Here is a 144,179-nt window from a genome sequence, read left to right on the forward strand (position 1 = left end):
ACAACAGTCCTATTAGTAACTTGTTCTTCCTACATTGAGTGAATAACAAATAAGCACTGAATTCCATTAAATCAATATACTGCTGATGTTCTCTCTTTGATACATTGTATGGCTCTGAATGACTCTATTCATTTTCTATACCAGTGGAATTAGAATAAGAAAACATTCTCTTTTGTGGTTAAACTGTCTAGAACAATAGAAAGTTAACATAGAAACTATGGTTTTAAGAGTATTACCTTATACAAAAATCAATTCAAGATGGATTAAAGACTTAAATGTTAGACCTAAAACCATAAAAACCCTAGAAGAAAACCTAGGCATTACCATTCAGGACATAGGCATGGGCAAGGACTTCATGTCTAAAACACCAAAAGCAATGGCAACAAAAGCCAAAATTGACAAATGGGATCTAATTAAACTAAAGAGCTTCTGCACAGCAAAGGAAACTACCATCAGAGTGAATAGGCAACCTACAAAATGGGAGAAAATTTTTGCAACCTACTCATCTGACAAAGGGCTAATATCCAGAATCTACAATGAACTCCAACAAATTTACAAGAAAAAAACAAACAACCCCATCAAAAAGTGGGCGAAGGACATGAACAGACACTTCTCAAAAGAAGACATTTATGCAGCCAAAAAACACATGAAAAAATGCTCACCATCACTGGCCATCAGAGAAATGCAAATCAAAACCACAATGAGATACCATCTCACACCAGTTAGAATGGCAATCATTAAAAAGTCAGGAAACAACAGGTGCTGGAGAGGATGTGGAGAAATAGGAACACTTTTCCACTGTTGGTGGGACTGTAAACTAGTTCAACCCTTGTGGAAGTCAGTGTGGCGATTCCTCAGGGATCTAGAACTAGAAATTCCATTTGACCCAGCCATCCCATTACTGGGTATATACCCAAAGGACTATAAATCATGCTGCTATAAAGACACATGCACACGTATGTTTATTGCAGCATTATTCACAATAGCAAAGACTTGGAATCAACCCAAATGTCCAACAATGATAGACTGGATTAAGAAAATGTGGCACATATACACCATGGAATACTACACAGCCATAAAAAATGATGAGTTCATGTCCTTTGTAGGGACATGGATGAAATTGGAAATCATCATTCTCAGTAAACTATCGAAAGAACAAAAAACCAAACACCGCATATTCTCACTCATAGGTGGGAATTGAACAATGAGAACACATGGTCACAGGAAGGGGAACATCACACTTCGGGGACTGTTGTGGGGTGGGGGGAGGGGGGAGGGATAGCATTGGGAGATATACCTAATACTAGATGACGAGTTGGTGGGTGCAGCGCACCAGCATGGCACATGTATACATATGTAACTTACCTGCACGTTGCGCACATGTACCATAGAGCCTAAAGTATAATAATAATAATAATAATAATAATAATAATAATAATAAAAAGAAAAAAATTAAATTAAATTAAATTAAATTAAATGAAAAAAAAGAGTATTATTAATTTAGAAGGAATATATTTTGATTACTTGACTGAAAAAAACAAAGAAATCTTTGCAGTCCTAAATAATGTAAAGATCAGTGTCATATTGTTAAATTTTCTCAGGTATCATACTGGCTAGTAGGATTAATGTGATGAATAATGCCTCTAAATTTGATGAGGGCTGAAGATGTAGTGTTGTACTTTGAAAAATATATACCTCTAACACACACATACATGAAACATATCTTAAATATATTTAGTGTATTGTATTAATATATGATAAAAATACTATACCTATTCACCAAAAAGTAAAAATTAAATAGGAAAATGAGTTTAAAATCATTGAGTAATATTTTATGTATTGCTTATGGAACCTTAGATGTTCCTTGTTATTTAAAATATTAAAAATCCTTGTGCTTCAGAATAACTGAATGCAGCTATATTTTGATTTGATGTGAAGAATATAATAAGAAATAGATGTGATTGATAAGCCTATACACATTTGGTGGTGTAGACATAAAAATACTTTTTAAAACATACATCTAATCCAGTGAGCCAGAATAAATATAGTCAAAGACATTTTGACCAGCACACCATGCCAGGAGGACACTATTATGAGTTTATCATATGTCTTTAAATTCCTTTATGTTTATATTTCTACTTGCATTAACATAAATAAATTAACTCATATAATAAACATTACTTGTGCCTTTTAAAATGTTTAATTTTTCATATGTCTTGGTAAATTATATTTCTATATTCTGTTTAAAGAATTTTCTGAAACTATATTCTGTTTAAACATTATGTTTCTATATTCTCTTTAAAGATATATAAATATACCTAAATAATTACTTTAAACTATGATGTAGTTTCCTATCCTCCGTTTTGTAATTTATCATTCCACTAGACCATTGTATTTGCTCCTAAAGAAGATTGTAGTAAACATTTTTGTAAAATGTCTCCTTTTTCACATGTGGAATATCCTCTAGCATACATGCATATGCAGAATTGCTTAGTCTGGTATTTATGCATGAATATGAATTTTACTAGCAACTTATACTATAGCAATGGTAGTATTTGAGAGGTCTCACTTGTCCAAATTCTTGCCAACACTTGATATTGCAAGGCTGTAGTTTAGTACAAATTTGACATTTATGAATTAAAATCTTATTTTTAGTTTATATATATTTATTTGAATATATATTAATAGTATGTTAATAGATATTTTATATGTTCACAATATTTTTAATGAAAAATCAGAATTCTGTATGGTGCATTGATGAAGCGATTTTGTTCTTTACTCCCAAATGCTTGTAAAACATCCAAGTATGGTTCCTTTTTCCCTATCCCTGGATAAACATAAAACATGCCTTGACCTAGAGCAAGTCCCTTAACTTTCATATAATAATTGTACCTTTGTCTCTTCTAGTTTCGAAAAACTCTTATTTCGGCTGGGCATAATGGCTCACACCTATATTTCCAGCACTTTGGTAGGCCGAGGTGAGCGGATCACCTGAGTTCAGGAGTTTGAGACCAGCCTGGCCAACATGGCTAAACTCCATCTCTACTAAAAAATGCAAACATTACCCACTGCACTCCAGCCTGGGCAACAGAGTGAGATACCATCACACCGTCTCAATAAACACACACACACACACACACACACACACACACACACACACTCCTCTTATTTCAGTAATTAAGGTTCATAGTGGTGGAAAGAAAATAAGAAACAGGAATGGTTGATTTGAATAAAACTTCTTGGATTTGGTAGTTGTCTAGATCAGACTCTCATGGGGACCTCCTGATTTTCTGGAAGGTCTGCTGCTGTTGCTGAGGATCTCTCATCTTCAGTTAACATTGATAATGTTTCCTTTGATCAGCAGCCTATGACCTCACTTTCAGCTCTTCATTTGTGTGGCACTTTTAGCACTGACTCTTGATGGGTGTCCAATGCTCCTCTCAATGACCATTTGTAACCACTGACAAAATTTGGACATGCAGGTTTGCCCCAGAGCACTCTTCTTTTCTGCATCTGCAATCAGGGCAGCTAGCTAGCTACAGTTGTTCTCTAGCTGGTATTTGTCTGGCTCCATTTAGCTTTGCTACTCTTGAACTATGAAATTGCTCTGAAAGTTTGTATTCCATAGCAAGCAGCATGTTCAGCAAATCAATACTCTTACTAATTTTCACTACCCTTTTATTTTCAATATGAAGATTTTTATGACTTTGTTGTAAATAATAGACTGCCTCAAATACAGACTTTCCTTCCCCCTATTTTTAAAATCTGCTTTAGAGTGTCAAATTTGCACATATAGCTTGAGAACTTTGGGCAAACTACATAAAAAGAAAAAAAAGTTCATTATAAATTTCTGTTAGATAATTTGAGTTTATTTTTCTGTGAGCTGTCTTTCCTTTAGGATATATATATATATCCTATATATATACATGTATCCTATATATATACATGTATCCTATATATATACACTTTCAAATGAATATGTAAACATCTTTACTTATACTTATTCTGGAAACAAATGATACTTATATTATATTTATTGCAAATAGGCTCTCCTAGTTTGCAGATTAAATGTTGTTGTTTTTTGTATCACAAGGTATTTTATCTAGACAAATCTATCACATTTTTAAAATTTGCATTTTCTCAAGATATCAAATCCTTTATGACTTTGTTATATGAAAGAAGCACTTCTTTCAGAGGCAATCAAAACATTTCAATAAAATGTTTTCAGTACCAATTATAATTATTACTCATAAAAATATTTGTACCTATTACTAAGAGAGTAAATTTCAAATGTTCTCACCACCAAAAAGGATAATTTTTAGGTGATGGATACATTAATTGGTTTGATTTCATTACTGCACATTGTGTTTTTAAATTACAACATCACATTGTGCCACAAAAATATATTCAACTATAATTATTCAATTTAGAATTTAAAAATCAGAAAATTATATTATCTGAAAATATATAATCTGAAAAATCATAAAAAAATATTATCTTAGTTTCTGCCAAAAGTTTAACTTTAAAGAAAGAGATATGCTTATCAGGCAAGTAGAACTGATTAGTTAAAATTTTTAAGGATCTACTAAACATAGGATTGATTGCAGTGAAGTGTTTTACACTGGAAACTATGCTAATATATTTCTAATACGTTTTATCTATCAAATTATAATATCGTGAGACACATTCTCAATGAGGCAAAAGGCTTATAAATATAGAAAATCATTCATTTATCACAATGATCTTATAAATTTTACCGAGAAATTTCCAGCATTTGAAAAGCCAAATCACTGTCTAAATATTGACTTCACTAAAGTGAGAATGGTTGTTGAAGAAACGTCCGTGTATCTTAGTAAAATATACTTTTCTGATTTTTAAATTCTAAATTGAAGAATTATAGTTGAATATATTTTTGTGGTACAATGTGATGTTGTAATTTAAAAACACAGTGTCCAGTAATGAAATCAAACCAATTAATGTATCCATCACCTAAAAATTATCCTTTTTGGTGGTGAGAACATTTGAAATTTACTCCCTTAGTGATTTCGAGATGTCCAATAGAATATCATTTACTAGGTTCGCCATGCTATGGAATATCTTTCAAAGAAAAAATACTTATTCCTCCTGTCTGAGACTCTTTCTCTATTGACCATCATCTGCCTATCCCCCCATGACCTCAGCCTCTGGTAATCACCATCTTTGCTTCTTTGAATTTAATCATTTTAGTTTTCACATATAAGTGAGAACATACAATATGTGGTTTTCTGTGCCTGGCTTATCTCATTTAGCATAAGGTTCTCCAATTCCATCCATGTTGTTGCAAATGACAACATTTCTTTCTTTTTTAATGCTAAATACTATCCCATTGTGTATATATGCCTCATTGTCTTTGTCTATACGTCTACTGATGGATACTTAGATTGATTCCATAACTTGACTATGGTGAACAGTGCTGCAATAAGCATGGGAAAACAGACATCTCTTCAACATGCTGATTTCAGATCTTTGGGGTAGATACCCAGAAGTGGGATTGTTGGATCATAGAGTAATTTTATTTTCAGTTTTTTGAGAAACCTCTGTAAAGTTTTTGTAATGACCGTTCTAATTTACATTCCCAGGAAAGTATGTGCAAGGGTTCCCTTTCTTCCACATCCTCTTCAGCACTTACCTTTTGTGTTTTTTATAGTAGCCAAACAAGTGCGATATAATAGCTCATTGTGATTTTATTTGGCATTTTCTTAATGATCAGTGGCATTGAGGATTTTTTTCATATACCTGTGGCCATTTGTATGTTTTCTTTTAAGAAATATTGATTCATGTCCCTTACCCATTTTTAGCTGAATTATTTGTTTCATTTGTATAGAGTAGTTTAAGTTACTTACACATATATATGCTTTGGATATTAACCCCTTATCAGAAGGATGGCTTGAAAATATTTTCTCCCAATCTGTAGTTTGTCTCTTTATTAATTGCTTTATTTGTTTTTGTAGAAGCTTTTTAAAAACTGTAATCCCGTTTGTCTATTTTTGCTTTTGTTGCCTGAACTTTTGGGGTTAAATCTAAAAAATTTTTGCCCAGACCAATGTCTTGTAGTTTTATCTTTATGTATTCTTTTAATATATTTAGAGTTTCAGATCATATGTGTTAATCTTTAATCTACTTTGAGTTGATTTTTGTAATCGATTTGAGATAGGGGTCCAATTTTATTATTTTGCATATGGATATACAGTTACGCAGTATAATTTATTAAAGTGACTGTCCTTTTCCCAGCTTGTATACTTGGCACCTCTGTGGAAAATCAATTGATTATACATGTTAGGGTTGAATTCTGGGCTCTGTATTCTACCACATTTATTGATGAGTCTATTTTTATGACAATACCATGCAATTTAAATTAGCACCACTTTGTAGTATAGTTAAAAATTATGTGGTGTAATGCTTTAAGCTTCGTTCATTTTCCTCATGATTTCCTTAGCTATTCGGGTTTTATTACAGTTCTATATAACTTTTAGAATCTTTTCTGTTTCTATAAAAAGTGTTGGATCTACAGATTGAATGCAATTCTTATGAACACTCCAATGTCATTTTTCATAGGAATTGCATTAAATCTGTGGATTGCTTTGGGTATTACTGACATTTTAACAATATTAATTCCTCCAATTCATGAACATAGAATATCTTTCCACTTATTTGTGTCTTCTTCAATTTCTTTCAGTAAGATTTTAAAGCTTTTAGTGTACAAGTCTTTCACCTAGTTGGTTAAATTTATCCATAAGTATTTTTTGAAACTATTGTAAACTGAATTGTTTTCCTGATTTCTTTTTCAGATAGTTTGCTGTTAATGTATAGAAATGCTATTGATTTTTGTGTGTTGATTTTGTATTCTACCGTTTTGATGAATATGTTCATTAGTCCTAACACTTTTATGGTAGAGTCTTCAGGATTTTCTATGTATAAGATCATGTCATCTGCAATGACCAATAATTTTACTTCTTTTTTTATTTGGATGTCTTTTTTTTTTCTTTTTCTTTCCCAATTAATCTGGCAAGAACTTCTAATACTATGTTGAATAGAAGTGGTAAGAGTGTGCATACTTGTCTTGTTCCAGATAGTAACGGAAAGAGTTTCAATTTTTCACCATTGAGTATAATGCTAGCTGTGGATTTACATTATATGGCCTTTATTATGTTGAGCTACATTCTTTTCCTACCTAATCTGTTGAGAGTTTTTATCATAAAAGGATGTTGAATTTTGTAAAATTCATTTTCTTCAACTCGTGAAATGACTATACAGTTTTTGTCATTCATTCCGATAATGTGATATATAACACTTGCTGATTTGTGTATGTTGAAACATCCTTGTGTCCCAGGGACAAATCACACTTGTCTATAGTGAATTGTCCTTGTAATGTGTTGTTGAATTTGATTTGCTAATATTTTGTTGAAGACTTTTGAAACCATGTTCATCGGGAATATTAGCCCATAGTTTTATTTTTTGTTGTGTCCTTTTATATTTTTGCTGTCAGGGTAATGCTGGCCTCATAGAATGAGTTTGGAAATATTCTCTCCTCTTCAATTTTTCTGGAGAGTTTGAAAAGAGTTGCTATTACTTCTTTAAATGTTTAATAGAATTCAGCAGTGGAGCCATTATGTCCCAGATTTTCCTATGATGGAAGACTTTTTATTACTGATGCAATCTTATTCAGTATTAGCCTCTCGAGATTTTCTATTTCTTCATGATTCAGAATTGGTAGGTTTTATGTTTCCAGGAATTTATTCATTTTTTGTATATTATCAGATTTATTGGCATTAGTTATTCATTACAGTCTTTATAATCCTTTACATTTCTGTGATATTAGTTGCAATGCCTCCTTTTCTACCTCTGATGTTATATCTTTGAGTCTTCTTTTTTAAAATATCTAGCTAAAAGTTTGTCTAATTTGTCTATCTTTCAAAACACTCACTTATTTTAATCTTTTATATTGCTTTACCAGTCTATATTTCATTTATTTCTGGTCTGATATTTATTTCTTATTTTCTCTGCTGACTTCGGGATTGGTTTGTTCTTCTTTTACTATTTCTCGAGGTGTAAAATTATTTGTTTATTTTAAACATTTCTTCTTGTTGGATGAAGGCATTTATTGCTATAAACTTTTCTCTCAAAACTGCTTTTGCTATATCCATAAATTTTGGTATGTTGTGTTTCCATTTTTATTTGTCTCAATTTTTTTCCTTTTAAATTATTCATTAATCCATGGGTTGTTCAAGAGCTTGTTGTTTACCTTTCATGTATTTGTGAATATTCTGGAACTCCTCCTGTTACTTATTTCTGTTTCATACAATTATTTTCAGAAGAGGCATTTTATACAATTTTAGTCTTCTTAAATTTTCTAAGACTTATTTTGTGGCCTAACATATGACCTATCCTAGAAAAGACTACATATGTGCTTAAGAAGAATTTGTATTCTGTTGTCATTGGACGGAATGTTCTCCATTCTGTTATATCCATTTGGTCTAAAGTGTTGTTCAGGTCCAATATTTTCTTACTAACTTTCTACCTGGATTATCTTTCCATTACTGTGGGATAGTGCAGTCATCTATTATTATATTACATTCTATCTCTCCCTTTGGATCCTTTAATATTTGCTTCATATATTTTGGTGTTCTGAGGTTGGGTGCTTATATATTTACAATTATTATAACTCATTGAATTGACACTTTTACCATTATAAGATATTCTTGTCTCTTTTTACAATTTTTTACAGTTTTACGAAACTTAAAGTTTTTTCTAATATAGCTATCCCTGCTGTCTTATGGTTTCCATTTACCTGGAATGTATTTTACATTCCTTCACTTTCAGTCAATGTGTGTCTTTAAAAGGAAGGTGAATCTCTTATATGAAGCCCATAGTAAGACCTTGCATTTTAAAAAATCCATTCAGTTATTCTACAGCTTTTTAGGGGAAAACTTCATTAATTTAAATTTAAAATAATTATTGATAGGTGAGTACTTACTACTATCAATTTGTTAATTGTTTTCTGGTGCTTTTGCAAGTTTATTTCTTCTTCTCTTGCTGTCTTTATTTGTGTTTTGATGTTTTTCTTAAAAGTGGTATCTTTTAATCTTTTCTGTTTCTACTTTTGTTGAATGTGTCTACTATAGAATTTTGTGGTTACCATGAGACTTACATGAAACTTTTTATACTTATGACAGTCTATTTTAAGTTGATAACAACTTAGCTTTGATTACATGTCAATCTACACTTTTATCCGCCACACACATTTTGTTTTTGATGTTAGAATTTACATTACTTTTTAATATATGTCCATTGACAATTTATTTTAGCTATAACTGTTACTAATAGTTCATTCTTTTAACTCTCATTGTAAGGAACAAATTGTACCACCATTATAGACCTAGGGTCTTCTGAGTATGACTCTATTACTTATACCATCAAGAGATCAAACCTGTGAATAACCTATTAAAGAAGGAAGAGAAAGAGAAAATGGCTAGAATATTGAAATAAATAATGGCTGTAAACTTCCCTAATGTGAGGAAAGATGTCAACATACAGGTACAGGAAGTGCAGAGGTCTCCAATCAAATGCAACTCAAGGAGAAGTTGACTAACACACATAATAATCAAACTATCAAAAATCAAAGGCGAAAAAAAAAATTCTGAGACCAGAAAAAACAAGAAACACATCACAAACAAAGGGGCCACAATATGCAGGTCAGTGGATTTCTTTTAAAAAAATCTTGCAGACCAGAAGAGTAGAAATATATATTCAAAGTGAAGAAAAATAAAAACAAAAAACAAAACAACCACCTTAAACCAACTGTTAACTAAGAATACTTTACTGAGCAATGCTGTCTTTCAAAAATGAGGGAGAAAAAACAACTTTCCCAGCCAAACAGAAGCTAGGAAATTCACCATTACCAGGCCTGCAATAGAGAAATTGCTAAAGGAAGCATTTAAACTAAATAAAAAATCCGATGATTAATAGTATAAAACAGTCAAAGGTATAAGAAATTAAAATTGTTATAGAAACACTATATAATATACTCTGTGTATGTATTAATTTTACTTTATTAATTACATGCAATCAAGAATAATAAAGAAATGATAGTAGACCCTTTACATATTGTTTTCTGTGTGTGAAATTGTATAAAAGTAAAGATTCAGAGAAAATATGCGATTATAGTGTTAAATGATTAATAACAAAAGTGTAAACAAAAGGGATAGGTAGTCACATAATGAGGAAAATAATATTACAAAAGGACCACAAAAGATACATTTGACTTTCTGAGATATTTGGCTAAGGTAAATGTATATCCCAAGGTAGTGACATTAACACTGAATTAATATTAAAGAATTGCTTTCTCTCTCTCTGTTTCTCTGTCTCTCTCTCTCTCTCTCTTCACTTGAAATATTGTATGATTAAACATTTAAAGTTGACTAAAATCCTAGATAAAGTATGCATCTGGGGAGATTCCAAGCAAAGCTAGAGAAAGGAGAGGGACAGTAAAACTCATTCTTGTTATTTGTTCTAACTGTGACAAATAATAAACGAGACACTGAAGTCATAGTGGTATACTTTTATCCAGTGGCTCTTTGAGGAGAAAGAAGACGTAAAGCAGGGTAACTCCAGTTTTTAAAGATTGCTGTATATTGCTTAAAATAAATGCCAGTCTTGCAAATAGTATTGTGTGTGAATTTATTTTTTGGTGAAATAGTCATGTTTATTTATTTTGTTAGTTTCGTATTTTTTCATTGTCATTAGAAGTAATATACAAATATATAATTTCTTTCTTTTTATTAAATCGTTTGTGGTTTAATTCATAATAAATCTAGAACATATGGGTAGAATTTAAACTCAGCTAGCTGAATGCTCTGAGAAGTAATTGTCAGAATCCTACTAGTGTTAATTAAAACACTACAGCTAATGTATCATACATCAAAATTAGATTAGACTTCATGGTATAAAATTCTGGCAAGGGATAAACATAAGGTGTTTCTTAAAAATTTGAGATAATATTTGTGAGAGATTATACTTGAGGGGAAAATGATATCTATATGGTGAATAATAAAATTATTTACTACCTGAATTCTTGAAAGCTGGATGCCAGGAAAATGCCTCCAAACTCTGATAAATTTAGGTTTACAACCATCAGAATAGCATGTGAAAAAAAATTCGATTCAAGGCTGCATATAATCAGTAATTAGTTTTTATATGTAAACACAGCACTTTAAATTCACAAAACTAATTAGCCACTCTATGATTCAATAATATTTTTGTGTTTATTAAGCCCATAGGATTCTCTTTTTATTGGAAATGAATAGCTATTAAAATAGTGCCTAGTCAATGGTTACTACTTTCAGAATAAATTCTATGTACAGGTTCATTTTATGGCATATATTAAATCCAAAACTAAAGTTAATATATTCAAAATATTTTTGTGTAAAAATCCAAATGCTTTTTATAGCCTCATTATCTGAAATTTCTGGAGCTTGCAATATGAAAACAATCCTTGCGTATCTAACATGCAGAGCAGCTTAGCAATCAATGCATTGAGTCAGCTGTGCTCTAATTGGGAGTCAGTAGTACTCAATCTCAATCTTCCTGCCGTCAAAGTGAGTGCAGAATTGAGTAAAGACTGAATGAGCATGCATGCATACACAAGGTTAATTTATGTGTGGTGTGTGTGTGAGAAAAAGAGACAGAAAAAGAAAAAAAGAAGAAGACAGAAAGTAAAAAAAAAAAAAAAAGGAGAATATAATAGAATAGAGTGAAAGAGAGAAGACTGGGTGGTTTGGAACAAAATTACGTAATATTTTTAAGTTTTCTTCAAGTAGGTGTATTAGTGTTTTCTTGCACTGCTATTAAAAAATACCTGAAACTGGGTAATTTATAAGAAAAGAGGTTTAATTGGCTCACAGTTCTGCAGGCTATACAGGAAGCATAACAGCTTCTGGGAAGGCCTTGGGAAACTTACCAACATGGCTGAAAGTGAAGGGAAACTGAGCACTTCACATGACTGAAGTGAGAGGAAGAAAGAGAGGGCAGGTGCTACATGCTTTTAAAACAACCAGATCTCACGAAAACTCATTTTCATCATAACAACACTAAGGGGGATGGTGTTAAATCATGAGAAATCCCTCCTATGATGCAATCATCTCCCACCAAGCCCCACCTCCAACACTGGGGATTACAATTCCACATGAGATCCAAACCATATCTGTAGGTTTGGCTAACCATCTCTAATATTCCTGAATCAGTTAGGATGCTTTCAAGTACAATAACAGAACACTCCACTAAAAAGGTTAAATCCGTAAGTAGTTTACTTTATCATAACTAGAAACACAGAGAAAAGATTATGGCACGGATAATTTGATGACATAATGATATTGTCAAGGGCTATCTTTTGATATCTTCCATCTTTTGAGTGTTATTTTCTTAGTGTGAATTTCATCCTTATTCAATATAACGCAACATTTCCAGACATCACCACCTTACACAGTCCCCTTCAGAGTTAGAAAACAGAAGTTCTCCTCATGTTTCTGACTGAACATCTAACACTCTTTTTCAGAAGTTCTTCAGTAATCTTTCCTTCGACATTCATTTGCCAAAATTACATCTCACATGTATCCAAACTATAAAATATGTGGAGAACAGAGTTGCCAGAATGGCTTACACTAGTTAATATCCAACCACTTGGTAAAGAAACAGATGACTAAGTGGTCAGATAGGAATTATAAAATTACAGTATCTCCCTGGAGATTATGTTGTCATGAGTGACAAGTAAGATCTGAAGATATGCTTAGTTATGTTGTTTGGCAATACGGGCAACATAATGAAAATAGATAAAACTGCCTTTTGTAGGATAATAATTTATAGTGTTTTATACTGTTTAACCATATACAGTTTATATTTAAGTGGTGATTAAGAAAATCACCAGTTCTCTATCACCCTGTTATTAAGTGACATGCCTATGTATCTTCCCTTTGTATCTGGTAAAACTGTAGTGATTTATTTGTAGCCAAAATAATTCAGAAGAATTTGTTTCATAGCTTCCCAAAATAGGGTATAAAAGCTAATGCAGCTTCAGTTTTCTGCTTGGATTGTTTGCACTTGGAGCCTCGAGCCACCAAATAAAAAGTCCAAAAATTTTGATGCTGCCACACTATGAGGAGCCTCAGGCTACCTAGAGTGGCCACATGTAGGTGCTCCGGTAAACGGCCCCAACTAAAATTCTAGCTAAGGTTTAGAGTCAACTGCCAGATATGTGAGTAAGCCAAAGCAGCTATTACCTGGGAAATCAGCCTGGGGCCACAAACTAGAACACCTACATGTGGCCTGTTGTAGTATGCTATAAGATTAATAATAGCCATAGTGCCCACTCAAACATCTCACTGGGCCTACACTATATGTCACTTAGCATTATGATGTAACCTCACCTGGGGACTTCCAGTCCTGGCCGAGAGATTGCTGGGTCTCTACACAACAAACGGGACCTGAAAACCCTGGTTGCCCTAGAGACAAGACCACCTCAACACAGATGCAACTTACATAAACCTTAAAATGAAGCTTTACCCTTACAAACACGGCTTAAACTCTCTATAAAAGCAACACCTGGTAACTCACTCGAACTGAATAGACATGTTAGAAACGGGAAAGAGTCTATCAAATGCTGAGAATGTCCTTTCGACTGCGACCTTTGATATGGTTTGGCTGCGATCTTTGATATGTTTGGCTGTGTCCCCACCCAAATCTTACCTTGAATTGTAATAATCCCCATATGTCAAGGGCAGGGCCAGGTGAAAATAATTGAATCATGGGGGTGATTTCCCCCATACCTTTCTCATGGTAGTGAATAAGTCTCATGAGTTCTGATGGTTTTATAAATGGGAGATCCCCTGCAACAAGCTCTCTTGCCTGCCACCAGGTAAGATGTGCTTTTGCTTCTCCCTTGCCTTCTGCCATGATTGTGAGGCCTCCCCAGCCATGTGGAACTGTGAGTGCATTAAACCTCTTTCCTGTATAAATCACCCAGTCTTGGGTATGTCTTTATCAGCAGCATGAGAACAGACTACTACAATCGTCTTGGTCAAGTGGCCATTTGGCCCCTGACCATATCTGGCCCAGGCCACTAGCCTGCTCCTGCTGCTCATCTTGTAAGAATGCTAGCAGAATAAGCTGCTTGAATATTGAATGGTGCCTCAGATTCATCTTGGATGTGAATAGGAGGAAAAGGGAAAAGTTGTCCCTGGGGAAGTGGCTCAACAAGGACCACCCAAGATGCCCAGACACAACACCTGTCTGTGTGGCTTGAGTTTCTTCATAGCATGGTGGCCTCAGGATAGCCAAACTTTTTACATGAAGCTTCAGGACTCCAAAAGAGTGTTCCAGCAATCAAGGTAGAACACTTTGATGATTACAGTCCAGGTGCCAGGTGACTTCACCCACATGAGTCATCTCCAAGCAAAAACTTGGAACTTCTCTCAAGAAGATCCTTCCATAACTATCTCCTAACCCACAGAATCCATAGCATAATAAAATAGTTGTTTATGCTAGCAAGTTTTATAGTAGTTTGTTACTCAGCAATGGAAACTAGAATATGAACACTCTCACATTCATTACCTTGTTTCATTCTAAAAATAAATTCCACAATTAGACATTTAACAGGCATTTTTAATTATATCTTACAGGTGATAAAGTGAGGGTTAGACAGTTCAAGCAGGTTTTCATAGGTCGTGTGCCAAAAATGTGGCCATGCACTAAAAGCGAGAACTTTTAGCATAGCTACATGTTCATATTATGTTGTATCTTATTGTTTCTCTGTGTGTGAAACAGATCTACAGGTGTTTCAAGCAGCAGTCTTCTAAGCAGCAAATATGCCAAGCACTGTGACAGGTATTGGCAAGATAAAATGAAATAAATTGATTATTTTTCATGAAGGCATTTACAGTCAAGTAGGAAGGGAGAACTTTAATCCAACAAATATAGCACAACTTAATAGATCTTATAATATTGTTTTGCATAAGGTACAAGATGATTGTGGAAAAAACATAAAGACTGGATTTAAAAGCAAGATGAATGTGTCAGGCTGTGAGGAAAGGTGTTAACTAGAGTCACAGAGAACAGAAAAGAATAGCACATGAAAAAAATTCCATTCGAGGCTGCATATAATCAGTAATTAGTTTTCTTGTGTAAACACAGCACTTTAAATTCACAAAACTACTTAGCCATGCTATGATTCAATAATATTTATGTGTTTATTCAGCCCATAGGATTCGTTCTGTCTCTCTTTTTTTTTTTTTTTTTTTTTTTTTGGAGACAGGGTCTTGTTCTGTCACCCAGGCTGGAGGGCAGTGTAACTTCCACCTCCCAGTTCAAGCGATCCTCCCGCCCCAGCCTCCCAACTAGCTGGGACCACAGGTGCATCCCACCATGCCCAGTTAATTTTTGTATTTTTTACTAGAGACAGGGTTTTCCTATGTTGGCCAGGCTGGTCTCGAGCTCCTGAGCTCGTGAGCCACTGTGCTAGGCTTTGCCAAGATAATTTAATTAAAATATCTGAATTAGGACATTGGAAACGGAGGTGGCAAGAAGTTGAGATACACAGGTTTTGTTCAATGTAGTTAGGTAACTCGGTACTGGTGCATAATATCAGTTTCCACATAAGGAAAAGCATAAGAACAACTGAGTTAAAGAATAATAATCTAAAGATAGAAATATTATTTTTGGAAAAATTGAAAGGAATGCACATTTATTAAGCACCAAGCACTTAACATATACTAACTTATGAACTTCAGAAATGTTATAGTTCAATTCTAATAACAACCTCAAACAGTCATTCTAGTCTTGCTTTATTTGAAGATAATTAAGGTAAAGCTCAAAAATACAGTTTTAAATGCTAAGATATAAAGGCAGAGAGGAAGTGGATGAAAATTGTATGTGGGACATAAAGCAAGAGAAAAGACACAGAGGAGGGACTCAGTGAAAAAACAAACAAACAGTAGGACGTGGATGTTTAGCTACACGTGTTGGGCATGGTCCAGGGATGGGAGGCCTTGAAGATGAATATGAGAACTTGGAAACTTGGATTTGATTTCACAGAAACAGGGAACCACTACAGATTCTTGGGTCAAGATGTGTGCAAAAGGATGCTTTAGGGTGGTGGGTATGAGTGGGATGAAATGAGGCTGGGAGAATCCATGAATCAAGGAAAGAAGCCAAGAAAGCCTAAGACATATTATATCTGAGATAAAATAATATCTAGCATCTTTCCTAAGATCCCTTTCTCACTGATGATAGTGAAAATATTTTGGGTGTTTTCTCAAGTTCCCATGTTAATAGTTCAAAAATGATTTTTCTCTCTTTTCTATCTGTATGTAAGAGCGAACTAAGTAGGCACAAGAAAGTGGGAGAAAAAATTAATTTCAAATCTATAATTATACGACATTGGCAATACTGAAAATCAAATCCCTTTGTTAATTACAGAAGGTAAGCATCTCAGACCATAAAATCAAGTATCTCAGAAATATACAGTTCCTTAATTTTATTTAAATTAGTTTAATTTGGACCACATACTGCCATCTTGGCTGGCTGATGAGAAGGTACACAAGTTTTACAGACTTGCTTGGTGCTTGGAAATGGGTAATGATGTTTAACTGTGATCAAAAACCATTGTCATTTTTTAATGTCAAGATTCTAGCGTCCCCGATCCCGATTTCAAATCACAAGTGCAACCTGAAACTTGTGCTGAAGCTGAAATCTACACTAAGATCCATCTCTACAACACAAAGCCATCTCTACTGAGGTCTCCACATCCTCTATGCAGTCACCCACCATCTACTCATCTTAGTACTCTTCCTTTCTGTTCAGTATCTCTTTCCTTCTTTCTCTCTCTCTCCTCTCTGTCACCCTCACCATTCTTCTCCCCTTCTCCTCAAAAGCATTATTTCTTCTCTTTCTATAACATCTTGCACAGTAACATGAGTCATTCAAGCTTCAGGAAGAAAAAGCCAAGAGATTTAACTTGTAGGTTCATCCTTCTTGGGGTTCTATAACAAAGTTCTCCCTGAAGGCAATGGGGTATTGCAGCTTGTTGCCAAATTTCTGAAATTAAAGAGAAAAAAACTGCTTGGAAAAAAACACTAAAATTATCATATCTCAATTAAGGAAGAAGATTGTGGATATTTCTTTTGGCAATATGGAAAACACTTTTTAAATTTAATATACAAGCTTTAAACAGTCAGTGACACAAGCTAATTTTTTCTTGGGCTTATACATGTTCCATTGGAAATAAAGATATTCCAGAAGTACCTGTGCTTACGTAAGCATTGTGAGTAACTGGGATAGATTTTCCTTACACTGACTTAATCATGCTCTCTGACAGCATTGCCCTAGTTTTCATATTTGGAAAGGTGGTCTGAGTGTTATTTTTTCCCCAAGTATATAGTTCCCCCTCTGTGTGCAGGGATCATATTCCCTGTCTCACCGACATAATTCTTGGTTGTGTGACTTCCCTTGGTCAATCGATACGACAGACATAACAAATAAGACTTTTGACGGGAAGCTTTAATAACCATTTCATGATTTCATTATTGCTCTTTTCCTCCTACCATAGCCCAGTAATACACTGGTAATGCAAAAATATGACTCATAAAAATAATATTATTTTAATATTAAGCAAATGTATCATTTCAAAGATCTATGAATAAGTTTCTTTATCGGTGCTTGGAAAATAAAATAATAGACCTTCATTATCTCCTTTTCATTTTTTCTCACTCTTATTGAGGTTTGATGGATGCAAAGGATGGTGACGAGGTAGGCTGGTTATAAGACTTTCTGACATATGGTGCTGGAGCCATTCTATTAAAAAAAGTCAGGCAGCTAGAGAACTGAAGGAGGATTTATTTTTGAGTGGTGTCTTTATGGTGAGCTTTGCCAGAGAGATGGCTCCTCACCGAGGTGAGACAGCAGAAGATGGAGGGCGAAAGGGCAAGATGATCAAATGCCATGGGCAACGTACAGTGGTTAGTGTCTGTGGCCTTGTTCTGTTTCATTCCTGATTAAGATCAGTCAGTCAAGACGCCAGAAGATATTTTATCACCTAGAAGATAAAAATCAATAAAACGAACATTCCCTAAACTGTCTGCTTAGATGGAACGTCACTTAATCACTTACACTATTTCTTTCATTTTTTATTTTTCTTTTACATTTAGGATTGGCAAAATTGGAAAGGGAGCTAAGGGTTATTGAGCATGTTCCTTACACTAGTACAGGATGATAGTTAAGGTTATAGATAATGGAGATATGCTGTTTACATTTAAGTCCGAACTCTGCCACTAAATAGTTGTGCAATACTGGGATACTTGTATACTATTTGTCCAATAAGAATAATACTAACTTTCAGAAGATTATCTTATAGGTTAATATTAAATGAGTCAATATATAGAAAGTGCTTAGAATTGTTCCTGACACACAGTAGGCACATAGTGTTATATATTCATTTTTCATTAAAATCTCTTAAAATTCCAGGTGATGGTATGTAGTTTTAGGGAGAAAACTTAAGCACAGAATGGTTAATCACTATTCTCAAGATCATTTAGTTAACAAATTGTTAATTTTAAGATATAAATATGCTTACCTGCATATTAAGTAGGATGGGCAATGGGCGGCTTAACTAAATGAAAGGGAGAGTGGTGCATTGGCTACTGGTGTAATGAACTGTGCTAAATTAAATTGTGGGAAAGAAAATATTTAAGATGATGATTTCAAATAACCAAGTAAAGTAAATTGTGGGAAAAAAGAGTGATTCAAGCAAGAGAATAACTTTCTTTTGTTTAGTTCCCAATAGATTTTTGTATTATTATTTTGTAACAGAAAATGAGAGGTGCATAAGGAATTATCAAAAAATTCACCAAACTGTACTCCTATTCTGGTACCTCCCACTGGTAATATTGGAGCTACTGCCCTTTAGAAGTCACTAATATTCATATCAAGTGTAGACATCTGGCCTTCTCTTTTTGATTTGGCCTAGAAGGCTAAGAAGGACTCTTGTTTAATTTGAAATGTCTTGCACATTTATTATAAGGGGATTTAGAGAGTACAAGACCATTATCCCCCAAGACTCCATAAGTGATCAGGCATCTCCAGGGATAATCCTGGCTGAACCCGTGAAATGTGCTCAACCTGTACATGGAGACAATAAAGAAAAATATCATAGCCACTCTAATACATTGAGAATAAAATGGCTGTTATCATAACAGGTAATGCTGTGCTATAATCAGTTCAGGTACACAGTTGAAATGAAAGAAAGATTATTTAGATGGATATCTCCTGCTTTTTTTTACAATAACTCATTGTCTCATACATCTGAGAAAACAATGTTTTGGGGGTTTTATTTGTAAAGACCTGGTATTTTATCCTTGCTAAGAAGCCAGCTAGCAATATGCTTAAAGGACTTAGAGAGGCATTCTTTCTTTCTTGTTCACATTTATCATTTTTTTCTTTTGTTTTTTTTAATACAGATGGGGACTCTGTCACCCAGGCTGAGGTGCAGTGGTGCAATCATAGCTCACTGAAGCTTCAAAGTCCTGGCTTCAAGTAATCCACCCACCACAGCCTCTCAAAGTGCTGGGATTACAGGCATGAACCACTACACCTGTGGAATTACAGGCATGAGCCAACACACCCAGACATATTAATTCTTTATATGCTGGATTTTTATTAAAGCTCCAATGTGGCAATCAGAATTCTTTCTAGCAGAGTCTTCTATACAATTAAGTACCCAGTAGGTGAAATTTCATTAATAGGAACAACGTCAAGGAAAGATTATATTTGATGCATCTCAATGTCCTCTCACTCCAGAACCACACCCAACATTTATCCTAGCAGCTATCTAACAATTTTCACACTAGGGTTCGTGGCAATGCTAAAAATTTTATTTATGTTCATTCTGAGGGATGGCTTTCATCCCAGCATTTTGTAATTATTCTACTTTACCTCCTGCTTCCTGCGGTCATTTTTGCTGTCCCAGTCTGCTCAGGGCCCTGAATATTGCAAATCCGATGTAGTTCATACTATAGACCCCTTGGAATCTAAGTGAATGAGTGATAACTAAAATCTCAGCGTCCAAAAGCTAAGACTGAATAAGAGGCTAGGTGAGTTAGAACAGTCTGGAGAGCAGAGACAGACTTTTCCTCTGCTATTGTTCTGTGGAATGACGGGGGTCATTTGGACAAATCGCACTATGTTGCAGTTTCTTCCCCTATGACGATAGTTAGTAAATGTGCCCTCTCTCACTCTCTCTCTCTAAACAAAAAATTTTTTTAGTGGTAGTAATCAATTAGATAATGATTGTGAAGCTTATGAGGCTCTTTATGCTGCCCAGAGAAATTCTTGATGCAAGTAAAAGGCATACCAGAAGTCTGTTCTCTTTACAACTATTAGAAAACTAATATTCATGTGCTATTTCAAGGGAGAATGCCTTCCCAAGGCACTAAAATGCACTATGTGAGGTGTCAAACTTTTGGGTGACTAAAAGGAAACCTATTAAAATCATGACAAATAGCAAATTTGGGGAAGGTGTAATATAAAATTATAGTTGAAGGATCAATACCTTTATTTTTATTATATTTATTATTATTATTTTTTGAGGCTGAGTCTTGCTCTGTCACCCAGGCTGGAGTACAGTGCTGCGATTTCAGCTCACTGCAACCTCTGCCTCCTGAGTTTAAATGATTCTCTTGCCTCAGCCTCTCGAGTAGCTGGGATTACAGGCACACACCACCATGCCTGGCTAATTTTTTCTATATTTTTAGTAGAGACGGAGTTTCACCATGTTGGCCAGGCTGGTCTTGAACCCTTGACCTCAAGTGATCCACTCACCTTGGCCTCCCAAAGTACTGGGATTACAGGTGTGAGCCACTGCACCTGGTCTAATATCTTTAATTTATAAAAAATTACTTACAAACCAGTAAGAAAACCCTCAAAATGTTATAGAAAAATCAGCTCGGAATGTAAATTCATACAAAAAATGAAAAACGAAAAGGGGCCAAACATATGGAAAATATATTTAGACACACTAGTGGCAAGTATCTGAGTCACTGGCAACAAATCTGTATGGGTCTACAGCAACCTCAATTCTTGCCTTCTCAGAAGAAAGAATTGGACTGAGGGGCATAAGGAAGAAAAAGAGACCGAGGGAGGTTTCAGAGCAGAAGTGGAAGTTTATTAAAAAGCTTTAGAGCAGGAAAGAAAGGAAAGTGCATTTGGAAGAGATCTAAATAGGCAACCTGAAGAACAAGTGCTATGTTTAACCTTGATCCTCGGACTTCATAGGCTGGCCCACCTCCACCGTCTTGTGTCCCTTTCCGATGATCCTTCCTTTAGGGTGGACTGCCCGCCTGTGCAGTGCCCTGCTTACCCTTGGGAAGTGTGCACATGCAGTGTGTTTAGGAAGTTGAACGCATGCCCATCTGAGGCCTTCTTCCCTTTTCCAGTGGTGTGCCCCCGGTAGGTCATCATCTGCCATTTAATCTCTTAATGCAGTTGCTTGGAAGGTTGTATCTCCCTGGCACCCGCATTTAATCAACACTTTAGTTCAACAGTTGTGGACCATGAGGAAATGGCTTCTCCCAGCACTGGCTGTGAGTTTATCACTTCTAGAGAGGCAATGTAGTAATTGCCAGACCATCACCTGACATTCCTAGTGGGTGGGGGAAGAGCCCTCTCCTGCCCCGCTCATGCCTGTCTAACTACCGGTAAAATGACTCTCTCAAGAGCTCAAGACCCTAAATCTTTGGGGGGAAATGGACAAAAGTCAGTCTTCCGTAACTGCTTCCTTGCTGACAAAGGGGAAGTGGTGGTTCTGTTGGTCTTGGCCTCTTTCTAGCTGTCAGGGCAGGAGGGTGACTCCACAGGTTGGTGAAAGTGGTATGCAGCCAGGTCCAAGAGAGACAGGGGCAGGGTTTTGCCTCTTTCCCGTTTCACTAATGGGCAGTGTAGGGGTCCCTTGTAGAAAGTGCCTCTTGAATATTGAAAGGATGGTACCCCTTACTGGGGATCATCTGGACTTTGATGGCATGAAGGTAAGAGGAGACAAATTGGGTTATTAGAATAACAGGAATGTTAAGTCAAAATAAGGGAGTGAGGACAGCTCCAAAAATTCTGAGGCTGCCAACATGCCCAGGTAACTGGTGGCTGTAGTCATGCCTGCAAAGACCTGGGTTCATAGGGCTGCCAGCCATTTCCAATATGTGCCCAGAATTAAAATATGGATATTTGCCATCCCAACATTAGTAATCAAATAAATATAACAAAAAGTAATAATCTGATGTTCCTTTCCCCATCTTTCCACTTAATAAAACTTAAAATGGCTAGTAGTAAATATGCTTTGTGGCTGTATGCAATATGCTAAAAATTTTTGTCATTAGATATCCAAAACTCTTTTTAAAAGTCCTTTTACTAGAATTTTATTTTTGATTTTTATTGTAAGAAAAAATCAGATAAATTCAACAAAATATTTGTAACAGATGTATATTGTGTCATTTTTATTATATAAGTGTCTTTTGATAGGGATTTACTTATATTATGATGAACACCTACAAAAAGGTAGCAGGCAGCTTCTAAATGGAAATAGCTGAATAAGTAGATAAATAAATATGTAGAGAAGTACAGAGGACATTCATGTTAAACTACTTTTTACATATACATACATATACATGCACACAAACATACACTGATTTATCTGTAAACAAAATATACTTCATATTAAGGCATACAAGAGAACAAAGACTATGATTGTCAATAAATAAATATAAGTAAATATTAACATTAAAAATCATGAGCAATACAAATTATATGTTAGTGATTATGATTTTAATAATTTGAGCAAAGATTTAGGCAATTTGTCTATTTTTTGCCCTCTCGAATCAAAGCTAAAAGGAACCTTCTAAAACCTGGGAGATAGCCTATAATATAATCAATAACTGATCTTGCCAAATGGATAGGGAAGATATTGATGGATATTCACATACGCATTTTTGTATGTGAGGGCAGTTTTAACGCCAAATTGCAAAGTAGCTAACTCCACCTTGCCAGTTACAAACCTTTATTCTCACATCAGTTATACATTGTAACTGAAAAACTGCTCTTAAGAAAAGCTCTAAAATCCATCTGCAGGAAAATATCCATTGTAACCTCACCCAAGAATATTTGTACTTCATCTTTAGAATTATCTACACCAATGTTTTCAGACTTAGGGAGCATTGGGAGAGGTATTTGGAAATCTCCCTCTTTGCCAACACACTGGGTTAATGGTGTCTTCCTCTATCTCCGCACCCCGCAGGGGTCCTGGCATAAAATGGTATCTACGGAAGTGGCTAGAGGGCTTACAGACCTTGAGCAGAGGCAATTTCAAATGATCCTATCAGTCTAGGGGCAATAGGGATGGATTCAGCTTACCTTCCATCTCTAGAGTGACTGGGGGATTCTGTGAGAGAGGGCTATTTTGTAAAACAGCATTAACCAGTCTGGCTTTCAAATTTGCTAGAATCTTTAGGGATTTCAGATGTAGATAAAATGTCCTGTACACTCCTCACTCTGTTCCAGTTTTACGCTGCATAATAATGCCAGCTAACATCTATGAAGATACTCTTCTCTCCACTCTTCTAAATGCTTTGTATATGTTAATTTATTTAAACCTTACAACAACCCTATGAGGCTGAAATTACCACTTTCATCTCCATTTTATGTCTATTAAAAAATTTAAAAAAAACTAAGGAAGAGAGAGGAAAATGCTTATGTAGCCTTTATATAGAAAAAACCAGAATGTCTATCCAAGCAGTTTGACCCTAGAGTCTGTGATACGGAAACAGGGCAGAGAAGTGCTGGGTGGGGATGGACGGGATCCCTGGTGAAGGCTCCACCCCCGGGCCTGTGCTCAGGGGCTTAAGTGAGGACAAGCATTTCTGTTTTTGCACCCAAATGTTACATTTTCCAAGACCACTCTGGCCTGCAATGCCCCGCTTCCTGTGCCTATAAAAACCCCGAGACCCTAGAAGGCACACACACAGGCAGCTGGACATCGAGAGGAACACACGGGGAGAAGAACACACTGACAGATGTCGGTAGGCCGTCGATGGCGGAATGACGTAGACGCCAAGGGGAATTCAGCTGAGAGCCCGGTGGCTGAGTGGCCCAACTCCAGGGGAAGGCCACCTTCCCACTCCATCCGCCTGCTGGCTCCCTATCCATCTGCTGAGAGCTACTTCCACCCTTCAATAAAACCTTGCACTCATTCGCCAAGCCCATGTGGCGATCTGATTTTTCCTGTACGCTATCTAAGTGAGCTGATTAACACAAGCCGCCTCCAGACGGCTAAGCTGAAAGAGCACACTGTAAAACATGCCCACTAGGGCACTGGGAGCTGTAAACACTCAACCTAGACGCTGTTGCGGTCGTGGGGTCGGAGCCCAAGCTCCCCACGACCTGCCCATCTGCATGCTCCACCTAGGGGTTTGAGCTGCGGGGCACAGAAGGAGCAAGCCACACCCCTGTCGCATGCCCTGCGAGGGGGATAAGGTAAAACTCCTCCCGTTTCATGTGGACTCTCAACCATTATACCGCTTGTCTTTCCGACTCACAGATGATGAGATTGCAAACATCTTAGATTCCCAAGATTTGTAATGAGGAAAACCTCATTACAAACAAAAAGAAAATGTTCAGAATGCATAAAGAAAAATGATAACTGCTTTATTTCTACCCCCATCCTACTGTCCTGTAGTAAACATTAACAATGGCTGCCATGTTATGCTTGCACATTGTTCTTAAGTTCATACACACATTGATTGATTTATTTAAATTTATTTTGAATTACCAGAATATTATAATTGTGGTTTTTTAAAAATTGGATCATTCGATACATAATATTCTATTATTTAAACTTTTTGTATTTTTCACTGACTTTATATATATTTACATGTGTATATATATACATAGTAGTTGATGGATATCTCTGCCGCTAGAGAATAAGTCCTATCGTTTCTGCATTTGTAACATCATAAGCTAATGATTTTCTCCTTCTGCAATTTTCTGTCTTCATGTTTGATCTCTTTCCTTAATGTTTCACTAATCTTTCACTCTTAACCTTGAAGTCATTATGTGTTGCTTATATCTTCATTAACAAGCATTTGCTAAGCCCCTTATATTTGCTATGTGCTGAAAGTAGAGAAAAGTATGCAGATGTGTATCTGCGTCTTGGAACTTACATTCTTGTTATTGTCAGACCGTATTTCCACTTGATCTTTCAGAACATCAATTCAGAGTTTAACAGTGGCATTCTATTTTTTAGTTCATTTAATCTATTCATTTAGAAAGCATGTTTTTATTTTCTTTTCAATTCAGGAAACATTTTTGCACTGTAATTTTATGTCATTGGAAATTTTTTATTATATTTTTCATAAGTTTTTTTTTCTATTCTTTCCACTGGTTATAATTCAATAGGAGCAACTGATTTCTTATTTTTAGCTGCATCTTCCTACCTCCATTTACTTATCCTCCTTCGATGAATTGATTCAGTAAAATTTTTCTTTAATTGTACTTTATCTTGTATACTTTCAACAGCTGTTAAGACAGGTTATGGGATCATTTGGGTAATACCAAACCAGTAGCTAGTGGGTGCTGTGGCAGTATCTGCCTGAGACAAAATCCACTTGGTAAAGTGTTACCCAGTAGCAGAGATACAGAGAGAAGCTCACTCATCTTCCTTGGGCTTCAGGGTAGGGAACGTGGGCTTCTCCTCTGCTACAATGTCCCGAGCTCTTACCTAATGCCAGCAGATGAATTCCTTCATTTGCCCTCTCCTCTGGAGCTCTTGGTTAAAATCATGGCCATGAAGCATAGTCTAAGAGTATGCTTCAGTTTTGTTTTTGTTTTTGTCTTTAACTTAGAAAGACAGGGTGAAGTGACAGTATTTCAGGAACGCGAGTTCATTATCTTGCCATATTCCATTATCTTGCCGTTATTCCCCTGACTCACAATACTGTTCTTTCTTTCCTGTACATAGAAAAAAACATTAAGGCAAAGTGATATGAGCTAGCAAAATAATAATATACATTTTTAAACCACAGTGCTCTAAAATATGTGATTTGATTGATATAAATAATTTTCATTGAATATATCCACTAATTGTGGTTTGGTGTTTCCCCTGTTGCATATAATTTAAGACTCTTACTTTAAACATTTATTTTTTTAAAAAAAGCATCAAAGAGCAAAGTCAGGAATCCTAGCTTATTCCCAGGAGCCACATCTTTAATAATATAATTTGTGAAAGCATATTTCTGCATATTTGTGAGAGCAGCCTTGCAAGTGTACAGCTTAAGGCGAGATGCCAACTGATACTTCAATGTATTATTTTCACATTAGCACAGATCACAGCTGGCAGAAATGTATTGGCTTTTCAGACTTCTTTTTTGAGGTCTTCGTACCAGTTAGATAATAAAATGTGCAGATTTAAAGAACCAGGTTGGGTTATAAAAACTGAAAGCAAAATGTCATTTCATGATGAATGAGAAAATTCGGCTGAAACTTTCTTCCTTTAGGGGTTTGTTCCAGTAAAAACTGAGCACAACTAAATGATGGTTGTTGCTCAAAGGAATATTTTCATATACAATAGACAACATCATGCTCCCTGCTTGTGTTTTCAATAACCATTGCATTTTACATGACCTAAATATTAAAATATGCTAAAATTTGCTCTAACCCTCAGAGAACAAAATTTCCTATTTTGTTTTTAACTTTTGCATCGACGTGAGCTGCAAGCTATAGGCCCTTTACTCAGAGAAGAAACCTCCTTCCATCAAGTGAATAATGGTAAAATTTTATAATTTTATAATTTAATTCACATCACCAATTTCAAATAAATTACATAACTTATTACATGCACATAAAACGTATTTTACATCCCAGTGTTCTACATGGAAATAGAAGGCCAGAGACTAATTTATGATTTTAAGGGCTAGAAAGAAACGATAGAACTTGTAAATGGTAAACATGCAAATTAAGCAATATAACCTACACAATGAGAACTTGAGATAAACAGTTAATATTTTGCTTCTAACCTGAGTGCATATGCAAATCAAAAGAGGAAGTCTGGAGAAAAGTACCAAATGATTGATTCATTCTCCAATATGCACCTGGAAGAACTTATATAACATGTAGATGTTTACTTAACATTTGCAACTTGTAGTGATAATAAGCTTGCTACACAGATTTCGGCAACGCCCACTCTCAATGTATTATATCGCAAGCAATTAGTAATAGCTGCTGGGTCTTAATTTTACATGAAATAATATTAGTATATTATTTGGAATGGTTATTGCTTAGTTTATAACGTTATTATGATTGTTTATTGTTTAATTCTCTTTTTAAAATCACTTTATTGATATATGATTGACATATAAAACCTGTACACATTTTATGTATACAACTTGGTGTGTTTAGAGAAAAGTATACATCCATGAAACCATCACGATCTGCACCATAAAACTGTTATTACCTCCGAAACTTTTATATTTATATTTGTTTTTATCTTGCTTTTGTATACTTATATTTATATTTTAGATTTGGTTGAATATTCAAATAAACAAAAAAAATTAGACACTTCATTCTGAGAGTATAATGAATTACACATACAAGTACACACACACGCACACAAACATCACAGCAAAATAAACTAAAAATATTAAAAATAACATTGAAATATAAATCCCACTTTTCTTCCCACTATTTTCTCATACTGTTTTTGAACTTTTTGATTCATCTAACTAATGGAAAATTATTTACTTCCTCCACGTGCTGTAAAAACTACAAACTATTTCACACACCATAAAATACATTTGTAACAAATGCTTTTCAAACCCTCTTGAGAGGCTACCTGCCTTTAATGGTAGTAATTGAATTACACTGGACTGAACTAATTTTATTGGGGCAGGTGGGAATGACCAGACCAGCCTAAAGCTACAATTGAATAACAAACCTTTCCTAACATTTTAACTTTTGATTTAAAAACTGTGCTGTAGCAGTACGGTTAGTTTTTCTTCATTTTAGAAACCATGTAATCATTTGAGTTTATGACTGCAACTGTTCCCAGCTGTGTTGTAGAAATACATTAACTGAGAATGTGAAATGTAAAAACAAATCTCATCTTATTCAGTGCTATCAAACAAACTAATACTAGAATGAAACTGTATCACCATCAAACGTGTGGAAAACAAAGGCTCTGAATGTGAAGAAATTCAGTCCAAATCTGGACTACCATAATTTCTTTCTTCTTCTTTTTTTTTTTTTTTTTTTTTTTTTTTTTTTTTTTTTTTTTTTAATACAGTCTTGCTCTGTTGCCCAGGCTGGAGTGCAATGGCACGATCCAGGCTCACTACAACCGCTGCTTCCCGGGTTCAAGCAATTCTCCTGCCTCAGCCTCCCGAGTAGCTGGGACTACAGGCGCACACTGCCACGCCTGGCTAATTTTTTGTATTTTAGTAGAGATGGGGTTTCACCATGTTGCCCAGGCTGGTTGTGAACTCCTGAGCTCAGGAAATCCACCTGCCTCAGCCTCCCAAAATGCTGGGATTACAGGCGTGAGCCACCGCACACGGCCCAGGACTACCATAATTTATATTATTTCACTTAAAATGGGAAGCCAAAGCAGGTGGATTACCTGAGGTAAGGAGTTCGAGGCCAGCCTGACTGACATGGTGAAACCCCCGTCTCTACTAAAAACACAACAAAATTAGCTGGGCGTAGTGGTGGGCGCATGTAATCCCAGCTACTTGGAGGCTAAGACAGGATAATTGCTTGAACCCGGGAGGCGGAGGTTGCAGTAAGCTGAGATAGCTCCACTGCACTCCAGTCTGGGTGACAGAGCAAGACAGTGTCTCAAAAATAAATAAATAAATAAATAAAGTGATAGATTATAGTAGACAACACATTATCTATTTGCATTAAGAAACTAAATTTTACCTTCATGTTTAGTAGAAATGCAGAAAGATTCTATAAATATATAAAATATGTTTTAATATAATGTAACACCATATATGATCTAGTGTAGTATTATAAAAATGATTAATTTCAATGGAGAAAATACTATTTATTTAAGAAAACAAGGAGAAAAGATGAATCTATTGATAAACAGTTATTTGTACTAAGCAATTTTCTACAGACACCCAAGTGCAAGATGTATGTCTTAAGTGTCTTATTGTTTGAGGGATTGGCAAAGTAGTATAACTCTCATAATGATTGAAAAAACTGAGAAAAACAGTTTGGGGCTAGGTTAATAGGCAAAACATTGACTCAACATAAAGACCTATATTTAAAATTATGTATAGTAGAAAATGTACATTCAATGTAATATATGCTCAACTTATTTCAACATGCTTCAACTGCAAATCCTACATTTCCATCCATTAAATTATACGAATAACTAAATATGTGGTTTATTTTAAAAAATCAGGGCCGGGTGCGGTGGCTCACACCTGTAATCCCAGCACTTTGAGAGGCCAGCGTGGGCAGATCACGAGGTCAAGAGATCGAGACCATCCTGGACAACATGGTGAAACCTCATCTCTACTGAAAATACAAAAATTAGCTGGCTGTGGTGGTATGCGCCTGTAGTCCCAGCTATTTGGGAGGCTGAGGCAGGAGAATCACCTGAATCCGGGAGGTGGAGGTTGCAGTGAGTATCATTACTGCTCTTCTGGCTCAGTTGCCAATAAAGAATTTGGGTTTCATCTCTTCTGTGTGTTTTTCATACTTCCTCTGTTCCGTAATACACAGCTAAAAGTGTTCCTTGTATCCTCCCAATCTTGCCTGCTTGCTTCTCCTTGGCTCACATGCTCCTAGTTTGTATTCTCTTTCAGTTTCATAATTTGCCTCTTTCAGATCTCTTTCAGGTTTCTTGGAACTTTTCTCCAGATTTAGTTACTTTCTCCAACTTCCACCCCACATACAACTATTAATCTTGTGCACTTTAAATAAGATTGAAAAAAATCCAATGCACCATTCATCAGGACATGGGCCTCATCACAGTAAACATGAGTAAAAAGCACAAATTGTCAGAACCTAGCACTTTGGGCAACCTACATCGCATGTAACATTGATACTTAACCTTCTTAACAGAAAAACTTGGTTTAGATGAATCCTCTAACAGGACATTACAATTTGTCTCAGGCTGATCGATTTGTATAAAGCTGATTAACTAAAGAAAAAAAACCATTAAATTTCCAGAAGTTCAAAAAGGAAATGCTAAACTATTTGCATTTTAAGAGTCTCAAAAATATTCAATAGCTCTTCCCCAGTCAGCAACATTAAGTCTATGTTTATAAAGAGACAGGAAGTTGACCTGAAAAAGCAAGTGAGAATTTCAGATTGGTTTATGTATCCCCAGCACTCTTTGGGGAAAGGTAAATGATGCCCTCCAATGGAGTAACCCCTCTTGAAGTGTGAAGGTATCTACTAGGAGTGCAGAATAACATCTCAACCCTTGAAGAGATGATTACTGATCTGTAAAATAGCCCAATCCAACATGCATTGCTACAAGAATGAAATGGTTAAAAAAGTTTTCAAAATAAATTGTTCTAGATCTCTTGGACTTAGAAGGCACAAAGTCACCATTTTCGGAATCTTGTTGGAAAAACCGAGGAACCAGAATTGGCTGAAGCCATTTGTGACAGCAGAGAAAAGTAAGAGATACAGTGAGAGTACCTTGCACTGCTAGAATTGGGACAAAGATGTAAGTGTAGGAAATAAATCTATTGGAAATACCCGTTCCAAAGAGAACCATCCATTGGGGTAAAGAGGCTCCAGAAATAGCATTGTATTCTGCCTATGGCTGAAGGAATCCCACACATTTGCTAATCTATTTACTCTTGATCCCTTCAATACAGTGAGTTGTAGGAACCTTAAAGAATCTCACAGGTAAATCCAAATTTTAGTAACAAAAAGCAAAATCAATGGTAAAAAAAATTCTACAAATTAATGGAAAATGTTTAAAGCTTAAAATAATCTGAGATATTATGATATTCATTTCCAATAACAAAAAGTGTGTTTTAAAAAGTGATGTGTGCTATACTTGGATCAGAATCATGGGCAGTGGTGGAGGCAAGATATGGATGAAAGTGCCTCCTAAATACATAGGTACCAGTGTCACACCACAGGCTTTGAATCAGAATCTCTGTGTGCTGAGCTCAGCAGTTTCACAGGTTGGTTAAATGGTGCTTATCCACAAAAATATTAAGAATCACTGGACCAAATAACAAGGGATAAAAAAGTAACATAAAGGGAAAAAAATCAACTTGAGACAAATAAAAGACACATACTGTTCCTCTGAAGTATCTTTATCTAGGTCCTTATGTCTTTTCAATATCTTTCCTTGTATTTATATACTCTATGGACAACAGTACCATAATAATTTTCATACTAAAATGGAACACAAAGGCAAATGTTCAGGATATCTGAAATGATTTTCTGTCTGTTTTCAAACTGAGATTTTTGTTTTACATAATCATTAAAACAGCAGTAGTTTGTTTAATTTGCTATTCTTAATTGCATTAAATATTAATAATTTAATTATAAACCAAATGAACTGAAAGTTAGTTTGGCTATTTGAAAAACCACAAAATATGGTAATGCCATAGTTCAGTAATTTTGGCTTTATGTAATTGAATTATATGTCCTATTCTATTTGAAATTAAACACTGTATAAAAACTTAACAGATTTTCCTTGTGTTACAGGTTGAATTAGATCCCCCTGAGATGGAAGATTTCTCTTGATCCCTTTGTGGGACTTGCTACAGGGGTATAGCTTGCTTACTCTGCCACTGCTTTCAAACCCCTTGTGGGTTGGGGAGCATGGAGGCAAGTGAGTGCCAGGGCCAGGGCGAGCACTTTTGGGCTCCAGCCCCAAGGCAGCATCTAGGAGTGTGTTACAATGAATGCTCTTTTAGCAGTTGCTGTCCATGGATGGCTAGGTGTTAACCAGCTCAGTGAAGAATCAGGGTGATGACAGCCTTTTATACTCCACCCTCTTGATACCCTAGTTCTTGTTTGACATCCAGGAAGAATCAGGTCTTACGAATTGTTCGAAAGGTGATGAATGCAGAGGATTTTAAGTGGTGGAAGTAGCTCTCAGTATAAGGGGAGCTGCAGAGGGGATGGTACTGGAAGAAGGTGACCTTTCCCTGAAGCCCAGCAGGACAGGGCTGAGCTCCTCTCCGAAGTTGTGCTATCTGAGGTTAAGCCACGTCTATCCGTGGTCTCCAATGCTCAGTTGCTTCTTCTACTCTTAATATTCAGGCGCTTCATCTCTTCTCTCCTTCTCTGCTGCACTGCTCTGCTCCTCTGCCAGGAGCTTGGGGTTTTTTGGGGTAAGGATAGGAGGCGTGGCAGGCCAAAAGGCGACATTCCGGCGGGAGAACAGGAATGTGAAGTTTTCATTTAGGGCCACGGGTTCAGGGGTTCAGGCTTGAGGGTGGAACCCTTGTCAGGGACTCCACCCTCTTCTACCCAGTATTTCCCTGCCTCCTGTTTTTATCACCCCCAAAGATGTTGAAATCCTAACCCCTAGGATTTTCATGTTTTGAAATAATATGACCTGATATGAAAATAGGATTGTTACAGATGTAATTAGTTAAGATGGATCATACTGGAGTAAGATGGACCCTTAATACAAAATGACTAGTGTCCCCTATAAGAAGAGGAGAAACACAAACATGGAGATCCAAAGAAAAAATAAGTCCATATGACCATGAGGATGGAGATTAGAATGATGCATCTCCAAAGCAAGCAACTCCAAGGATTGCCAGAGAAAAAACCAACAAACAAACCAACAAACAAAAACAGAATCTTGAAGAGGAAGGGAAGCATTCTCTCCCACAGATTTCGGAGATAACATGGCCTTGCTGTCATCTTGATTTTGAACTTCTAGCCTACAGCACTGTCAGAAGGGAAATTTCTGCTGTTTTATATCACCAGTTTGTAGTACTTTGTCATGGCAGCTCTAAAAAATAAATTCACTTTGTATAATTACATATAGTAATAACTAAAATAAGTGAAATATTTTGTTCAAATGGAAACTTACAAATTTATTTTCATAGAAGGAAAAGATGCTAATATTTTAATTTGCATAAATGTTTAACTGTTGTAGACATATTAGCACAATGAGTAACAGAGAACTCTATATTGAAAATTTTGGTAAGTTTATTAAATATAACTTTGACCTTCCATAAGTATGCTTAGGGTGGTTATATTAGAAAAATCATATTTTTTTTAATATTGAAAAGAAGATTTATGGATAAAGTTATCAAAGGTAGTTGATAGAAGATACCTTAGAGATTGAAGTGACTTGTCTAAATAGAAATATGTCTGATATGTTAATTGTTTTCTTGTTACTCAGGTATTGAGTATTTTTATTTTCTTTTTGCACATTTTAAAGTATTGACTTGAGGAGGGACTTACTTTGATTCCTGACTACAATTTCATAAAAATAACTGTTCAGAAAAAGAAATTCAAAGCAGCATTCATTCTGACTCCTAAGAAAGAATATATTTAGTGTCCCTCAAGGGGCCGTAGTTTTAATGAAATTGCTAAGTAAATGATATAGGAATATGGAACAAAGCTGAAGAGGAACAAAATCTTTAGATTTTAAACCATACATATTATGGTACAATTAATGAGAGAGGGCCAAAGGGGGGAAAAATTATATGATCTACAGAAGAAAAGACTATGCAGTCTACTGTCATGAGAACAGATATAAGAAACTATACCATTTTAAGTTCTGGGAAAACAATGGTGTTGAAACGTTAATCCTATATCCAAATAAAGGTGTCAACCATAAGTTAGGACAGTTAAAATAATTTTATATATGGGATATCTTAAATTATTTCCTAATCCTGCATTCTGATATAACAACTCTTCACACTTACAAAATTATCTCAGCAACAGAAACAAGCAAAATAAGAAAGAAAGACACGGATTTCACGAGAAGAACTAACCTGAGAATGTAATAATAAGAAACTAAAAGATTAAGGTGGACATTTGACCCAAAAAGCTATCAAAATTAGAACTATAATCAACGAGCTTCTAAAGCAAATGAATCTACGCATAGACAGAAGGAAATTCCAGTCAACAAATATTTGGTTAAGGCCCTAAATGCTTTTATAATATTATTAAAAATATTTTGAAATAGTTACTATAAATCCCAAGAAAAATATCAATCAAAACAAAAACGTCACAGTTTAAAAACTTGACACAATTTTGAAAATGTCTTAGGTTGTAAGAATAAAGTCAATTTGATTTTAATGTTTGGGCCATTCTCTCTTTAACATCACACATTTTAGGATCATTATTATTGACCTAATCCAACCACATCATTTTATATTTTACAGTGAGTAACAGTTACATGATTGAACTTGAAAGCCTCCTAAGAGCTCCCAATGCAGTTGGGACATTATAGGCCAAGATCCTAACGTAAGAGACGACAATTACTGTGATTGGCCCAGTGTTTTAAGCTGTTTTCCTGTTTACCAGTTTGCAAGGAAAATATCGCACATAACTAAAGAGCTAAGAAGAAAATTGCAGAGAATAGGCGTTAAGAAAGATTTTGGTAATTTTATGGGACTGAGAAAATAATTTAGAGTTCTGAGATGGCAAAGTCATCATGACTTGGGGAATCAGAAACCCTAAAATATATGAAGCCCAGAGAAGTAAGCCTCATACTGTGCTTCTCTTATTGAGCCATTTGCACATGTATGACTTGATGCTGGGCCAGAGGATCAAAAGACCTGCAGAAACTTTCCTGTGCAGAGAGTTGGGAAGTGTCATGTTCCTAGGAATAAAAAATATTTGAATTTAGGAACTTTGGAGGATATAGAGGTCTTGTCAACATTCCAGACCCTAACCTGGTCCAGGGATATAACCTAGGATTAAGAGGAAATCAGAAAAAGGTCTAAAAATACAGCCTTAATCAGTTTAACTTCTGATTGGATTTAAGGCAATCTGCATCAAAATTTATTGACAACCATAAGCCATTATTTCAGATTATGACTAAAATAAAATAATATTTCATCATGATTCCCAGATGTAAATAAGATTATATAAAACTTTTTAAAATTTTTCAAATCAAATATTTGGTATTCAATGAAAAACCACCATGCATACAAATCACTATGCATCAAAATTCTGTTGATTCTGCAGAATAAACAAAAATAACTTAAAAATAGTCGTTCAAATACAAATTTTAAAAAAGAGCAGTAATTATTATGTTCAGCTAAATATGTGATTCTGGGAAACTAGAGTTCCAGAGAACTAAAATCTGTAAAAAGTTCAATGGCAATTCTGGTGCTGAACAATATAGTAGTTGAAATAAAGAGCTCAGTAGAAGAATTTAACACTAGAGAGGACAGAATTGAAAAAAGACAAATAGTAAATTGAAAGATGGGTTATTAGAAAATATGTTTACAGTTAAGTGAATAATTGCAAACCTATCTTCTATGAGAAACTCTAAGGCTTACTGTTGACTTTCAAAAGAAAGAAAGAAAGCCAAAAGAAAACATAATGACATATTTATAGGTTGGAAAGAAAATAATCATTAACCCTGAAATTTAAACCTGGTAAATATATGCTTCAAAAATAAACAAAATATATTTTTAGATAGTCAAAAACTGAGAAAATATGTCACCAAAATGGTTTTTGTGTAGGAATAGACAGATCAATGGAAGACACTAGAAAACCCAGAAAGATAATTGCATATCTGTTGCCTGGATTTGGGACAAAGATGAAACTGCAGTGCAGAGAAGAAGAAAAAGAAATGATACTGGCTGAAGTAAATATTTATCTTAAAAAATATATATTAATACTATGAAGCCATAAAAATGAAGATCATGTCCTTTGCAAGGACATGGATGGAGCTGAAGGTCATTATCCTTAGCAAACTAATGCAGGAACAGAAAACCAAATACCACATGTTCTTATTTATAAGTGGGAGCTAAATGATGAGAATACATGAATACATAGAGGGGAACAACAAACACTGGGGCATATCAGAGGATGGAGGGTGGGATGAGGGAGAGAAATGGGAAAAATAACTAATGAGTACCAGGCTTAATACCTGGGTGATGAAATAATCTGTCCTGCAAACCCCATGACACAAGTTTACCTATGGAACAAAACTGAACATATATCTCTGAACTTAAAAGTTAAAAAGATTCAAGACGCTAAAACTTCTGATAATAAAGTAAACTTGAATCAAAAAGGAAAAAGAAAATCTCATCCCATAATTCATAAAATTAAAAATTATAAATTCTAAATGCTGGAAAAACTACTTTTAGAAAATAATGCAGAACAACTTCTTGACCTTGTGATAGGCAGAACATTTCTTAAAGAGGATATACAGAGTGTTAACCATAAAGGAAACATAATAAATAGGAATATGTTAAGTAGTTCTGCTAATTAAAGGACAATATTAAAAAGTTTAATAGAAAGTGAAATATGGATAAAGTGTACTATACATGCAGATTAAAATATGGTATATATTAAGAATTCTTATAAGTCAATAAGAAAAAGATGAAATAATTAAAACATGGTTAAAGCTGTTGAACCAGGATGTCATATAATGGAAGTGTAATTGGGCCAAAAGAAATTGAAAAGATGTTCAATCTCATATGCAACAGAAAAATTAAAGCTATAAGATACCAGTTCAAACAAAATAGAATGAAAAATATATATGGCTAAAATAAAAACTGGTAATACCTCTGGTTGGTATTGATTTGAAGCAAATTACATTCTCATATACAGCTATACTGCTGCTGGCACTGTAAATTGGTCTTTGGAAAACTGGTAGTATCTACTAAAGCTGAGCATATCTAAACTTGAGACCTATGTATATCTAATGAATAGAGACAGAATGCTCTTTATACATGGAAGAAGTTTGTGACTGGAGGAAGAATAAGGGTAGATTTGGGATGCTAATAATGGTCTAATTACTGATTTGGGGTGGTCACGTAGGTATACTCATTTAAAAAAAATGTATTAAGCTATATACAATTAGGAATTTTGTACCATTCTGGCATTATGTCATATTCGGAAGAGTTTACTTTAAAAAGTCAATAACAAGGCCAGGCGCAGTGGCTCACGCCTGTAATCCCAGCACTTTGGGAGGCCAAGGCAGGTGGATCACCTGAGGTCAGGAGTTCGAGACCAGCCTGGCCAACATGGCGAAACCCCGTCACTACTAAAAATATAAAAATTAGCCGGGTGTGGTGGTGGGCGCCTGTAATCCCAGCTACTTGGTAGGGTGATGCAGGAGAATCGCTTGAACCTGGGAGGTAGCGGTTGCAGTGAGCCAAGATCACGCCATTGAACTCTAGCCTGGGCAACAAGAGTGAGACTCCATCTCAAAAAAAAAAAAAAAGAAAAAAAGTCAATAAAAAACTAGAAAGTATACTCTCAACATTTATTGTAAAAAAGGGTAATAGGGTAATTAAAACCTGTACTAGTTTGCTAGGGATGCCATAAAAACATACCACAGACTGAGCGGCTTAAACAACAGAAATTTATTTATTCACCGTTCTAGAGGCTAGAAGCACAATATCCAATTGTTGGCAGGATTGATTTCTTTTATAGCCTTTCTCCTTGGCTTGGAGATGGCCATCCCCCCACTCTGTCCTCACATGGTCCTTTCTGTTTGTGTTTGTATCTTCATCTCCTTTTCTTATGAGGGCACCAGTAACACTGGATTAAGACCTGCCCTAATGACTGCATTTTAACTCAATTTCCTCTTTAAAGATCTTCAAAGGCAGTCACATTCTGAAGTGCTGGGGGTTAAAGTTTCAACATATAAATTTGAGGAGGACAAAATTCGGTTCATAATAACCTTAATAAAATTTATAACACTGTACACTATATAAATCTATTAATTCATATAAAAATAAACAACTGGGAGAAACATGCCTTTCAAAAATAAAAACTACAAATGGCTGGTAATATATAATAATAATTTTAAGTTATAATTTTTAAAGAAAGTAAGTTTACATAATGAGATTATATTGTTCTCTTTTTGGCTAAAATAAGAGAGAGAGAGGCAGAGATGGAAGAGGAGTGAGAGGAAGGAAAGGAGGAGGAAAACGAAGGAGAAGGAGAAGAATTAGAAAATCAATAATGAGAGTAAAATCAGTGACAATAATAAAATAAATAAGTCCATTCTGAATAGTTATTTGAGCACGTACAAGGATGCTTCATTCTAGAGTGGAAATTTAAAATATTAATGTATTTGTGTGTACGTGTGTGTGTCTGTATACACATACACACATAACACACACATAACACCCCCACACATATATATGTGCATGTATGTGTGATTCAGTGTGGGTGTATATAACATAACTCACAGAATTATATAAAAACCTTAAGATATATTAATATTTATACTGTATAACAATTTAAAAAAATTTTTTTTAGGTTTTTATTTCTTTGTACTTTTTAACCACATAATTTTAATAAAAATATTATAATAAGAAACAGAAACTCAAAAAAGCTTTATAGTATTGTCCTCTCCTTCCTTTTGAGATTACTGAAATATAACAAATAATGTTTGATCATAACAGGTAGTTAGTAAAATAATTTAAATGTTGATTGAAGTGAAAAACCATGGATTTCTTGAGGGGAAAGCACTAGGGGAGTCTATAAGACCTTTAAAATTTCCTTGAGTATATTGCTGGTTTTGATAACTGCAGTAGGTCTGCTACATTCTTAATAGAAGAACCACCACACAGCAGTAGAGCAAATGGGAAGCAAGTCCCCTGGGGAGTTGAGAAAGAAAGCCCCAAGGAATAAAACTTCAAATGTGAGAGCTGGACTTTTGGGCCAGCAAAAGAATTAAAAATCAAGCTTCCCTGAGGATCAGAGAAGTGGAAAATTATATCTATAATAATTTCTTGGTGGAAAGTAATGAGCATAATTAAAATAAAATTGTTTCCAAAGAAAAGAAGACCAACTGAAGACAAATCCATATATGAGGGTCTGCAGATAAAGAATTTTTTAATAACTATTTTTTCCTGAACAATACAGAAATGTGTAGTGTAAAATATGTGTTATAGCAAGAAGGTCCCCCAAATTAATCAATGTTAATAATTTAGTAAATATACTTATGATGATATGTCTAAACCTTATATTGATATAACAATAAAACAAGAAAAATAATTATAATAATAACTAACATTTTAGCACTTTTTATGTGCAAGGCGTTCTGCAAAATATGTTACATATACCATCTCCTGTGACCTTCCTAACAATACTATGTGATAAATACTATTATTTTTCCAATGTTAAAGATGAATGAGTTGAACCAGAGATAAGTAACTTTCCTTATATCACTCAACTTCAGAGTGGCTAAACAAGGATTTGAACCCAAGCATTTGGTACCACACGGCTCATTCTTAACTATTAGGACAGGTGGTTAATTCATTTATTGACTATCAAATGTTAAACATTGCTATGTGTCAGGTACAGTTTTAGACCCTGGGAAGATAGTAAGCAAAATTATCTGCCTTCATATAATTCATGAATTAGTGGTGTAATTCAGTCCATAAAGAAGACCAAAATCACATATGTTATATCTTGGGAAATCTAAAGAAATGAATCTAGTGGTAGTTGGGGAGAGAGATAATTGAGATTAGTGTACACTTCAAATAGGATAACCATCGCATACTTTACTGAGACAATGAAATTTTAATAAAGACCTATGAGAATCAAGGCATTCAGACAAGATGTTATAATGGGAACGAATATTCCAGTTACAGGGAATAACAAGTGAATGAGCCACTGCTCCCAACCGGGGTCAACTTTTCTGTCTTGTGGCTATCAGCTATCTTGTGATTTTAAAAACTCAGTATAAACTTTTTAGTATGTATCATGTCTTCAAGAGCATTAGCATGCAAGTCAGAGTGGAAAGGCTCTGTCTTTTATTGGGGGAAAGATTTTACAAAGAAGACTCTCAAAAGACTTTCCAGTGTGTCTTATTGGCAATGAGTTCATCGCAAGCCCACCTCTACAACAAATACTCATAAAAGTCAATAGATTAACCTGATTGGGCTAGACCAAGTTTCTCTATTGTGTTAGGCAATCTTCTTCTCAGTCTTTCTAAAGCAACCTACAGCCATTTACTAGAGTGTCATGTCCATTCATTAAGAATGAGGACATACTTAGAATTTATGGAAAGGACTTTCTCTGAATTTATACTAACCTAATGTGCAACACATGCTTATCTTTCAAATTAGGAGCTTGCAAAGATTAATTGATAAGTGGAAATTTGACTAGGTCTACTCACAATATAGTCATGTGAATATACAACCCTATGTGTTTATTTCCCTAGGTTTCGACTACATAGTTGAAATAAATATAACTAACAACCTGGTGGCAAACCACTTCAGCCTCATTACACGGAATAAGGACCATTAATAAGGTGTTAAATGAAACCCCTCAATTGCCCCTTTCTATCACATTAGTATTTTATATGTATTCACATAGCAATTCATGTTCACATGTTCAGAGAAAAGCCTGCAAGGCTACTCCAACATGGTTTTTCATAAGGGAAGAAGGGATTTTTTTTTAATAACTATATTACCTAGTATATTGTTTTTGTTGGGGTACATGAGTGCTTTGCAAAATAATGGTAATTATAGTATTAAAATAAAATAAAAGCATAACTTACAAAAATATTTTGTATGCAACTAAAATAGTTCTGAGAATGATATTTATAAGAGTATATGTTTACAAAAGAAAAGAAGATATGTCTCAAGCCAATCATCTAAGCTCACACCTTAAGAGAATTGAAAAGAAACAACAAAAATAAATCCAAAATAAGCAGAAGGAAGGAAATAACAGAGATAATGTTACAACTCAGCAAAATTAAGAACAGAAAAATATAGAAAATAAAACCAAAAACTACTTCTTTGAAATAACAAATACAGTTAATAAACCTCTAGTTAGTGTAACAAGACAGCAAGAGTGAGAGAGAGAGAGAGAGAGAAGGGGAACACAAATAACCAATATCAAAAATGAAGGAGAAGTCACTGCTACTGGTAATATACATTAAAATGATGAAATAGACAACTCTGTGCCTAGAAATTTGATAATTTACATGAAATGAGCCAATTCTTTCAAAGACACAATCTACCAAAACTCACACAATGAGAAATCTATAATCTGAATTAGTCTACAAATATTAAATGTATTAAATCAATAATTAATAACAATTCAGAAAACAAAGTATAAAGTCCAAATGGTTTTACTGGTAAATTTTATTAATCAATAATTAATAATGTTTCAAGAAAGAACATATGAAGTCCAAAAGCTTTTACTGGTGAACCCTTAAGGAAAATGATACCACATTTCTATAATGTGTTTCAGTAAATAGAAGCAGAGGGAACACTTCCTGACTCATTTTATGAGGCCAGCAGTACCATATATGAAAATAAGATAAAGACTTTATGAGAAAGGAAAATTACAAACCAATATCTCTCACAAACAGGATGCAAAAATTCTCGACCAAATATTAGCAAATCAAATCCAACAATGCAAAAAACTATGCATCATGACCAAACAGGATTCATTGCAGTTATGCAAGGCTGGTTCAGCATTTGAAAATTAATCTGTATAAGCCACTGTATCAATAGGGTACATAAGAAAAATTATTTGATCATATCGATAGATGTAGAAGAATATTTGATAAAATCCAACACTCAGTCATGTTTGAAAGCTCCTAACAACTAGAAATAGAAGAGAATTTTTTTTAACTTGATAAAAAATGTCTACAAAAACTTGCAGCAACTTCTTGCTTAATTGTAAAAGACTGAATGCTTTTGCTCTACGATTGGGAACAAGGTAACAATATCTGCTCTATCCACGTATCCAACATAGTACTGGAAATTCTAGACAGCATAAAAAGAAACAAAAAGATATAAAAGGCACATAGAATGGAAAGGAAGAAATGAAACTGTTCCTATACACAACAATAGTCTATACAGAAAACCCTAAGTAATATACAAAAGAGTGCCTACAACTAAAAGGGAATTTAGCAAGGTCTTAAGATACAAGATTAACACATATACAAAAACAATCTCATGTCTACATAAAAATAATGAACTTGTGGATAAAGAACAAAATACCATTTACAACTGATCCAACAAAAAGTAACAAAACATACATAGTTTCTATATGTTGATGATTTCTAAATTATGATGAAAGAAATCAAATAAATCAAAGAAGACATATATAAATGGAATCATATATGTTGTTCCTGAACTGGAAAGCTCAATATAGTAAATTATCCATTCTTTTCAAGGTAATCTATAGGTTTAAATGCAATTTCTTCAAAATTTTAGCAAGGTCTGTTGTAGATATGTTAAGCTTATAAAATTAATATGGACAATCAATCACACTGTATATTATGGATGAAATAATTTTGAATAAAAGTAATAAAGTGTGATTAATCACTCTGCTCATATTATGGCTTATATAGTCAGGGCAACCAAGACATATTGGTTCTGGAAAAGAAATAGACAAATAGATCAATGGAACAAAATAGAAAACCCAAAAGTAGTTCCACACAAATATGGCCTACTAATTATTGACAAAAGTACAAAGCAATTAAATGGAGGAAAAAATAACGTTTTGAACAAAGGGTGCTGGAACAATTGGCCATTCACAGGCACCAAAGGAAACAAATGATAAAAGCAAACTCTTAAGGTGAACCTCACATTTTATATCAAAATCAACTCAAAATTAATCATCAAAATATTTATCATGAAAGTAGAAGAAAATCTAGAGTTAAGCATACAATCCTTAGAATTAAAACCAAATGCACTATCTATAAAATGAAAATGAAATGAAATGAAAATGAATATGATCTATAAACTGAAAATTTATAAATGAAGAATTGGTCAATTGAGTCTTTTCAAAATTGAAACTTTTGCTCTGTGAAATACCCTATTAGGAGGACAAATATACAAACTATAGACTGGGAGAAAATGTTTGAAACCACATTTCTGGCAAAGGACTTGTACCTAGACTATATGAAGAACTCCCAAAATTCAACTGTACAAAAAAAATCCAGTTAGAAAATGGACAAAATATATGAACAGTTAGCTGGAAAGGTATACAGATGGTAAATAAACATATGAAGAAATGTTCAACATTATTAGCCATTAGGGAGGTGAAAATTAAAATCACAATGAGATATTACTATACATTTACCAGAATGACTAAAATAAAGAAAAGTAACACCAAATGCTGGTGAGAATGGAGAAAAATTGGAGCACTCAGGCATTGCTGGTGGAAATCTAAAAGAGTATATCCAATCTGGAAGACTACAACAATGATTTAAACAATTCTATAGGCAGTTACCCCACAGCCTTGTAATTTTGATCTTGGACATTTTTTCCCAGAGAAATGTAAGCCTAAATTCACACAAAAATGTGTAAACAATTTTATATGGCAGTTTTATTTGTATTGAACCAAATCTGAAAGCAATCTAAATGTCCTTTGACAGATAAATGGTTAAAGAGTCTGCAGGATCTTCACTCAATGGAATAGTAGTCAGTAATAAAAATAAATAAACTATTGATACATAAAACTGGGTTGGATCTCAAGAACATTATGATGAGTTTAAAATCTCAAAATACAGTATGGTTAAATTTATATAACATCTTTGAAATGGCAAAATTATAGAGTTGAAAAACAAAAGTTCATAAAACTTAGGAAGGAGAGGAGGAGAGAGGTAGATATGACTGTAAAATGGTAGCACAAGGAATCCCTGTGTTGAAATTTTTCTTATATTGAATATGATGATGGTCATATGAGTTTACACATGATAAAATTACATAGAAACAAGCACACACACACACATGCATCTTAAGTGGATGAAAGACAAGCGTGATTAATGGACTACAGCAATATCAATCTCTTGGTTGTGATGTCATACTATAGCTATTCAAGGTATATTATTATCTATATTATTTCTTAGAACTCAATGTGAATCTACAATTATCTGAAAACAGTTTAAAAAATTCCTGATAAAAACAAAATAAAATCCTTTATAGTTTAAAAAGTTATAATATATTTAAAAACAAAATGAAAATTACAAGATAATCCAAATTTGAGCATGTATATTTATATATTATAGCAATTTATGCTAATCTTGTATCTTTAATAGCTTAATAACTAAACTATTAAGCACACTGTATTTTATTTTGTCATTGAATAATGTAATTTGACAGAGGAGATTTTTTATGTCCAAATTATTTCAAATAATATTCACCTGAAGATAACAAAAATGTGACACTTTTATTCCTAAGAGGGCCATCTAGTTGTATCATGAAAAAATTGCAAGACTGTGAAGCTCTAATTGAATTGGCTTATTAGGAATGTATTATGCAAGTTTAATTCATGCACAGTGACATTTAGTATAATGTATGCTTTCCCATTTGTTAGATTGTTTATCCTCTCCCAACAGTATATCATAACAAATTTACCAAAAATCATTACTTGAATAGTCTTCTGTTCTTGAGGACCACATTTTTATTTGCCATTTTATATTCACAAGTGTCTTGATGCTTGCCACAGTAATTTTTCATTAGAAAATGTATTTCTTACATAGCCTATTAAATACAACAGTCTGTGGTTTATTTATTGTAATTTCTAGCTATATGCAGTTCTTTTACTTTATAAGCAACCAGCATATGACTACATGCAGTTATATTACCAATGACAATAAAAATTGCACTTAGGATATACATACTAAATACTATCTCCATTATCTTTTGATTCAAAGTCAGAAGAAAAATAGCCAAATGTCATTGAAATTTATTTTAATACACTCAAAGTACAAAATAAGTATTAGAATGCTAATACAGATGCTTTTGGTAGTTAAATAATTAAAAGAGCAATGTTTTCAGGATGAATTTGGGATTCAGAAAAGCATTATAGATATTGGAAGCTTATTTATTCAATTAAATTTAAACTCACTTCTCAAGATCTGGTATCAAATGTATGAAGCAGAATAATTATATACATGATCCTTCTCCTGTTTCAGTAGTCCAATGACCACTGAGTCCTGAGAGAGTGAAATATTTAGCTTATAGAATCATAGACTATTTAGTTACACCCAGGTTGTCTTCAGAGCAATAGAAATGAAGTACTTCCCAAGCCAAACCAGACTCATTTGTATTTCATAAAGTTGAACTTTAAACAACACCCCAAGTAGTCTTCCAGTATTTCCATCTCTCCCTCCCAATAAAAGCCTTTAAACACCAAGATTGTTTTGACAGGTATAGGGGATCATTGGACATAATCTCTTCGGAATAATTCAGTCGTGCCAACTTTGGGCTATGTGTTAAGTATTCCCAAATCTGGTCATATTTTCTTGCCTATGTGACTGTGAACTATTTCATCAGTTTTAGTGTTAACACAGAAGAGGCCAGGCTTTTCAATATTTGGTGCACTATTCCAAATATCTAAGCACCTATAGGTATTTATAAGGTAGGGGAAAGAGAAAAACTTCAATTCTTGTAGCGTTAATTTGAGAGATTCTTTAACAGAATTCAAGTGAATTATACTCCCCTAGGAGAAAGTAAGTGGAGAAAAAAACTTTGCAAAATTTCTGGCCTGTCCATGGTAATTCACTTTTAATATTAAACCTTCTTTATTATATTGATACAAATCATTCAGCCCCACATTCTGACTTTAATAGTAGCACCATAGGATGTTATATGGATATCACTCTTCAACAATATATTCACCTAAAATATAGATTAGAAAATATTTGGTATGGCAATCCTAACATCCCATTATATAATATATCAAGAAACTAACATTTATGAGTCTATCTAAAATATATTTGCATTTTCCAGAAATCAAAATCTCTTGGGAGATAAGAGTCTCTATGTTTTTACAAAATATGATGTACAGTTCTGTGTTCTTTTATGTGTTCCAATATATGGCCTAACGTGGCCCAAGGCTACTCTGTAAGGTAGGTACCTAAGGAAGGGTGGAATGAAGGGATTGAAATAGGGCAAATTCTCATTTTGTGAAAATTTAGAAATGAAAAATTGGGTGTAAAGTTGTGGTTGCTCTTAAAGGTTTTAATTGCATGTTTTTCACTTCACCATGTTGCTCCCTGTTCTCTGATATTCTGTTTCCATCGTTTACCTTTCCTGCTACCCCTATACCTCCTCATTCTTCCTAGGATGCTCCTAGTTTATGCCATTTCCCTTAACTTTGGTTTAATCCATCCTTCTCTCTATAGATGTGTGTGCGCTATGAATGGTTTTCCAACATAAGTCCAATATAATCACTTCTACCTCACAAAGTTTGTGAAATAAGGGATACTTATCTTCTTCTTTTCAAAAATTTTGTCTTGATGGAAACTTACAAGCACTCCTAAATTCCTCCGTTTTATGGCTTATGGGTAATCCAATCTCTGATAATTCCAAAATTATTAGGAAGAAAACTTCAAATGATTTTTTACATTTCAAGAAGATATAGTTTCTTTATATATTTGTAACATTAATGATATACAGAACTAAGGATCTTTTTTATGCCTAATGCCATAATTGTTGCAGGAACATGTTAAAGAGAAAACCGGAACTTTAAATAACCTCTACAAGTGAAAATACAAAAATATTTTAATGTAAACAAAATGAAAAATAATTAATTAGGGAAAATAATACTAACAAGGTGATAATTGCCATGAGACTCTGGAGAATCCTCTTACAGTGAATGAACTAAAAACATTGCAAAATTAAATAACATAAATATGTTAGTTTACCACAAAATAGTACAGTAATATTTGTGGTACATATTAAAGAAATTATGAATTTAAAGGTTTAAGCCAAAATTGTTAAAAAATAGTCTTATTTCTAAACTCTTATGATTGTATCAAGAGTATATATCATCGTTCTTTCTAGGTAAAATGACTTTTAATGACCTTGAGTGGATCATAAATCTATCACTCCATAATTCAACTTCTTTCCTTCTGCATTTTCTTTCTTTATACTTTGTTGAGAAGGTCAGAACCTCAGGTCGCCATTAAACCCCTGACAGCCATCATGGAGTTCTGATGTCAAGCTGTGAAAACAGATTTTCTAGCTGTAGCATTTGCCTATTGGCTGACTCCCCAGGAAGCTGTGCTGGCAGATTTTCAATTGCCCTTGGGCCTGTCATACAATTTATCTTCTAGAAGCCTAGATTAACGGCTGTTCTCCTTTCTTTCACTCACTTTCTTTTTACTCTTTATTTTTTTCTCAAAATTTTCTTCTGTTTATTTAGAGGAAAATGCAAATCACCTTCAATGGCGAGGACCCTTTATCACTAGGAATACACTTAGGTTGTGAAACTTTGAAACTGGCTTTACTCTCTGTCCTCCAATGACTCGCACTTCCTTTGAAATGCATTTGTGAAGAGGGAAAACTATCATATTCTTCATAAAACTTATTTAATTTTTCGTGGTGTTCTGAAATATTTCAGTGTGTCACTTAGGGAAAATAGTTTGTGCCATTTTTTAATATTGCTGTTAAATGATTTTTGAAGTGGTTTGGGGACATAATTTACACTTCCAGTTCACTATATTTACTTCAAAAAGAGTAAATACACTTGAGTTTGCGATATCTTTTAACAAAGAATATTGTCTAGGGTGAGGCAAAATAGATTAGTTATATAAATTGTAATAAAGACATTATATATTTAAAAATTGCATGAAAGTGGCGTAATATTTACTAAAATGAAAGTATGTGAAATTTGACATTAGTAAATTTAATTTGCAATTTTTAAAGAGTTTAAAAGTTTCAATAAACTTGGTCCACGGCTCCAACAGTTTTTAAATTACAAAATTATGTTTTATAAGTTTACATCTGAAAAGAGAAGTGCATCATAGAAATCTGAATTGTTGATATAATTTTCATTCTTTTAACACGTTTAACATTTCATATTGTCCTAAGCTGGATATAAATTTTTTTTTCATACTTGCAGGCCTAGACTTGTCTTCAGCACATCCGTGTGCTAGAGAAATCTTGCATCAAGCAAGGATGGCTGCTGCACATGCATCTTCTATTAAACTATAACTTAAAAAAAACTTTATGCATATGTCTTTTCTCCATTTAGAAGACTATACACATTTTTCTTACATTTTAAACAATAACAAACCTACAAAATATGGAGGTAGAAAAAAACTATTTTATTTCTGAACTATTTGACAGTAAGTTGCTAACTCGATGGCCCTCACTTCTGAATACTTTAGTATGCATTTCCTAAAAAAAGGACAGTCTCTGACCTAACCACATTAGGATCAATATCATAAGGACATTTACATTGATATATGCTTATTATCTAATCTTTAGACTCCATTCTATGTTACCAGTTGCCCCAGTAACGTTTTTTACAGGGAAAGTATCCACTTCAGAATCCCATGTTAAATTTAAATGTCATGTCCCTTTAATCTCCTTCATTCTGGAACAAGTTCTTAGCCTTTCCTTGATTCTCAAGAGTTATGGGATTAAATATGAATACTTCTGAAAATTATGTCTTACTTATTTCAAAAAATGCCCCTAAATATTTATTTGCCTGATGTTCTCTTATGATTAGGTTCCGTATACACCTTTTGACAAGAATATCACAGAAGTGCACTACATGTTCTTCAGGGCATCCTATCAAGTAGCACACAGTTTTCATTTGTACAATTACTGATGATGTTCACTTTGATCATTTGATCAAGGTGGTATCTGGCAGGCTTCTACAATGTAAAACTACTGTTCCTCCTTTGTAAATGTGTTTATGAGAGAGGTACTTTGAAAATATATAAATATTGTTACTCATCAAATTTTCAATTAATTTTATTTATTTATTTACCTTTCCATCTGTATGACAGGTGACTTACGATCCCAGGTTGCCCAAGATGGAGAGATTTCTCAGCCTTCAGGACTTTAGTACTCAAACTGGAACAGTACTGGGCATATGTACGTGTACATATCTTTATGTCAACAAATGTTTCCATTTATATCTAGTAAATACAGAACTGAAATGGGTAGGAATTATGGCAAGTCCATGTTTAATATTTTAGGAGATTCTCAAATATTTTTCCAAAGTAGTTGTGTCATTTTAAATGCCCACCAGCAATGTGTTAGAGTTCTAGCAGCATTACATACCATATGCTACAAAACTTGGAATTAGTCATCTTTATAATTTTAGCCATTCTAATACACATTTAGTTTTATGGAATGATGATTTTGATTTGCATTCCCCTGATGACAAATGACATTAAGCAACTTTTCATGTGCTTATTTGCCATCCTTGCAATTGTCTGTCCAAATATTTGTACTATTTAAGTGGGTGGTTTACCTTTCTATAATTGATTAATAAGTTTTCTTTATATATTCTGTATATAATTTTTTGTCACATATATGTATTGAAACTATTTTCTCCTGTTTTTGTTTTCATTCTTGTTTTCTTAAATGGTATCTTTTGAGAATAAAATGTTTTTATTTTGATACACTCCAATTTATCATTTTTCAAGTATTATTTGTATTTTTTGTATTTTATCTAAAAAAAACTTTGCCTACTGTATTAGTCAGCATTCTCTAGAGGGACAGAACTAATAAGATAGATGTATATATGAGGAGGATTTTACTAAGGAATATTGACTTACACGATCACAAGGTGAAGTCCCACAATAGGCCGTCTGCAAGCTGAGGAGCAAGGAAGCCAGTCTGAGCCCCCAAACCTCAAAAATAGGGAAGCCAACAGTGCAGCCTTCAGTTGGTAGCTGATGGCCTGAGGGCCCCTAGCAAACCACTGGTGTAAGTCCAAGAGTCCAAAAGCTGAAGAACTTTGAGTCTTATGTTTGAAGGTAGGAATCATCCAGCATGGGAGAAAGATGAAGACCAGAAGACTTAGCAAGTTGATGTCTCCAACCACCTTTTTCTGCCTGCTTTATTCAAGCTCCAATGGAAGCCGATCGGACGGTGCCCATCCACACTGAGTGTGGGTCTGCCTCTCTGAGTCCACTGACTCAAATGTTAAACTTTTTTGGCAATAGCCTCACAGACACACCCAAGAACAATTCTTTGCATCCTTCAATGCAATGAGACGTTAGGTAAAGTACCCAAAAGGCCTTTGTCTCAGATGTAAGGGCAAACAAGTCATAGACAAAATATTGGCAGTATTTACCATCATACCTACCCAAAACAATGAAGATGGTCTTTTATATTTTACTATGAAAGTTTTATCATTTTAGCTTTTAAATCTAGGTGTAGATTCAGTTTCAAATTAATTTTTGTGTATGTTCATTTTTATCTCAAATGGAGAACCAAAGGGTTTCAGCATAATTTTTAGCAAAATTTTTCTTTTTACCATTGAATGGTCTTGACACCATTGGTGAAAATTAACTGAAGATTTATGAGTGGGCCTGTTTTTGGATTCTATTCTGTTCCACTAATCTGTGTCTGTTCTTTCACCAATACCATACTGTTTTGATGACTAGATTTATACCACGCCTTGAAATAGGGTGGTGTATGCAGTCAACTGGGTGATTCTTTTCAAAAATTTTTTGGCACTTCTGGGTCATTTATGTATCTATAAAATTTATAGAATTAGTTTGTTAGTTTTTCAAAAAAACAGCAGCAATAATTTTCATATTTATTGCTTTGAATTATAAGTCAACATGAAATAATGTTGAATATTAAGATTATTGATTTTTCCAAACACTAAGCAAAAAATTTTCAATTTCATTGCTTTTTAATTTGAGCCAGCAATGTTCTGTAGTCTCCTGTGCAGTGATATTGCATGGAATTGATCATTTATTTTAAGTACTTTATTTTTTTATTTTATTATTGAGCAAAACTTTAAATTGTATACTTCAGTGGTCTTATATTAGTTTAAAAAGAATATACTACATTTTTTACAAGCAAAATACAGATATAGTAATGGTTTTAACGTCCTTTTCTCTTAAGTATATAATCTGGATCATATCTGGGTAAGTTTTGATTTTTTAAATTAATATCATGGGTCATATTATCTGTTTCTTTGCATGCCTGATGGCTTTTAACTAAAAAATGACAGGCAATGTAGATTTTTTTATGGGTACTAGATATTTCTACATGCTATAAATATTCTGGAGTTTGTTTTGGGATGCTGTTAATTTACTTATAAATAGCTTGATGTTTTCATGTCTTGCTTTTAAGCTTTTAGATGGGACCAGTACATTATTTTGTCTATGACTTGTTTGCCCTTACATCTGAGACAAAGGCCTTTAAGTACTTTAGTCAATGTCCCATGAAATACAAAGTTTTCCACTCTGGTAGTTGGGAAAATACATTATTCTTGGTAACTGGTGAGCTGGGATTTTTTACTCCTTAATCCTTTCAGTTCACTCCTATTATTCCATTATCTGAAAATGTCTTTACTGTCTTCACTCTTACAAAAAATTTTTCACTGGATATAGAATTCTGAATTGATACTTATTTCTGTTCCTTTAAGCATATTAAAGATACTGTTCTACCATCTTTTTGCCTCCATGATATCTGATAAAAAGTGATTATTCACAATTATTGTTTGTGTTTACATAATTTATAATTTTTCTTTAAATGCTTTCATCAGTTTTATGGTGATGTACCTAAACATTGTTTTCCTCAAAATTATCCTCCTTGTGTTTGCTATATTTTGCACCTGTAAATATATGTCTTGATCCATTTGGTTCGTTTTAAAGTCAGGGGATTAATTGGGAAAGAATGAGATCCTAAAAATTGAAATGGGTATTTGTGAGAAGACCCTGATAAAACTGGGAGCATTGAGCCTCTAAATTCTGAAGAGTCTTCTTGTCCAGTGGAAATGATCTCTGTACCCTCAGCAGAAGTTGCCTCCCTACTCCTATTGGAAGTGGCTACCTCTCCCTGAGTGGTAGTGGACCTCCCACTCCCAGTAATAGCAGTCTCTCCACCCAGAGTGATATTGGCTTTTCTACCTCCATCTGAAGGAATTAACTCCGTATTGCCCTGCATTGCCTGAGGAAGTGGTAATAGTCTCCACTGAGTTAGGTGCCATGTAAGAAATGCAGATTTTCCTCAGGACTCATCCCTACAATCCCTCTTTGCTGCTAGACCTATAACTAGACCCAGCAGACCCCGAAAGATGAGTTACACTCCAAATAATGAGTCATGCTACACTCCAAAATAACTATTTGAGTTTTTGGATTAGCACAAGTAAAAATCTAGGAAATGTGTAAAATGGATAGAGTATTTGGGGCGAGGGGGCATAGTGTGGGATAATGGTGAAAGGAACATAAACTTGAATAAGCTGCATATGGTGACATGGGCTCCATGAGAAGATTCTGCATTTAATGTTGCAGCTTGAAAAGTTAGTTAATAGTTTGGTTGGTTAGTTGACTGAAACATGGATCAAAGATGACCCATAGCGAGCAAATTGGAAATGCCTAAACTTCCCTGGTTTAATATATAAGAAGAGATTCAAAGGGTTAGAGGAATTCAAGTGTTAGAGTGGATTTATCATTTGAGACTCACTCACCCACACCACACTGGGAGAATTCAGAAGACATGCCATTTACCAATACTTTGAAAAATAAGTTGTTGAAGGGAGCCTAGCATTCTTGAAGAATGTCATGATAGTTTTTCTTTGTAGGTCAGACCTTACAGTGGGAATCACAGCTACTCAATTGGAACACAGAAATACAATGAGAATAATTTGATCCTTGGGCAGCAGGTACCAAGTGGTGCCACTCGACCACCGAAAGCAAGATGGGCACAATAATGAACAACAGAATAAAGCAGCAATCAGAATAGCATGACTCTAGCAGACCTCTGACCTTAGCTAATTGATCATGGTGTTCCTAGAGTGAAAAAAATAAAAATCCTGCTAAATTCTTACTTGATCTGTATAAGCAGAGAGCTCTTGGTCAACTGAGTGAAATTCTAATTCAAATAATTAAAACCGAGAGTCATGGCTCCTCAATCAAGCCCCAGAGTTGATCCAGTGTACACATCCAAAACCCCTTTAAGTAATAAGACGCTTAGTCCCCTTTGGGAAAGATGCCAAACATTAACTAAAATTTATGCTGTTAACATTTTTCTATCCTTCTCCAAAGAAATACATGGCCTTTCTATCACGGTAAATGTACATTGGAGAAAAGAAAATAATTAGACCTTTCAGAAACTACTGGACACTGGCTTTGAATTTACATTGATTCCAGAAGACCCAAAGCATCACGGTGAGCCTCCAATCAAATTAGAGCCTTATGGAAGTCAGGTGATCAGTGGGCTTCTAGCTGAGTTTTATCTCACAGTGATTTCAGTGGGTCTCCAAGCCCGTCCTGTAATTTTTTTTAATCCCCAGTTTCAGATTCACAATAGAAAAAGACGTCTTAGCAGTTGACAGAATCACCACATTAGTTTTCTGTGAGGGTTAGTATGGTGAGAAAAGAGAAGTCAATGTCTCTAGAACTGCTTCCACCTATGAAAATAAAAACAATCAACAGCAATACTACATCCCTGGAGGTATTGCAGAGTAGTACTCTCATCAAGAAATTGAAAGTTGCAGGGATGATCATTCCCGCCATATGCCAATTCAATTCTTCTATTGTCCTGTGCAAAAGACAAATAGATCTCAGAGAACAACAGTGGATTATTGTAAGCTTAACCAAGTTGTGACTGCAACTTCTCTACCTGGTGTGGTTTTATTGCTTGAGCAAATAAACACATGCATTGGCACGTGGTATACAGTTATTTATCTGAAAAATAATTCTTTCTCCATCCCATTTCATAAGGTGAACTTGAAGCAGTTTGCTATCAATTGGCAAGACAAGCATTATACCTACACTGTCTTACCACAGGAGTATATCACCTCTCTAGCCCTATGTTACAATTTAGTGTGCAGGAGTCTTGACCTAATTTCCCTTCCATAAGATATCACACTGGTCCATATTGATAAGATTATGCTGATTGGGACTGGTGAGCAAAAATGAGCAACTATACTAAATTTATTAGTAAGACATTCATGTGTCAGAGGGTAAGAAATAAATTCAACTAAAATTTGGAAGCTTTCTACCTTAGTAAAATTCCTACAGGTCCAGTTGTGTGAGGATGTGGCAATTTTCCATGTAAAGTAAAAGAAAAAAGTGGTTGCAACAAGCCACTTCTGCAACCAAGCAAGAGGCAGAAGGCCTAGTGGGCCCATTTGGATATGGGAGACAACTTATGTTTTATTTGAGTGGGTTATTCTGGGCTATCAATGAAGTGACCCAAAAGCTACTAGTATTTAGAGGGGCCCAGAATAACAGAAGGATCTGCAACATGTCTAGGCTGCTCTACCACTTGGGCTATATAATCTGACAAATCCAACACTGCTTGGAGTGTTGGTGGTAGATAGGGAGGCTGTTTGGGGCCTTTGTCAACCCCCTACAGCTGAATTGCCGCAAAGGTTTTTAGGATTTTAGATCAATCATCATGTGCCTCTAACTAGTCTCCTTTTGAAAGGCAGCTTTTGGCCTGCTTCTGGACCTTAGTAGGGTCCAATTGCTTCATCATGGGCGATCAAATTACCATGCAGCCTGAGCTGCCCGTCATGAACTGGGTGTTAGCTGACCCACTGGGCCATAAAATTTGTTGTGCACAGCCAAACTCCATCATCAGATGGAAGTGGTGTATCTGTGATGAGGTTCAAGCAGGACCTAAAAGCACAAGTAAATTACATGAAGAAATAGCACAAATGCTCATGGTCTTCTCTTCGGCTACATAATCTTCTCCCTCTTAGCTTGTACCTGTGGCTTCATGGGGAATTCCCTGCAATCAACTGACAGAGGAAGAAAAATCATGAGTCTAGTTTACAGATGGTTGCACATGATTTGTGGACACCAACATGAAAGTGGATAGCTGCAGCTACAGCCACAATCTGGAACATCCCTGAAGAATATTTGTCAAAGGACATCCTACCAGAGGGCAGATCTTTGGGCAGTGCACATAGTTGTACATTTTGCTTAGAAGAAAAAAATGGCCAGTTTTGTGATTTTGTAATAATCCATGAAGCATAGTAAATGTTTTGGCTGGACAGTAAGGAAATTACAAGCAACATGATTGAAAAATTGCTGATAAAGAAATTTGAGGAACAGGTGTGTGGATAGATGTCTCTGAATAGACAAAAAGCATGAAGATATTTGTGTCTCATGTGAACGTTCACCAAAGTGTGACCTCAGCAGAAAAGGATTTTAATAACCAAGTGCATACTTTGACTTATTCTGTGAATACCATTCAGCCTCTGTCTCCAGAGACCACTGTCTTTACTTAATGAGTTCATGAACAAAGTGGCCATGGTGGCATGCGTGAAGGTTGCACATTGACTCAGCAACATGGAATTTCATTCACCAAGGCCAGTGTTTATAGTCATTGATGAGTGACCAATCTGCTAGCACCAGAGACCAACATTGAGTCCCCTATAAGACACCATTCCCTGAAGCAGGCAGTCAGCTACCCGGTGGCAGATTGTTCATGTTGGACCACTTCTATCATGACAGGGGCAATATTGTATCCTTACTGGAATAAACACTTCCTCTGGATACAGATTTGCCTTCCCAGTACCCAGTGCTTCTGCCAAAACCACCACCCATGGCCTTACAGAATGCTCTAGCCACAATCTCAGTCATGGTTTTCCACACAGCATTGCTCCTGATCCAGGAACTCCCTTCACAGTGCGATAATGGGCCCGTGATTACAGAATTCTCTGGTATTACCAGCCCAAATCAACTGGCTTGATAGAATGGTAAAATGACATATTGAAGACTCAGTTATAGTGCCATCCAGATGGCACTATCTTGCAGGCATGGGGTGAGTTTCTCTAGAATGTTATATATGCCCTGAATAAGCATCCAATATATGATACTGTTTCTCCCATATCCATAATTCATGAATCCATAAATCAACGGGTGAAAATGGAAGTGGCACCTCTCAATATTACTCCTAGTAACCCACTAGCAAAATGTTGCTTTCTATTCCTGTGACTTAATGATATGCCAGATTAAAGGTCTTAGATTCAGAGAGAGGAATGCATCTATGAGAAGACACAACAATGATCCAATTCAACTGGAAGTTTAGGATGCCACCTGGCCACTTTGAGCTCCTCATGGCTCTAAGTCAACAGATAAAGGGAGTTACAGTGTTGGCTGGGGTGATTGATCTGGACTACCAAGGGGGAAATTGGACTATTACTTCACAAGAGATGTAAGAAAGAGTAAATCTGGACTACTGAAAATCACTTGGGTTGTCTCAGTATTAATATGCGCTGTGATTAAGGTCAATGGGAAACTACAACAACTTAACCTGGGCAGGACAACTAATGGCCTAGAAGTCTTCAGAAATGAGGTTTGTGTTATTTATCATATGAAGAACCATGATCAGCTGAGGTGCCTGCTGAAGGTAAAAGGAATATAGTATGGGTATTAGAAGATAGTTTTAAATACCAGCTATGAACATGTGACTAGTTATACAAATAAAGACTAAAATTGTCATGAGTATTTTCCCCTTATTTTGTTATGAATATGCTTGCGTGTGTGTATAAATATATTAAACAAATGTATTATTTTCTTTTATTACCTTAACATATAACTTAAGCTACATTGACATATTATTATTTAATTACTATAAATGTTAGGTCATATTATTTAAACCATAGGATGTCAGGAAAAAGTAAACATTACTCAAGGACTTAACCTCCTCTTTGAGGAAACGGATTAGTGCATTTTCAGTTGTATACAGGAGAGATGTATCATGTTAGGTGGAATTGTAACCTCGTAATTGGTTTTTTGGGAGATAAAGTATACTGTAAGGAGATGAGTATGGCTTGACAAAGGTTGGCTTCTGATGGTTAATTGTGTATATCAACTTGATTGAGCTTACAGATGCCCAGATAGCTGGAAAGATTATTTCTGGGTATGTCAGGGCATTTCAAAAAGAGATTGCCATTTGAATTAGTAGACTAATTAAAGATGATTGCCTTCACCAATATGGGTGGGGAATCATCCAATCTATTGAGGGCCCCAGAAAAAAACAAAAAAGCAGAGGAAGGTCAAATTTGTTCTCTCTTCTTGAGCAAGGATGCATGCCTTTTCCTTTTATTGGACATTGACACTTTTTCTTCTCAGGCCTTTAATCTTGGACCCAGACTAATGTCATTAGCTCCCCTGGATTTAAGACCCTGGGACTAAGACTGAATTATATTACTGGCTTTCCTACTCCTGCACCTTGCAGATGGCACATGTGGGACTCCCTAGCCTCCATAATTGCATGAATCAATTCTTATAATAAATGTTTGAACCTATACCTATATCTGTATATCCTGTACATCCTATATTTTCTGTTTCTCTGAACTACCTTGAATATACAAAGAGTAATTTGCAAAAAAAAAAAAAAAGTATAATATTATGGCCAGTTCTGGGTTTGTTGTTGTTGTTTTTCACTCCAGTCTTGCTCTGTTGCCCGGGCTGGAGTGCAATGGTACGATCCCTGCTCACTGCAACCTCTGCCTCCCAGGTTCAAGCAATTCTCCTGCCTCAGCCGCCCAAGTAGCTGAGATTACAGGTGCCTGCCACCACACCCAGCTAATTTTTTTGTATTTTTAGTAGAGAGGGGTTTTCACCATGTTGGCAGGCTGGTTTCGAACTCCTTATCTCAAGTGATCCATCCCCTTCAGCCTTCCAAAGTGCTAGTATTACAGGTGTGAGCCAACGCACCTGGTCCAGTTCTGTGTTTTTAAGCAGTCAAGATAAAGTACATGTCTATCACTGCAAGAAACTCTCATTATTCACTTTTGTGGCTCTACCCACTTGCCTCCTATCCTCTGTCTTCTCCTCTATTCATTACTTCTGGTGACCATGCATCTGTTTTCTATTTCTGTATTTTTTATTCTAAATAATAACATATGGAAATACATTTAGAATGGTAGAGTAAGAACCACTAAAAAAAAACTGGTCCTCAATAAAAGCAATAAAAACACACTGTAATTATCAAAATTAACTTTTCCAGAATTCTGGAAACTAAATAATGCTTGCAATATTGTGAGCAGCATTTATGAACCAAAATAGCTGCATCTTTCTAAGAAAAGTGACCTTTGTGATATTTTAACATACCATATTTCACATCTGTATCTTCAGCTCCATATCAGCTTTGAAAACCCTCAACCACAGGAACTGGGAAAAATAGGAACTTAGTCACTGATATGGTTTGGCCTCATGGTCTGTGTCCCCACCAAAATCTCACTTTGAATTGTAATAATCCCCATGTGTCAAGGGCAGGATCTGGAGATAATTGAATCATGGGAGGCAGTTTCCCCCATTCTGTTCTTGTGATAGTGAGTGGGTTCTCATGAGATCTGATGGTTTTGTAAGGGCTCCCCACTTCACTTGGCACTCATTCTGTCTCCTGCCGCCCTTTGAATGGTTCCTTCTGCCATGATTGTAAGTTTCCTGAGGTCTCCCCAGCTATGCAGAACTGTGAGTCAATTAAGTCTCTTTTCTTCATAAATTTCCCAGTGTATTAGTCAGGGTTCTCTAATGGGACTGAGCAAATAGGATAGATGTATATATAAAGAGGGGTTGTAAGGAATATTGACTCACATGATCACAAGGTAAAGTCCCAAGATAGGCTGTCTGCAAGCTGAGGAGCAAGGAAGCCAATCAGAGTCCCAAAACCTCAAAAGTAGGGAAGCCAACAGTGCAGCCTTTAGTCTGTGGTCAAAGAACCAAAACTCTCAAAGCTGAAGTAATTGGAGTCTGATGTTGGAGGGCAGGAAGCATCCAGCATGGAAGATAAATGTAGACTGGAAGACTAAGCCAATCTAGTCCCTCCATGTTCCTCTGCCTGCTTTTATCCTAGCTGCCTGGCAGCTGATTCGATGGTGCCCACTCACATTGGGGGTGGGTCTGCCTCTCCCAGTCCATTGACTCAAATGTTAATCTCCTTTGGCAACACCCTCACAGACACACCCAGGAACAATACTTTGCATCCTTCAATCCAATCAAATTGACTATATTAACCATCACATCCAGTCTTGGGTATTTCTTTACAGCAGCATGAGAGTGACCTAATACAATCAATGGAAGAAGGACAAGTCTGCTGCTCTCGAAAAGTCTCATTCCAAGAGACTGAACTGTCTTATAATAGTTGATGGCTTTCTGAGAAACTCCATTCTCAAGGTTTGTTGTCATTTGACTTGATCAAAGTTTGGTCTTTGTGAACAGCCCTATCCCCATGAAATTTGTCAAAAACATTTGTCGCAATTGTTTAATCTCTCATCAGCCTGAGGTGGAAATATCAGTTAGGGCAACCAGTAAGCTGACAAAAGAAGAAAATAAAAGAAAAAAATAAAAGACAAATGAAGAGAAAAAAGTTGTGACATATTTCTGATAATTTATGATTATACACATTTGCAGGTCCATGAATATGCCTAGGAAAGAGCTCACTGAGAATTCCTTGATTTTTTACTTCTAGCACACAATGAGCTCTATGGAAGCTGGAAGCGAAGGCTAAGTCAGGGTTATGAACTACTTATCACAGAATTGAAGATGTACCTCCAAGAAATACACGCAGATCCTTAGGTGAATGACAGGAAACATATTTGTTGAATAATCTAAGAAAATATCTGTCCAATGAATAGCTAACTACTAAGGTAATCAAGCAGGGACTTTGATGGTTAGACACAACAAAGAATACAGACTTAAGAATTAGTTCAGGAAAATCACTAGCAAAACAACAACAACAAAACCTTGTGGAGAAAGTTTTATCAGAGTTGCCAAAACATATAATTTAAAATGTCTAGTTTTCAAGAAAAATAAAACATGAGATATGCAAAGCAACAGGGGAGTAACCCTTAAACTGAAAAAAAGTAGTCAATAGAGACTATTCTCAAGAATGACTTTAAATCAGCTGTTATACATATGTTCAAATATGTCAAAGAAATCATGTCTAAAAAGTTGAAAGTGTGAAAGTAATGTTTCATCAAATACACAAATTCAATAAATATAAAAATATACAATATTATCAAATATAAATTAGAGGGCTAAAAGTGAGATTTAAAATGCATTGAAGAGGCTCAATAGCAGATTTAAACTGGCATGAGAACAAAAGCAGATCTGAGGAGTCAGAAGAAAGAATCAGATAACTTGAACACAGGTCAATAGAACTCAATCTGAGGAACAGAAAGAAAAAAGAATAAAATACAATGAACAGAATCTAAGAGATTTGTGGGATGACATTAAGTACAACCATACACATAATAGGAATTCCAGAAGGAATGGAGAACGACAAAGTGGCAGAAATAAAATTTGAAGGAATAATGGCCAAAAACTTCCTACATTTGATAAAAGACATAATCTACATATTCAAGTATTTTAATGAACTCCAAGTAAGGCAAATGCAAAAAATCCAAATTTAAATATATTAGATTCAATCCAAAGAAAAAGGCAGAAGTCAAAAAAATCAAAAGACCCATACAAAGAGAATGTCTTGAAAGTGACAAGAAAAAAATAATGAACTGTTCCTTTGGCCAGGAACAATAGAGTTTTTGGTTATTTTTATCTTGTACTCAGTTGATTTTCTAGGTTATCTATGTGTTCAGTTCTAATTCTGGGATATATGAGGTAAAAAGGAAACCCAGAGAACTCATCATTTTACCATTTTTTAGGTTCCAACGTCCTTAGCAGGTCTGTCTTCTCTCTACATTTTTGTATATAACCCCAAGGTTTTTAGTTGTTAATAATATAGTAATATTAAATAAGGTGTAGTTTATGTCTTCTCAAATTTCCTGGAAGCATAGGCTTCCATTAGTTTTAAGATATATTGTTAAAAATCATTTATTTATTTTGTTATTTCTAATTTAAAATTGTTATTATCAGAAATCTTTACTAGTGTCTATATTAGTCCGTTTTCATGCTGCTGATAAAGACATAATTGAGACTGGGTAATTTATAAAGAAAAAGAGTTTTAATGGACTCACAGTTCTATGTGGCTGGAGAGGCCTCACAATCATGGCATAAGGCAAAAGGCGTGTCTTACATGGTGGCAGGCGAGAGAGAATGAGAGCCAAGCAAAAGGGGAAACCCCTTATAAAACGATCAGCTCTTGCCAGACCTATGCACTACCACGAGAACAATATGGAGGGAAGCAACCCGTGATTAAATTACCTCTCATCAGTTCCCTCCCATAACACATGGAAATTATGGGGGCTACAATTCAAAATGAGATTCGGCTGAGAACACAGCCAAACCATATTAGTATCTTATTACTATTTATAACTTGCAGAGTTTTTTTTCTGGCCTTAAACATGCTAAGTTTTCAGTAAAAGATTCATTGATGTTTGAGAAAGTTGGTCACTGGCTGTCATGATTACAGATGTTTCCAAATATGTATTATCTTAAGTGTGTTAAGTGGGTTGTTGAAATCATCTATATTCTACAATTTTTAAATTCATTTTTAATATAATTATTAAACATCTGTATTAGAATGTCATCTTTGGATTTTAGGTGAGTTTGTTTCTCTTTGTAATGCTTTTCTTTAATTTTACACAGATTTCAAACTTTTGTTGTTAGGTTAATGCAACTTTTTTTTTAATCTTTAGTTCTGAATAATTGTTTCCTTTATTATTATATGGTATACCATACAATTACCCGATTAGTACTTGTATCAAGGTTTCTAGTTTTTCTGATAGTAGTATTTATTTTATAATGCCTTTGTTAGTATTTATCTATTATATATTTACTTATTTAAAAACATCCTTGGTTTTTTTTGTTTGTTTGTTTGTTTTTTTGAGACGGAGTCTCGCTCTGTCGCCCAGGCTGGAGTGCAGTGGCGCGATCTTGGCTTACTGCAAGCTCCGCCTCCCAGATTCACGCCATTCTCCTGCCTCAGCCTCCCGACTAGCTGGGATACAGGCGCCTGCCACTTCGGGTTTTTTGTCATTTAATTTTAGCATTTCACTTGCACTTTTTTATCCTCTTTGATTTTATACATTTTCAGGTGAATGTAATCCATACAGTAAAAAATGATATATTTAAACTGATTTGCACCATGTTTGTTTTGTTTTCTATAATATTTGTCATAAATTGTTTTAACTAGTAGTTTCTCATTTCTGGCCTTCTATTCATTTAACAATGTATTTTTCTTTTGATGGATGACTTTTGTTTTTTTCTTCTTTTGTTTTTAGTGATTAACTTCAGATTCTAACATTATTTATTACTCATAAAATAACAAAAATTATTAAATATATATATCTTTCTTGCGAACATCACAATGACCTTGGCATGCTTAAACTACTCACTGAAATAATACCTCTTATATTCTATATTATTAACCACAGTTTTCTTTGCATAGTCTCGATTTTTGTGACATATTTTTACAGGAAATACTTATGTACATAAACCTTTCTTAACTTTTTTCACTATTTTAAGTTCAGGGGTACATGTGCAGGTTTGTTACATAGGTAAACTTACGTCATGGGGGTTTGTTTTACAGATTATTTCATTACCCAGGTATTAAGCCTAGTACCCATTCGTCATTTTTCTTGATCCTTTCGCTCCTCCCACCCTCCACCCTCTGATGGGCCCCAGTGTGTGTGTTGTTCCCCTCTATGTGTCCTTGTGTTCTCATCATTTAGCTCCCACTTTTTTTTTTTTTTTTAGACAGAATCTCGCTCTGTCACCCAGGCTGGAGTGCAGTGGCACAATCTTAGCTCGCTGCAAGCTCCGTCTCCTAGGTTCACACCATTCTCCTTCCTCAGCCTCCCAAGAAACTGGGACTACAGGCACACGCCACCACACCCAGCTAATTTTCTTGTGTTTTTAGTAGACGGGGTTTCACTGTGTTAGCCAGGATGGTCTCGATCTCCTGACCTTGTGATCCTCCCACCTCGGCCTCCCAAAGTGCTGGGACTACAGGCGTGAGCCACCACACCCAGCCTTAGCTCCCACCTTTAAGTGAGAACATGCAATATTTGGTTTTCTGTGCCTGTTGTAAAAGAGGAATGCTTATACACTGTTGATGAAAGTGTATTAGTTCAACCATTGTGGAAGACAGTGTAGCAATTCCTCATAGACCGAAAGGCAGAAATACCATTCGACCCAGCAATCCCATTACTGAGTATATACCCAAAGGAATATAAACCATTCTATTATAAAGACATATGTACAGGTATGTTCATTGCAACACTATTCACAATAGCAAAGACATGGAATAAACCTAAATGCACATCAGTGATAGATTGGATAAAGAAAATGTGGTACATATATACCATAGAATACTATGAAACCATAAAAAAGAATGACATTATGTTCTTTGCAGGGACATGGATGGAGATGGAATCCACTATATTTAGTAAACTAACATGTTCCATTAATTTATTTTTTAGACTCCCTTTATGGTAGCCCAAGCATTGTTTTAATCTAAAGCCTAACTCAGGTGTTTGTCGCACATGGAGTGGCATAGATCTTCCTTCATTTGAGCCCTAAATATCTGGTCTCTGCTGAGTGTAGTCCTGGAACTCAGCAAATCTGAATATAGTGTGACACACCCCACCACCCTCTGCCACCTCTCAAAACATGTGTGTGCGTGTGTGCACATGTGTGTTCTGGTCTATTCTATGTTTTAGTTTTCTAATTTGTGTCTCTTAATTTTGAATTTAACTTTGTGTTCTTATCATGTTCACAATATTTTTTTTTCCATCCTTGGCCTGTGATTGATGGGGTTTCCCTCTGAAATCACAATACTATGAAAAGAAATACGATCATTCTATTGTTACTATGCCACCATTTTCATTTTAATCTGGGCTTCTTCAATTACCTGCGGTACTTTTAAAGTTTTTTAGATCTTAGTGGAGCCTAGGATTCTACCCTTCTAACAAGTTCCCAGCTAATATCCACTCGCTAGTCCATGTTTCACACTTTGAATAATAATGCTTTAAACAGCTACACTGTTTTCTCACAGTGATGAAGTGGGCAATTACAACATTCTGCTTACTTCGTCCAAATGTGACCAACAGTTCAACACAAGCTCCACATTTTCTAGGACTATTCAAGTTTTTCTCTGCCTTGAAGTCAGTCTCTTTAGGAAAGAGAGTGGGATTCTGTTCATTCGAATATTAATTTTGAGGCAATTGATAGCAGACATATTTTCATCTCTGTCCTTTGAAGTTTAAATCAATTTAGCTTCATTAAACAGCAAAAATATAAATTATTATGGATAATAAATTGGAAATTGGAGTTTAGGTATAAAACATCCCAGGTTATGATTAGTACATGCCCACTAAGAAAGCATTTCTCCATATTTTAGTGGTCTACTTCAAAAAATATCCTTAATTTCATATAAAGCTTATTTGAGGAAAATAGTGTATTTCTGCCCTCTTATTTCTACATCTTCACAACAGAAATTTGTATTTTAAAATATAATTATAAGATTTGCAGGACTTTGCATATTTTTTCCAACTGTCTGCAATGAAATCAGTGTCTTCCATTAGTATAAAATCCTTAACAATTATTTACATTTTAAAGCAAAAGTCCTCATTCTGAATGCCAAAGATGATTTTCACTTGTGAATATTTGCTGATAGTCTACCCATCCCTCAAATAACCCATGGTGGTTCTACCTTTGTATTTGTCTTATTTATGTGGTAGGATCATATACTTGATGTTCTTGTTAAAGCAACTATATTTTAATTGCCAGAAGAAATGCCAAACAGAATGGAAAAAGAGAAAAGTTGTGACTGCTTACATTTCAAGCACATTGCATCCTAAAAAAAAGCTACCAATTTGCTCTCATATAGTAAGTTTACATTATAAGTATATAATAAAAAATAAAATATATATAATGCCTAAAACTATTTTCCTATTAGACAAAGTCTGATATTTTCCTAAGGAGTAATAATTTATATAATAAAATGACCTTGAAAAATTCCACCAGTGTAATTTATAGAAACAAACAAGTCTTCCTTCAGCATTAGTCATACAGTGACATTGAAAACTCTTTGGCTTATATAAACATATTCATTGTATTCATTAAAGTAAAATTCCATTCCCTTTTACTCTCAGTTCCATATGTCTCTTCTTCACTACCAAGTCAGTGATGCAGCACAGAATCTTGCCCCAAATACATATTTGCTTTTTTTGGATTCTTCCTTGCACTGTGTCATAGAACAGCTGGTCAAGTATAGCTGCCTTCTGTGGCTGTAATTCTATCCCTTGGGGATATTGCCTCCTATTTTTATACAAAAGAATATTATTTTTCTTTAGAGTTCTAAAATAATCAACATTATAAAAATCATTGGAGAATGTGATAATTAGAAAAACATTGCTGGAAGAGACTATTGAATAGATAATTTCATGACAGCATTAAAAATGGGCTTTTCAAAACGCCAATGCTCAGAATTTATAGTCAGTCAAAAATTTTAAAAATACCAAGTTGGGCATTCCTCTTACTAGTTTTTTCAGATAATTAGGATTATTTAATTATAAATATTATGTACTTTATAAATTCAGAAATAACACATTAGAATGTCAGTGTTTGTGCATAAGAAGGAACACATTGGTAGACTGGAGGTGATGAATAAAGAGAAAAAAGACAAAGATGTTATTTGTGAATAGTTGGGCATATTTAAATATTTAATGAAGTACACTTTGAAATTGTTCTAGTGTGTGTATTTCTTGAAATATTTTTAGCAATATATAATTGCTAGTTGAATACTTTTGCTAGATGAAATTTTGAGTTTGTTGTGCATAGGCCAAAATAAGCACTTTCCACTACTATCTTGGAAACTAATTTGCTTGAAACTCTCACTTTGTTGCATAAAGTAAATTTTATTTATATTAAATTGTGATTTTTTCAAAACACAGATATAAAATGGGAATATTAGAAGAAAAAAGATGAATTAAATCAGATAACATTAGCCCCAAATCAGTAACATTTAGAATTTATGCCCAGCAAAATTTTTATTTTCTTTTCAAAGCTTTGATATTTCAAAATATGTGTCATTTTAGTATTCTATTTTCTGCATTCAGGACTACAATAACATTAAAAGGCTACAGTTTACATTACATAGGCCAATCGAAATGTTAATTATCAGCCTTTTAAACTATAGGGAACTTAAAAATGCCTGAAGTTTTCTCTTTTCATAATACTTTTGCAAAGTGGTCTGTTTTGAAAAGAGATGCATGATCCATAGCTATACTTGATGCGGCTTGCTCAACCCAATTTAATAAAAGCCTAAGGGAAAGAGGTAGAGATAGAGAAAGACCACCTAAGCCAGAATTCTACAAAATTCTGTGTGATGCCCCTGGAAAAAATTGTGTGGGAAGCCTGTGTGCCCAAGTACTCAGAAGAAAAAGCCTTTGTTGATTTATGACCGTACAGCATACACATAAAAATAACTGAAGTGTCATTATAGGACACAGATAAATAAGAGCAGGGGTTGTTGCCCACCAATATTTCTTAGGAAGAATCATGTTTAGAGCACTGAAAGCAATCCAGCATCTTGAACTATACAAAATTAAAGTTGAATCAGAAAGCATCACAGCAAGCAGCATCACAAACTCATTCTTCCTGTTTGAAGGTATGAATGTGGGCAACTTTTGTGAAAATTCTGGAATAACAGAGCTCTGAAAATGTGTTTCTGAACACAATCTGACAAACAGTATTTACCACATCAACAAACTTTTCACAGACGTTTTGCAGGAAATATTTACTTCAATGAAAAACATTTTCCCCCCAGGCACTAGATCTGAAAATTCAAAATGTAATAAATCCCCAAATTTAAAACACCCTTAGTCTCTTTCCATTTAGTTCCTTTGAAAAAAAGAAAGACAAAACATATTTGAAAAACTTAAGAGAAAAAAAATGAAGTGGAAAGCATGAAGGGTAGCAGGTTTTCTCTACAGAAATCAAAAAGCGGAAATACAGCCACTAGAAGAGAGTTACAACTCCATCTCAAGCAATCAACCTCAGCAAAATAAGGGTTAAGATAGAGTTCTAATAATATATGTCAGCTTTTGGAAACAGTTTATATAAAGTTATCTCTATTAAATAAATATTTTAATGATCTTTCTAGTAAAGAAAATTGTTTTAATATTTTCTCTTCTGTTCTAGAGCTGTGCTGTACCATAGCCACTAGCCATATGTGGCTTTTTAGCACTTTAAATGTAGCTGGCTTGAATTGAGATTTACGGTAGGTATAAAATACAAACCCATTTCAAAGACTTAATACAAAAAATAAAATATATTATTAACATTTTATAAGGATTACATGGTGAAACTATATCTTTATATATTGATTTAATTAGACATTATTGAAATAAATGTCACTAGTTTCATTGTACTTCTATAATGTGGTAATCAAAAATTTAAAATTACAACATGGCTAACATTCGCAGCCCAGGTTATATTACTACTGGACAATGTTATTGTTGTGACCAAGAGGACTGGAAAGCTTATCAAATACAAAAGTGGGATCCCTGCCTAAATTTTGTTTTGATAAAATTCATTTCCTTTACATAGACATTGTCATACAATCATAGATATATATGTGCATTCACCTCTTAGGGGTAGGAACAATTTTTTTAACTGAATAAATAAAAGATAATTATTCAATATTTTCTTTCTATTATTAAACAACTGAGACATAAAAGAAAGATACAGATATTCCATTCATGGAGTATATATTTTAGAAGAAAAGACACAAAATTACAAATTTAATTACAGAATTAATTACAGATATTAACTGTTTGGTGCAACAGTGAAGCATCAGGTCTGTGTGTTCTAGATATGAGGGAAACCTGACCTAGTAAATATGTCTCTTAGGTTACCAAAGACAATATTCTGAATTTAAAAGGTACTAATTTTTTTAATGAAAGTGGGAAAAATAGATTATTTTATTTTAAATATTATCAAAAAAGTTTTTGGTCAGTAAGGTTAGCTTCAATTTAACATGTCATATTTCAGGAATTTTAAAAACCGCGAAGAAAAATATAACAAGTGCTTGTGACCAACAAGATACTGGGTTTTAACATTGTTTTTGTTTACATTTTAATGATGAAATCTGATTTATTTAATAGAAGTTGTCATCATAAACAGTATAAAATATAAATATGCTTATCTGGGAAAGATCTCCAAAAAGGATGTGATTTTCAGAGGAGCAAAATAATCTTTAGTAAAAAAGAATATTATCACTCTAAGCATTTGATCTTTAAAATAAATAATATATGCCTGGCTCAATGGCTCATGCCTATAATCCTAGCACTTTGGAAGGCCGAGGCAGGTGAATCACTTGAGGCCAGGAGTACAAGACCAGCCTAGCCAACATGTCTAAAACCTGTCTCTAATCTCAGCTACTTGGGGGACTGAGGCAGGAGAATCACTTGAACCTGGAAAGCAGAGGTTACAGTGAGCCAAGAACATGCCACTGCACTCCAGTCTGGGTGAGGAAGTGAGACCCTATCTCAAAAAAACAATAATAATAATAATAATAAAATAAATAATGTAAAATAAGTAATTAATGTATGCCAGCATTTGTGGCATATACTTTAGACAAAGTGTCTAATTTAACAATCTCAATAATTTTATACATTGTATATATTTCTCATTTTTTAGTTTCAAATATTGAAGTTCAGTAAGATTGTGAACTTACCTATGTTTATACAACCAATAATTAGCACCAAAGTTTACTGTAACTTATTCAAAAGGATAAGCACATAAGTAAGGAATTGGCTTTTGATAATGTTAACATGTTTTTCATATGTTGAAAGAAGAATGAAAATAAATAAGTATTGGATATGTTAAGGAAAATTATAAATTTTATCTCAAAGGTGATAGCATATAGGCAAAGCTTGATAAAACCTATTTTGCCTGAGCATAGTAGCCATGCAATCTAGAAAAATAAATAATATTATTATATTTCTTTATAGATTTTATACCTTCATTTTGCCTTTCAGGTAATACTAAAGATAAACATTTTTTTTTTTTCCGGTGAAAATCACAGACAAAATTTTTACAGTAGAATATCACAGATCCATTTGACAAAATTTCATTCCTTTCAATTTTGCAAATCATGTTTAACTATGCATTGCTAATGAGCAACAACACATTGGAAGGATAATATATTGCAATTTAATATGAATAAGCCATGTTTTATATATATTAACATGTGTTTCCAAATGTTGTCTATTGGCCTATTTTTTCACATATGATGACCAATTTTTCTGTACCCAAATATGATGATAATTACCTCTTCAGAACTCCTAAAGGCTTTTATCTGTATTGATTTCATTATAGGCATGTTTTTCCCATGTATTGTATTTGTATATCGCTTTACTATTTTGTACTAAACTGTAAACTAAAACTACTAAACTGCAGGAAATAGTAAAAATAACATGGATGGGCCAGTAGTATGGATTAGCCAGTGATCAATGAGTTAATAATAGGTCAATGTCTTAATGCGTAGCACTATGTATTAAGTATAGACAATGGCTTTTGTTACATAGATGAATGGCTTTCAGTACATGTTAATTACACAAATTATTGGCAATTCATTCATTTAAAAATACTATTTACATTATAGAAGGCATTATTCTAAGCACTGAATATAAAAGTAAAAAAAGGAACAAAATATAAAATCTCAGTGATATAAAATGGCTTATCTAGTCAGGGGATATTAAAGAATTAATATAACAAAGGTATTATATATAAATTTAATGTATAATATATTAAATAAATATAATACATATATTAAACTTCTAGGAAAACAAGGGGTCAAATTTTCTCTTGTGCAATAGGCTGATTTATCATCTGTCCTATAGAGAAGAAGTGATTAATGACTTTATTGATCTGGGTTATAGTGAATCACTTTTTCAATGTATTGTTGGACAGTGCAGTTATTAAAGATGAGGGCGTGAACTAGAATTTTAGTTGATGCTGAAATAGTATTATTTTGCTCATGCCTCTCAGTGTTTTAAAAAACACAATAGAAATAATTGAAAAGGGTCAGTGATGCAATCAAAAATTTATTGAAGATATTTGCTGCTTCTAATTGATTAATCAAGTTCTGGTTTTCTAATACTTAAACAAAATAAATCACTTCATTTGTCTAAGAAGAGTGAGATAACTCAGTAATTGTAAAATAAAAGTATACATTGATAAGTCTCTGAGTTTTAGGGGGACTTGTAACACATGGTATTCTTGCTAAATTCCCTAATATGAAGAAAAACCAATGAAAAGACCGAGAATAAAAGTTTAGATAAAGAAGAGGAAGAAATAGAAACGTAAAAATCAAGAATGGCAAAAGTTTGTAAAAAGTGTTTTTTCTTTGTGGAAATTTTTTTTCTTCAAGCTTTTTTATTTTCTTAATTTTCAATAAAGCAAGCTTTCTAGTTTTCTTCCTATTCTACTCAGAATTATTCAATAAACATATAATAAATGTCTTTTAATAAGTAACATGTGTATTTATGATATATCAGATATGTTAAAATGTTACATTATTTAATATTCAAACATATATTAAGTAAAGATTCACCCTTATATAAATTGGGACACTGAATTCCATCCAGACAGTTTAAGTAATGTGCTTGTGGTCACATGACTGTGGTAAAAATGGAACTGAATGAAAGGTCAGTTTACTCCAAAACCCTCAATCTAAATGTTACACAGAGATTATACTTGTTTCAGGCATTCAACTGGAAGCTAGATCAATCATATATTTACCCATTATTTATTTTTTGTTCCCCTTTATCAAAAGATAACTTCTGGATTACAGATGTATAAAACGTTGACTGGCAATATAGAATGCCTGGAATAGATATTTGTGGTAAGAAAGCATGGAAGGAAAGAGGGACGGGGAGAGAGAGAAAAAAAAACAAAGGGAGGAAGGAAGGAAGGACGGAAGGAAGGGAGGGAGGGAGGAAGGAAGGAAGGAAGGAAGGAAGGAAGGAAAAGAGGGAGGGAGGGGAAGGAGGAAAAGAAAAGAAAAGTGAGGAAAGGAGGGTAGGTGGTTGGGAGGAGGATAGGGAGGAATGAAGGTTGGTTCTGACTCAGATTCTAATTTTCTAACTGCATGTTTCCCATCTCTCTTTTACTGGTCCCATGTCCTATGCCTAAGTATCACAGGGCTGGGAAATGACTACTTAGTTGCTTTAAAAATGTGTAGCTGACTAATATGAATAAAAGCCAGTGAAAACACAGAATAAAAGTTTAGACTTAGAAGAGTTAAGAAATAGAAATGTAAATGAAACTATAAAGATAGCTTCATCTTCCACTTAATAGTGTACTTGCATTTCTTAGAAGATACAGTTCTAGCTTTTTATTATGACATGTAGACAAATCACTTTGCAATTTGGTTCTGTCTCATTTCTCTCAAACCACATTAGTGATTCCAGTAAGCTTGAGATTCTGACCTCTTCTAGCTGACGATTACAAACTGATGACACATGCTTTGACATGCATATGATATTCTTTATTGAATGCCATTTTCTGTCTTTCTGCCTGCAAAACTTCCACTCCTGTTTCAACACCCAGCTTAGCTATAACCTTCTTTGGGAAACCTCACAGCAGTATGCTCAATACTAAACTGTTGGCTCTGCAGGCCTTTAGATTGTTATTCCTACATGAAGAATCTGAATTGTATTATGTTTTATTCATCTTTAAAAATGCTGTAGCTAAGTTCCTAACATATAATATAGGTTCAATACAGTTTTGTGAATTATATGAATAAATTATCTCCAGGATTTTTAAAAATGTTTCTAGGGTGTCTGGGAGCCGTGACTCATGCCTGTAATCCCCACACTTTGGGAGGTCAAGGCGGGTGGATCACCTGAGGTCGGGAGTTTGAGACCAGCCTGACCAACATGGAGAAACCCTCGTCTCTACTAAAAATACAAATTTAGCTGGGCATGGTGGTGCATGCCCGTAATCCCAGCTACTCAGGAGGCTGAGGAGAATAACTTGAACCTGGGAGGCGGAGGTTGCAGTGAGCCGAGATTTTGCCATTGCACTCCAGCCTGGGTAACAAGAGCAAAACTCTGTCTCAAAAAAAAAAAAAAAAAAAAAAAACAAACAAACAAAAAACATTGCTAGGGTGAAATATAAAAGCCTTACTTTCCTATCAAGTCATAGTTCATCATGAAATCAAAACTACAAGAAAAACCGGGATATTTTTTTTTTCCAAAGGGGAAAAATATAGTGACAAAATATGTTGTTTTCTACCACTGTCCAGGGGAATTATTTGATACTGTTTTTTTTTTCTTCTTTTCTTTTCTTTTTTTGAGATGGAGTCTCACTCAGTCACCCAGGCTGGAGTGCAGTGGCACGCTCGCAGCTCACCTCAACCTCTGTCTCTTGGGTTTAAGCTATTCTCCTGCCTCAGCCTCCCATGTAGCTGGGACTGTAGTCAAGGCACTTCTTCACCATTTTGATTAATGCATCTCTCTTCCTTCAACTTACCCTACCTTCTACTATTGAACTGATATTTGCAGTGAGATTTAAAAATAAAAACACTACAGTAAAACTTCCTCATATTTTCTATGAAATAAGGACAAATGTTTCCACGAAGTAAGATAGAAATGTACACTTGTGTTGTGGAGACTCACAAAGTAGAATACTGAATACTATATGTCAAGGAATATAAACAAAGTACAACTACATACAGTAAAACTCATTATAGAAAAACTGGTGCACTTCGTTGCGCACATGTACCATAGAGCCTAAAGTATAATAATAATAATAATAATAATAATAAAAAGAAAAAAAAAAGAAAAACTGGTGCACTTAATGTTGCACAAAAATGCCAGACATAAATAAATACATATTTATTATTTCATTTATAGAAAGTTAAAAGACAAACAAAATACATCTTTGGTGATGAAAATCAGCATGGTGGGTACCTTGAAGAGACAGAAGTTAAATTGTTTGAAGTGGGCCTGAAAAGACCTGGAATGCTGGCAATGTGGTTTACTGAGTTGAGTGCTTGGTACACAGGTGTGTCCAGTTTAGGAAAATTTACTGCACTTTCACCATATTATATATAATACATAATATAATATAATATCAATATAGTATAAATAATATATAATATAAATAATAAATAATATATAATATAAATAACATGATATAATATAATATAAATAACATACACATATTAATATATAATATATATCATATAATAGTATATATATTATGTATAATATATAATATATGACATATATTATATTTATAAAATTTAAGCCCTTATTTAAAAAAATTATTCTTCCATTAGAGGATTACACTCCTTCCACCAAAAGAAAAAATAATTGACAGAAGAAAAAGTAAAAGTGGTCATCATGGTGGGCTTTATCACCTACTGTCTATTACAAGACATGTTGAAAAATGAGATAAAAAATTGTTAATGATATAAAGATATGATGAACAGCACAGTTAAAAATTTGATCCAATTGACCTATTTGATATCTATCTATCCATCTAATCTATTCATTTTTGGATAGATCTATAATCTATCCAGAAAGTTCATCAAAAAATGTATATTAAGAGAAAACCATGCATACATATCAAAGTTTTACATGAGAATAAATTTTTAATAACTTTTCGTGACATATCCAAAGAAAGTCTACTTTGAGGCACTAAGAAGTATAAGACGCCAGTTCGAAAAGAATCCCTACTAGAGCAACATGAATTCTGCTAATATGGAAGCAAGAACAAGCATCAAATTTATGGCGAGTCTTGGGTGGAAGAATGGTGAAATCCTTAATGTTTTATGAAAGGTTTATGGGACCAATGTCCCTAAGAAATTATCAATTTACAAATGTATAACTCATTTTAAGAAGGGATAAATGATGTTGAAGATGAAGCCTGCAGCAGCAGACTATCCATATCCATTTTCCAGGAAGAAAAGCCCTTAACTGAAGAGGACCAAGGATTAACAGCAGAAACAATAACCAACACCATAGATATGTAAATTGGTTCAGCTTACACAGTTCTGACTAAAAAATTAAAGTTAAAAAACATTTCCACTCAATGGATGCCAAAACCATTGCATCCTGAGCAGACAAGAGCAGAGCTTTCAATGAAAATGTTTAAAACATGGGATCAAAATCATGAAGCACCTCTTTGAAGAACTGTAGTAGGAGATAAAACATGGTTTTACCAATATCATCCTGAAGACACAGCAATCAAAGCAATAGCTACCAAGAGGTGGAAGTGGTCCAGTCAAAGCAAAAGTGGACTGGTCAAGAGCAAAGGTCATGGCAACAGCCTTTTGAGAGGTTCAAGGCATTTTGCTTGTTGACTTTCTGGAGTTCCAAATAACAATAACATCTGCTTGTTTTGAGAGTCTTTTGAGAAACTCAGCCAAAACTTTAGCAGAAGAAAAACCTTGTGCAAAAGCTCCACCACAGACTCCTTCCCCATCACAACATTGCTCCTGCTCCCTTCTCTCACCAAACAAGGGGAATTTTGTGAGAGTTTCAATTTGAAGTCATTAGGTACCCACTCTACAGTCATGATTTAGCTCCTTCTGACGTCTCTTTGTTTCTTAATCTTAAAAAATCTGCAAAGGGCACCTATTTTTTCTTCAGTTGATAATGTAAAAAAGACCTCACTGACATAGTTAAATTCCCAGAGCCCTCAGTTATTTGGAAATTGACTAAATGGCTGGTATCATCACTTACAAAAGTTTCTTGACCTTAATGGAGCTTATGTTGGGAAATAAAGTTTATAGCTTTTATTTTTTAATTCCATTTTTGAAAATTTTCCACAAAAAATCACACACACACACACACACACGCACACAGAGAGAGAGAGAGAACAGGAGAAAGAGCAAGAGCAGGAGAAAGCGAGAGCAGGAGACAGAGAGAGAGGAAGGTTTATATCATAAGGAATTGACTCATGTGATTATGGAGGTTAAATTCCACAATCTGGCATCTACAAGCTGTAGACAGAGAAAAAAAAAAAAGGGTGGTAGAGTTCAGTCCTGGTCTGAAGCCTTGAGGAGAAGAAGCACTGATGATATAAGTCCTGGTCTTACAGCAGGAGACGATCAACGTACCAACTCAAATAGTAAGAAAAAGTAAATTCTCCCTTCCTTTGCCTTTTGTTCTATTCAGACCCTCAGTAGATTGGATGATGCCCACATACAGTGGGGTATTTCTGAGCTGAGCTTTACTTAGCTTCCAAATTCAAATGCTAATTTTATCCAGAAACACCCTCACATATAACCCAGAAATAACAGCTAACCAAATAAATGTCAGGGAAACCTATGGTCCAGTTAAGTAGACACATAAAATTAACCATCGTAGATAAGTAGGCAGATAGATATAGATATGAATACAGATATAATATATAGATAATATACATTCACTTTGCCCAACAATGGCAGATACAATATTATTTTTCAGAGCCAACATATCACTTGCTAAAGTTGACCACATCTTGAGTCACATAGTAGCCTCAAAAACTTGCAAAGGATGGGAATTTCCAGAAGATCAATAGCAGAACTAGTAACTAAAAAGTACTCAGATGTCAGTAAATTAATTGGTGCATATTTCAATAAGCCATGAGTCAAAAAGCAAGTAAGTATGAAATTCAAAGATATTTTGAATCATATAATAATGAATAAATAAATAATCTGAATGATAATTAGAACTTATGATATTCAGGCAAATTGGGGCTTAGAGTTACTTAAATGTCACATCCTAAAAGGAGACAGAATAAAATGAATTATCCAGTCTCTCATCTCAATAAGCTAAAAAAAGGCAGTATATTAAACCCAAAGAGAGTATTAGGGAAGATAAGGCCAGAGATCATAAAAAGGAAAAAATATATATGAAAGAAAATCAATAACCACATGAATTTGTTCTGTGGAAATATCAATAAAATTCATGAAATGCTATCAAGGCTGTTTAATGAAAGAGAAAAAAAGAGAGAGCTAGCAATGTTGAAAATGAAAAGTGGAAATGAACACATATCTTTCAGATATGAAAAGATAAGTGAGCAATGCCAATTTTAAGCCAAAAAATTTACTGAAATAGAATATTCATTTGAAAAACAAAACAAAGCTGACAGAATAGAAACATATAAACTCAATCATCTTATGTATTTTAAGAGAATTGCATTCATAATTAAAAGCATTCCACGACAGTAAACTCCAGACTTCACTGATGAATTTTTTCAAGTATTTAAATAAAGACAGTGAGAATTTTACCCAAATGATATAATAATAGGCTAATAAAAATCTGATTAGAAACTTGTATATCATGGACCTCATAGTTGGGCAATCTGACTAGCCCTCTTCACTTGGAGAACCACTGAAGAAGTCTGAATCTTGCCCCTTTCCTATGCAACTTGACAGGTTCCCTTTGACAGTTCATTTATTTTTCTTTCTTGTAGATTATAGACCTAGATGGCAGCATTTTAGAAGCTGAATAAAATCTAAGCATTCATTAAATAGATATACATTCAATACCCTGTTTTTAGCACATTAATCTTCACCCTGGTAGTCCCTGTTTCTGATACCCCCTGCTCCAGGGATCTACCATTTTACTCTCATAGAAAATAAATCTGGGTTCTGCTTAGATAATCACATACATAGATGGTGTGAGAAAAGGAATCTGGGATATGCAATAAAATTTAAAAGTGCTTTTCATTAGTCCTCATGTTTTAACCTAAAGATGTTCACAGGTTTGCCTTTCTTGAACTCTTTTGGAGCTGATTGATATAAAGATGACTTCTCCCTTTCTCCACTCTGGCTTAAGCTTTAGCTCTCTCTAATCTGTGACATCAGCTGTCATCATTCATCCATCTCCAGCTTCCACAACAATATTATTGTTGTATCCTTTCCCATTATCTTTGACATTTTTCATACATTCCTAAGAAACACTTTTCTGTTATTTAGTGGAATTTGCCAAATAAGCAAAGGGATATAATGCATACTCAATCCGCCCTCTTTAAAGCCTAGATCACCTTTCTCAAAGTGTGGTCTGTGGAACTCTGGGGGGTCCCTGAGACATTTTCAGGGTTTTGGCAATCTCAAAACATATATACAAATATCATAACAATGTCAAGATGTCATTTGCCCTTTTCACTGTGTTGGCATCTTGGAATTTTTACTAATTGTGCAAAAGTAATAGTGGGGAAAACCACTGACATCTTAGCAAGAATCAAGGAAGTGTTACCAAATAATATGAGCAGCCATTATAGTCTTCATCACAATGTACACACTGTTAAAAAAAAGTCATTTTCACTAAGAATGTCTTTGATTAATCAGTAAAATATTATTCACTTTCATTAAATATTGACATGAGTACATTTTTAATATGCTCTGGATTAATGGAAAACATGTATAAAGGATTTCTGCTGTAAACTGAAGTATAATTATTATTTCAAGGAAAAACAGTTGTGTGACTAGTTTTATTGAGCTAAACTAGCTGCTTTTTTTTTTTTTTTGAATCTGCCACTTCAAGGGAAACTACTCACAATATTGCCAATGATAAAATTTGAGCTTTCAAAAAGCAAACAAAAAAAAAACCTAGAATGATGGGAAACCTGTACCTAACATCATGTTTGACACTTTCCCAATACTTAAGGACTTTTCTGATCAGATTCATGGTTAAATAGGTGAACATGAGTTTTACTATTATATAATGAAATGTGTCAATATTTGTAAAATCTGCATAAATTAGGGAACTGATACTTTTAAATAACTAATTCATGTTACGAAATCAGGCATGGGTGAAAGAACCACTCAAATTTGAAGATAGACCAAGAGATTTTAGCATAACAGAATATCAAAACTTCACTGATATGGTTCCAGACTCCAAGTAGCAATTAATCTTTAAAAAAAAACCACTTAACTTTTTGTACAATATTAATTCAAAAATTCACAATTAACTGAAAAGTCTAATTAAATGTTCGCCCCATTTCTTTCCAACAATGTGTCTATAGGAAGCCAAAATATCTTCATACACTCCAGTTGAGCAGATTGAAAACAGAAGCAGATATGAGAATACAATTGTCTTCCATTAATCTAGAAATTTAAGAATCTTGGAAAATGTACATTTTTTCTTACTAAACTTTTTTCTTCTCACTAAACAATTCTTGTCACTAAACTTCCATTTTTCATTGTCATAAAATATATGTAACATAAAAGTTACTATCTTAACTCTTTTTAAGTATACAAGTCAATGGAATATAATACAGAGGTAGTTTTGTAAAACGGTCACCAACATCTAACTCTGTAACTTGTTTCATCCTGGAAAACTGAAACTCTGTACACATTACATAATAATTCCTCATTCTCTCCTTCTCCTTCCTGCTGTCAACCACTATTCTACTTTCTGTCTTTATGATTTTTACCACTCTAAGTATCTCATATAACTGGAAACATACAGTATTTGTCTTTTTCTGACTGGTTTATTTCACTTAGCATGATGTACCCTACCTTCATCCGTGTCATACTGTACGTGATAATTTCCTTTATTTTTAAGACTGAATAATATCCATTATATGGGTAGATCACATTTTGATTATCCATTCATCTGTTCATGGACACATGGGTTGCTTTCACATTTTAGCAATTGTGACTAATGCTGCTGTGAACATGGGTTTACATATATCTCTTATAGAGCTTGCTTTCCATTCCTTTGAGCATATATCTAGAAGTGGGATCCTGGATCACATAGACATTATATGTTTAATTTTTTGAGGAACCGTTATACTGTTTCAGTATACAGCCCACAAGGGCTGTATCACTTTACATTCCCACCAACAGTGCATAAGGGTTTTAATTTCTCTGCATCCTCACCAACATTTATGTTCTGTGTCTTTGATAGTGTCCATCTGAAAGAGTGTGAAGGGGGATCTCCTTGTAGTTGTGCTTTGCATTTCCCTAATGATTACCTCACTGAACTTTTGGAAAATATAGTTATTTTTCATAACATATTTTTGAGTAGCTAGGTGTTGAAGTGGTCAAGTAAGACAATGAGCCAATCTGAAGGTAACCATCAAAGCTTTACTAACCTACTGCAATGTGTAGGCAAAATGCAAAAGAAAAGGGTGCCAGCTTCGCGTTATTGTATTTCCCACAGAGAATGGCACTGAGTAAGGGTCACATGACATGCAGCACAGGTGGGGTGGTGGGACGAATGTGTTACTCACTGCTGAAGAGTCCCAAGAAAAAGAACATTATCTTTGATAGACACAGCAGGCATGAAAGTGGGAGAAGGGAAGGACTAGGAGTTGAAAAATACTGAGTCACAATGGAGAAATGTGTCTTTGGCAAGCTTCTGCCATTTGGAATGGCCGTATTTACCCAATGCCTGTACCCCCATTGTATCTAGGAAGTAACTGACTTGCTTTTGATTTTACAGGCTCATAGATGGAAGGGACTTGCCTTGTCTCAGATGAGACTTTGGACTGTGTACTTTTGAGTTAATGCTGAAATGAGTTAAGACTTTGGGGAATTGTTGGGACAGCATGATTGGTTTTGAAATGTGAGGAAATGAGATTTGGCAGGGGTCAGGGGTGAAATGAAATGGTTTGGCTCTGTGTTCCCAAGCAAATCTCATCTTGAATTGTACTCCCATAATTCTAATGTGTTGTGGTAGGGGCCTGGTGGGAGATAATTGAATCATGGGGGTGGTTTCCCCCATACTGTTCTCATGGTAGTGAATAAGTCTCATGAGATCTGATGGTTGCATCATGGGTTTCCCTTTTTGCATCTTCCTCATTCTCTATTTGCCTGCCACCATCCATGTAAGATGGGACTTGCTCCTCCTTGCCTTTTGCCATGATTATGAGGCTTCCCCAGCCATGTGGAACTGTAAGTTCAATTAAACCTCTTTCTTTTGTAAATTGTCCAGTTTCAGTTATGTCTTTATCAGCAGCATGAAAATGGACTAATACAGTTCCCAAACCTCAATTATTGACTTCTGTGCACCCACAGGCTCAACACCACATGGAAGCTGCCAAGGCTTGGAGCTTGCACTCTCTGCAGCCATGGACTGAACCTTACCTTGGCCCGTTTTAGCCATGGCTGGAGCACCTGGGATACAGGGCACCAAGTCCCTAGGCTGCACACAGTAGGGAGACCCTGGGCCTGGCCTGAAAAACCATTTTTTCCTTCTAGGCCTCTGGGCCTGTGGTGGGAGGGGCTGCTGCAAAGTTCTCTGGCATGCTCTGGAGACCTTTTCCCCATTGTTGTGGTGATAAACATTCAGCTCCTCGTTACTCATGCAAATTTCTGCAGCAGGCTTGAATTCCTCCCCAGAAAATCGTTTTTTCTTTTCTATTGCATCATCAGCCACAAATTTTCCAAACATGTATGTTCCTCTTCCTCCTGAACACTGCAGCTTAGAAATTTCTACCACCAGATACCCTAATTCATCTCTTTCAAGTTCAAAGTTCCACAGACTCCTAGGGCAGGGGCAAATGCCACCAGTTTCTCTGTATAGCAAGAGTGACTTTTACTCCTGTTCCGAACAAGTTTCTCATCTCCATCTGGGACCATCTCAGCCTGGACCTTATTGTCCATATCACAATCAGCATTTTGATCAAAGCCATTCGCCAAGTCTCTAGGAAGTTCCAAACTTTCCCACATCTTTCTGTCTTCGGAGCCCTCCAAATCTCTAAGAAGTTCCAAACTTTCCCACATTTTCCTATCTTCTTCTGAGCCCTCCAAAGTGTTTTAACCCCTTCCCGTTACCCAGTTTCAAATTCTCTTCCTCATTTTTGGGTATCTTTACAGCAGAGCCCCTCTACCTGACACCAATTTACTGTATGTTGCTAATAAAGACATACCCAAGACTGGGTAATTTATGAAGGAAAGAGGTTGAATGGACTCACAGTCCCACATGGCTGGGAAGGCCTCACAATCATGGCAGAAGGTGAAGGATGAGGAAAGTCATGTCTTACATGGTAGCAGGCAAGAGAGAGCTTATGCAGGGGAACTCACATTCATAAAACCATCAGATCTAGTGAGACTTATTCACTAGCATAAGAACAGTATGGGGGAAACCGCTCCCATGATTCAATTATCTCCACCTGGCCCCACCCTTTACACGTGGGGATTATTACAATTCAAGGTTACATTTGGGTAGGGACACAGCACAAAAACATATCAATGATATTTGGCATCACTATTCAGTAATTAGTTATCAGTATTTGGTGGCACAGTATTCACATATTTATCTGTGAGATGCATTTAACAGCTCATTAAATTCAGGGTGATAGCAGCTCCCTGGGGAGGCTTACCAATGATTTGGACATGGCTGAAGTAACAAGAGCTACTATTTGGGGGAGAAAGGGGAGAATGTTAAGATCCCTTCCTCCTAGCCTCCCATTTCTGGGTCTTAGGGTTCAAAGGTGCTCATGTCCTATCAGTATAGTGAAATGCTCATTGATTATTACATGGGCAATCTTTCATTACCATGGGCAAGCATATTGCCCCAGATCCTGCCCTCATGGCCATGAGTCCAAACTTTCTGGCTTGGGATCTCTTGTGGGTCAATAAAAGTTTTTAATCATATATATTGATATTCATCCCATGGGACAATCCAGGAAAAGAAGCATGGCCACTTTAAGGAAAATGTTCAACTACAGATTTTAAATTGATTGTCATTATTCTTGAGATCCCTGTGGGTAAAATTTATGCTCTTCACCCAGGGGGTAAATGGTGGAGATTGCTGTCTACCACCATTTACTGTTTAATAGCCCTTCTGATTTCCCATAGAATTGAGTTTTCAGGAAGCAGTTAAAATGGATTGAAGAGACTTTCAGGGCTCATCATGGAGACTAAAGTGTGAATAATTGAAAAAAAAAAATGGGCCAGGGGAAGGGGGGCAGCCAGGCCAAACATGTGGTATAAATGAGTATTACTCATCTGAGGAATTGCTGGATTGATATTCCACTCTGCTTGCCTGGGATGTGTAGTCTGGGCTGGGATTATCATGTCCCCTGCTTAAGTCTTCCATTTAATTGTCCATTTAAATACTCAACCACCTCTGTGTCTTGAAGTAACATGTAGCATAGAGAGCACATTTTATATGGTCCATGATTAGACTCATTGATGTGCATCTTCAGCTTCAAACCTGAGGGTGTTTCCAGATGAAATATTCCAGGGAACCCAAATAGAAAACAAATGTAGTCTTTTAAGGCCTGGATAGTGTGTATTAAATCAGCAAAACATACAGGGATAACTAGGTCAAACTAGAGAATGTGTCAACTCCAGTCAGGATCTAACAGAATCCTCTGAAGGGGCAAAAGGCCCAACGCAATTTACCAGACAAAAATACCCCAGCATTTTGTCTTGTGAGATTTATCTACAAGCAGTAGCCTTGTAGCCTTGCCTTTTAGCCAAGTCTTTTAGGCTTGGCCAGGATCTTGCAGGTGGGGCAGGTTTTCCATCCTGTTTTGGGATGTTCTGATAACAGAGTCTGTCCACGTCTGTGGGCCCAGCCCTAAATGATGTTTGAATTCCTATGGGCATTCTTTAATGAATCCAAGAGGCAACTGGTCACACATCTGCTTGCTAAAGAAGAACAATTCAGTCTCCACATTTGGGTAACAAGTGTGGTCTGCTCATTGATTTTTTTTTTTCATTAGTCAATATAGGGGCCTTTCTGATGAAAATACACATGGGTAACAACTAATTAGAGCAGAATCTCTCTTATACAAAAGTCTGATCTCCAAAGAAGGGCTTAAAGTTTGAGGCCTACCAGTGTCCCAATCAAATAGCCAGGCCATTAGCTTTGGCCCATAAGTCAGTGAACACAGCACAGCTCATTTGCGGGTGGCTTGCATAGCTAACCACGCTGCATGAGGCTCTGCCCATGCAAACCCATCAAGTTGTATACATTAGCTATGTACAACCTTTTCTGTATCAATTATTATTCAATGAAGTGGCTAAAACAAAGAAAGCAAAAAACTTTTCAGCCTTTTTTTTAGTGGAGTTGAGCTCAGACTGAGTTCTGGCCTTTCTCCCCTATTGTAATCAACTTGAATAAGGTCTTCTTTGTTTGTTTAATGGTCTCTTGCAATTTTTGCTTTGAAACCGGACACAAGTTTTCTAGAATGGGAGGGTGCAGAGAGTTGAGTGGGGCAACGGAGCTAGGATGGGTAGCCCAGTTTCATGGCCAGGATCCCTGGGGGCGATGCAGCAGGGCCTAATCTGGACGCAGTCTGGGATGTTTCTGGGACAGTAGTGCCCAGAAGGCTGCTGCTGGTCTGAACACCATTGCAGTGCCTAGCACGGTGCCGGGCTATGCAGTGGTAGAGGCTGTTTGGAGAGAGGAGGGGAACGTGGCCGCCATGCTTACTACTCCACTCTCTTCTGGTCGATCTTTAGGAGGGAGCGGCCAGGAGCCACTGTGCCATGGACACTGACAGACTGGGGCACGGTGCTTTGTTGCTTTTTCTCTGTTCTCTTGTTGTGGCTGCTGTCAGGGCACTCTGAAGGAGCAGGTATGTAGTAGCATACCCACATGCCACTACTTTTTTTGAGAAGTTTAATTAAGACTATCCCGTTTGTTGTGTAAACTAACAAATGGAGTCTCGGGGTCTCTTCAGGACACAGGCTACATGAAATCCTATATATCTCTACACTCTTTTCCACTTACGTTTCAACAATCCACTGCACCATGTGGCATTTACTGGTACCAATAATCTGCTTAGAGTTAAAAATAGTTGTTGAGGCCAAGTGCGGTGACTCACGCCTGTAATCCCAGCACTTTGGGAGGCCGAGGCGGGCGGATCACAGGGTCAGGAGATCGAGACCATCCTGGCTAACATGGTGAAACCCCGTTTCTACTAAAAATACAAAAATTAGGCGTGGTGGCGGGCGCCTGTAGTCCCAGCTACTCAGGAGGCTGAGGCAGGAGAATGACGTGAACCCGGAAGGCAGAGCTTGCAGTGAGCCGAGATAGCGCCACACTGCACTCTGGCCTGGGCGAAAGAGCGAGACTCCGTCTCAAAAAAAAAAAAAAAAAAAAAAAAAATAGTTGTTGAGCACAGCTCAGTTGGTGGGGTCTCCCACAGTTTTTGGTCCCATCACCAGAGGATTTTTTTGTAATGGCTAGAAGACTGCTTCCCTAGCTCTCTAAGAACCTGTTAGATCTCTAATTTGACACATCAGCTGAGTTTCCATGGAGTCCCCTTCAGGACGTTTCTGTAAATTTGGAACACTCCCTAAGACCCATTCACATGACTGCTGAAATATCCCTTCACATCTGTTAACACTCCTCTGGACTTATTGGCGAGGTACCACGCCAGACCCAGGGGCTCTTGCAAATCCTAATCCACCAGCATTCTCTAAGAATGCCTCATAGAACTCTCAAACGTTTTGCTCTTCCAGAAGGGCACTGTTCTCAGTAGATCACCCGGCTCAATGCGGTAACTTATCCAGCTGCCAGGGTGTTAAGGTGGTAGATTTAGAGAAGTGGCCCTAAATCAAGTTTAGCCTAACTTTTCCTCCTTACATATTTTAAGTTCAGCCTAAAGGTTTCTCTGCACGTAGTGAAATATAACCTAAATGGAATTGTAAACAGAGTGTAGCCTACTCTTGTGCCAATCACCGAGTTTTGGCCAATCAGATGTGACCGACTGTTCAAACCGTGTTCAAATAAGGCAAACGCCGAGCTATAACCAATACAGCTGTTTCTGTACATCACTTCTCTTTTCTGTACATCACTTTCCTTTTTCTGTCCATAAAGCTTCTCCCACCATGTGGCTGTGTTGGAGTCTCTGAGTCTCCTCGTTCTTTGCTCAGTTAAACTTTTTAAAAATTTAATTCGGCTGAAGTTTTTTTGGTAACACGCCAAAACAAAAATAACAATCAAGGCTTTATTTATTTACTTCAATAGTGTGGGCAGAGGGCAAAATAAAAAGGTGCCAGCTCCCCAGTGTGTCATTTTTCTCTATAAAAGGAACGCGGTATGATTTGGATGGCATGTGGCACAGACAGGGAAGGGAAGGAGCTCACCTTACTGCCAAGAAGTCCTGAACAAAAGGCTCTTGTCTGTTTACAGACTCAGGTAGCTGTTGGGTGCAAGAGGACTAAAGCTAGGAGTTGAAAAGAAATTAGAGTGAAGAAAAGTGCCTTAGCTGAGATCCTTCCATGTGGAGATCCCCTGAGAGGTGCCTGAGGAATGCAGATGTGCATATATTAGTGGATTGAGGTGGGAGTGGAGGTGGGAGTCCTTCACTGCAGCTCCCTCCAGAAAACTGTAACGCACTGTCTGTCCAAGTGAGGTTTGAGGAGGGCAGCTTTCTCCCATGAGGTTTGTCAGGAAAGCTCTGTCACTGCCTATGATAGTTCCTGAAATATAACCCATTGGATTCTGGCCTGGAGCTGGACTCCACAAACATATCTAATATCATGTTAACATTTAATGAGTTTATTATATTCAAATAAGGTTATAAGAAATTTTTCAAAAATTTATCCATTTTAGTTTTAATAGTGTGCATATTAATAGATATAACCCACTTAAAGAAAACTATTTGGGATCTATAATAATTTTAAGGGTGTAAAGAGGTTCTGAGACCATGTTTTTTAGGACTACTGCCAGCAGGTTTTTATTTATTTATTTTTCCTATCTTTACCATTTTATTTCCTCTTTTTACCTTTTCATATCTGAGACCTTCCTTCTAGGATCATTTTCCTTGTTCCTGAAGTGCACCATTTATAAATTATTTTAAGAAAGGTCTCTTGATTGTAAACTCACTTACTACTTACTTGTCTGAAAATATCTTTATTTTACATGCATTTTTAAAAGGTATTTTGACTGAATATATAGTACTAGATTAATACAACTTCTCAGGTCTTTGAAGATATTATTTTAATGTCTACCAGTTTCCCTTGTTTTCAGTTTTGATCAGTGAACCAGACTTCTAATCATCATTTATTTGCAGGTAATGTGTTAGCTTTTACCCTCACATCTGCCTTTGAGAAATTTTACTTCTATTTGTCATTTAGTTATTTCACAATTGTGTGTCAAAGTTGGCATCATCTTTCTAACCTTTATTTTTTAAATTTTATGTTTTACTTTTATTCAGCATCCTGAATCTGAATATTGGTGTCTTTCATGTCTTTATTGCTTTCACATAATCTATAGTGCCTAGCTTTAAAAATCCAATTAGAGATATTTTTATCTCATCTCATTATTTTCCATGTTATTTAATATTAACCCCTCATTCATATTTTATATCTTTGTCTTTATATGTTTTATTTCTGGTAATTTTTTTCTGACATGTTTTTTATTCACTAATTTGCTATTCAACAAGGTCAAATCTGTCAAGCATAGGAAGTAAAATAATATTCTGTACTTGATAATTATTATGTCTATGTATCTCTCTGAATTTTGACCCAAATATTAATATGCTTTATGATTTTAAAAAATATTATGTCCTCATATTATTTGATTTTTTTATTGGTAGAAATTCCTTGATATTTTCATTTGAAGTTCACTTCTTTACCATATTTGTTTGTCAGGCACCTAGAAGCACCACTAATTTGGGACTATACTAAAATAAAACTTTGTGTCCTTTGAACAATGCAGGCAGTATGAATTCATAAACTAAATTCAGGTGCATGTGGACATTGGTTAGAAATTGTATGTATGCTTAGTTCAGATTATCTGCTTTACTCACAGATAATTTGAGAAAGACATATATTCCCACTGTATTTTTTTTCTTTTCTCTACAAAGTATTATCTCCTGGGGATTCCAGTTTCATGAGGGGTGGAATTGGAGGGACTTTCTAATATGGCCTGAAAGTATTGGCAGTATTCAAGCTCTGCCTCTTATATTTCAAGGTAGACACCTGTTAGAAACCAGGATTTATCCTACCAGGTATCTCCAGTGGCAGTTCCCCTCTCCTTCTGGAGTAAAGCTTTCTTAACATTTGTGTAATTGATTTTCCTGCCATTTTAACCATGGAATAAAAAAATGGAAGACATTTCATGGAGGAATATTCAGTGCATTAAACTGGCAGGAGGATTTCCTCTGAAAATTCAGTCAGCATTTGCTAAAAATTTAAGCAAGTGATCTTTCTAAATTTTAAAAGTGATTATTTTACCTAGATGAGTAAAATCTTTCAATAAATCACCTTTAGAATAAATTGAAAATTATTATACCTGGTGTCTAAGCCTATTTCTCCAGCTTAATCTCATCATATCCCAACTTATGCCTGGAGTATCAGCAAGTTAGAATGAGGCCTTTGGATTTCTCTGAGTATGGCCTAGTCTCTCAGCCCTTCATTATCATGCTTTGATAATTTCTTTGTTCCTAAACCATTTTTTCTGGAATTACACATTGTTTCTAAAACTTTTCTTCTTTTATTTCTGGTTTCCTACCATAAAATTTCTCCTCATTTATTCTATTTTTATTTCTTATCTCTGACAATGTGTTTTATTAAATATACTTTTTGGAGAAAAACCAAATACTTCAACACAATGTATATCTAGATGAAGATCTGGGTATTTATTGAGGCAACTTCAATTCTATGCAAAGGATATTTGGTTGGATTTTGTAAGCACCACTATATAATAGCCTTGGCAATATTTGATTAATATCAATCAGAAGAAAGCCTGTTTTATAAGAATAGAAACTTAAAATTTATTTTAAAACAAACAAAATAAACGGCCACGATGATATACATACAAGACGTTTGAAGGTTAACTGTTCTTACTTCAATATTCAATTAGTCAGTTTAGGCCGTCATTATTCCAACTTAGTAGTTATTTAATTTGAACTACTTGGTTTTGCAACTGAAACTACTTAACCTGAATTTATAGGTGAAACACTCTCTGTGTACACACATAATCTAAGAAACATCTTGCTAAGAGAACTGCATGACATACTAATCTTATGCAGCACGTTATTCCCTCTTTAACATGTATAGCTATTTCTGAAGCTGTCCTCAGAATTCTTCATTTTATCTGAGAAAACTATTTTCATAATAAAAACACTACTGAACTTGTTATATACATGTTAGTTTATATAAATCAGAATCAGTTCATATTTATGGCTAATATGAAGAAAATATGAATTGTTATCTGCTAAAATATTTGGACTACTTTTTTTTCAAATGACCTCAGAATACATGAAGCTGTAATAAATACAATCATGTTTGATAGATATTAGTAATTATGAAGGTAACTTCAATGACAGTAATATAATTTCTACATCAGACAGGGTCATTTTAGATTCAGAGGTAGTATGAATATTGTGGCCGCAGACTAGAGGCAGTTTCATATATCTGTGTTACATTATTGTTACTCCTCTTTCACAAGATTGAAGCTAATCTGTTCCTAAAGGCTTTTCTGTGTTCTTTATATGTGGTTCAAGGGAGATATGGATACACAAACCTGAAAAACTATCAAAAAGAATTAAAGAAAATCAGTACATTTCTTTGTTTTCTTATTATGTGCTATTATATACCGCTATATGCTATAGAAAATATGCAAAACTCAAGCATCTATTTGCTAAAGTTATTAAAAATCTATTAATCAGAGTTTGATGGTCTGATCTTAACCGATTGTGCCTTCTTAGAACTGGTAGAAAATAAATAAATAATAATTACATAAACTCCTATTGTCTGTCTAGACTAATGTTCACACCCAGCATGCTATCGTCCAATTAAAGATCACTATAGTGGTTCGTCCTGATTTTGACCAAGACGACAGGCTTCTCAAAAGGGTAGTATATGTTTTTCCTGCATGTCTTAAACAGCTCTTTCCAAAATGAATAATTCCAAATAACCTGTTATAAAAGAAAATGTCTTTAATAATTACAGATTTTTCTCCTAAATGTGAGAATTTTAACTATCCTTTTCAGTTGCCTTTTATTAAATACCTACTGATTTTAAGCGTTGTTGAAGTGATTTCTTAAGTAATGATAATGTTTACAGCAATACAAAATAATTTGTTAGCCGCCTGAACAGCTCAAAGTTTAAGATGTAATGACAACACAAATTAAATATCATGAATAAAAGATAATCAAGCATTATGATTTTAGAAAATATCTCATTTTCATTTCTCCTCAAATAACATTTTATTTTCGAATGCCTTATTTTTAAAAAGATGCCTAAAGTATTCATTTTCTATGTATTTTCACAAAATATTCACTAAATGCTAGCTATCTTTCTGGAGTAATTTCATGTTTTAAATCCATTTTTGAGTTGTGTTATTTCTTATACTGCATTTATTCCAAAAGATGGCACAGATTGTTTTTTCACTCTAAGCTGCATGACGGATAGCATTTTATTTGATATATTCTATTTCTTTTATTATACAATGCACATATAAATAAACAAACTAAAAAAATTTTACATAGCTTGCCAGAGAGCGAGAGTCCACACAACCATAAAGTTGTTTTTTTGCAATTCTTCATTGAATGTTTTTGGATGGTATCCCAGAATCGGTATAGGGAAGAAATGCTGAGGGATGCTCTCTAAAAGGCTTTCAGGCTAATGATGGAACAGAACTGAGGGAATCCTCCTCAGGTAAGCTGTACTGCTACCTGAAGAAGACAAGGGAAGGACCACAGTCAGAAAACCTAAAACAGGGCAGGAGGTTATAAACAATATCTCTGGAGTCTCAGAAAGTGGAGACTGAGAATGGAGAGCAAATAAAACTCTACAACAACACAAATACAAAAAGCAGGGCAGTATGTAAAGGAGCAGTTTCCCACATTTCTGAAAACTTGCTACTCGACTTGGAAGAACAAGCAGAAATTCAGAATCTTGTCAGAGCTCAGATTCCAAACCCTGCTAAAAGAAAAGTTCTGACCCCATCCTTAAAATACTTCAAGAGATTGTGAGCTGATTCTAACTTAAGCTTAAAAAACAAAAACAAAAACAAAAAAACAAAAACAACACAGAATCCAGTAGACTACTAATATATTTACTCATCCTCCATTCTGTCAGCCTATATAAGAAAGGGCAATAGGTAAATATTATTTACTTCAGTCTTTGCTGTTCTTTTATGCGATAATTACAGTATGTAGTCAAAAATCATAGTGAACATACTAATAATCAAGAAAGCATGTACCATACCAAAAAGCAGTGATAATTATTAGAAGTATATCCAGATATGGCCTAAATATTAGGATTATCACATCAAATTTAAGTTAACTATAACTTAAAAATAATTTTGTGGAAAAGATGGAAAGAATTAATGAATGGAGAGATGGGGCTTTTAGCTGAGACATGGGAACTATACAGAAGAACTAATAGAAATGCTAGATATTAAGATCAGATATGTATAATTTATTTAATGAGCTTCAGATAGGACTGTATAAGGAAGAGGAATATATCCTTGAAGAGAAAGTTTACAAACAAAAATATAAATAGAAAAGGAAAAGAGGAAACAGAGAATCCAAGATATGTAAAAACGTATCAATCTAACATATGTGCAATTAAATCCCAAAGGAAGAAAAGCAAGACAATAAAGAAGAAGAAATATTTAAAAGATAATGGCAAAAGAACTTAACAAAATTGATGAAAATATATCAACCCAGAGATCTAATAAGTTTACTGAATGCTCCAAGCAGGATAAATGCATAAATACAAAATACATGTGCACACACATACATATACACACATCACAGACAAGCTGCTAAAAATTAAAGATAAAGTCATCTTGAAAGAAGTCAGGGAGAAAAAAATCTCTTATGTACAGGAGAAAAATGATACCCATAAAGAATTCTTACCCCAAATAATCAATGATTTTGTCATCACTTTAAGGTACTAAAAGATAAAATACAACTCTGGACCTGAAATTCCGTATTTTGTAAATAACCTTCACAAATACATTTTCAGAAAAAGCTAACAGATTTTGACTCGCAAAGACTTGTGCTATAAAAAATGCTCAAAAAGTACTTTAGTTGAAGCAAAATTACAGAATTTCAAATGAGTGAGATTGATTAATATGCATAGGAAATAGAAAATAATTTGGAATTTGCAGAAATACCTATATTCCTTAATTACTTTAGAAGATTAATAAGTGGTTAAAGCAAGAATAATAGCAGTGTAACGTGTTTAAGTCATACATAAAAAAACCAATAGAACAATATGAACATAAAAACTGAGTAAAAGTTGTATACTGTCTATGAAGTTACATGATATTGTTTGCAGCTATAGTGTTAAAAGATAAAAATGCGTATTATAATATTTGTAGAAACCATTAAAAATTACAAAAGAGATGTAGCTAAAATGGTAATATAGGAAATAAAATATACAAACCTCGAATATGTACAATTCACTCAAAAGGGGGTAGAAGAAACAAAATCAGATTGCTAATTATAAAACAAATGTCCAAATGAGAAATTCCTTGTATGAGGCCAAAATAACACTTTCTATCAAAACATGAAAAATATTACAAGGAAAAAATCATAACATATTATTCTTCAACACAGATACAAAATTTCTTAACAAAGTATTGGCAAATCAAATTTAGCACTATATAAAATAAATAATAAATAAGTCCTGTTGTCCCAGAAATACAAGTTTAGTCTAAGTAACAAAAAGTAATAAATGTAATCATTGAATTGTCAGAATAAATGAAAAAATTACATAATTATCTCAATAATGCCTAAAAAATCGAAAAGTCAAAATAATGTAAAAAACAATGACAAAACATTCAGCAAAGTTGAAATACAAGCATACTTCTGAAATCAGATAATGGGTATCTACGAAAACCTACAGTAAACAATGCCCTTAAAGCTAGATCACTAAACACTTTTAAGATCAAGGATATGGCAACGATGTCTGCTCTTGATGCTTCTATTTAATATTTTAGCAAATGCAATAAAGCAAAATACACAAAAACACTATAAATATTAAATGACAAGAAGTAACTCTTTTCATTCACAGAAAATATTATTGTAATGTTTAAAATAAAAATTTTCTGCACACAAACTACTAAAATGTATAAGGGAATTTAATAAACTTACAGGATAGTCTACACACCAATTAATTTCATTTGTATATAATTGTAATAAAAAGTGCCCAAACAAAATGTTTTAATTGTAAAATACAGTAGCATAAAAATACATATCTGGAAATATTTTTGAATATGCCATACTTCTCATGTGAAACCTACAAATTATTTCTGTGAGGAATTAATGATGATTTAAATAAATGAAAGATCCACCATGTCTATAAATATGAAAATATCATATTATTACTGTGACTGTTCTTCATAAATTGATATGTAGATTCTAGTCAGATTCCTTACCAAATTCCCAAGCAATTATTTAAAAAATATGGAGAAGATATTTCTAAAATTGATGTGGAGGTAATGAGGATACAGAATAGGTAATTCAGTCTTTAAAAAGATCAAAGTTAAAGGTCTTAATTACTTGATTTCAAGGGTTACTATAAAACTACAGAAAGAAGAGAGCATGGTAATAGTGTATAGAACTAAATAAATGGAATTAAGTAGAGTGTTCAGAAATAGACCTTCATATATTTAATAAACTGATTTTGACAAAAATGCCAAGTAAATACAATAGAGGAAAAATATTTTCACAAATGTTGAAATAATCGGGTATCCATATAAAAAACAAATGAAATTCACTTATCCATAACCCTTCCAGAAATCCACATAACCAGGATAATAAAGCTTCAGAAGAAAACATAGAAGTGTATTTTCTTGAATAGAAAATAAAAAGCACAAACTATGAAACAAAATAATAAAATGAGTAGACAAGCAGATACTGGAGGAAATATATTACAACACATATTTGTGACCAAAAGCTTTTATCCAATATATGTAATAAATAGTATGCAAATTAATGATAAAATGATTAACAACTCAGTATAAAATGGGTTGAAGGCCTGAACACTCTTTTGACAAATTAATGTATGCAAATGGCCTATAAACACATGCAAAGATGTTCAACATAAATGGTCAATATGTAAATCTAAACTGAATCCACAATGAAATATCAGTTCACTCTCACCAGAATGGCTGAACCAAAAAATATGACAAAGCAAAATGTTGGTGAGCCTAAGTATTCTCTGACCTATTAATTGTAGGCGAGAGTATAAAATTCCTTAGTCACTTTGAGAAATTGCAAAGCAATTTCTTATAAATTAAATGTATACCTACTATTTAACACAGTGTTTTAATTCCTAGGTAGTTACATAAACAAAATCATTGAATAGACTTAGAAAATAATGTAGAACCCTTCTTCGTGATTTACGATATGCAATACATAAACTATCCAAATGACGAACACCAGAAGCATAGACAAGCAAGTCATGGTATGTATCCATCCAGTGACACACTATTAAGCAACAACAAACAATAAACAATAATAATTGCATACAACCTCACTTATGTAAATATGCAAAATATCAGCGGTGGATCTCAACTATGTATAATCATCATGAATTGATCTTGAAAATGTTATGGTAAGAGAAAAAGCCAGACAAAAATGAATAGTGTACTTACTGCATGAATCCAAACTGAAAATTTATCTATGATGATTGAAAACAGTTGCCAACATGGAGAGAAACTGACTGGAAAGAGGCACTGTAGGACTTTCTGTGGAAAGAGAATAGAAATACACAACTTGTTTGGGGTGATGGTTTACAGGCCTGTAAAAACTCATCTAAATGACCACTTAAAATTTCTGCATTTTTTCAGCAATAATTCAAAGAAAAATCTTAGTTTTAAATACATAAAACTGTACAAATGTTAAAAAATATATGTCTATAGGTAATAGAAAGTTTTCAGTCTGGTTATGCTTATATGTTGGGTGAAATGTCAGCAATAATAACAAAATACCTTCTTTGAAAATTTCGGTTTTCTTATCTGATATGCAACAAAAATTCTTGCAACAGAGTACTGAAATGATTATTTGAATACAAACAAGGATAAAGACTCTTTCTTCACTGAATTGCCCCTGAAATCAATATTTGTAAAATACTTCTCATTATATTATCTCTTTTTTGAATAAAACCTGTTTTAAAAGTACACGTATTTTTATACACTATTAAATTTTCATGGTTAGTTACCCTCCAAAAACTCAATGATTATTTTTTTCAACTGATAACTGAGAGAGCGTGGAAACAAGAACTCCTCTGGTTATTAATTGCAAAGCAATGTGGTTTTCCCAACAGGGTATATTTTCTAAGTAGTACTCTACCATCTGCAACCCTTAGGCAATAAATTCTGAAGATGGATGTAACAGCAGCTTGAAAGCAGGACTTTTCAAACTGAGAGATGTTAATATTCTTTCCAGTCTTCTGGTATTTGTGTAGTAAGGCTATATTATTTTATGTATAAAATGCTTTAATCTCCAGGTAATTATATTTTAGTCCTGATGCTTGAAATCATAATGAACCTAAAACCTAAGATTTTGACAAAGTCGCATGCTATTTTGCTAACAAGTAGCTCGGTGGTTTTAAACCTTGCCTGACTATTATAATCAGCTGGGGTTAAAAAAAGAAAAAAGGTCTTGCCAGGAATTCATCCCAGAACAATTTAATTATAAACTTAGGAAGTCATGCAAAGGCATTAGTAATTTTTAAAACCTTACCAGTTGATTTTAATATGCAGGCAGGATGTGGAGTCACTGATAAATACTAAATGTTGATGCCTATACATATCATCAGAGGAAATAAGTGGGGAGCAGACAGGTGGGAATAAAAGTTGTGTTGTCACTAAATCCTGCACTCCTGGGAGCAATAATCAGATGGCAGAGAGCTATGATTGGCAGCCTAGAAGAATATGGGTTATACTGAGTGACAGAAAAGATGAAAGCTGCAGATTGTAATAGTTGCCTGCAACTTATTGTACAAGCTATTTTTATTAGTGAATTTGTTATTCTACACAAAGTGAAATTTAGGACATAAGAAAGGCCTAAAGTAGTGGTTTTCATGTGCATAAAAATGACCTCTCATTCGTTATAAAATGAGGTTTGGTTGAAGTTGTTCTTTGGTAGGGCTCAAGAATCTGCATTTTTAATCAAAGTTATTCTGATGCAGCTTGACCACAGCATATGTGTATATAAGTAATGATCTAAAGGATGATGATGCCCTACACAGAATAAATTGTGTGATTTATAAAAAGGGAAGCAGTATCATAAAAGGAAGAATGTGACACAGGAAAAATGAATTAAATGAATTAAAACTACTATTTGGTCATTGTTTGGATCATGGAGACAGATCTTTCATAGCTTGGAGCTGTCTTTGTGATAGTGAGTGAGTTTTCATGAGATCTGGTCATTTAAGTGTGTGGCAACTTTTCCAAAACTATCTGTTTTGCTTCTGCTCTGGCCCTGTGGCATACCTGCTCCCCTTCACTTTCTGTCATGATTGTAAGCCTCCTAAGTCCTCTGCAGAAGCTGAGCAGTTGACAGCACTGTTTACTGTAAAGCCAGTGGAACAATGAGCTAATTTTATTTATAAATTATCCAGTATCAGATATTTCTTTATAGCAATGCAAGAATAGCATAATAGAAAATTGGTACCAGGAATGGGGTGTTGCTATAAAGATACCTGAAAATGTGGAAGAAGCTTTGGAACTGAGTAGCGAGCAAAGATTGGAAGAGTTTGGAGGGCTGAGATGTAGACAGGAAGACGAATGAAAGTTTTAAACTTCTAAAGACTTCTTAAGTGGTTGTGACCAAACTGCTGATAGTGATACGGACAATGAAAGGCTAATAAGGTGTTGGGTGGAAATAAGGAAATAAGGAAATAGGAACTGGAGCAAAAATCACACATGTTATGTCTTAGGAAAGAACTTGGCTACATTGTGTCCATATTCTAGGGCTCTGTGCAAGTTTGAACTTCAGAGTGATATTTAGGGTATCTGGCAAAATAAATTTCTAAGCAGCAAAGCATTCAATACTTGGCCTGACTGCTCCTAGCAGCCTATACTCAGATGCAGGAGTAAGGAAATGATTTGAAGTTGGAATTTATATTCAAACAGGAAGCAAAGAGTAAAACTTTGGAAAATTTGCAGCCTGACCATGTGGCAGAGAAAGAAAAAGCTTTTTCAGGAGAGGAATTCAAGCAGGCTGTGGAGCAACTACTTGCTAGAAATATTTGCATAACTGAAAGGGAGCCAAATGCTAATATCCAGAACAATGAAGAAAAGGTCTCAAAGGCATTTCAGAGACCATTGCAGCAGCCCCTCCCAACACAGGCCCAAAGGGTGAGAATGGAAGAGTGGTTTAATGGGTCAGGGCAAGGGCCCCATTTGCTCTGTGCAGCCTCGGGACACTGTGTCCCACATTCCAGCAGCTTCAGCTCTGGGTATAAGGGGCCCAGGTACAGCTCAGGCTGCCACTGTGGAGAATGTAAGCCCTAAGCCTTGGCAGCTTACATGTTGTGTTAATCCTGCAGGTGCACAGAGTGAAAGAGTGGTGCATTCTAAAGAAATGCCTGGGTGTCCAAGGCAGAAGCCTGCAGCAGGGGCAGAGCCCTCACAGAGAACCTCTACAAGGCCAATGCAAAGGGGAAATGTCAGGTAGTAGGTCTCCACTGGGGCACTGCCTAGTGGAGCTGTGAGAATGGGGCCACCGTCCTTTAGACCTGAGAATGGTAGAGCCATCAACAGCTTGCACCTTGTGCCTGGAAAAGCCACAGGCACTTAAATCCAATCATGAGAGCAGCCTCAAAGGCAGCAAGCACTCTGCAAAGCCAAGGTAGTGGAGCTGCCCAAGGACTTGAGAGCCTGCCGCTTGCAGCAGTGTGCCTGGATGTGGGACATGGAGACAAAGGAGATTATTTTGGAGCTTTATGATTTAATGACTGACTGCCCTGTTGGGTTTTGAATTTACACAGGGCCCGTAGCCCCTTTTTTGGCTGATTTCTCCTTTTTAGAATGGGGATGTTTACCCAATGCCTATACCCCAAATGTATCTTGGTAAATAACATATGCTAGAAGTAAATTAATTAATTTTGACTCATTTGATTTAATTCATGTCTTCATTCAATTGAATATTTGTTTTGTCTCCCTTCCATGCCAATAGTGGCCAAATGTGGTTGCAATCAGAATCACCTGGGGAATGTTTTTGTAAAAACTGATATTTGGATCTCACATTTAGGGATATACCAGGGCAAAGCCTGGGAAGTGGGAAGTTTTTAAAACATCCTCAGGTAAATATTAACATGAAGCAAATTTTGAGAGCAACTGCTTTATGTTCAAGTAAATTGGGCTATTAACATTATTCAACAAATTGAGAATTATGTGTTAAGAATTGTTCTAAAGAATTTGAAATACTAAATGAGCCTTGGTTTCATAATATTTCAGCATATTGTCAAATTACTCTAATATGGATAAGCTGAATATTTCTTAGAGAAACTAAAACAGTAATTTAACACAGTACTACAAAATTATAGTTAGTATTGTTGTAATTTTGCTCATTGCATCCTTTTTCCCACTTTTTCTCTAGCCAAGAAAGTAAGTCCCTCTCTAGCCAATATTGAAGCATATGTTTGTTTTATTTTACAGCAGAAGTATACTGATTTACCTAAAACTTCTTTAGAAAAGTATATCATAAAATATTTCAGAGCCATTCACAAATCTAAAGTTCTGTGTAAGTGATAAATAATAATCACCTTGTGTTTGATTCCATTCTCATTGATCATATTGCAGTCCTATTAAGATCTTTTGACTCCAGAGCCTATTCACCTGCCAAATATTTCAATAAAAGACACTGCTAAGGGAGTATAACTGCACATAATCATGCTATTTCATTTTAGATCTATGGCCATAAAAAATATTTTGCTCCTGCAAAATGACAGAAATAATAGTATTATTAATCTAAATTAAAAGGTAATATATTTTCTCTGTTTTGTGATGTTTTAAAAATAAATAAAAACTAGAATATATTTATTTTAAACTTACTTTAAAAAATATTTTGGTATGACTTTACTGTGTACATTTGATATGGGATAAATAAAAAAGTATATGGTTTGGGTTATAGTAGTACTCCTTATCCATGAGGGATGTATTCCAAGACCCCCAGAGAATTCATGAAAGCATGGATAGTACCAAACTCTAAATATACTAATTTTGTATAACTTATGATAGAATTTAATGTATAAATTAGGCACAATAAGAGATTAACAACTGTAACTGATAATAAAATAGAATAATTACAATAATATACTGTAATAAAAATTATGTGAATGTAGCCTGTCTCTCTCTTTCTCAAAATGTCTTGTTTTATTTTCACCTTCCTTGAGATGGTCTGAGATGATATAATGCCTACGAAATTAGATGAAATGAGGTGAATGATGTAGGCATTGGGATGTAGTGTTATCTACTACTGACTCCATATCCCTGAATCTGTGTAACCATCCCTTACTTGCAGTAAATGGCATGGTGTCACTTGTTTCAGGGGATCCCTTGCTAAATTCTTTCTATAGGCTCAATGCTTTCTGGTGCAACACATTGCCATAAATCAGAACATGTTTCTGTTTATGTCTTCCACCCACACATGCAATGCCTTTTCCATCTTAACTAAGCACTTACCACACACTATTGCTGTAACTGTTGCAGTTTGAGGTGTGACAGGAAAACTAGCACAAATATCTCTTTTATGATTTCATGGATAGAGGATTTGCTCTTACTGTAGATCTTAGAAATCTACAGCACACAATGATTTTTCCCTTCACCTTTCATTTAAAGAAAGCACTTTGTGGCTTCTCTTTGGCATATCCCAATTGCCAGCATCACTGGTGTTGTACTTTGAGGCCATTCTTAAGCAAAATAAGGGTTACTAGAGCACAAGTACTTCAGTACTGAGACAGTCAATCTGATAACCAAGATGGCTCTTAACTAGAAGCAGGGAGTGTAGACAGTGTGGAGATTCCAGGCAAAGAGATGATTCACATCCTGGCCAGGAGGAAGCAGAACAGCAGGAGATTTCATAATTCTACCCAGAATGATGCACAATTTAAAACTTGTGAATTGTATACTTCTGAAATTTTATGTTTAATATTTTCAGACCACGGTTGACTGGTTAACTGAAACTGCAGGAAGCAAAATCGTGGATAAGAGGGGACTACCGTGTGTGCCATTTTCCCACATTTTAAAGACTGGTATTAAATGATTTTATAAAATATTGCTATGAGTTATTAAAAAATCAAAAAAGTAAAATTCAAGCAAAATCATAACTAAAACCTAAAAACGCCTGTGATAGTTAATTTTAGGTGTCAATTTGACTAGATTAGGGAATACCTACAAAACTGATAAAGCATTACTTCCATGTGTGTCTGAAAGTGTTTCCAGATGAAGTAGGCCTGTGAGTCAGTGGACTGAAAGAGTGGGGAAGATCTGTCCTCCATGCAGGCAGGCACCATTTAATCAGCTGGGGGCTTGGGTACAACAAAATAGCCGGGGGGGGGGTGGTTCTTTTCTTTCTCTCCTGAAGCTGGGGCATGCTCCTCCTCCTGCCCTTGTGCATTAGGGCATAGGGCTCTACAGCTTCCTCAGCTTCCATAATAATGGAAGCCAATTTCCCTAATAAATGCTCTATCTATCTATCTATCTATCATCTAACATCTATCCCTTATTGGTTCTTTCTCCCTGGAGAACCCTGATAACATAGTGCCTAACATATTTATTCATTAGCTGAATAAAAGCTGAAGAAAGGCAACTCTTTCATCCTGGGTAACATATGGAGATGCCATCACTAAAAAAACAAAACAAAATTGCAAGGCATGGTGGCGCAGGCTTGTAGTCTTAGCCACTTGGGAGGCAAAGGTAGGACGATTGCTTGAGCCCAGGAAATTTGGTGCTGCAGTGAGCTAGACCGCACCACTGCATTTTAGCCTGGGTGACAGAACAAGACCCTGCCTCTTCGAAAAAGAAAAAGTGGGCAGGTGGGTAGGGCATGATGGCTCATGCCTGTAATTCCAACATTTCAATAGTCAAGGCAAGTGGATTGCTTGAGCTCTGGAGTTCCAGACCAGCCTGAGCAACATGGCAAAACCCTGTCCCTACACAAAATAGAAAAATTAGCCAGACATGGTTGCCCATACCTGTAGTCCCAGCTACTTGGGAGACAGAGGTGGAAGGACTGCTTGAACCTGCGAAGTCGAGGTTGCAGTGAGCCAAGATGGCACTACTGTACTCCAGCCTGGGCAACAGAGTGAGACTCTGTCTCAAAAAAAAGAGAAAAGACAAGAAAAAACTCTTAATATAAGATGGAAAATTTATTGGAAATTTTTAGTTACTAAAACTGTGGGGTTTGCATTTATATCCTTTCCCAAATAAAAATATTTTAAATGATATGCAACATACATGGAAGACAATAGTAAACTACATTATAACTTGTCACAAAGCTGGAAATAGGTAATTTTACATGTATGTCATAAGCAATAGGTTGGTTATTACAGATACTATTGTAGTTAATGTTAGGTGTCAATTTGACTGGATTGAGGAATGCTTACATGGCTGGTGAAGCACTTTTTCTGGGTGTGTCTTACCAGGGTGTTTCCAGAGGATACTGATATATGAGTCAGTGGACACAGAGAGGAAGACCTGTCCTCAAGATGCGCAGTCACCATCCATCCTGCTGGGGGCCTGGCTGGGACAAACAAGCAGAAGAGGGATTTTCTGTCTCTCCTCTCTCTCCTCTCTCTCTCTCTCTCTTCCTTCTGAAGTGGGATGCCTTCCTTCTGAAGTGGGATGCCGTTTTTCCTCCTGCCTTTGGACATCAGACTCCAGGTTCTTTGGTTTTTGGACTCTGGGACTTGCAGCAGAGTCCTCCCGGGAGCTCTCAGGCTTTTGGCCTCAGACTAGGGGCTGCACTATTGGCTTACCTGGTTCTCTGGCTTCCAGACTGAACCACACTATTGACTTCTCTGGTTCTCCAACTTGCAGACAGCCTATTCCAGGACTTCATCTCTGTGATAGTGTACATGAATTTCCCCTTACAAATCCCCTCTTATATATCCTAGTGGTTCTGTCTTTCTTGGAGAACGCTAATACAAATTTATACCATAAACCTCCTAAGGTAACATAATTGTAATACTCCTGTATAGTCACTCTAAAAATGTATAATACTGTCAAGAAACTTTAAAATACATACTAATAAAAAGCCTCTAATAAAGAATAATAATATTAGAACCGGCTAACTCAGAAATTTAAAAGTTATATGTTTTTTTTGGCTTACTAAAATTTTTTCGCTGTTTTCAAAATTTGTTCAGAGCAAATACTGCTTCCAAACAGCACCTCCCTATTTCACACATTTAATTTACTTTCTCCCTAATAGAGATCTTTTATAAATATCTAAACTATCCACATAAAATATAGTTGAAATGAAACTAGATAAAATGTTGCTGTCATTTAAAAAAACTCAAGTTTTTGAGCATCCAAACAAAATTAAAATAAAAATGTCATAGTACAAATTATAAATAAATCAAAACAATTATGTGTATAACAGGAAAACAAAGTAGTGAGACATTAAACCAAAGCTAGCTTTATAGCATGTCCTACGTATTTAAGTACTATACCATTTAATATGAATAATTTTATTTAAATATATAAACGGTATAATTATCCATTACTTCAGTATATTCATTTTTTATTGTCTTTCATTTAAGTAAAACACGGTTCTAATAATTTTTGAAAAATTGCAAATATCATGCTTTTTTTTTTTTTTTTTTTTTTTTTTTAAGACAGTCTCACTCTGTCACCCGGGCTGGAGTGCAGTGGCACAGTCTGGGCTCACTGCAACCTCTGCCTCCCAGGATCAAGTGATTCTCCTGCCTCAGCCTCCTGAGTAGCTGGGGTTACAGGCACATTTCACCACACACTCATGCCTCTATTTTTATGAAGCCACGATTGTAGATACAATTTTTGAATTACGTTTAATTTACATTTTGATCCTAAATATTTTCACTGTAATATCAAGTTTTGTTTCCTGGTACCTTCCCCCCAGTAAGGTTAAAAACTTTTTAAAGTAATGTATAATACTGAGGCAATGAGAGCAGCAGACTGGCAAAGAGAAAAAAGGAAGAGCAGTTCTGAACTTTATATACCTCAATTAGTGGAATATTTCTAGGAGCTGTTTGCTCTCATTTTAAACAAATGTCTAACACCTTTCCTGCACGGGCACATCCTCTCCTCACTCATTGTTCTTTCTTCAGCGATAAAAGTGACTAAACTGAAAAAAAAAAAATTTCCCCTTCAGGAAGCTGTTGTAATGTCTATTTCAAGGCGGACCACCCCTCCCCAGTGGCCTTGACAGTGCTCACAGCAGGATTATAAGGGGGGGGTCCATGGGACCTTATAGAATCCGTTACCTCTTTGCCATAAAAACAACTTAAAATTGCCAGGAAATGATCCAAAGAGGCGGGTAATAACTACAACTAATGGCTCATCTCCTGAGAGACTTGCAGGGGTAACTGCTTTGTGCTTTACATCTCTGTAGTCTTGTGACCTTCAAACACCAGCAGAAATCTCGGCATCCCACATCATTACTATTTACCTAAGCCTTTATACTGATTTAATTATGATCACAACATGCCATACCAATCTGACTCCAAAGCTCTTAAAATCTACCTCTGAGATTCAGTTTTCTTTAGCAATTCTAGAATTCAAATTCTGGAATTTATAATTCTCCCTAAATTCTAACCCTCTTCTCTTGATATTTTTTAGTGACTCTAATCCCCAAGTAAATGATTAATCTAACACTCTGGGTTTAACCATCTCACTTCCAACAGTAATTATCTTTACCCCAATTCAGCTACCCATTCTACTGACCATAGCCTAGACCATAGCCTAGACTCCATCATTACCAGTAGTAGCAACCCTCCAATGTCTTGACTTCAAGGATCCCACCATACTATCATGACATGCAGTCTTTCTGGCTCATTCCATCTAGTACCCCAAAGCCAACCCAGTTTTATCTCAGTGGGATTATCAACCTATTGATTTAGCTTAGTTATCTATTACTGACATACGCATTATCTATTATTTTCCTTATGTGCTTATCGGCCTTTTAATCCAGCGTAGATTCCTGACTCATTATTGTCATTTTATTGCACACTGTATGAACTTCTTGGCCCAATTTTTCCTCAGTGCTACTTTCCTAGTTAAAATTCAGCCCAACTTAATCCCAACTGAAACTCAGACAGCTGGTCCTATCTGTAGAAAATTATATAATCATGGTGCTAGTTATCATTGTAATTTTTAATGTAAAACTCAAGTTGCCCTTCAGCACTGTTAGTCATTCACAATATTTTCCTAGCCATTCATTCTCCAATTATCCAAGAATATTGCTTCACAGCATCTCTCTCCCCATACTTAGATTATTTCAGAGAGTAAAGAGAAACAAAAAGTACTGTTCTCTTCATTCCATATCAACCTGTATCTCTATTATTACATAAAAACTGAGATTTACATTCCTATTAAAATGGATAAAATGTGCTTATTCCTAAGGGCAGTGATTCACCTTAGAACAACTTTTATTCTTGCCTACTCAAGGACTCTGCTCCTGTGAATATACTGTCTCTCTCAGACTTGCTGAATACACACACACACACACACACACACACACAGAGAGAGAGAGAGAGAGAGAGAAAGAGAGAGAGGGAGAGAATCCTGTAATAGTTTTAATCCTAAAGAAACACATTGAAAAAACAGTCTCACTCCTTGACTTTCTTCCCACTATGGTCCCATATATACACTCCTCTTCCAAATGGAATGCTATGCAATAGCTTTCTATACACACTTTCTATACTTTTTCAGTAACCGTTCTCACTTGAACTCATTCCAGTTAGGTTTTAGACCCACCCAGGCCACTGAGACTGTTCTTATCAAGGTCATAAAGAAATTGTATCTTGCCAAAACCAATAATCAATTTCAGACTGCATCCAATACTTAACTCTCAGAAGCATTTGATATAGTCAACCATTCCTTTTCGGAAACCATTTCTTCACTTGGCTTCCAGAACATTACATTTAGCTGGTTTTATTCTTACTTTACTAACAGTGCCTCTTTCTATCAAAGTCAGAGCCATAGTGCTTTCAGGAAATCTAATGAAATTTATGAATTTCTTTAGAATATTTTTAAATGCGTAGGTTTACCAAGGAAAAATTCATATCAATACTAGTTTCCAAAGATGTACTTTTAAACCTTTGGTGTGCTAGTAGATATGCCTCTTTATGAATGCATTAAATAAGAAGATCTAGCAGTGGGTCTACTAACTATTTTGAACTTGTGATAAGCATAAATGTCTTAAGTATCATAATAATTAAGAACAGCAATGTGATATGAAGTTATCAGTGATTACTATTGATGAAGTCATAGAATTGCTAACATTACTACAGTCTTTGCTTATACTTGTATTTGAAAAAATTGCTACATCACAATTAATGATTTGTAAAAATAAAGAGGTAATGTTTCGCCTGCCTAAATTTATTAACACCCTAAATACTCTCCCCATATCCCTTTGTTAAGAACTTCTACTCTAAACATTGGCATGGCCCAGAATTTGACCCACCAACTTTTATTATTATTTTTCTGCTGAAACTTATTTTCTAGGATACCTCCATCAGTTTCATGGTTTCCATTACTGTTCATTTGCTTCAGTTGCTTACAATTACATCTCTAGTTTAAACTTCATTGTGAGTTTCAGATTTATCCAGCAAACTTGCTACTTGATCTTGACTCTTGGATAATGCATCAGCATCTCAAAATGAACAAATCAAAAATACTTCTTGATTTCTCATACTTTCTAAAATCTACTATGACCCTAGCATTTTCTGTCTCAGTAAATTGTACCATCATGTGTCCAGTATGTGTCTCCCTCTTCTCCACCTTCTAATAATTTGAAACATTTACCTATACTTGAAGCATAATATAGTATCATATCATGTTGTATAATGTAATATAATATATTCCTCTTCTTAAATCTCAACCACATCTTTATCTATTTTGGCCTAACTTCCAGCCCCACAAAATCGCAAGTATCTCCATATTTTTAAATCTAATGGACATACTTTAATGCTCATTTTCATTGACTTCTGTGAATTACTTGATACTGTTTACCACTCACTCATTTAAAAAATATGTTCCCCTTTAATCTTATGTCACAACAATAGCCTAATTTACCCCCAACCTTTCCAGCTGTTTCTTCTCGGTTTGATTTGCAGACCTTTCTTTCCTTACTTGACCGTCAAATATCTGAATACTTCAAGTCTTGGTCTTCGGCTCTCTTCTTTTCTTGTTCTATAACCCTACACAATGTCATTCACATACAACCATAAGGTTACTACATACACATAGATTGCTCATAAAGATTTATCCACACTCCTCCTTGAAGGTTCTGGGAATATAAAGGTGAACAAAACATAGTAGTAACAGCCTATTAATGCCCATATGTTATATTCCTATTATTGTGTAACAAATGATCCCAAGGATCCAATATCTAACAACTCATGTGGGTTGGAAATCCAGGATCCTCTTAGCTAGATGTGTCTGACTCAAAAGTCTCTCATGGATCGGGCGCCATGGCTCACGCCTGTAATCCCAGCACTTTGGGAGGCCGAGGTGGGCGGATCACGAGGTCAGGAGATCCAAACCATCCTGGCTAACACGGTGAAACCCGTCTCTACTAAAAATACAAAAATATTTAGCCAGGCGTGGTGGCGGGTGCCTGCAGTCCCAGCTACTCGGAAGGCTGAGGCAGAAGAATGGCGTGAACCCGGGAGGCGGAGCTTGCAGTGAACCGAGATCCCGCCACTGCACTCCAGCCTGGGAGACAGAGCGAGACTCCGTCAAAAAAAAAAAGTCTCTCATGAGGTTGCAGTCAGGCTACCAACTGGGGCTGCAATCTCATCTGAAAGCATCATTGAATGAGGGTGCATTTCTGGGGAAATACCTGTTTCTAAGTTCACACATGTTGGCAAGCCTCAGTCCCTCAATGGATATTAAATGGAAACTTCGTGCTTTACAGTATGGTCCTCATGATTTGACAGTGTGAGTGATTTTGTGTGTGTGTGTGTGTGTGTGTGTGTGTGTGTGTGTGTGTGTGTGTGTGTGAAAGAGAGAGAGAGAGAATGTGCAGAAGCTGCGGTCTTTATAACCAAATCTTTGAAGTAACATACCATCACATTTACCCTATGTTATTAGTCACACAGAACAGCAGCTCTGGTACAATGTGGATCCCATTTGTAAGAATCACTGGAGTCCATCTGGGAGGCTGGCTACTATAGTCGACTAAACATCTCTGAGCTATCTCAAACATACCTCATATTTAATATTTCCCAAATAGAATTCAGAATCTGATTCCATGCCTTCCAAACTTATTCTTATTCTAATGCTCCCTATCTTAATGAATTGTATTATTACTCAGTTTATTAAACAATCTCTGACTTCTATCAGTCACCTTGATACTTTTCTTTCCTTCTCATTCTTATAATCAATCTGTAATTCAAATCCTGGCAAGTTTACAGTCTAAATATATTTCAAACTCATCTACTTCTTTCCACCTCTACAGATATCAGTCTGGAGCAAGGCACCATGGACCATTACAAGAGCATTCCATCCACCTTTATATAGCAGTTTAGGTTCTTCTCCAGTCTGTTCATCACAATGCAGATCTAATTATATTACCCTTTTCCTAATAGCATGAAAACAAGACTCTTTATATCCCTTCAAGAATCTGCACAGTCTGATACGTGCCTATTTACTAACATTATATCACATAGAGTCACCTTTACTGGCTTGTTTTCCTACCACAAGGACATTATTTCAGTTCAAAGTTATTTCCATATTTATTTTGGTAAAGAAATTTTACATGCATTTTGCTTTTCCTCTTAGAAATATCCTTCTCTTCATACATTGCAAACTTAACTTCTATTCATTTTTCAGCTTTCCTTGATATTTTAGTAGAAATACCCTTCCTCAATCTAATCTCATAATAGCTTATGAACATTTTTATGATGGTAGTTATGATATTATTTATTATTTTATTACTGTCATATCTTCAAGAGGAAGCATTCTGCCTGACTTTGAATCCATTGATTTCCCCAGTGCCTTTCAAAAGATTGATGTGTATTACTTTGTTAGATAAATGGATGTTGCGGTTTTGACATAACTTTTTAGTCTTCTAGTCTTCTTGTAATTGAAAAAAAAAAAGGCAAAGCCAACTAGTGGTACACTTGTTCTATTGAATACTGTATTAGAAACATTAGAATAGCATGAATTCATGAAATGAGGTTCAATTAAATTAAGCTGTCATAAACTTTTCAACTATTTGTCCTGATTCACACAGTTGACTACTTATCACACTTCTTCCTGCCTTCTAATTCAGATATCATGAAATGTTAGAATGACTTATAATCCGCCAGTGAGGTGCAAGGAATGTTTTCAAATAGGAAAGCATGTAATTTCATGTCTTCTACCTTTCTCTTTGACTCTCACATCTACCGTTCATTTTTTTTTATCTGCTCAATTCTATCTGTGTTCCCAGAATATTCGTAATATCAAACTGTTATTTAAATAATCCCCACCTAACTGAGGCCATCTTATTGGGACATTATAAAAAATCCTTGCAGAGATTTATAAAAGCTAAACACCAAAATATCTTCCTTGTTCAGATTACAATTTTTAAAATAAGATTATTTGTGGAAGAGAAATATATACTGTTGAGGAATATGAGCCGCTTCTTTGTTCTTGCTTTAACCGCCACTTCCACATATACTTATATTTCACATGCATTTGTTATGGCTATTTCCTTTGCTTCAAATATGCTTGCCTCATTAAGAATCTCTTGTTTTCTTTGAGAAGACTTCTACTCATACATAAAGTTCTAATATTAAAATCACCTTCACTGCTAAATAATAAAAATGATTCAGTGTTTATTGAATTAAACATTCTAGTAGCATAGAAGCACATATTGCTCTCTTCACCCTGCTTCTCATATTTTCAGGGAAGTGTGCATCTTAAATATTTTTTAAATGTCAAAGACAGCCATGCTGGAATGAAAATAAGGTTTGGCACAATGTGTAGGAAACATGTGAAGTCATGAATTGTGAATTTGAGAAACTGGGGGTATCTTGTAGTCTGTCCAGGATATGGTTGGCTTCTAACCATTTGGAACTCTTTGATCTTTGACCTCTTGAGTTATCTTTCTTGAAAAAAAGAACAACCCTGGCAACCTTTTCCCATTACAGGAGTCCCTCTATCCATGGGGAATACATATCCAAAGACCCGCATTGGATGTCTGAAACTGGAGACAGTGGGGAACTCGACTGTTGTCAATGGGAACACATCTATATTCACATCTTTCACCCACAAATTGAATTCATTTTCCATCTTAACTAAGCACTTATTCAATGTAGCTGTGTTAGTCACTGTGCCTGTTGCTTTTGCAATTTGACGTGAAACAGCAAAACTAGAGTAAATCTCTCTTTTTGCACAATTTCTTTTTTTTTAACTTTCATTTTAGGTTTAGTGATACACGTGCAGGATTGTTATATATGTAAACTGTGTGTCACAGTGGTTCAGTGTACAGATTATTTAGCCACCCAGGTAATAAGCATAGTACCCAATAGGTTTTTTTTTTAATCCTCTCTCTCCTCTCACTTTCCTCCCTCAAGTAAGCCCCAGTGTCCGTTGTTCCCTTCTTTATGTCCATGTTTTCTCATTGTTTAGCTCATGTTTATAAGTGAGAACATACGATATTTGGTTTTCTGTTCCTGCATTAGTTTGCTTAGGATAATGGTCTCAGATCCATCTATGTTGCAGTGAAGGACATCATCTCAATCTTTTTTTATGTCTCTGTAGTATTCCATGGTGTATATATATATACCACATTTTCTTTACCCAGTCCACCCTGATGGACATTTGTGTTGATTCCATGTCTTTGCTATTGTGAATAGTGCTGTAATAAACATATGTGTGCATGTGCCTTTATGATAGAATGGTTTATATTCCATTGGGTATATACCCAATAATGTGAGTTCTGGGTAGAATGGTAATTCTGCTTTAAGTTCTTTGAGAAATTGCCACGCTGCTTTCCACAATGGCTGAACTAACTTACACTGCCACCAGTAGTATATAAGTGTTCCCTTTTCTCCAAAAAACCTTGCCAGCATCTGCTATTTTTTGAATTTTTATTAATGGCCTTTCTGACTGGTGTGAGAAGGTATCTTATTGTGGTTTTCATTTGCATTTGTCTAATAATTAGCAATGTTGAACATTTTTTTCATATGCTTGCTGGCCACACGTATGGCTCCTTTTGAAAATTGCCTTTTCTTGCCCCTTGCCCCCTTTTTAATAGGGTTTTTTTTTCTTGTAAATTTGTTTAAGTTCCTTATAGATTCTGGATATTAAACCTCTGTTGGATATGTATTTGTAAATATTTTATCCCATTCTATAGTTCGTCTGTTTACTCTGTTGATAGTTTATTTTGCTATACAGAAGCTCTTTAGCTTAATTAGATCACATATGTCAAATTTTATTTTGTTGACATTGCTTTTGCTGTCTTTGTCATAAACAGTACTGCCTAGGTTATCTTCCTGGGTTTTTATAGTTGTGGGTTTTACATTTAAGTTTTTAATCCATCTTGAGTTGATTTTTGTATGCAGTGTGAGGAATGAGACCAGTTTCAATCTTCTGCATACAGCTAGCCAGTTATCCTAGCACCATTTATTGAATAGGTAGTCGTTTCCTCATTGCTTGTTTTTGTTGGCTTTGTCAAAGATCAGATGGTCGTAAGTATGTGGCATTATTTCTGGACTCTCTATTCTGTTCCATTAGTCTAGATGTCTGTTTTTGTATCAGTACCATGCTGTTTTGGTTACCGTAGTCCTGTAGTATAATTTGAGGTCAGGTGACATGAGGTCTCCAGGTTTGTTCCTTTTGCTTAGGATTGCCTTGGCTATTTCAGTTCTTTTTTGGTTTTGCATGAATTTTCAAACAGTTTTTTTCTAATTATAATTCTGTGCAGAATGTCATTGGTAGTTTTGTAGAAATAACATTGAATCTCTATATTGCTTTGGGCAGTATGGCCATTTTAACAATACTGATTCTTCCAATTCATGATCATGGAATGTTTTTCCATTTATTTGTGTCATGTATGATTTCTTTAAGCAGTGTTTTATAATTCTCATTTTAGAAATCTTTCACCTTCCTGATTAGCTGTATGCCTAGGTATTTTATTCTTTGTGCGGCAATTTTGAATGGGATTCTGTTTCTGATTTGGCTCTCAGCTTGGATGCTATTGGTATATAGGAATGCTACTGATTTTTATACATTTATTTTGTATCCTGAAATTTTGCTGAAGTTGTTTATCAGATCAAGGAGGTTTCTGGCAGAGACAATGGGGTTTTCTAGGCATAGAATCATGTCATCTGCAAACAGGGATAGTTTTACTTACTCTCTTCCTATTTGGATGCCTTTTATTTATTTCTCATGCCTGATTGCTCTGGGCAGAATTTCCAAGACTATGTTGAATTGGAGTGGTGAGAGAGGGTATCCTTGTCTCATTCCAGTTTTCAAGGAAAATGCTTCCATCTTTTGCCCATTCAGTATTATGTCTGCTATGGGTTTGTAATAGGTGGCTCTTATAATTTTGAATTCTGTTCCCTCAAAGCATAGTTTAGTCCAGGCAAAGTGGCTCATGCCTGTAATCTCAGAACTTTGGGAGGCGGAGGCAGGTGGGTCACCTGAGGTCAGGAGTTCGAGATCAGCCTGACCAATATGGTGAAACCCTGTCTCTACTAAAAATACAAAAATTAGCAGGCCATGGTGGCAGGTGCCTGTAGTCCCAGCCACTCAGGAGGCTGAGGCAGGAGAATTGCTTGAATCTGGGAGGAGGAAGTTGCAGTGAGCCAAGATCGCACTACTGCACTCCAGCCTGTGCGACAGAGTGACACTCTGTCTCAGTAAAAAAAAAAAAAAAACCTCATTTATTGAAGGTTTTTTTAAACATGAAACAATGTTGAATTTTATCAAGAACTTTTCTGCATCTATTGAGATAGTCATGTTGTTTTTGTTAATTCTGTTTATTTAAAAAAATTACATCTATTGATTTGCATATGTTGAACCAATCCTGCATCTCCCAAGGATAAAGCCTACTTAATCATGGTGGTTTAGCTTTTTGATGTGCTGCTAGTTTTGGTTTGCTAATATTTTGTTGTGGATTTTTGCATCTATTTTCATCAAGTTATGTTGACCTGAAGTTTTTTTTTTTAGTTTGTCTCTGCCAGGTTTTGGTATCAGAAATCTGGTGATGGCCTCATAGAGTAAGTTAGGGAGGAGTCCCTCCTCCTAAACATTTTGGAACAGTTTCAGTAGGATTGGTATCAGTTCTTCTTTTTATATCTGGAAGAATTTGGCTATAAATTTGTCCAGTACTGGGCTTTTTTTGGTTGGTAGGCATTTTATTACTGATTCAAGTTTAGAATTCATTATTGGTCTGTTCAGGGATTCAATTTCTTCCTAGTTCAGTCTTGAGGGGTTGTAGATGTCCAGGAATATATCCATTTCTTGTAGGTTTTCTAGTTTATGTGCACAGTGATGTTAGTAGTAGTCTCTGAGGGTTTTTAATATTTCTGTAGGATCAGTTGTAATGTCCCTTTTGTCATTTCTGATGGTGTTTATTTGGATCTTTATCTCTTTTTCTTTTTGTTATTAGTCTAGCTAGTGGCCTATTCATCTTATTAATTTTTTCAAAGGACCAACACTTGAATTTGGTCAATCCTTAGTATGGTTTTTCATGTTTCAATTTCTCACCTTAGCTCTTAGCAACTCCAGCATACAATATTTTTCTTTCTATATTAAGTCAAGAACTTTCATCCTATCACTTATGGAAAAAAAAGCTCTTTATGGCTTTTCATTGGCATATCTGAACTGCCAGCATCATTACTCTTGCATATTTCAAGCCATTATTAAATAAAATAAAGGTTATTTGTACACAGTCACTGCCATACCATGACAGTTGATCTGATAAATCAGAGAACTACTAAGTGACTAATGAGTGTGTAGCTTACACTGTGTTGATACATAAACAAATAAATGATTTACTTCCCAAGTGGGAGGCAGCCTGATGGCACAAGATTTCATCACACTATTCAGAATGTCATGCAATTTGAAACATATGAACTGTTTTTCTCTGAAATTTTCTATTTAATATTTTCAAACTACAATTTACCTAGGTAACTGAAATCTGAAAAAAATGAAACTGAGTAAGTGGGGAGTGCTGTACTCTTCTCTTGAAGAAACTCCTGCCCCAGGCCACTGCAGGCATGTTTAATGCCCTGAAGCTAAGAGTGTTTTGACTCCCACTGATAGACAGGTAAAGGGGATAGGTTCTTCTTTTGAATTGCAATTCATTGTGTTCCAGACTCAGTATCAAACTAGTTATTGGTTTTCTTTTTTATTACAGGAGGGTATTATAATTACAGATAGAGTCAAAATAAGTCTAAATCAATAATCAACTTTTATAAGTTTCAAACAAAAATATAAAATAACTTTTCAAAAAATATTGATTTGTCTTTGGAGGTGATCTATATTAGCAGGTTTTGTGAGACAGAAAAGTTATTTATTCTTGGCCACAGGTGAACTAGTAAGTCTATAAATTGCCTGTAAAGCACTAAGTTAAAGACAAATGTGCAAGATTTTGAGGTGTTTTCTTTAGACAGCATCCTTATATGAACAGGGCATTTTGGACATTCTAATTTTCTGAACTACGTCTTGTTTTTTGTTTATTTGTTTGGTTTTTGTTTTTTTTGACATGGAGTCTCACCGTGTTGTCCAGGCTGGAGTACAGTGGTGTGATCTCGGCTCACTGCAACCTCCGCCTCCTGGGTTCAAGCAATTCTCCTGCCTCAGCCTGCTAAGTAGCTGGGACTACAGGCACGTGCCACTATGCCCAGCTAATTTTTTGTATTTTTAGTAGAGACGGGGTTTTACCATGTTGGCCAGGCTGCTCTCAAACACTTGACCTGAAGTGATCAGCCCACCTTGGCCTCCTAAAGTGTTAGGATTACAGACGTGAGCCACGGCATCCGGCCTTCTTAGCTATACTTTGATATAATGTTTATATACATTTTAAACTTGGAAAATAATTATCACAATTAAGTATTCAAAAAACTTAATAAATTTACCACTCTTGACTCCAGAGAGTTTGTTGCTGAGCCATAATTTAAAGCTGCTGCCCCTTAAAATGCTTGAATGCAGACTCATAAATCTATTTTAAATAATATAATAATTTCAAATAGCAATATAAACACACACACTATTATAAATAGAGAATCAGACTGGAACAATTTTAAATGTATGAGGGCATAGAAAACCGAGAAAAGTGCCAATTATAAGTGCCATCAAAACTTTTTAATCAGAATGACATCATTTGTTTTTTCCATTTATTTTTCAGCCTTATACTAAGCCAAGGAGATTTTTGTTACCTTCTCAAAACTAGTTTCTTTCATAAATCCGAATCTTACTTCAAAGTCTTGTTTTATTAGTTCATTTCTTTTTCTCTTCCTGGCAAGTGAACCAAATCCACAGATCTCCTAATGGAACCTTCTGGAGTCATATGTGAATTGCAATGAATTTAGTTTAACTCTTGTAAGTAGAAATCCCTAACTCCAAAACAGACAAACAAATACATGTGAAAATGTAGGTTTTTTGGTAAAATAAAGCCTAGTCCTCTCAGAGGTGTGATGTAGTTGCAAAAATAATTTAAGATCTAAAGTAACTCTCTTATTTTGGGGATGTGGGGTAAATAACTTTTCACCAAATTCCTTATATCTGAAGAGTTGGGGCTGTAGAAACAATGAGAATTGCACTTTACAAAATAACAATAATTATTTAAAACATGTAATTAACCTCAAGAAAGCATTGGGATTAAAATATGTTTTACTGAAACAATATTTATTTAATTAAAATATTTGATAGATTGAGTGTATGTGTTGTCTTTTCTTTATAAAGTTAATCTATAACGAACTCCATCAATAGGACATGTGCTTTGTGCTTTCTTTTTTCAAAAAACCAAGATGGTTTCCCTTATTCATTTTCATTTTCCCATGTATATTACCTTAAAAACCAATGAAATTTACATTTATATGACTGTCTGCTTGATGACCTGTGAATGTAAGAAAAGTAAGGTTTTTCAAGTTAGGTAAAATTTTGCATGTTTTATATTTGCTTGTTGATATGGTTTGGCTCTGTTCCCATCGAAATCTCATCTTGAATTGTATAATAGTTCCCATAATCCCCAAGTGTCATGAGAGGGACCCTGTGGGAGGTAATTGAATCACGTGGACAGTTTTCCCCATGCTAGTCTCATGATAGTGAGTAAGTTCTCATGAGATCTGGTGGTTTTATAAGGTGCTTTCTTGCTCAGCTCTCATTTTTCCCCTTCCTGCTGCCATGTGAAGAAGGATGTGTTTGCTTCCCCTTCTGCCATGATTGCTAAGTTTCCTGGGGCTTCCACAACCCTGCAGAAATGTGAGTCAATTAAACTTCTTTCCTTTATATGTTACGCAGTCTCAGATATGTCCTTATAGCAGCATGAGAACAAACTAATACACTTATACCTTGACAAATTCTGTCCTTTCCATAAGATTAATATTTCTTCTGATCCTAAAGACATATTATGGTAGCTTTTAAATTAATTTAAATTTAATATTTCTATTGATTTTATTTGCAATATCTATTATAGAAACTTACAAGATATAATAAAGAGAGGTAATTATTACTATATGGTGCCAACTTAACATATATATTATGAGTAAGTTATACATAATTTTAATTAATAATTCTCATTTTGTTCTCCATTCCAGATTTGTTTAGATCTTCCATGGCTCAGCTTAAAATCATCTATCCCACGAAACTCAACCTAGGTTTATTTTGATGATTCTGTGATAACTAATTTTCTCACTACTATAATATTTCCCTGAACTTATTTTATATATTCAACATAAAACACACACTATCTACTGTAAAAATTATTTTAAAATTTATCTATCTATATCTATACATATACTCCCTAAATAACTTAATTTTCCCTTTGTTCTATTTTTGTACCTTTCTGCTTTCACATTGAACTAATTAATGCCTGGTAAAGTCTTTTATTAATTTTTAATTCAACAAAATTTTATTGATTAATTATATTCAAAACAGGTATTGAACATGAAATGAAATGAGTCTAGATTTAACTTTTTCATAGTTAACAATAATGCCTCATCAGAAAGGCAAGATTGTTACTTTCATGTTTTATATTTGAATCATTCAAATAACACTTACTCCTCAACCTCATCCCAGGGATAAAGACTGTTCTGAGGACTGTTATTTGAAAGAACGAACATTGACATTTACTTTACTGGCATAGTTCAAACATTAAAACATCTCAAAATTATGGAGACAAAAACAATTGGTGATTATATAAGGGCTAGTTTACAACACTTCAGATAAGCATATATTACCCTCCTTTAAACCATCAGTTACACGAAGGTTTATGCCATATTTTAGATGATGAATTATTATTATAGAAGGTAAACTACTTCACAGTGTAATACCTAAAAAAAGTAATCAGTAGAGTAAATGTTGGTATATTTTATAAAACAAATGGTAAGTTTTCTAAAACATTCATTTGTCTTTGCCATTTCCTCCAAAGAACCAAATTTATTCTAACAAAAATGGACTAACAGGACGTTTAATATGTCAATGTATATTTTTCCACTGAATTCAAACTGTTCTGTTTTTGGAAACCTATGAAAATAATGAGTGAAATTTCCCCTTATGACCAATTTGCAAATAAATGTAGAAGTTTGACAAAATACAGCTTATGTTTGGCCTTTGTTTGTAAATTATTTTATCAAATTAAAATAAATCACATTTTTATGAACTCTACAGCTTACTTGGAATACATCAATTGCCCTTGAAATCATATCCATGGAGTTAGAAGTTTCTAAACATTTTTTACTGGAAAAGCTGGAACTTTAAACACAGTCTCTGTATTTTAGAAATATATTGTTTTCTTCTCACCTAAGTATGGAATGGGTTTAATTTAGGACACTCATTTAAAGGGAAGATTAAAAGACAATGCTCCACTGGGCAGTTCCTTTTGGACACTATCTCCGTTTGCCAGAGAAGTTTTCAGAAATTTAGAGAAGAAAAATAACCTCTTTCAAAGTAGTTCAAAGTAATTGCTTAGAGACTATTCTTGATGGAGTGTAAAGCCTGAATATAAGTTGAAAAATAAAATATATTCTCACATAGATTGTAATGTGTTTAAAAAGAGAATTTCTATAGATGAATTTAATTTCTTGGACAGAGTTAATTTCTAAGTCTATAGTGACATATTATCTGGCTGAATTATGTAAGCACTGTTTTACTTCATTATCCTACTTGGTAATTATTTTCACTGAACACCAGACTCTTAATAGATTAAATATTGCCTGCATTTGCTAATGAAAGAGCCCACCAGAGTCCAGTTAAAAATAAAGATCATATGGAGGGTAACAATATGCATCAATGTACATGAATGTTGCATGATATTGTATTTGTCCTTAGGCAGCTTACAATCTACACAGGAAAGTAAACTATATATATGAATAATTAAATGAAGCTTAAATATACAGTGGGAAAATTTGAGAATGATATTATGGAAGATGAGGTCTCAGCTAATTCATGGAAGGTTCTGTCATAATAGTAGAATCTTAATAAATCTTCAGAAGTATGCAGGACTTTGTCAGGATGGTGGTGGAATGGTTGGGGAGAAATATCCAAGCAATGGAAGATGCAGAGAGTATTGAAAGCTGTTTTGTTATTACTTTACTTTGTTTAGTAAGGCAGCACCAGTGTTTTGATTTTAAAAACTAGTGGGAGAGATATGTAAGGAAAATAGATGGAATCTCATGACCCTTTTGATAATCTTGTTAAACAGTATAAACTTGAAGGGATTTGAATAGCAGAATTTCAGAATAAATGGTTTGCTATAACTGAAGACAAATTAATCTTCAATATGGCCAGTAGATGCAAAGTTATGGAAACTGGAAATATAGCACGAAATTACTGGCTAATATGATATTCTAGAAGAGAGACCATGGTGAGCTATTGTAGAATAGTAAGGTGTAGGAGAAGATACATATGAGAAACATTAGGGTCATATAAGCTTGGCCTAACATGAGTAATCTCAAATAAAGAGCTAACTATGCCTTTCGCTCTATAAACTTTGAAGACTACAAAAAAAAAATTGTGTCATGAATGGAAGTAGTAAGGTTAGAAACATAATCAAGAAATTTAAGATAATTAGTTTAATTTAAACATGCAGTTGGAAAAATATTTGAAGCCAAAATACCTCCAGAATTTATATTTTGGAATTAGCATATGGGAGAGAGTTTGAGAATGAAGATAAAAATTATGTAGAGGTAGTAATTAAACACTGGCTCTGGATAATCTAGCATAAGATAAATAAAGAGAGTGAGAAAAAGCAAGAAAAGGACTGAGGAATTTTCCTTAGAGAAAAATTAGTTTTAAGCAAGAAAAAGAAAAAAAAAAAGACTAGTAAGAGGAGTGAAACAAGGGGAAAAATGAAGAGGAGTCCTTCAAGGGCATCACTTATTTTTTTAAATCAATAATTGGTACACTAGATCAGAATCACCTGGGTATCTTAGGCAATATATTGCTGAGCCCACCACCAAAGTTTATAATTTATTAGATCTTGGATGAGGCCAGACACTCTGTAATTCAAAAGTTTCCAGATAATTCCAGATAGTGTTCTGGAAAGTACACTTTGAAAACCACTGCAATAGGGTGTCATGAAAAATAAGGGAGGAGATTTTCAAGAAAATGAGATAGTCCAAACGTTAAATATAATTAAGCATGCAGGAATAATAAGTGCTGAGAACTGACAATTTAGTCTTCTGTATCAGTGTTATTTTAAAAAAGATTTAGAATTTAATAACTTGTATTAATGGCTTTGGCAGCAGTAAAAGAAGTTGTGAGTGTATGTGTATACCTAGGAAATGAATGTAATAAATATAGATTGCTTAATAAGGTTGATGGTGAAGAATACTTTCAAAAAATAGGTAAGGATTTTCTGGAGCATTTTATTCTAGGCCTTCCAAGGTAATTAACAAAATAATAAATGTTTCCATGCTAAAGCATTAGTATGAAAATAATGCTATGTTTCTAGAGCTGGGAGAAAAAAAAATCTCTTGTAAAGAGACTGTTAGTCTGTTCTCACACTGCTATAAAAAACTATCTGAGAATGGGTAATTTATGAAGAAAAGAGGTTAACTGATTTACAGTTCCATGGACTGTACAGCAAGCATGGCTGGGAGGCCTCTGGAAACTTAAATCATGGTGGACAGTGAAGGGGAAGCAAGCACCTTCTTCACATGGTGGCAGGAGAGAGAGATAGCATGAGGGGGGAGCTGCCACAAAATTTTAAACCATCAGATCTCATGAGAACTCACTATCACGAGAACAGAAAGGGGACAACCACCCTCATCATCCGATCACCTCCCACTAGGCTCCTCCTCCAACACACGTGGATGGCAGGAGATTTGGGTGGAGACACAGAGCCAAATCATATTAGAGACTATCTTTACAGGACTTGATAGAAGCTCAGGCTACCTGCCACAGTTCGCAAAAAGGAAATTAATAAAGGACTAAAAAAAGAGGAAAAGAAGAACTGAAGATGAATCTGAGGTGAGACCCAATGGTCTGGGGCCATGTGGAGGAACAAGAACAAAGAGTTACATCTACTGGGGAGTTTCCAGTGAAATTTTATGGGAACATAATTGGACCTGTCCTTGGTACCATTTCATGATGCAGCGACTATAATTGGCCTTCTCATAGAAGCTGTTGAAAAAGCTGAGCTGTGCATATACATTTTGGCACATGTGCAAGTAAACATACATCTGATTTACATTGTTATAATACCTCATTAATTTAAGGAACTCTCTTAGTCTCCCCATTTTCATGTGGTAACTTAAATCTGAGGTTAAAAATGTATTCACAACAATTTAAAAAGTTTAATCATTATTTAAACATTTTATACATATATCAGATTTCTAGTATCTACAAAAAAAACTAAGATATTTTCACGGAAGGTGACCTGATCTACTCTATTTCATTAAAAAAAAAATGTTTTCAGCAGGGCACAGTTGCTCATGCTTGTAATCCCAGCACTTTGGGTGGCCAGGAGTGCGAGACCCACCTGTACAACACAGCAAGATCCTGTCTCTACAAAAAACAAAAAAAGTTTTACATATCCTAATCAATGCCACATTTTTATAATATTAAAGCATTGGCTTTGATCTGTTAGTTCTCCTATTTGTAAATATATATATGGTGTAATTTTTTTCTCTCTATTTGCCTTGCAAATATTAAAGACTTCTTTAAATTTGGTTTTGGTTTTGTTTCCATTTCATCTTCTCTTTTAGTATGTGACATTTATTCAATCATTTTTGTGAGGTTTGGCTTCCATTTCACATCAAGAATGTATTCATACAAGCTCACTGAAGTTTGTCACTACTCCTGTCACACTGTGGTGTTGAGAGCCCAAAGTGTTCTATACATTGCTGGTTTATAGTCAACATTTATTGTCTTTTGCCTTACCATTGTCTTGCCTCTTTTTTCTAGTAATAGAAATTTTCTTGGGGGAATATCCCTTCTCCCATATCATTACTTATGGCTTAAGGGCACTCACAACCATTCTGATCACAAGGAACTTAAGTAATCCTGTCAAAACCAAACAGAGCATCAAAGCAACTGCAACAATGATTGGTTCAGAATAGGCATTTGATCTAGGCTGATCAAATGCAACTTTATTCTGGGGCTCTTTGGACATATTGAGAGGAGACAGTCTCTCTTTCCATAAACTTGAAGCTGTGTTGATATGTCTCAGTTGCTAAGGGGGAAACCATATGGAGAAAATCTGCCTGAAAATGAAACCCAATACAAAGAAAAGCAGAGTGAAAAGAGACTAATGATGACAGCCTTTGAATCTTTGAAGTTCTAGAGGGTGATAAAGGCAGCTCAGCTATAGGAAATAATATATTCCTTGTTTCTACTTAAACCAATTTTGGTTGAGGGGTTTTTTGTCCTAATTTTAAAAAGTGTTTGTGGAATTAGCGTGGGATGATAAAAAATTCTGGAAGCATAAGGCTGAAGTTCTGCCTTGATTCCAAAATTTTCAGGATGGTAAACTTGTAATGGGATTTATGAATATTGCATTCCATCTATCCTTAGACTATTTTTATTCAAAGTCTAGGCAGTGGAACAACAGTACCCTTTCCCCTCACCTGAGAGCTTGTCAGAATGCAGAATGTCAACCCTCCGTTTCCTATACTTAATAAATCAGAATCTGCATTTTTAAAAGATTCCCTGTGAATGTGTATGTATATTTGAGAAGAAATGCTACAGATCTTTACTAGATCTTGACCCGCATGATTCAACTTTGTGGTTCTAACACTGGCTATTCCCTTTACACTTAGAAAAACCATTCTCCAGATTCCTGCATAGCTAAGTTCCTAACATTTTAGTCTTTTTCAACTTTTATCTTTTCAATGAAAGCTATTTTTTCTCTCTCCCTCTATAGGAATATGAATTCCTTAAAGCAAAGAGTCTTTCACTATGCAGGTACCTGGTACTGACAAATACTTTCTCCTTGACCAAACTTCAAGCAGGCTCCTCTCAGCCCTCTTTTGATTTGGCCTTGAACTCAGACTTCCATGTCCATGCTTGCAGATTCCAGTTTTAGGAGGAGTCATACTAAGTCAGTTTAGAGATAATCCTCTTAAACTTGATATGATTACCCTCGATATCTGATCACCCTCAATATCTGATCAAATTCCTCCTTCCCCACCATCCCCCAGGTGATATCTGATTACTGGCTTGCCATCAGCAAGAGTTCTGTTAAGTCAATGAAGTAATAATTTCTCCTACCCTTGATGTCTCCTCTTAGTAAATTTTCATCTATTCACTCCTGCACCACCACCCCAACTTGCTTCTTGGCTATATATCCCCACTTGTTCTTGTATTTAGAATTGATCCCAGTCTCTCTCCTCTGTTGTTATTGTCTCGACATCTATTGTGGTAGTCCCAATTATTTTTTTAACAAATGAAAAAATGTTTTTTATCTACTATACATGGTACTTAATAAATACTGTTGAATTAATTGATCATATACCAATACTTATCATATAGCATAAGGATATAAGTATCACAAAAATTGGCACCAACCTATGTATCAGACATCATCTTATATTAATAGCCCTTTATTTCATTCTGGTTTAGATATACCATTTTCTTCTTAACATTGAATATACCAAGTTAGTTCTACTCAAGTCCTTCGCTCTTGCTTTTATCTACTCTGGGCATTCTTTACCCAAATATTCACACATTTAGCTCTTGTTCATCACTCAGATCACACATTAAATTTCATCTTCTCATTTTAAATATTTGGTGTCTCAAATACATATTTTTATAGAATGTATCCTTTAACAAATTATTGCAGTTATTATTTTAATAGTTTTGTCTTTTACTTTCATACTAAAGATATAAGTGACATATATTCCACAATTGCAGTATTTCAGTTTTCTAAACTTGACTGTCTACTTACTTTCAGCAGTGAATTTTATACTTTTATATTTCCTTTGTTACTAATTAGCATTCTTTTACTTCTTTTTGAGGAAATTCTTTTATCATTTCTAGTAAGACAGGACTGGTGGTGAATAACTCCCTCAACTTTTGTTTATCTTGAAAAATCCTTATATCTTCTTTATCAGTTCATAGACCTGTGGGCATGTGGGTTATTTCCACTATTTTACTATTAGGAGTAAACTTTTATAAACATTCTTCTACAACTTTATGTGTGGACATAAATTTTTAATACTTATGAGTAGATACCTAGGAATAAAACTGCTAGATAATAAGTTATACGATTTGAGAAATTTCAAGAATCTTTTCCTTTTTTTTTTCTTTTTTTTTGAGACAGAGTCTCAATCTGTTGCCCAGGCTGGAGTGCAGTGGCACGATCTCGGCTCACTGCAACCTCCGCCTCCCGGGATCAAGTGATTTCCCTGCCTCAGACTTGTGAGTAGCTGGGATTACAGGTGTCTGCCACCACACCTGTCTAATTTTTGCATTTTTAGTAGAGACAGGGTTGCACCATGTTGGCCAGGCTGGTCTTGAACTCCTGACCTCAGGTGATCTGTGCACCTCGGTCTCCCAAAATGCTAGGATTACAGGCATGAGCCACCTCGCCTGGATGGCTGTATCATTTTTTATTGCATGAGAAATTCATGAAGTTCACAATTTCTTTATATCATCATCAACACTTGTTAATGTCTTTGTAGTTTTAGCCATCTTAGTGTGTATGAAATCATATCTAATTGTGTTTTTTATTTTTATTACACTAATAACTAATAATGTTTACCATCACCTTTTCATGTGTTTTTTGGCCACTTGTACATTTTCGTTGAAAAAACATTTATGGAAATATTTAATTTTTTTAATTGGGTTATGTGGTTTTGTATTGTTGTGTTATTTATATATTATTATCAGATATATAATATGAAAACATATTTCATTACCATGTGGATTGTCTTTTCCTTTCCTGATAGTATCCTTTGAAACACAAAGATTTTACTTTTGATGAAGTCCAATTTATCTACTTTTTTGTGCCTATACTTGTCACTTTTACTTTTTGTATCATATCTAAGCAATCGCTGTATTGCCAAGTTATATGTATCTATCTCTACATTTTATTCTAAGAGATTTATAGTTTTAGTTCTAACATGTAAGTATATGATCTGTCTTAAGTTAATATTTCTATATGCCGTAAATTAGGGACCCAACGTCATTTTTTTGGCATGTAGATATTGAATTATTTCAGCATCATTTATTGAATAGACAATTTTTTCCTATTTGTCTTGTCACTCCAGTCAAAATTGATTAGAAATGTAAAGATTTATTTCTGGACTCTCAATTTTTATTTGATCTGTATGTCTTTCTTTGTGCCAAAATCTTCTAACTTTATTCTTATTTTTCAAAATTGTTTTGGTTATTCTGGATACCTTACATTTCCATTAGAATTGCAGTTGCTAGCTTGCCAATTTTCACGAAAAAATGTAGATGTGGTTTTGATAGAGATTAGGTTGAATCTACAAATCAATTTTGGAATTCCAACCACTTTAACATCATTAAATATTCATATTCATAAACATGAGATTTAATTCACATAGACTTTTTAATTTCTTTAATAATTTTTGAAGTTTCAAGTGTACAAATCTTTAGCTTCTTTCATAAATATATATGTGTATATATATATATATATATATATATATACACACCCATTTTTAAAAGTAGGTATCTTTTCTTATGCATAGCCACTTAAATCTCTGCTCAGTTATGTTAGTGGTCAACTAATAATTTGAAGGTATTTTCTTAAAATGCTTCAACTAATAATTTTTTGAGCATTTGTCAAGGAACTCTGTGTGCATGTGTTGAGTTAAAAATTTAATGTTTCATCAAACAGTATATAACTCTGTTTTAGCCATCACTTCTTGTTGAAGTTCAAGGTCAGCCTAAGATGAGAGATTACAGTTTTTTCAGATATATCCTAGGCATGGGAAATTTATGAATATGTATGTAAGCTTCTAGATTCACAGAAACATGTCAAAACTTTTTAAAGCTCTTACTGACATCTCACTCTCCATGTTTTTATTTTGAGTTTTTTGGTAACCTACTCTTAGGGCTACCTAGTATCACCACGTTAGGCAAACACAGTATTAAGCAATTGCTGCTAATTGTTTGCATCAAACCTTCTGTGGATATGGCTTTTTGCTCAGTGTGAGCTCTGAGTTAAGTCAAACAAGGCAAACCTTAGTTATTCACTTTTTTCAAGAAGCTTCCAGAGAGGCAAAATAGTGAGAATTTTCTGGAAATAGGGCCTTACAGGACTTCTAATCATGTTCTGACCCCTTGAGTTGCAACTACACTGCTTGTTTTTACAGTTCTCAGTTTTGATGTTCATGTTGTTTGTTTTCATGGCTACCACAGAGCTAGAGAAAGGCAGATGATAACGTTGCAATTTAAAGCACAACAGTGTTGGTCAGTCTTACTAAAATTCAGTTATTTTTATTGAATAATCATTAATCTGACTTTCCAAACTTCGGTTAATTTACAGAGTTCTGAAAAAAATAATTTTGACATTTTTCTTGTTGCTTTATGAGGTAAATTTTCATGCTTGTTTCCTTTGCCATTCTAAAAGTGCTTTCAGAATTTAAATTTTCAGAATCTAATTTAATAAATCAAATGTAACTCAATTGTATTTAAATTTATATTAATATTATACCCAATTTCATTTTAGTTTCTCAGTCATATTAATCACTTTTTAAGTACTCAATAACTACACAGGGCTGGAAGGTACCTTACTGAATAGTGAGGATATATATTATTTTCATCATCATGGAGCATTTTATTAGGTGAGGCTGTTCAATAATATTACTTTGTTGTTCATTAAGTAATTGTTGGTATAATAAACTATTAATCCCTTCTAGCCAGTTGCCTATTAGCCTGACCTGCCAGGTTGTCTAATATCTGGGTTTCTCACCTGATCAGGGCAACCACACAATAAACTTCAAGTTGTTTTTGACAAGCAGAAAACTTACTATGTAAGAGATAAAATGGAAAATCCCAAGATTTGTTTTTGGAGTAGTTTGGTTACCCTTGAGCATTCACATTATTGTGGTCCTGAAATAAAATTAGAAAAGTGCACTGAGACCTAATTTTAGAGGCCTTGAATGCAAAAATTAGAAGTTCAGAAATATAATTCATATAATTCTCATTTGCCAGTAGGTAGTCATTTGTGGAGACCTATTGTGTTGCAATCAAGGAGAATTTCAAACCACATTGAGGCCTTGTAGAGTAATTCCATGATTCATAGAGGTCATTTCTGTGCCTAAGGAGAGTAAGTGGTACTATATTTGCTACTTATTAATTATACTTAAGCTCCATACTACAAATTTGGGAGAAATTACAGGGTTCTCTTAAAATTTCAAATGCTTCTTATATTCATTACCTAATTTTATTTTTGTAGCAACTTTGATATTGATGGTATTATCTATATTTTTAGGTGAGGTACTGGCAGGGAGGTTAATTAGCTGACCCATAAACAGAATTAGATATACGGAGAGGATTTTTTGTAACATAACTTTGCTAACTTTAAGTCTTTTAACCATAAAATAGACCATATTGTATAATTTGCCCTATGCATCTCAGAATAGTGTCATATTTCCTTGATTCTAAGTTGTCATCTACTCAAATATCTACCATTATTTTAATAACGTGTAGAAGCCTGTTATTTAAAAAACAAAAAAAAACCTATAATCCTAATTCACATCACTTGTAAGACACATTCAGATTTTAAAAACAGTAAATACAGAAAGAATGTGAACATATAGTGACCCAAAACAGGAAATTTATAAAGTCAAAGAGGAGAACTTATAAACAAACACTTTTTTTTTCTGTTTACTGTGATTAAAATAGTGTATTCATGTTGTGCCACTGTTGGATTCTCTGGGAAGCAGACTTAAAAATTGTTTTAGGAATTTTAAAAAGATTTATTGGGTGGTAACACCTCAGAAAGAAAACAGAAGAAAGCAGGATTGGGCAGGAGGAGTCATCAGACATTCCTGCAGACCTGAAGAAGTAAATCTCCGCCAGCCCACTGGGGGAGTTCCAAAGCAAGGATTGCCATTTATATGAGTCTTGTTGTAAGTGGAAATGGCTAGGTCTTTGTCACTCCATCTTGCATCATCTGGGGACCATCCTAGAAAGAGTGTGGCCTTTGCTCAAGAGACGAGACTGACCGTGTAACAGCAAACAGCTACATAATGCCTGCTAGCTACACTCCTAGAAACTGGACTATGAAGGAGCTTCTTCAAGGAAGATCTAAGTGTTCTATATCCATGTCTGCCATACATGTTTATCATGAAATTAATACTTTTAAGCACACATAATCATCATGTTATGGAATTTTTTATATTTTATTTAGTTAAAAAATCAATGTTGACATTCTGCAATTACTTATTAAAGTAACTGACTAAAGTTAAAAAGAGTACCATATATTTTCACAATACACTTAAAACCATTTATCTTATTTTTAAAGTTTTTAAATATTTTATCATACTCATAATTGATAACACTATAAACACTGGCATTCCTTCCACATATAACTTAATCATTCCTAATAGTCTCCTTGTTAAAACCAGATCTAATGCACAATTATATCTTATTTCAAAAACCCTTAAATCCCTTAAATTAAGCCCTTTTGTGTCTGTCTAGTATAACTACTACTGTTACATTTGGTATTGACCAAATCTTGAATGTAATCATGTAAATATTTACATTATTCAAGTTGTTCAGTACAAAATATACTCACTCATAATATCTCACTGAGCTATATTATAGGACACTTCTGATGTATTTATTCATAAGCAGTTAAAATTGGTCTACTCAGTAGCTGTAACAGACTCATACTTTTATCACCAATCCTGTGATTTATAAAAGTTAATTTTTGTAAAAAGAAATATTTTCTACTGTTATTACCAAAGTTTTCTACCATAATTATCAATTTCTAATATATAAAGTGCACCTTTAAGTCTCTTAATGGGTAAGCGAGCAGGAAAACTGACAATATGTTAATGTGGCCTTTCTGCCATACTTACTGCCTTAAACCGTGGTCTGAACTCTATTTTACTGCATTATCTTTTTGGCCTGGTTGACTGCCTTTAACAAAATGTGAACAATAAATTAAGGACAGACAGGTAAGTCTCTGAACTGTAAAACTAGTAAAACTTCTGTAATTTCTTTAGCAAAAATACAATCAAGTTTTATTTAATTGTGGCAAGCAACTCATTTTAGTTTGAGGATAAAGTAGAACTGGAATTATTTATATCTGAAACTGAAAGCACTGGTGACTGAAACTTTAAACACTAAACAAAACGATGCTTAAAACTACTGAATCCTTATTTATTCACTGTAACTGTCTTAATATGAAAGCTCTGGGAAGCCAGGGGCCTTTGCATTTGAATGGTTTGTTTTCATGTATTGGAGAATTAAATCATAAAGAATGTGAGGCCAGGCATATCGTGTTTGAAATCCCAGGTTCCAGAGTTGTGTGATTTAGGAAAGTTACTCAACCTGTTTTATTTTTTCTAAATTTTCATATATTTTAATAAATAACTTAGAAAAGACTTAATATAGAAAATTTTTCTGAAGATTAATTTTGGCATTTTAAAAACAAAGAACAGGCAAAGTGCTAACAGAGCAGGAGCATCACCATCTTGGACAAGCACTGCCATTTTAAAGCTCCCCTTGATCAAAAACTTTCTAAATCCTTAGCCTAATAGCTAAGGTCAGCATGACCATAAACCACAAATGACGCCTTTGACCAGAAACATTCCAACCCTAAGATAAACTCTTCCCTGACTAAAGACATGCCAGCCCGAGACAACCTCCCCACTGGCCAGAGAGATGTCAGCCCCAAGATAACCTCCCCTCTGACTGGACATTCCAGCCCCGCAATAAACTTCTCCATATAGAAACATTCCAAGCCTGTGATAAGCTCTCTCACCCTAAAACCTTTAAATATTCTTAATCTGTAAGAGAGAGTGCTCTTGACAGAAATCGGACAGAAGCCCCTCTCAGGTTTATTCTCCAAAATAAACCCTGTCTTTTACTGTTGAGCTGCTTTTCGCGTATCTTTCCTCTTTCTTTAACTCTTGCAAGTGTCTAGCATGAAGTTAACTTTGGATAGTCTTCCCCTGGCCACCCCTGCATCTCACACTGGGATTTGGAGTTTACACTTAAATTCCTTATTTTGTAGCAACTACATCTGTAAAGCATTCTAGAGAAAGAAAAGACGTGGAACACATTTTTGAATATAAAATAAATATAGAAAAAAATTGGCACACTTTGTCTAACACAGAAAAGAATCATGTAGTGAAAGAAGCCTTACAAATATGGCACCTATGAAAGGAGCTGCATGTTGTGGGCTTGTTATGAAAATTTTGTCAAAATATACAAACCTTTTGAGTTTCAGGGAGAAATATCCACATAATTTTTAAATTCTATAAATATTTACTAAATACTCTTATTCTGGGTAAATGAAATAAATATTCTAATGAGACATTAAGAGGTTAAATAATAGTGTTGCTAAAATATCAACTTCAGATAATAATTTTATGGGAAACAAAAAAAATCACTTGTAATTTCCTTTAGTAACTCATTTTATCTAAAAGAGTATTATTATTACATGGCCATGTTTGTGCATTCTGCACATCAATTTTATGAAATAGGCAAATGGCCAGACTTCTTGTGCCAGTAATTAATGTGGACATTTTTGAAGTATCCCTTCTAGTTTCTACCACCCATGTATTTAGTAGGGTAAAATAACTGATTGCAATGGCAATCGGACTCACAAAGAATGTTCCATTGTGTTTACTATATGACTTCACTCAAACTGAAAATTAAGTGAAACACTTCAAAAATATTTTCATTGTAGAGAACACTTGGACACAGAGTGGGGAACTGTCGTGGGGTGGGAGGAGGGGGGAGGGATAGCATTAGGAGATATACCTAATGTAAATGACGAGTTAATGGGTGCAGCACACCAACATGGCACATGTATACATATGTAACAAACCTGCACATTGTGCACATGTACCACAGACCTTAAAGTATAATAAAAAATAAAAATAAATAAAAATAAAAATATTTTCATTGTAATAGACTGAATAAAATAGTTTAAACAATTATCCAAGAAGCATATCCATTTAAAAGCCTTCATTCTTCAACATAAAGTAACTAAAATATTTTCTCATTTAGAATAGATGTTATATGATGGGGACCTTACTTTATCTGTGTTAGAAAACATCGTAGCATAGTGTTTGAGAGCACAGAGTTTTACATTTGATTTGATAGGCCAGAATTTAATCCCTTACTGCATGAATTCGGGCATATTGCTTAAATTCTCTGAGTTTCAGTTTTTTTATCTTTGAAATCAAACTTAAAAGGGTTTTTGTGAGAATCAAATTACCTAAATCATTTAAAATGCATAGCACATTATGTGGAACATGCCAAGGATTTGATAAGCAATATCTATTGATGTTTATATGTTATGTATTATTTATATTATAAATTATTATTTTATGTTGTCAATTTAGTTTTAAGCCCATTTAAAGAAACACAATACTGCATTAGCATTAGAACTTATTTCTATAAATGAGTAAAGTGGTGATAGGCATTCTACTAAATTTTAATATTCCACAAGTAATTACTTTTTTTGTTTGTTTTTTTGCAGTAGCAAATTTCATTAGATACAGTGGTGGGTGCCTTCTTAGGACAAAATTTTGAAAAACTGTTCATCTTTTCACATATAACATAAAAAAAACAGGGCTTCTAATTTATTCATTTATTTGGTTTGCCATTTGTTTATAGTATTTCCTATATTCCATAACTTTTATCACATGAGAAAAATGGATTAAACAACAATGAAAAATTCTTACATAATTTTCAGAGTCCCATGATTTCTTGTACTATTTTGCTAAAATTCAAGGTCCTCTTCTTTTTTTTTTTTTTTTGAGATGGAGCCTGGCTCTGTCACCCAGGCTGGAGTGCAGTGGCAAGATCTTAGCTAGCTGCAACCTCCGCCTCCCAGATTCAAGCGATTCTCCTGCCTCAGTCTCCCGAGTAGCTGGGATTACAGGTGCCTGCCACCACGCCCAGCTAAATTTTGTATTTTTAGTAGAGACAGAATTTCACCATGTTGGCCAGGCTGGTCTCATCCTCCTGACCTCAGGTGATCTGCCCACCTTGGCCTCCCAAAGTGCTGGGATTACAGGCATGAGCCACTGCGCCCAGCCTCAGGGCCCTCTTTCTTTAAAATAAATTTTGTGCATATTTGAGACTTACCAATTGATGTTATGGGATACATATAGATAGTAAAATGGTTACTACAGTAAAGAAGATTAACGTATCTATCATCTCACACATTTACCTATTTGTGTGACAAGAATAGTTAAAATCTACTTATTTACAAAGATCCCTAAAACAATGCAATTTTATTAACTTTAGTCTTCATGCTGTATATTAATCTCTAAACTTGTTCATCCTACATGTCTACTATTTTGTCTCATTTCACCTTTATCTCTCTATTTCCTTCCCCTGAAATAAGAGAAAAGGAAGAGGAGCATTTGAGTAAATGAAGAAAAAAAATCACCTCTAGATCTTAATTCAATGAATTGTTAGAGAGCACTTCATGCTATAAATGATAAATAACTTGTGTGATTATAAATAGCTTCAGCCATAATTCCAGTTGCTTTTGTTATGTAGGTGAATGTAGTGCAGCTTTATTTTGATATTAATAAGTTTCAAAAGCTATGTTTTAGAATAAATATAAAACAGTAAGTATTAGGAAAGCTATTAACAATAAAATGTGTGCTGTACTTCTATAATGGAAATGTGAAATGCGAGAACAAGAAATGTACTACTAACTAGTTTCTACGCAAGATAATGTTACTTGTCAAATATCATAAAATAGTAATTTCCTTTGGAAAGAGATCCCTAAGGTAAATTTTTTATTAGTTTGACAGCATTCTGTTTTCAAAATCATTATTATTATCCTGGAACTATTAACAATTACCTATTGTGTGAGAATCAAAAAAGAAAGAGATCTCCTTTTAAAAAATATAGTAAAATAATGAGATTGCTCAATTTTTGTTTTATTCATGTAAGATGATGTGTTGTCTATCCCAGATAAGTCTACAGAAGACAAAAAAGAAGAGTCTCATCAGAATTCTGATGGTTATTTTGAGAATTAAAAAAGTACCAGATTTTAGTGTTTTTAAAAAATGAGTTATATTTGCTTATGGGAAGGACATTAGGGAATATTTTTCAAAGGCACAACATTTTGGGCTCTACACAAAGATATCAGAAAAGGCTGACATAGATTTTTAATCAGGAAATAAACTTCAAGAGCTATTTAATAGTATTTGTGCCTAAGAAAAGTCAAAAAAAAGAGAGATGAGTAGGTTTATCTTAAAGTATTTCTGTTGACTATCATGTTAATTTTGAACAAATGCAAGTTTTTAAAAAATAATTTCCTAAATTTTGAATGGTTCTTTCCTTTCACAAATCATAATATAGAACATACAGTGTACAAGAGCCAAAGAAAAAGACCATTGTAAAGGAATTTTCAAAATAGTACTACAAAATACAGTAAGATGGATGCAATCTACAACTAAGGCAAAATAAAAACAGTCTAGACAAGTGTTAAATGCTATGAGTTCTTTGAGAAATTTTGACCGTCTTCAGTATCACAACTGAAATTAGATAATGAAGAGTTTAACTGGACTAACTAAACCTTAGACGGTACTTTGACGCCATGGTGCCTGCTGGTAGCATAGAAGTGTATATGTATATACTGTAATCTCATAAACCCAACCTTGGAAATTGTCTTTCTGAAAAGTTTATATAAAACCAAATGTCCTTTTATACTTTAATATAATTTATACTTCTTAAGTTTTCCCTTTTCCAGCAACTCTGAAAAGCAGATGATACTAGAAAAGAGCCTGCATTTGTTTGTTGTCAGAGGTGTCATATATAGATCCAGTTACCCTCTGTAGATCATGTACCCAGTTAGCAGACCTAAGAAAGTGCCCCGTGAGGCTGGGGGAAATATATTCTACTAAGCATCATAACTTCAAAGGTGAATCAAATACCAAGTTGAAAAATTCTAAGTAGCAAATATTCAGAAGGTAAAATTGTACAGTTTAACTTACCAAAGTCATGCCTGAAAATGAAAATTCCTAGGAAAAACAGAATTCAGCTTAGTCATAACTAATGAAATATTCGATGTGATAAAATAATCATATAAAGCCCATTATACCAAGAAAAATAAGAAGGAAATATACACCAAAATAATAAGCCATGTGTATATATTTTCCAGTTAGTCTAGGCCAGTGGGACAGTTTACCCTAATTCTGTTAATGGATGTATCTTTTTAAATCTTCCCAACAAAGGTGCTCTTTAAACACTCTTATAACCAAGAGTCAATTAAATTTATCAATAACCACAGTGAAAAATGGGGCTTGGGTATTGCTATTGACTGAATCTTTATGTCTTTCCCAAATTCATATATTGAAATATATCCAGTGTGATGATATTTGGAAGTGAGGCCTGTGGGAGGTGATTAGGGAATAAGGGAAGAGCCTTCATGAATGACATTAGTGCCCTTATAAAAGAGACACAGAGCCCAGCCTGGCCAATATGGTGAAACACCATTTCTACTACAAATAGAAAAATTAGCTAGGTGTGGTGGCAGGCACCTGTAGTCCCAGATATTGGGGAGGCTGAGGCAGGAGAATCACTTGAACCTGGGAGGCAGAAGTTGCAGTGAGCTGAGATCACACCACTGCACTCCAGCCTGGGCAACAGAGCGAGACTCCGTCTCAAAAAAAAAGAGACACAGAAAGCTCCTTCACTTCTTCAACTATGTGAAGACAGTGAAAAGACAGCTGTCTCTGAATAAGGAAGTAGGCCTACACCAGCCACCAAATCTGCCAGTGACTTCATCTTAGACTTTCCAGCCTTCAAAACTGTGGGAAATAAATTTCTGTTGTTTGTAAGACACTCAGTCTGTAGTGTTATTTTATAACAGCTTGAACAAATCAAGATGAGCATTAAAGCAGTGAACAATTATTTTCCTTGCTCTCAACTGAGGAAATATTAAAACAATTCTACTTCAAAATTATTAAAACACATTAATGATTCCTATATAGAAATAATTAACTATATCAGATTTGTGACCAATACCAAGACCTCTAGAAAAGTTGTTTTTATATACCTACTTGACAAATTACCTGTAGCTAAATGTAAATGCAGCACTTGCCTAAGATATTTGAAAGAATGCCAAGAAAAACTGTGCAGATGTTAGTAAATTTTGTCAGTACATCGTATCTGTTAAACTGATTGCCTTTATGATTTCTACTGAAATATTAGATAGAAGGAACCATCAGACTAAAATTGTCCTTCCATACTTAGAAAATTGGTATAACTTATGATAAAATATAGATTCCACAACTGCAGGAATTTGAGGGTAAGAGTTAAGAATTGGAGGAGAAATCATCTGTGATTACTGTCATTGTGTGAGGATTGTGGTAGATGGAATTAAAGGAGCAACTAGTCAACATAGCTCTGCTTTCTGCAATTAAAATAAATAGAAGATTTTTAGCACAAACTTTAATTTAAAAAGTAAGGAGTAATTAATTAATTTCCTTTTTCCAGAGATAGTTTTAGATCCAAGAAACACATGGTATGAATTTATTCAATCAATGTTTATTGAGCATGCTGCTATCTCCTTGGCACTGTGGTAGACAAAGAACATACAAATAGAGTTAAATTCTTAACCTCAACAAATTCACAGTTAGTAAAACAAATAAATAAATGAATTATATAGTATGTCTAACACTACAATTGTGATATATACAAAGTGCTAAGGGTAAATAGAAGTGGTTGTAGTTAATAATGTAGAAAAAGAATAAATCGCTTCATGGAAATGGTAGCATTGGGAAGAGAAAAAAATGGGGCTTGGGCATTGCTATCAACTGAATCTTTATGTCCCTCCAGAATTCGTATTTTGAAACCTAATCTCCAATGGAAAGAGGGGCGGCATTCTTTATGCAGGAAAAAGAAGGTGAACAGGCATTAAAAGCAGAGACACAAAGTATATAGAGTCTAGAAAAAGTTCTGTGTGTAAGATGGGAGACTCTCAAAATGGAATCTATAGGAATCAGAAGTTGAAGTTCTTAATGTCAAGTACATTGCTGCTGTAGTTGTTTGATTTTATTACTGATGAGTCCTTGAAAATTGTAAACATTTTGAATAGCACAATTAGTGTTTTAGAGGATAAATCTTAAACAATGTGAAGTGTAAACCTGGGGCAGTCAAAGAAGGGGGTTAGTAGCTAACCTGTAAAATGGAAATGGAGAGGCTGTCAACTGTCTGGATTTGAGAAAAGAGAGGGAACTTTCAAGAACACTCTTGTCATACATTGCCAGATGATAGTCAGGTTTTAAAAACACTGCCCTACATCATGGTGGCGTGTTTATTGAGCAGTGATCTATAAATATTTTTTGGCCAAATAAAGACGGTGAAGATGAACATAATATAAGCCAATATAATAACACATTGAATTAGGTTGAACACTTCTAATTCAATGTGCTACTGTATGCCAAAAGAAAAAGTAGGTCCACAAAATGTTGAACACCCTTAAAAAGTTTTATGAAAATAAACAAAATGCTTTTATATTTTATTTTTATATTTTATAATATAAAAATTTTTTATTCTATATATCAACTTTTAATGTAATAAAAACAGTTGTTACATATGTTTTTACTAATAAAACATGTAAAAAGTACATAACTTTTTACATAAATGAAAAAATAAAAAATATATTTATATTTTATATTTTATTTATAACTTTTTACAATATCAAGATGCAGCTCCACCTGGAATTCTGTTCAGATCTCATCAAAGTAGATAGTTTGGAGCTGCAAAGTATATAGGGAAGGTAAACTAAAATTATGTAAAGCATAGATCAATGCAAAGGAAATGACTGCTCAATGAGGACAGGTTGAAAAGATTGAGTCTGAAAGAAAGCTCTGTAGAAATGTAAAGGAAACATATAAAATATACGAATTAAGAGACAGGATCATAAAACATGAAAGATGCTAATTTAACACTACAAATTGTAAACAGTATATTTTAGAACAGATATTAAATTCAAGAAAACCATTTACTTGGAGAATGATATACATTGAAGTTTTAATTACAAGAATAATTTAGATACATTTGAGTGTGAAAGATTTGCAGTGTGAACTACACAGATAACATAGAGGAAATACCCTGACATCTATGTCAAACCATGTTTTCTACTGTCCCAGATCCCATTTCCTCATTCCCTCAAGGTCAGGAGGGTCATTCCAACATTTCTCCTTTCTCTCTCCTACATCATTTTTTCCCATATATTTCATTTCCATCAATGTGCAGCCAGTTATAATTTTGTATATTTTTAAAATGTTTTCTGTAAAAAGCATTACCTTCTTTAGGCCATTATTCCATTTGTCTATACCCCTTAGAATATTTCTGGAAAGAATTATCTAAATTCACTGCCGTTATTTCTCTTCTTTTATCACCTCAATTTTTAAAATGAACACTTTACATACATATAAAAAACTGCATAAAATCGTGAGTGTTCCATTCAATGCATTTTCACAAAATAAAATCCTAGTGTAAACATGAACAGATTTAAAAATGCAAAACAATAAAACCCTATCTCCACTCCCAACCATTTTTGCACCTAGTCACAATCCATCTTTTATTTTCTTAAATAAGTTCTTATTCCACTGATAAGCTTCCGATTTTTCAAACATCATATACATGGAAGGTAATATTACGGCAATTAGGTTCTTTTTTTAACTTCACCATTTTAGAGGTGTATGGTGATATCTCATTGACAGCTTCATGTAATTAATGAGGTAATCTATATCTATATGGCTAAATGAGGACCCTAGCAACTTTTCATTATTTTTTTGGCCATTTGAATATCTTCTTTTATGAAGTACCCAGTTACTGTACACGTTTTTTACTCATTTGTAATTAAATATTTTTTATTTTGATTAATTTATATGGATTTCAATTATTCTGGATATAAGGTTTTATCAATTATATGATTGCAAATACCTTCTCTAATTTGTGGCTTGCCCTTTAACTCTCCTAATAGAATATATGGATAAATAAAGATCTTCAATTTAATTAGGCCTATTTACCAAATATTTAGAGTCCTCTTTACAAAAAAAAATTACGACCCAGTGATTATAAAGATTTTTGCCTATGTTATTTTCCAGAATTTTTTTACTTGTCACTTATTAATCTATAATCTACCTGGAATTGATATTTGTATGGACTGTAGATGAAGGGGCTCAATTTTTTTTTTGGCTGTTTACTTTGTTTTTTATATATATTCGTATATACATATATATGTACATACGTGTATATACGTGTATATATATGTATATACGTGTATATATACGTATATCTGTATATGTATATATGTGTATATATGTATATATGTATATATGTATATATACGTATATGTATATATGTATATACGTATATATGTATGTTATATATACATATACATATATACGTGTATATGTATATATGTATATATACATATGTATATTATATACGCATATAACATATACATATGTATGTCATACACGCACGTGACACACCTGTATGTATGTCATACACGCACGTGACACACCTGTATGTATGTCATACACGCACGTGACACACCTGTATGTATGTTATATGTGTACATATATACATATATGTATATATACACATATACATATATGTATATATACACATATACATATATGTATATTATATGTACATATATACATATCTGCATATTATATACACATATATACATATGTGTATATAATATATAATATATAATATATCATATACATATATGTATATGATATATATTATATATGTATATATACATATATACATATTATATATACATATAATATACAGATATGTATATCTGTATATTAATATACAGATATGTATATCTGTATATTAATATACACATATGTATATGTGTATATTATATGTGCATATATACATGTATGTATATTATATGTGCATATATACATGTATGTATATTATATGTGCATATATACATATGTGTATATATGATATATGTATACATATGTGTGTATATATGATATATACATATATACATATATACATATATACACATATACATATATACGTATATACACATATACATATATACATATATACACATATACGTATATATAATATATACATATATTTTGTATATATATGTATTATATATGTATTATATATAATATATATACATGTATATGTATATGTATAATATACATATACTTTTTTTTTTGAGACAGAGTCTCACTCGGTCACCCAGCAGACTGGAGTGCAGTGATGCAATCTCGGCTCACTGCATCCTCCACCTCCCAGGTTCACATGATTCTCCTGCTTCAGCCTCCCAACTAGCTGGAATTACAGGTTCTCATCACCACACTCAGATAATTTTTTAAAATAATTTTTATAGAGAAGGTGTTTCACCATGTTGGCCAGGCTGGAAAACAACCTGCTACTTTGGTTTCATTTATTGCTTTTCCCACTGCTCTGTGGAACCAACTCTGTCAGAAATCCACGGTCCATATGCGTGTGGGCCTGTTTTGGAATTCACCATTCTAGTTAGTGATTATTTGTATAGTCTTTTGACATTACTACAGTGCTTTAATGACTAAACTCTGTAAGAAATCTTGATATCTGGCAGTAAAAGTTGTCTAATTTTGTTATTATTCTTTTAGTATTTTCCTGAATATGTGCCTTGGCTCATTCCATTTGCATATATATTTTATATGCCTATATATTTTATGCAAATAGAATGAACTATGACTCATATTCACTTTCTTTAAATAAATCTGTAACTGTGACTATGATTCCATTAATCAATAGGTCACTTCAAGGGGAATAGTTAACTTTCCACCACTGAGACTTCAAATACATGAACATTAACTATTTAGATCTTCTTAAATTTTTCTCAATATTGTTATTTCATTTTCTGAATAGAAATTATATTATGTCATTATATTGTATCACTATATATCTTTCTGTGAAATTTATGGGTTTTTTGGTATAGTTTTCTTTTAAATAAATTTTCTTTTCTAATTTTTTGTTGCTAGTGATATGGTTTGGCTCTGTGTCTCCATCGAAGTCTCTTCTAGAATTATAATTCCCATAATTCCCACGTGCTGAGGATGGGACCTGGTGGGTGGTGTTTGGCTCATGGAGGTGGTTTCCCCCATGCTGTTCTCATGATAGCGAGTGAGTTCTCATGAGATCTGATGGTTTTATGAGTGTTTGACCGTTCCTCCTTCACACACACACTCTCTCTCTCCTGCCACCTTATGAAGAAGTTGCCTGCTTCCCCTTGGGCTTCTGCCATGATTGCAAGTTTCCTGAGGCTTCCCCAGCCATGCAGAGCTGCAAATCAATTAAACCTCTTTCCTTTATAAGTTACCCAGCCTTGGGTATTTATTTATGGCAGTGTGAGAACAGACTAATATAGCTAGTAAATGAAAGTAAATTTTTTTAATATAGTTTATGATATGTAATGGCTTTGCTAAATTTACTTGTTATTTGCAAATTCTATTGCATTTTCTATATGCTCAATATCTCAAATAACCAGAGCATCATTTTTTTTTTTCCTTTCTGAGGCTTACGTTTAACTTTCTTGCCTTATTTCTCTTAATATATTTTGAAGGCAATCTTAATGGGCATCCTTATCATGTTCCTGTTTACAGAGAGAATGCTTTTAATATTTTGCCCTTAATCATGAATCTTCCAGTGCTTTCTTTTTATAGATATTTCTTATCAAATAAGTTTTTTAATTTCCAAAGTTTTTTTTTTCAGAAGTAAGTATTAAATATTCGTTATTTTATTTCTAAGATAGGCAAGTGATTTTTCTTCATTTTTTGTTACTTTGGAGAATCACATTGTTTTCAATTTTATTTTAAACTAACTCACATTTGAAACTCATTTTTTATGTCATACTTTTATACATATTAGTACATTTATTTTTCTACATTTTAAAATGTTTTTGTCATTTATCTTCATGATGTAAATTGGTCTGTAATTTTTTAATTTTAATTTTCTGATCCTATTTTGGTATCACCATTGTGTTGATTTTATAAAGAAAATTGAGAGCATTTCCAGTTTGTCTATTTCCTGAGTTATTTTATTTTATATTGATGCCATTCTTCATTAGATCTCCTACAACTTAATCTAATTAGGGCTTGAGCTGATTTAAGCCTGGTTTTATGAGGCTGGGTGTATTTTCTCATAGAATTTATCCTTTGAGGATCACTGTCTGAAAGTTTTGTGTTTACCATAATTTCTTCCCTTTTTTCAGGCCCTAAACTCCAATTTATATCTCCCTAGTTGGTGAAAAATGCATGCCTGTCCCACTTTTTGGATTCTCTGATGCGTCTTATGAAATAGATGATGAATCAAGGGAAAAGCAACACAATGTCAGGCTCATCCTCTGTACTTTCTTTTTGTAAAGACTTTGGTCCTTGGACTGTCAACTACTCTGAGACTCAACTCAAGATTCTTGCAGATCAAGATTCTCAACCTCCCATTTGATCTATTTTTCCAGGTGTTATCTTCAGAAGGTCTGATCGTATATAAGCTAGTCAGCTTCAGATGTCTTCATTTTATTTTGAATTCACTCTTAAGAAGTTTTCATTTTGGGGCCGGGCGCGGGGGCTCACGCCTGTAATCCCAGCACTTTGGGAAGCCGATGCGGGAGCATCAGGAGGTCAGGAGATAGAGACCATCCCGGCTAACAAGGTGAAACCCCGTCTCTACTAAAAATACAAAAAAAAAAAAAAAAATTAGCCGGGCGTGGTGGCAGGCGCCTGTAGTCCCAGCTACACAGGAGGCTAAGGCAGGAGAATGGCGTGAACCTGGGAGGTGGAGCTTGCAGTGAGCCGAGATCGCGCCACTGCACTCCAGCCTGGGCGACACAGCGAGACTCCATCTCAAAAAAACAAAACAAAACAAGAAGTTTTCATTTCTATGACTTTACTGAAATGACTTTTTTTATGGTTAGTTTTTATTTCCGAAATCTTACCCTCAGTTTTCCTCCAAACTAAGAGGCCACTTCCCACTCTCCTTTTCTTGTTCTTCCTCATGACCTCAACCTCTAAGTATTTGAGCTTGGGATCAAAAGCTCCTCACAATTACTCTATCTATACTCACTCATAACACAGCTTCAATTACTACCTACATAATTACCAGTCTCATATCTACATTATCAGCCTCAGTCTTTCCCAGGAGCTTGACATTGATATCCACCTGCCTCCTTGACGCTTCTGCTTATAAGTACCTCCTTCATACCATGCCCTAAATAGAAACTTTAATTCCCCTACACCTTTCTACTTGTTTTTATTTTAATATTCTTCATCTCAGGTCTGAAATTTTCTATCTTATAAACACTCTTGTTTTTGTTTTCTTTTTGTAAACTTATTTCCTGCCCTAAATTTTATTTATGAACTTTTAAATAATATATCCACTCCCTACTCTTCTTCAAAAATCACCAAGGCTTCAGGGTCTTTCACTTGTTGTTTCTGTACCTCTGGTGTTCTTTCACCAGTTACCACCATGGCTTGACTCCTCACTTCCTTTAGGTGTTTGCTCAAATGTACTGTATAGGAATAAGGCTTTCCCTGAGCACCTAATAGAAAAATAGCAATCCTCTTTCCACAACCCATCCATTACATTCCCCTACTCCTTTTTTTCTCCACAGTGCTAAGTACCATCTGATATTTATGATTTTATTTATTTGTTTATTGACTATCTCCCACTACAAAAATGCAAACTCCGGGAGCCCACAGAATATATTACTTTGTTCATTACTGCATTTCCCTATTTGTAACACTGGAAATAATACATGGATAACTGAAACAGTGGATGAATAAAATAAAATTAGAAGACAGGAAAGCATTTCTAAGCTTTTAAAACCACCATTAAGTACAACAAAATGAAAAACTCATAAATCATGTTAAAATACTAACTGTAAGAAAATTAGTCTGGATAGACAATGATTCTGACATGGTACCATGCTTCTTTTGTTATTTTTCTACAGCGACTTCTAGTTTATCCTAAGCCTCTTTATGAGTTGACCATAATATATGTGTCTGAGAGGGGAAAAAGCATCTTGGAAGAGACAAATTCAGAGAAAAATCAAGCAGTTGTTATCGCAAACTCAGAGAAAAATCAAGCAATTGTTTCATCATTTTTTTCTTGATTCTTGTTTTGTTTGCCTATATTTTTCAGAAGCCAGTTGATTACATTGATGTAAACATTAAAGAGTAATCTTGTATTTGCCCCATATCAAACCATCTTATAGACATTAACAGGATTTTTTTAAGCTGTTGTTACATCCGATGCTGCCACTGGTTAATTTTCATCTTTGTAAAGAGCTAGTGTTTTTCTTTTAATTAACACATAATAGAGAGTTGATATATATAAACAAACTGTGAAATAGTTCATGTTTCAGTAAAGCAATATTTACTAATGAAATATTCTTGACAAGGAAGATTCCTTAATGTGGAATTCAAAAATGCCTGCTGAAAATTGCTCCATTCTGTAAGATGCATACTTAAGTACAAATTGTGCTATTGTTTTTTGGTTAGGCATGGTATTATTTCATGCAGATATATGAGTGGCGTATAAAATGTATATAATGATACATAAAATGGGAGAAACATTTAATTTCTGAGAGCAGGAAAAAAAGATCATGCTTTGCAGTCACTGCAAAGCATGCCTGAATAATACATATATTGTAAGGAAAAGAGAAAAAGGAAATAAAACAGCTGTGAACAGAAGCACTTGGTATAGGAACATGTATCAATATAATACTTGGGAGGAAAAGGCCAATACTTAATAAGTAAATGTAATCAAAAGTAGATAAATACAATATAGATACTGGTGGTATCATAATAGCCTAAGATCTCTGCCATTCTAGCAAGAAATGAGCAGGAAGCCTATTAAAAATTGAATGTGGATGTCCACCAAGATAAAGCAGTCTAATTCAGTCTCGTGGCCTCTACCAAAAAAAGAACCAGACTATTACTCAGGAAACCAGAAAGGAAAACAAAAGAACTACTGAAGAATTAAAATTTTGGAAATATGCATGGAAAACGATTTCCTAGTCCCGCTTTGAAGAAATAAAATATGATAAAATACCCTTTTATAGATACAGAAATATAGTTTTATAAAACTGTGTCAATTGCATTCAATCTCTAATAATTGTTTACACTATGTGCCTATTTGCCTACTATAAGGATTTGGATAAAATAATACATTTAGGAATTGTTAGAAGGGAGGTGAAAAGTTGGAGCTGATGAGGTTTAGGACATACTTCCTCAAAATATGGCACCTTGGCATTGAGAAAACAGCAGAGACAGAAGGTCTGTCTGACCTTCTCCTGCCATTCTCCCCTGAAGCAGGACATAAAAGAATTATCTGACCTTTCTCTAACGTAAGTCATAAGACTCTCATTTCAGAAGAGCCCTCCCTATACCTGGAGAAAAGGAATGAAGACACAGAGACACAAAGAAAAATCTGAAAATAAAAAAAAAAGGGCTCCAAGGGTTTTACGAGTTTATTACCATCATACCACCTTTTGTTCATCATATGTGGACATGACTGTCCACATTTCATCAAAACTGAGCATAAAATACAATTTTTCCTGTTTCTTTGGGTTTTCATTTCTGAATGCTCCCATGCCATGTAAAACTTACATTAAATACATTTGTATACTTTCATCTTGTTAATCCATACTTTGCTATAAGGGTCTCATCTACGAACTTAGCCACTGTTAAGAAAGTAAATTTATTTCTTTTACAGAGTAGAAGCAGAAACAATCAGATTGTGTTAATTTAGTGGAATCAGTGTGTACTTAGCATATGCTAGTTTCTTGGAGAAGGTCCCTTATTTAATCCCTACCAAAGTGCTTTGAGTTGTACATTTTCATCCACTGTCTACAAAGGAGCACACCAATAATGATGTTAAGTGATATGTTAAAGGTCTTGTACATTAGGTAATGAAAATCAAATTCAAGCTACATGGTCTGAATTCATGTTTATTTTTTTTAGCAATACGAAAAAATCTATATTGTATTCATCTACTTTTGATTACATTTACATATTAAGTATTGGTCTTTTCCTCCCAAGTATTATATTGATACATGTTTCTATACTAAGTGCTTCTGTTTACAGCTGTTTTATTTCCTTTTTCTCTTTTCCTTATGATGTGTATTATTCAACACATGCCTCATAGTATCAAATGCTTTTAACCTGGAACAGGATTTGGTGGGGGAAGAGTATTTTTGATGTGGGCATATTACATTGATAATAGAGTCTCACCTATTCATTTTATTCAACCTAAATGAAAAATCACATCTGTAAGATGCAATAAACCAGGAATGAAATGTGTCCCTGAGTAACTTCGGGAAATTATACTGGCACTAAGATAAAATATTTCATCAATGATAAAAAATACAGTTTTCAGATATGCTGTACAGCAATAGTTCTTAGGTCTAGTTAGAAAAAGCAATGTGGCATTTTCCTTTAATTATGCCTACTTTTCTACAGCTTGTGTATACCCTCTGTCAAAAACATTTTATTATTCAAATTGACCTGGTGCAGTGGCTCATGCCTATAATCTCAGTACTTTGGGAGGTAAAGAAGGGGGGATTGATTGAGGCCAGGAGTTTCGGATCAGCCTGGACAACGCAGCAATATCTTACTCTACAAAATAAAAAAAAAATTATCACGACACACCTGTAGTCCCAGCTGCTCAGGAGACTGAGGCAGGGGAATCCCTTAAACCCAGAAGTTGGAGGTTGAAGTTTGAGGCTGCACCACTGCTGCATTCCAACCTAGGATGCAGAAGGAGACCCTGTTCTCTAAAACAAATGTTATTCATATTATGTCATGAATGATGTAAACAAGTGCTGAATACTGAAAAGTAGTTTCCATCATTAATATTGTTTTTGTATCAAATAATAGTGGTCAGAAAATTATATAAGGCAGAATTTGATATGAATAGGATTTAACTCCTTTTTCTTTTTTTCCTTTTTTCTTTTTCTTTTCTTTTCTTTCTTTTCTTGAGACAGGCTATTGCTCTGTCATCCAGAGCAATCAGTGTCACAATCATGACCCACTGCAGCCTCGACCTCCTGGGCTCAAACAATCTCTCGCCTCAGCCCCCAGAGTAGCTGGGACTGTAGGCATGTGCTGGCATGCCCTTCTAATTTTTTGTAGAGACAAGGTCTTTCTATGTTGCCCAGGCTAATCTCGAACTCTTTGACTCGGGCAGTCCTCCTGTCTTGGCCTCCCAAAGTGCTGGGATTAAAGGCATGAGCCACT

Source organism: Pongo abelii, chromosome 6, assembly GCF_028885655.2.
Source record: "Pongo abelii isolate AG06213 chromosome 6, NHGRI_mPonAbe1-v2.0_pri, whole genome shotgun sequence".
Taxonomy (NCBI): Eukaryota; Metazoa; Chordata; class Mammalia; order Primates; family Hominidae; genus Pongo; species Pongo abelii.